This window comes from Gobius niger (assembly GCF_951799975.1).
Source record: "Gobius niger genome assembly, chromosome: 22".
In the NCBI taxonomy this organism is placed as follows: Eukaryota; Metazoa; Chordata; class Actinopteri; order Gobiiformes; family Gobiidae; genus Gobius; species Gobius niger.
The window spans coordinates 15939672-16065766 of NC_136873.1; the positions used below are offsets into that span (position 1 = coordinate 15939672).

The 126095-nt window shown below is 42.1% G+C and overlaps 4 protein-coding genes across 4 annotated transcripts in view; all 4 read left to right on the top strand.

Moving 5' to 3' along the window:
* Positions 1-12926: 12926 nt before the first annotated feature.
* On the top strand, positions 12927-28885 carry LOC306981235 (uncharacterized protein; the record flags this gene model as incomplete). Its single annotated transcript, XM_079580796.1, has 9 exons — positions 12927-13002; positions 19462-19586; positions 20135-20233; positions 23922-24053; positions 25138-25227; positions 25440-25487; positions 25563-25622; positions 27000-27099; positions 28557-28885. 9 exons carry the CDS (start codon positions 12927-12929, stop codon positions 28883-28885), a joined length of 1059 nt encoding a protein of 352 aa, XP_079436922.1.
* A 16220-nt stretch (positions 28886-45105) lies between these two features.
* LOC306981698 (FYN-binding protein 1) lies at positions 45106-63760 on the top strand. Its single transcript, XM_079581333.1, has 16 exons — positions 45106-45234; positions 48865-49495; positions 52299-52410; positions 52495-52550; positions 53755-53792; positions 54328-54359; positions 56478-56637; positions 57279-57441; positions 58785-58941; positions 59050-59066; positions 61909-61987; positions 62068-62110; positions 62190-62349; positions 63372-63405; positions 63483-63520; positions 63596-63760. The coding sequence occupies exons 2-16, from the start codon at positions 49171-49173 to the stop codon at positions 63625-63627; spliced, it is 1446 nt and encodes a 481-aa protein (XP_079437459.1). The 5' UTR covers positions 45106-45234; positions 48865-49170; the 3' UTR covers positions 63628-63760.
* Positions 63761-67000: 3240 nt separating this feature from the next.
* Positions 67001-92139, top strand: LOC306981236 (amyloid-beta A4 precursor protein-binding family A member 3). Its single transcript, XM_079580797.1, has 18 exons — positions 67001-67214; positions 69270-69467; positions 70652-70830; positions 72612-72683; positions 72960-73159; positions 76599-76628; positions 78581-78922; positions 79802-80058; positions 82047-82283; positions 83609-83639; positions 83716-83861; positions 84273-84359; positions 86141-86296; positions 88197-88376; positions 89340-89552; positions 90546-90665; positions 90771-90911; positions 91867-92139. Exons 1-18 carry the CDS (start codon positions 67152-67154, stop codon positions 91936-91938), a joined length of 2724 nt encoding a protein of 907 aa, XP_079436923.1. The 5' UTR covers positions 67001-67151; the 3' UTR covers positions 91939-92139.
* A 3833-nt stretch (positions 92140-95972) lies between these two features.
* Positions 95973-126095, top strand: part of abca7 (ATP-binding cassette, sub-family A (ABC1), member 7) — a 56540-nt gene continuing 26417 nt past the window's right edge. Inside the window, exons 1-24 of the mRNA XM_079580966.1 lie at positions 95973-96075; positions 98903-99001; positions 99457-99550; positions 100834-100975; positions 102591-102715; positions 106444-106562; positions 107704-107901; positions 108568-108660; positions 109750-109987; positions 111277-111416; positions 111507-111623; positions 111924-112121; positions 113641-113846; positions 114780-114956; positions 116790-117012; positions 118183-118404; positions 118560-118764; positions 120346-120459; positions 120945-121116; positions 121224-121355; positions 122775-122914; positions 123584-123721; positions 123895-124139; positions 125655-125712. Coding sequence (XP_079437092.1) covers positions 98936-99001; positions 99457-99550; positions 100834-100975; positions 102591-102715; positions 106444-106562; positions 107704-107901; positions 108568-108660; positions 109750-109987; positions 111277-111416; positions 111507-111623; positions 111924-112121; positions 113641-113846; positions 114780-114956; positions 116790-117012; positions 118183-118404; positions 118560-118764; positions 120346-120459; positions 120945-121116; positions 121224-121355; positions 122775-122914; positions 123584-123721; positions 123895-124139; positions 125655-125712 — 3562 coding nt within the window. The 5' untranslated portion in view covers positions 95973-96075; positions 98903-98935. The remainder of the gene's footprint in view (positions 96076-98902; positions 99002-99456; positions 99551-100833; positions 100976-102590; positions 102716-106443; positions 106563-107703; positions 107902-108567; positions 108661-109749; positions 109988-111276; positions 111417-111506; positions 111624-111923; positions 112122-113640; positions 113847-114779; positions 114957-116789; positions 117013-118182; positions 118405-118559; positions 118765-120345; positions 120460-120944; positions 121117-121223; positions 121356-122774; positions 122915-123583; positions 123722-123894; positions 124140-125654; positions 125713-126095) is intronic.

A 126095-nucleotide genomic window follows, 5' to 3' on the forward strand; every position in this document is an offset into this window, starting at 1 on the left:
GAATTTTTTCCTTATTTTAAGATTTTTTCCCTCGTTTTTAGGAGGGCACTCTTTGCAGTGGGACCCCTGAACGGGCTGTAACACAGATGCCGGTTAAGTGCCCCGTGGACGTCAGCGAGGTTGTGCTCTTCCATCACCCCCGAGTCTGTTTGGAGGATCTGTCCAGACCCTCTCACACCTCCCTCCCGCCTCCCTCCCGCTCACACACACAGGCGGGGGGGGGGGGGCACACGGAGCACGGAGACGCCAGCGAAGGCCCCAAACATCCACAACAACACCGCGGCGGGCGCAGGTTATTTTAAAACACCCATGGCATGTTTGGGTGCATCGCTTTGGAAAGTACAGTCACGTTCTGTCCGCACAGGCCGAATACTGTAAGTGACGCACTCCGCAGGCAAATGCAGTACAGTAAGTACACGGTCTGGTGCTTCAAAGGTAGTGTTTGTAGAATATGCTCTTAATAGTTTAAAAAGGGCACTCCAGCTACAACCTGCCTCATGCTGTCCTTTTTAAACTATTAAGAGCATAGTCTACAAACTTTACCTTTAAAGTACCAGACCGTGAGACACAGGTTTCACCACTTCATTTGAAAGACAAGAACATTTATAAAGGTAAAGCACTTTTCATGCCCAAGGACAGCTCAAAGTCACTGCAAAAAGTACCCTTCTAAAAACAAGGGAAAAAATCTTAAAATAAGACATTTTGTCTTGTTTGAAGGGTAAAATTCTGCCAATGGGGTCAGCATTTTTTCTTGCTAAGAATTCTTTTTCCTAGAATATTTTTCTTATCATAAAACAAGAAAGAAACACTAAATTTAAGCAAATAAATAGCTAGAATTAAGCAAAATGTCTCAGAAAACGGAATAATTTAAGGAAAACATTCTTATTTAGTGACAAATTGTGGGATATTTTACTTAAATGTTGCTTGATTTAAGTAAAATGTTCTAAATTACACACATTTTTGAGCAAAATGTTCTTAATAAATACTAATATTTAAGGGACCCGTCTCCATGGCTGGCCAGGCTGATGGTCAGAATCACCTGCTGGAGGATTCACCTATTGTACATGTTTTTAGTGGCAGACATGGGGAGAACATGCTCCACACAGAAAGGCCCCCGTCCTGGTGGGAATCGAACCTGGGACCTTCGAGCTGTGAAGCTCTTATTTTTTCTTAAAATAAGAAAAAATATTCTTTGTCTAAAGCTGAAGAAGATTCAAAAAGTTTTTCTTTCTTGTTAAAAGAAAAATGTGCATGTTTTTAGCAAATATATCTGAACAAGAAATGGCTAGATTTTATTTCCTAAAACAAGATTTTCTTTTCTCAAGAAAACTTTGCAGGCAAGACATTATTACTACAAAGTATAATTACACAAAATTAAACAATGTGGATTTTCTAAGCGGATAAAAGGGGAACTATATAATACCAGGAGTAGTTTGGCAAACGCACAGTAAAGTGAAGATTACTGCGCGGATTTCAAACTACTCCTGTTATTATTACGCCTTACAATATAGTCCCCCCTTTTATCCGCTTAGAAAATCCACATTGTTTAATTTTGTGTAATTATACTTTGTAGTGGAACACTTCACGTAACCATATTTAAATAGGGAAAACGTGGAAGAGCTTGGTGGCTTCTATCTTGACCTGTTTTGGAGCTATAGTGGGGAGAGGGAGAGGCTAAATGCTAACGCCGTCTGCGCTGTGTTTACGTGACTGAAGGCACGGGGGAAGATCAGACAGGTCCTAAAGAACTCGTCAAAGCTAAGGTAAGAACATATCTCAGTATGTAAAAACGGTGGCCTATTCCTTTAAATGTTTACTGCAAAGGAGGGATGCGCTAACCTGGCTAACACCAGGCTGCTGTGTGCGCTCGAATTATTTCGAACTGCACAACAGCCTGGGGACCATGGCCGAAATCTCCGGTGGATTTGGGAACCAATCACAGAGCGAGGAGGGACGGCAAGACGATGACGCGCTATTCGATATACGGAAGCTTGTAGTTTATTTACGGATAATTTAAAAAAAAGTTTATTTACGGATCCAACATGACAGCAGCTGACACGATGGTATTTTTTGATCAAGCTTTAGACCTTGTTCTAAATAATTTAGCTAAAAAGTTTACAGCGGGTACGTCATACGTCATCTCATACGATGATACGATTGGCCATGGCTACGTGCAGACGCATGAGACTTTTTTTTTTCTTTTTTTCGTATCGCCAAATAAACGAGTATGGACGATCGTAAACCACACCTCTCCTACGAGAAAATGAATTGGTGGTCCCCAGACTAAATATCACTTGTGATTTTAGTCTGGTGTTAGCCAGGCTAGGGATGCGCAGTGAGAGAGGAACAGTTTGACCTTAGGTGATCATATGTTTATAGTGAGTTGCTTCGACCCTTTGTGGTGCTGGGACGGGGACACGGTGACGAGATCAGCGGGAACAACGTAAACACACCTCATGCGCTCCATATTGGGGCATGTTTATGAACCTAAAGGGCCGAGCGCTGGCACCAGGCCCGCGGGGGCATACGTGGGTATACCTTACACTGCAGACCTGCCCTGTTTGGAGACACATCGCGGGCCCAGCTCTTTACAGCAGCGCAAGGAAGAAAGACCGACTTCAAGCCAAGCTGGAGAAAATGTGGAATACAATACCGTAACAACAGCTCACACACCAGAGACATATATAGAGTGGAGATAAGGGGAGACGGTGGAGGCTAAAAGTTGGAGAAGTCCCAGAGGTCCACGCTTTCAACACTGGGGCAACACTTTTGTAGCCGGGCTGTCAACGGGAGGGAGGAGTCCTGGACAGCACGGCTCACGACTACTGACAAACTTATTTTGATGCCATTTTTAATCTAAGTCTACAGGGAGGGCAGAGCGATCTCCATTGTTTCCGTTCCGTTAGCCTTTTAGCTTCTCCTTCGTGATTCCATTAGTGTGTATTGGTGACTCCGGTCCAGTGGAAGCCAAGTTGGAATTGTGGTTTTCTGGACAGAGACACCAGGGGGAGATGAAAGACCCTCCAATCATCCCTTTAACACTTGCATTACCCCCAGAGGGACTACGGAAACATTTTTCCATGCTAAGATATGTTCTTACCTGAGCTTAGACAAGTTGATGCGTACCTGTCTGGTCTTTGTGCGTGCCCTCAGTCACGCAAAAACGATCAAAGATGTTGTTAGCATTTGACCTCTCCCAGTATATATACCTATAGCTCCAAACTGGGATGAAGTTAGAAGCGACCGAGCTCTTCTACGGGCACAAAGACCAGACAGGTACACATCAACTCGTCTAAGCTCAAGTAAGAACATATCTCAGTTTATTTAATATGGACATAGCAATTACATTGGACGAACCAGATGCACTGTTTAAAGTGTCCATAGGGGGCTTTTAGGATTTAAAAATAAAACACATTATTAAACACGGTTACAATAAAACAGATTATTCAACTAGATAAGGCACATTTTACACATGTGAACACCTTTGGGCCGATTTGAGCCACTGTTTAAGCCTCTGGTAAAGATGGTAACGTTCGTCTGCAGTTTCAGAGCCGTAGGGAGAGAGTTCCACAGTGTAGCCCCTCTGAAGGAGAAGCTCGACTGTCCAAAAGATTTTCTACATTTTGGGAGCACACAATCCCTTTAACTGAGGCTCTGGTGGAAGGTCTGAGAGAACCCTGACACCTCACCATGAGGCCAGAGAACAGAGGTGACACACAGTTGTTCAGACATTTAAAAGTCAATTTCAGTATACTGTGCTTTTGTATGTTATCACAATGATGCCTCTCAAAGGTTTCTTGTCAAATATCTTAATTCCCTGTTTATACAAAGAAGTGACTGGTTTCAGAGTGGATGCTGATGTTTGTGACCTCCTGTAATGCAGTATGACAAATGTGAAAAAAACATTGCATATACAATAAAGCCGCATGGTGTGATAATTCTCTTCTTACAAAACGAAAACAGTTCAGATTTGACTTCACTTTCCTGCAGACGTTAGTGACTTGACTTTGAAACTTTAGGTGTTTATCTAAGATTATGCCCAAGTATTTTGTTTCATGAACCTCCTGAATGGGTTCATGTTCCAACTGAACCTCAAAGGTGCTGTCAGGGGACCTCCGGCTGATAGAGTATGGAAGAACGGTGGCCAGTTCCTTTAACACACACTGCAAAAAGTATTGAACTAGATCAGTATAAACATCTCAATTTGAGCACAATAATAAACATTTTAGTTGTTTTGACTAGTTAAGAAGTTCCTGGGCATTTGTCCGAGATTATTTCACTTGTTCTGAGATGTTTCTGACTTGTTTCGATACATTTCGTCCTTATTTCAGGTCATTTTCTTTGCCAATGGGGAAAGAAAATTGTTCTTATCTCACTGGCAATTTTACTTTCTTATTTCAAGCGAGATTTACCCTAGAACTGGTCTGAAATGTCCTCAAACAAGCAAAGTAAACTTGGTCCGATCAGGAAAAGTGTCTAAATGAGTGAAAACCGCTCAAAACGAGATACATTTCCTCAATTCAAGTCATTTAAGCCAATGCTTGATATTTACTTTTTGTAGTACAGAGGAAGACAGTTTGTCTGTGTGCCCTTCCTTGGATGAGTATGGCTTTTTAAGGAAACTCCGGGGCGCTCTAAAGAAAAAAGTGTCATTGCGAAATATTTACTGGTTCGTCCTCGTGTTCTCCAGTTCACATGAGGCTGAGAACGGCCTGAGACACGGAACTATACCTCTTCCGGAGGCTGAGCACATTCAAATAGAGGGCAGTTACTCGATATTAAAAGCCTTTTTAAAGAGGTGGGTTTTGAGTTCTCTCTTGAAGGTGGGGAGGTCAGAAAAGGCACGGAGCGGTTGGGGGCAGTGAGTTCCAGAGTGTGGGGGCGGCGATGGAGAAGGCTCTGTCTCCCCAGGTTCGGCGCTTGGTCTTACAGGGGAGGGACAGGAGGTCGGCGTTGGAGGAGCGGAGGGAGCGAGATGGAGTGTGGTGGTGGAGGAGGTCGGTGAGGTATGGAGGGGCCACATTATGGAGGGCTTTGAAAGTGATGAGGAGGACCTTGAACTGTTGAGGGACGGGGAGCCAGTGGAGGTTCTGGAGGACGGGGGTGATGTGTTCCCGGGAGTTCTGGATGTACCGGAGTTTATTGAGGGTTTTGGATGGTGAGCCGTAGAGGGCGCTGTTGCAGTCGTCAATTCTGGATGTGATGAAGGCATGAATCAGAGTCTCAGCAGCAGAGAAAGTGAGGGAGTCGTGATATGTTTTTGAGATGGAAGAAAGCAGTCCGGGTTATTTGCTTGACGTGGGGTTCGAAGGAAAGAGTGGGGTGGAGGAGAACACCGTGGGGACGGAGTGACGGTGGTGCTGTCGAAATTGAGGCCGACATCTTGAGCAGATTTGGTGATGTTTTTTTGGGCCGAAGATGATGACGTCTGTTTTGTCACTGTTTAGTTTTAGAAAGTTGTGTTTCATCCAGGTTTTGATGTCACTCAGGCAGTGGGTGAGGGTGGATATTGGAGTCTATGGATGTGGTGGAGATGTAGACCTGTATGTCATAAGCGTAGCAGTGAAAGTCAAGGCCATGATGTTGCCAGAGGGAGGATGTAGAGGATGAAGAGGAGAGGACCGAGCACCGAACCTTGGGGAACACCCTGAGATAGGGGGGGGCGATGGAGGAGGAGCAGCGGTTGATGTGGATGAACTGTTGCCGGTTTGAGAGGTAGGACTGAAGCCAGGACAGAGCAGAGCCAGTGATGTTGAGGTTGGATTTGAGGCGGGACAGGAGGATGGAGTGAATAGTGTCGAATGCTGCACAATAAGCTTCTTGGCCATTGTCAGGGAAGACGATTTACAAGCTAGTCAGCCCTTGCACATTTGAGTTCTCAGACTTTGTGTGGTCAGATATGTAGTGGCCACTAAACCGCCTCTTTTAATGTGTTAAGGATGGAGAAACCACATCACTCAAACAAACGTCGTAACTCAACATACTTCTCCAGTGCGGATAGAACCAGGCAAATACCTGACGACTCCGGGAAGCCAAAAGGAAGCATTTGTTGCCGTTTGCTCAGACGGCCCAGTCCGCTCCCCAGTCCTCTCCTCTGGCCCCGGGCCCCCTGCACATCTGACGGCTGAGTGCTGAAGACACACTCCTATGTCAACGCTCGCTTCAGACAGAGCAGTGCCATTCACAGTGAGGTCAAAGAGGACACGCTCCACTTTACTGCAGTCTTTGTCGATTGATAGGACACTGTTTCGGATATTTCCCTCAACACTGCAATGTCTTTATTATGATGAATGAAGCACTGCAATATAAAGATGCTTTGTATGCTTCCAAAACCGACACCGACACTGGGGGCTTGAGTATGTGTCCATATCGCCACTAGGCCCCCATTGAAAAGCATTGGGAGTTTAGACACCTGAAAAACAACTTTGACGTCTGGTTTCAATTTTTTCAACACTAGACTAGGCTGGATATTCCTCCTGTGATAACGCTGGGTTAGTCACAATTCAAGAAACCAGAAAATCTCGTACTTAATGAGGGTCGGACTGTTAGCATTGGAGCAGCGCGAGCTACACGTCATGCAAGGGCCGAGTCTACATTGAAGATCCCGCCCGTATGTCCTTTTTAGGAACATGCTTCGCCAGAGCTGGGGAGGAGTCTGTAAATCCGCCGTGACTTCCCCCTCGAACGTGGTCATTATGGTAAACGGCGAGGAGTGAGCAGGAGACGTCCATTATTTTTTACAGTCCATGGGCCCTTCGAGATCGGGTGAGGAGCTCAGTTACCTGGGAGGAGCTCGGAGTAGAGTCGTTGCTCCTTCAGGTTGAAAGGAGCAGCTGAGGTGGCTCGAGCGTCTGTTTCAGAACCTCGTGGAAGACCCAGGACACACTGGAGGGTCTGTGTCTCTGAGCTTGGGGCTCGGAGTCCCCCCAGAGCAGCTGGAGGAGGTGTGCGTGGATCGGGAAGTCTGGGCATCTCTGCTGAGACTTCTGCCTCCGCGACCCGGCCCCGGTTAAAGCGGAAGAAAATGGATGGATGGATCACTTACATTTAGTCGGTGAAAGTTGTGTTTTTAAGGCGAGACACTGCAGGTGAATAGGGGAAAAAATGTATATTTACAGATATCAATTTGAAACTGTTGCTGTCGATCACTGGCATAAATGTGAGAAGAAAATACATGGCAAGTTTTCTGTCATTTTATCTTTTCATATAAGAACAAGGTGTTTTATGCCTAAAAATGCCCCAAATTTCCCATCTTTTTGGCGACAAAATCTGAATAACGGATAGAGCTAAATTCAAATGTATGGTTTCATTTTATTGATAAATGAGTTGCCAAGACTTTTTCAGAGGGGATTTAGGATTTCTTGTTTAGTTTTAAAATAAGCTGTTTTTTAGTGGAAAAATGTGTAAAAAATTAATTTTCGTCTTATTTTTTGACATTCAAAACTCAATAAATGGGGCTTAGGGATTAAATAATAAAAAATCCCTCTGAAAAAATCTTCCAAATATTGTTCAGTCCAAGGCTGGAAAATGTGAAGTCTTTAGGTCCGACTGACGTGGACATAGTGTCGCCACAATGACAGAAAAATGTGTTTTGAGAAAAAGGCCCTTGAAATTGTGTTCTCCCATATAAGTCTATGGGGGAACATTGAATCAGCGCAATATTTAAACATGTTATTGTGAAGATTAGGCATATTTTCTGTTTCCGGGTGAAAGCTTGTATGTTCAGAGACCAATTTGGCCCAAAACCTGAAAAAATTGAGTTTTGCCTGTAGTGTCTCTCCTTAAAGCAGTGAGAGCCAAAACTGGCATCGGCCCAGCACCGGATATTTGACGCCGTTACTCAATATCGTATTATATCCAGCATCGGCTCCGATATCTGATACCAGTATTGATCGGATCAGTGCATCCTGTACTGCAACACACTATGAATTAAAACAAAACACTGCAATACACACAATAACTACAATAAAGCAGGAAAAGTCCATTTGCCTTTTGATGGAGTTTCTGCAGAAGTGCCAAGACAAAAACTAAAGGAAGAAGCGACTAAAAGACGATATATGAAGGCAAGCTAACGTTGCTAATGTTCTGCTAATAGCAACTAATGCTATTGGCGGGTAAAATCATGGAAATCATATGCGTTTAGCTATCTGAGCCTGTTCCTACAAATATAGTTGGCCGTCCAAACCCGGACCCAATTTAAATGAAATGTGGGCAATAAATTCCTTAATCTGTTTCATTTGGGGCAGATTTTGTGGAGATAATCGTGTAATCCGAGCGCAGTGAACTCTTCCTCTTTCCCAGGACAACAGGCGGACTTCTGGAGGAGGTCTCTGAGCTGGCTTACATCAGTATTAGTGATGGGAGGCGTAAATATTTACTCACAAACGCATTCCCTCAATACATTACGGGGCAGAGAGGCCAGGGACACGGCGTTACAGAGGTTCCAGATCGAGGCCTGTGTGGAACTGTGGGAAACGACATTCTTATTCACAAACCGTGTGGCGGAGTGAAGGAATGGCTTTTATCAAATCTGTTGTCAACCTGAATCTACAGCCAGAAGGGAGCATCTATAGCTCTGCATTACAACACATGGGTCCAAGGCCGTGGGAACCCAGGGTGCTGAGGGCGCTGCAGCACCCCCTGGTGGATAGTTTGTGAACTGCAGGCAATATCAACCCCTTAACTCCCACCTGAACCGAGCACATTTTCTCCAGCTTTACCCCCAGTCCAAAAGCTTCTGGAAAAAAGGTGTGAAAATAGCAACAAAACTGAGACGAAAACAATGATGAAAATGTGAAAAAAGTGATAAGAATTTGACAAAAAATGCGAATAATTTGACGAAAAAGTGGCAAAAAATGTACAAAAAATGACAAAAAAGTGAGAAAAATTTGACGAAAAATTGAGGAAAAAATTGACGAAAAAGTGACAAAAAATTTACAAAAAAATGACAAAAAATTGACAGAAAAGTGAGAAAAATTTGACAAAGAATGTGAAAAAATTGACAAAAAATGGAGGAAAAAATGGCCGAAAAAGTGACAAAAATTTGACAAAAAAGTGACAAAAAAGTGAGAAAAATTTGACAAAAAATGTGGAAAAAATTGACAAAAAATGGAGGAAAAAATGGACCAAAAAGTGACAAAAAATTTACAAAAAAATGACAAAAATTTCACAAAAAAGTGAGAAAAATTTGACAAAAAATTTGACAAAAAATCAGAAAAATTTGACAAAAAAGTGAGAAAAATGGACGAAAAAGTGACAAAAAAGTCACGAAAATTTGACGAAAATGTGACGACTGCCCAACAAAAAAAGTGATGAAAAAAAATCTGATGTGAGGAAAAAGATCCATTTAGTTTTGTAGGTCTTTCAAATGAGGCGTCACACTGGCCTACAGGATTTGGGTAAAGCTGAACTGGAGAAAATGCTCTCGGTTCAGGCGGGAGTTAAGAGGTTAATAAACAGGATTTATGCACAGAAAAAGTATTTTTGGGGGTAAATTTTGTCCCTCAGCGCCCCCTAACTAAAACATCTTCCCACGGCTCTGCATGGGTCGGACCATTTACAATTTTCTGAGCCGCTCTGGCCACAGCCTGATCACAGATGAAAGGCGGGACATAGACCGGATGCTTTTCTTTGGTCACACCAACTGTCTTGAGAGCAGTTCTCACAACATTTGAAATGTTGGTTTTGGACTGAACTGATAGATTTCAAACCTGAATACCACAACAAACCACACTCTCTAAAGTGGCCTGAGAGAATACAAGCACGATTTTAGCGCTGGCCCCCTAGAGGCGTGAAATACAAATGCACCGCTGTTTGGACCTGCCACATGAGGGTGCCAATAGAGATGCACCGAAAATGCAGATATTTTGTTTCCAATACTGACACGGATACTGGGGGTTTGAGTATCTGCCGATATCCGATATTAACCGATACCAAGTGAGTGAAAAAGTGAATGTTCCTCTTTTTTCCATTTTAAGATCAATAAAGTCTTATCTTTTCTTGTCATGATGTTACAGATCAATTGTATTAATAAACAAATGAAAAAAAAAAAAAAAAAAAATTCACTGGCACTTTCTACACTAAACATCATTGGGTGTATGACCTCCCCCTACATGTTCCTCCATGTCCTAGATTGAGCCCAGACCTGTTCACCACAACTGCCTCTAAAATCCTGCACTGTCACTCAGAAAGTTTTTACTTCGGGTCTGAAGTGCCGTCATGCACGAGCTTAATATAGAAGGTGCAGTTACACGTATGACCTGAGGCGGCAGTAGTGAGCGTAAAATGGCCTTCAACAGCAAATGCAAACAAATTGACTTTGCGTGATCCCGTCATAGTTTCTGATCCTGCCTTGATTAGTTGCCGCTAGAATTAGCATGCTACCGCTAGCTTTAGCATCCTATTGCTAGCGCGGCATTTTACGTGGCTATCAAAAATATATTTGCAGTTGTAGTTAAAACTAGCGATTGATTTCTCCTGGTTCTTTGCTTCATAATGACATACAGCATGTCCATGTTCACTGCGATCTAGTCGGTGAAAGCTGTGTTTTCAAAGTGGTGAGAGCCAAAAAAAACTCTCAGTATGTATTTTTTCCAGGATCAGCTCCGATGTCCAATACCAGTATTTGATAGGTGCCTAGCTGCTATCAATATAAATACTATTTTTTATTGTATTATATTATTGTATTATTATATATATTTACTGTATATGATGCTACCTGCTCGATGGATGACTTGTCAATAGAAACCGGACTGTCGCCAATTTGTTTTGAGTCAAATATGATCTATGTCTTTTTTTGTGTTCGTCAACATGTTGATCTTATCGAGATGACACTTTCCTGGTTATTTTTCTAGGATGGTGGAATCATCTGGAAATTTCACAATACAATTCTGGGAAGACCGGCTGACACATCTGTTAATTTTTGAAGTAAACAGGATTGGAGAGCTCAGGCAGCCGTGTTGTGACACTGTTTACTGTTACGCACTGGCTTCTGTTTGTTAAAAGGAAATAAGACAATTTTATCATGAAAGAGTTGACTTTCAATTAAAATATTTTCTTGAGCAATAAGTAAGGTTGCGCCATTGCGATTGACTGCGGAAATCAGGGAAGCGAATGCAGAAATTGCATAAACTCTTCAAATTTGCATAAACTGGTAAAATGCATAAAATGTCATGTTGCATAAACTGTATAAACTGCATAAAGTGGTAAAATGCATGAATGGGATAATTCGCATAAATTGTGTAAATTGCATAAACGCTTTAAAATGCATAAATCCTAAATGACATAAACTCTTAAGTTGCATAAACTGGTTAAATCCCATAAAGTGTTTTTTGCATAAATTATTAATATTGCATAAACTTTTATATTCCATAAACTGGTCAAACTGTTGAAATGGCCTCAGTGCTTGATTGGCAGAAGCTGCACAAATGGCTGAAAGGCCTGGAGTCTCCCCATTGGCTGGATTCCCCCATACACACCAATGCAAAAATTTCAAACTCTCGTATAAAAAAACTGGAAAACTGCAGAAGGCCAATTTTTTCTCAAAACCCACAAGTTGCAGAAGCTGAACATGCACAAAGTGCAGAAATTGCAGAAAATGCAGAAAAAAGTGCAGAAAAGCATGGATTTGCGGCAGCCCCATTATAAGTCAATGGGAAAAATCTCCGACATTTTGGCCGATTGCGGAAAAAACGTAAGTTGCAGAAGTCCCAAAAGTAATAGCACCCTTCTCCTCAACATGCGGAACATTTTGATGCATAACTTGCATAAATTGCACAAAGCATGAAGGTGCTGAAAGCTCTAGAAAATCGGGAAAAAGATGGAAGAGGAATAATAATAAAGAACATGAAAACCAATAATTGACTGCGGAAGAATTCCACAGTCAATCAATAAAAAAGCCTGTTTTTAAAAAACAGATGAGTCTTAAGTTGCTTTTTCAAAATCTCCACAGAATCAAGGGAATGCAAGGACAGAGGAAGTTCATTCCAGAGACGCGGCTTTAAAGGACCTGCCTCCTCAGGTTTTTAAAGGACCTGCCTCCTCAGGTTTTTAAAGGACCTGCCTCAGGTTTTTAAAGGACCTGCCTCCTCGGGTTTTTAAAGGACCTGCCTCCTCAGGTTTTTAAAGGACCTGCCTCCTCAGGTTTTTAAAGGACCTGCCTCCTCAGGTTTTTAAAGGACCTGCCTCCTCAGGTTTTTAAAGGACCTGCCTCCTCGGGTTTTTAAAGGACCTGCCTCCTCGGGTTTTTAAAGGACCTGCCTCCTCGGGTTTTTAAAGGACCTGCCTCCTCGGGTTTTTAAAGGACCCCCCTCCTCGGGTTTTTAAGGACCTGCCTCCTCGGGTTTTTAAAGGACCTGCCTCCTCAGGTTTTTAAAGGACCTGCCTCCTCAGGTTTTTAAAGGACCTGCCTCCTCGGGTTTTTAAGGACCTGCCTCCTCGGGTTTTTAAAGGACCTGCCTCCTCGGGTTTTTAAAGGACCTGCCTCCTCGGGTTTTTAAAGGACCTGCCTCCTCGGGTTTTGTAAAAGGTCAGAGGAACCATGGGCAGGTTTTGATCTGAAGACCGCAGACTCCGAGCTGAAGTGTGGGGCTAAGACAATTCCAAAACAATTGCAAAACACTAAAATTGTTAAAGACACATTCACAAACAAGATTCATTAACAACAACATACAACTGGCACAGATACAACAATAACAGCAGCAGTAGTAGTAGTAGAACTAGTAGTAAAGTGTTGTATAAATTGTCCGCGCACTTCCACATTTTACACAGCGCACCTTTAATATTTGACCAGAGGATGATGAGCCGACCTTTGCCTCGGAGCCGTCTCGTGAGTGCGGAGGCGCGAGTGAGCAGGATACACTCGTTTAACAACACAGGCAGAACTCCTTCTATATCCTCACACTCTCTTTGATTTAGCTCTCGCTGCGATGGAGATGACCCAGACGCCGACCACCAGTCCTCCGTCCACCCCGGTCAGCCCCGGCCTCCCGCTGAGCGCCATGGGTGAGAAAGAAAGAAACTTTTTTTTAAGTTAATTGACAGAATTTTGAAAAAGGTTATTAGACTATGGATAGGGTCAGGTTTATGTGTGAATGTTTGATTGATTGGATTTTATTTAGAGTTATCTTCTTATAAATGACATTACATTGCACCTTGTTAGTCAGGGGGCGCTGAGGGACAAAATTTACCCCCAAAATACTTTTTCTGTGTATAAATCCTATTAATTAACCTCTTAACTCCCGCCTGAACCGAGAGCATTTTCTCCAGTTCAGCTTTACCCAAATCATTTGGCCTCATTTGAAAGACCTACAAAACTAAATTGATCTTTTTCCTCACATCAGATTTTTTTTCATCACTTTTCTTGTTGGGCAGTCGTCTCATTTTTGTCAAATTTTCGTGACTTTTTCATCAAATTATTCGCATTTTTTTGTCAAATTCTTATCACTTTTTCGTCATTTTTTTGTCAATTTTTTGTCAAATCTTTCTCACTTTTTTGTCAAATTTTTGTCCATTTTTGTCATTTTTTGTACATTTTTTGTCACTTTTTCGTCAAATTATTCGATTTTTTTTGGCTCAAATTCTTGTCACTTTTTCGTCCATTTTTTTTTTTGATTTTTCGTCAAATTTTTGTCCATTTTTGTCATTTTGTGTAAATTTTTTGTCACTTTTTCGTCAATGTTTTCCACTTTTTTCACATTTTCATCCTTGTTTTCGTCTCAGTTTTGTTGCTATTTTCACACCTTTTTTCCAGAAGCTTTTGGACTGGGGGTAAAGCTGGAGAAAATGTGCTCGGTTCAGGTGGGAGTTAAGGGGTTAATATTGCCTGCAGTTCACAAACTATCCACCAGGGGGGTGCTGCAGCGCCCTCAGCACCCTGGGTTCCCACGGCTTTGACCTTGTTGGTATTTTGGTATCTGTAAGTGCGATGTCTTAGATTCCAGGTGAACTTTTTGTATCATACATAAGATGAGACAAAAGCCACTATAGGGCTTGTGGGGGCAACAGTAAGGGGGAAAAGAACTACTCTTTCACCAATTACTCCACCATTACTTTAGCGAATGCTGATTCATTTATTTATTTTTTACTAAATTAACATACAGAAACAAAAAGGAGAAGCGGCGATCCTAACATATGCTAGAGTTAGCGAGTAGGCTAGTCCGGGGCAACCTTTCAGAGTCCTTTAGCCAGCCTGTGCTTTTCCTATTGACTTGTTGCACAGTATGGCTATGCTAGCTCCTCTGACCTGAAGTTGTGAGCGCCAGTACTTCCTGTCTGTATTCTTTTCCTATAGAAATTAGCTCGAAGCTGCGGGAATAATAATCATATTTTCTAAAGATTATGTTGTGGGCGGTGAGTTCCTGGTAGATGATCATTTGCTGTGTGTTCAAATCTTGATGTAACGAGATCAGAGGAGACACCTGTGATCATAAAGGATTGATAGTTTGTCTTGAAGCTAAAGGCTAACATGCTATCAAAAATGGAATAAAAATACATAAATTAAAGTAGGATAAGATGGTTTGTATGCAGATTATATTATATTTGAGGCATTATTTCAAATTTTATAATAAAATAAAAATATAAATGAAATGAATGTTAGCCTTTAGCTTCAAGACAAACTCACTCATCCTCATAAACATAGACGTCTCCTCTACGGAAATATTTCCACAGCACAGCAACTCAATACGATGATTTAAACGAGTCTAAGCTAATCTTAATGGAAATTAATACGGACAGGAAGTACTAGCGCCCACAGCTTCAGCTCAGAGGAACTAGCGTAGCCACATTGTGCAGCAAGCCAATTGCCGTTAGCATTAGCCATTGACCATTGCAAATTCTGAATGATCCAGATTTTAGGTCAAAGCCTTGTTAGAAATCATTACTGAAAGTGCAATCCTTTTGAGATTTGACTCTAGGTTGAAATTACCGTATAGCAGTGTCCTTTGAGCTAAATGCTAACTCAAATTCAAAGTTAAAGGAATAGGCCACCGTTTTTACATACTGAGATATGTTCTTACCTTAGCTTTGACGAGTTCTTTAGGACCAGTCTGATCTTCTGTACCAAACTACACTTGTTTCACCTTGTATGTACTAGGCATGAGTTATAAGTTATGTGTTATTACATTGTATTTAATTTAGGTGTATCAATGTATCAGTGTAAAGTAAAGTTGTTCCAGGTTTTATTGCCGTTGTCGGTGCAGTGGTGCAACATGAAGCATCACTAGTGTAAAATCCACTGCTTTTACAGTCAGTCGACGACATGGAGCTGGAGCAGAGCAGACGACAGCGCATCTATGCACTGTCACTTATTAAATGTAGTATCATTACAGTAGTCGTAGTATTTCCTCACATCTGCCTGATTGTTGACGCTTGTGCTTGAGTCAGCTGATTTTAACGCAGCGCTGTAAAGCCTTCTGTTAACAGTTAACCCTAACAGGCCGTCATTATGTGCTCAGATTGTGCTTGCCTGGCTGTGCAGGTCATGTGCCGCTCATGCGTCACAGCAGGAAGCTCCTGGGTTCAAACCTCGGAAAGGGCCCTCTCTTTGGAGGTTCCCCTACTTCTTAAAACATGTACAATAGGCCAGGCTGAATTATGTGTGTGAGTGAATGGTGGTGGTCCGTTGGTGCAGATGTGAGCAGTCGTGCTTCTGTCAGTCTGCCCTGGGGAAACTGTGGCTACACACAGAGTGACAGTTACTACCACTGTGTGGGGAGTGAAGTACAAATCCTCTACACTGTGTGGGGAGTGAAGTACAAATCCTCTGCACTGTGTCAAGTGCTTTGGGCGACTTGTCTCATGTGAAAGGCATTATACAAATAAGCTTCCATTCCAAAAACCACCAGGGGGCCCGAGGCTGTATTGAAGGAGCAAATGTTGTTGTCCATATTCTTAGTCCACATTATCATTAGGTCCGAGCTCCACCAAGGTATGGTATGGTATGGTACACTACAAAAAGTAAATATCAAGCATTGGCTTAAATGACTTGAATTGAGGAAATGTATCTTGTTTTGAGCGGTTTTCACTCATTTAGACACTTTTCCTGATCGGACCAAGTTTACTTTGCTTGTTTGAGGACATTTCAGACCAGTTCTAGGGTAAATCTCGCTTGAAATAAGAAAGTAAAATTGCCAATGAGATAAGAGCAATTGTCTTACCCCATTGGCAAAGAGAATGACCTGAAATAAGGACGAAATGTATCGAAACGAGTCAGAAACATCTCAGAACAAGTGAAATAATCTAGGACAAATGCCCAAGAACTTCTTAACTAGGCAAAACAACTACAATTTTGATTATTATGCTCATGTGACAGGATCATGGAGTTCAGGTGCAAATGGGACGCCTCTGTGGTAAAGGGACCCCCGTATGTATCTAAAGTTGGACATGTTAAATTTTAAAGTTTTTTTTACATGATTTTTGAAAGTCAGAGTTGGGTCCAGGGTTACGCCTCAGTAGGTGAATTCATTAACACTTTTTATTTCATTGCCATCAATAAAAATAGTTGGATCATTTATACGTTTACCTCTATTTGTAAAATACATTGCGACTGTTTTGTCACTATTTAAGGCGAGACACTGCAGGTGAATAGGGGAAAAATGTATATTTACAGATATCAATTTGAAACTGTTGCTGTGGATCACTGACATACATGTGAGAAAAAAATACATTGCAAGTTTTCTGTCATTTTATCTTTTCATATAAGAACAAGGTGTTTTATGCCTAAAAATGCCCCTCTTTTCGGCGACGAAATCTGAATAATGGATAGAGCTACATTCAAATTTATGGTTTCATTTTATTGATAAATGAGTTACCAGGACTTTCTCGGTGCGGATTTAGGATTTCTTGTTTAGTTTTAAAATAAGCTGTTTTTTAGTGGAAAAATGTGTAAAAATGTAATTTTCGCCTTATTTTTTGACATTCAAAACTCAATAAATGGGGCTTAAGGGATTAAATAATAAAAAATCCCTCTGAAAAAATCTTCCAAATATTGTTCAGTCCAAGGCTGGAAAATGTGAAGTCTTTTGGTCCGACTGACGTGGACATAGTGTCGCCACAATGACAGAAAAATGTGTTTTGAGAAAAAGGCCCTTGAAATTGCATTCTCCCATATAAGTCTATGGGGGAACATTGAATCAGCGCAATATTTAAACATGTTATTGTGAAGATTAGGCATATTTTCTGTTTCCGGGTGAAAGCTTATATGTTCAGAGACCAATTTGGCCCAAAACCTGAAAACTGAAAAAATTGAGTTAGTAGTGTCTCCCCTTAAAGTCAGACAGTTTTGACTCAGCCAGTCGGATACTTTTTGCATTTGATCAGGCTGGCGAAGGGGCTCTTATGTGCACGTACATGCAGTAATGTCAAAATGAGTATTGTATTTACACAGAGCCCATAAAAGTCAAAGGGCGACTGAGAGTCTTGGCTTGCTGACGGGCACAGAGTCATTTCTAAAGCCGTAGCATTCCAAAGTGAAACGTGCTTCAGGAAGTGCCTCTAACAGAGCGAAGCAGCAGACAGACAGAGAGTGCCCGGTGCTCAGTGTTTAGAAGGATTGAGTAACCGTTACAGACTTTTTAAATGGATCGACATCATGAGCGTTGCAGAGAGCAGCTGCAGACCGTAAACAAAGGTTTAGAACAGACACGACGGAGCTCGCCAAACTGAAGGGTTCACTCTGGAATCCTGGAAATGAGAGGGAGCAGTGGAGTCAGAGGGCTGGGGTAAAAAGTGATGTCACGTCGCACTTTTCTCCCTCTTCTAGATCAGTGTTAGAGAAATAAAACAACTGGTGTCCAAGGGGAAAGACGCAAAACAGAAAAGAGGCTGGATGTCTCATTATTTACCATCAGTGCGGGACCTGGAGACACGAACTCAAGACATGGTGCCAGTTTGACTATTAAAGTCTGCCAATACTGTAGGCTTCCACATGAAGAGGGATAAATAACCTCTGTTGTACGTCATACTGATATATGGGCCAAAACATACCACCATCTTTTTAAAGCCTCTGGTGCAGCTCTTGTGAGATTAGATGGAAACATGTAATTTACTCTATATGCTCAGAAATATGCTCACACACTGCAAAAAGTGCCCTACTAAAAACGAGGGGAAAAAATCTTAAAATAGAACATTTTGTCTTGTTTTAAGGAAAAAATTCTGCCAGTGGGGTCAGCATTTTTTTCTTGCTAAGAATTCTTATTTCTAGAATATTTTTCTCATCATAAAACAAGAAAGAAACACTAAATTTAAGTGAATAAATAGTTAGAGTTAAGCAAAATGTCCTCAGAAAATGGAATAATTTAAGGAAAACATTATTATTTAGTGAAAAATTGTGGGATATTTTACATAAATGTTGATTTAATGCTTGATTTAAGTAAAATGTTCTAAATTACACACATTTTTGAGCAAAATGTTCTCAAAAATGGAAATATTTTTGGAAAATATTGCCCGGTGACCCGTCTCCATGATGTGGAGCCAGGCTGATGGTCAGAATCACCTGCTGGAGGATTCACCTATTGTACATGTTTTTAGTGGCAGACATGGGGAGAACATGCTCCACACAGAAAGGCCCCGTCCTGGTGGGAATCGAACCCAGGACCTTCGAGCTGTGAAGCTGAGGCTCTAACCACTGTGCCACCGAGCCGCCCACTTTAAAGAATGGAATGTATCTGTGAGAATCAGTTCTTAAATTAAGAGTTGTTGTGATCTTATTTTTTCTTAAAATAAGAAAAACTACTCTTCTGTCTAAAGAAGATTCAAAAAGTTTTTCTTTCTTGTTACAAGAAAAAATAGCAGGTTTATAGCAAATATATCTGAACAAGAAATGGCTAGATTTTATTTCCTAAAATAACATTTTTTTTCTCAAGAAAACTTTGCTCGGCAAAACATTATTACTTTTTAGGGAAAAAATAAGAACTTAAGTAAGACATTTTTTACTTGCTTAGAATCCACTTTTTGCAGTGCACCAACAACATTTTTTAAAGAAAAGGTATAGGGACAGGTATATTTCTAAAAGTGTGTTAAAGGAGCAGGCCACCGTTTTTCCACACTGAGATATGTTCTTACCTGAGCTTAGACAAGATGAAACGTACCTGTGTGATCTTTGTGCGTGCCCTCAGTCACGCAAAAAGACCAAAGATGTTGTTAGCATTTGGCCTCTCCCAATGTATTCCTATAGCTCCAAACGGGGGTGAAGTTAGAAGCGACCAAGCTCTTCCACGAGCACAAAGACCAGACAGGTACGTATCAACTCGTCTAAGCTCAGGTGAGTGTGGAAAAACGGTGGCCTGTTCCTTTAAGAACAAGAAAAAAGTATTTAAAAAAGTAATATAATAAAAGAATGTTTAGAAGCCAGATTGTTCATGAGTCCACGTTCTAGAGTCGACCTATGTATGTGGGGTAACAAAGCCTCTCATGACCAACTGTAGGCTTGGCTATGGGTGACGTCTCTTTTATTTCTCCCAATAGTCCTTGGCCCTGGCTACCGTTTCCATGGAGACGGAGTCAGGTACAAAGCCAAACTGATCGGCATTGACCATGTGACCAGCGCTGAGGGCGAGAAGATGTGCTGGGACTCCATGATGAAACTCAAGGTACAGGCCGGGGCAGCATCACACTGTGTCTGCATAAACATGGCATTTCGGGAGCTGAGTGTGTTTCATAAAAATGTGCTCAGACGGTGGAGCTGTTTGACCATTTGTTAGCGTCACATTAAGGTTCGCCTTCAGCTCGAACTGTAAACACAGAAGTCTCCTCCGCTACTGTATTTACAAAGTTTTTTAATGTTTTTTTGCAGTGATTATCCAAGCGCTGTGACTAAAACAAATAATGCCGCCTCTGGACATGATCCCAGAGCACAGCACAGCCCCGGCCACACAGACGTTTATTTCCTAGTAAAAGTTGTTTGGACATGTTGTGAGTCAGTCTCACTGCATCCCCATGAGAACTGGAGACACATTAGTTGGCTACTTTCTCCTACAGTGACTTTGAATTCAATTTCCAGACTGTACAATACAGCACTGCAGTATACAGTACCTCTCTGGAGTCTATTGCATATTTTCTATTTTTCAAATGCTCAGTGAAACAGTTAAACATGGCCAGATCTGGCATTAGTGTTTATGTATTCATTCATTTTGAACAGGGCTTTGAGGCGGCGTTCCGCAAACAGGGCCGGCACAAGCAGCGGGTGTGGCTGAAGATCTGCTCCGATGGGGTCCGACTCCTGGATGAGAAATCGGGGGTAAGGCACACTATACAAGTGCTGCAAACAATAGCATGTTGTTTTGTTCCCCTCATCAACCCAAAGTATGAACACAGGCTGAACCCCCCAGGGACCCCCGGACCAAACCTAGCCTAAGGTGGAGATGGCATTGATAGATTGGTCCAATATAGAAGACAATTTTCCCTGTGAGGGAAAAAAAAGTACAGCTATGTCTACAGAGTTTGGCTTGAAATGACAATATGGACACCAGTCCATAAGGGTACGGACAGGTGTCTCTGTGGTGAATCGAAATACATGCATTGTTTTCTTAACACCCCTCCTTGAACCGCCACCTTAACGTGGTGGAGGGGTTTGAGCACCCGCATGATCCTGGGAGCTCTGTTGTCGGGGGCTTGGTGCCCCTGGTAGGGTCTCCCAGGGCAAACAGGTCCTATAGGTGACGGGTCAGACAAAGAGCGGTTCAGAAGCCCCTTATGAGAGACCAGCGGGCCCGGTTAATCGTGGGGCCGTCCTCCCGTGGACCCACCACCTGCAGGAGGAGCCATAGGGGCTGGTGCAATGTGATTTGGGCAACTCCAACAGCTGCCCCCACGACCCGGCAACGGACAAGTGGAAGAAGATGGATGGATGGATGGATGGTTTTCTTAATATAAATTATTGGATGATTGTCTTACAGCCATCCAAATCACGGTGTCAACAACATATATCTGTATGTGGAGAAATAGTTGGGGACCCAGAACGCTGCCTTGTGGAACACCATTGAGCAGCCCAGTGGTGATTCTGCCACAAGCTTTTTCCATAATACTGTATATCTTCACCTGATCTTTTAAGCACTCACTTATGCTGTAAATACTTAGCATCCGAACAAGTGTGATTGACCTAAAGACGCACTCAGAGGGCCAGATCCTGAGCTTGCACACAGAGGGGCGCAGGCTCTGGATCTGGACACAGAGGGGCGCAGGCTCTGGATCTGGACACAGAGGGGTGCAGGCTCTTGTGGTAGGCTATGCGCTTTGCGCCTTCGCCACTTGTATGGGCGTCTCAAGAGGAGGTGACTGCTCTGGTGGGAGCACCACTGACATTCATTTCCTAGTCTACATAGCGCTGCCTTGTGGTCTTCCTTAAGCATGATAGGCTCTCTCAGGTCAAACTAAAAAGTTTATTTACCCCATCGTGAGCTAAACAATGTTCATGTCTCGAGAGAGAAAGATACAGCGTCCGCTGTGGTGCGGATCGTCCCGCTTGGCGTGAATCCAAAACAAAACAACATGTTCACCCCCCACAGCCCCTCTGCCGACTGTGGAGTCGATCTGGTTGGAGGATAAAGCGTGTCTCCACCCAGTGTTTCCTCCTTAAATGTGCAAAGTCTGAAGTGGCAAGATCACAAAACACGCTGTTCTCAACAAGAGTTTTTGAGAAACTGCACTTTGGTTGAGAGCTTATTTTTTTTATTCCACTACGTTTGAAACTCTGTACATCTATGAACAGTAGGTGGCGCTGTGCAGATGTACAGTCATAAAAAAAGTTTTAAGAGAAGTGAATTTGACCAAAATGTTCAAGTTTTTGAAGCAGCAAAGTTATTTTTCAAACAATTCTTTCATCAGATTTGTACTTTCCACTTTAAATACTTAATTATTGGGCCCTCATACAAGCCCTTTTTTGGGCCCCACCACGAGATTTTGATAAGACTTTAAGCATCCCTGTTATGACAACCCGACTGGAAGCAGTGCCAGACTGTCTTATAGTCAGGCTTCTCCTCGCTCCCTCTGCTGGATGCAACGGCTTTCTAAAGCACAGTAAACTACAGAGTACAGATGATGGCTAAAGAACTATCAGAATGCCTAAAATTCATGTCCCCAAATGCTACTGCGTATGGCAGATGTGAGCGCATCAGTGGTGACAGACGAGCCCAGAGTTACTGCTGCTCTGGGACTGAGAATGTCTGGTTTGGACCAGCGCCCCCAACATTTGAACTGTGGACCTCAGACTGGACTCACAGGGAATATTTAGCAAAAAAGACTTAGAGAAGTATAAATAAATATAGATCATTTCTGTGTGAAAGACGTCAGCAGATTGATCCCTGCTGACATCGGCCTGATAAAGACTCTGAAAACTATGAATTCCTCATCATGACGGGATATTTTGAACCACATTTTTACAAAGTATGCACAGTGGCAAGAAAAAGTAAGTGCACCGTTTGGAATTCCTGCCTAAATTGGTCACATCAAAACCCTATCCCCACTGTGGAGTCTGGTGCAGGGACTTTAAAGGGATGTTTGTGACGGCTCTCAGGGATCCGAGAAATTTCCATCAGAGCTGAGATTGTCAAATATCATCATCCCAGTCGACAATATTTGAAAATCTATACTGAAGGGATCAAAGGTGTGTTTTTTAGGAGTCAAATATTACAATTTCGTCCTTTTTTGGTCACTTTATAGACCAGGTTTGGTTTCTGATTTACGTGGATCTAGAGCTGGAGGTGCTTTGAAGATCAAGTATTGTTTTTCATGAAGTCAAGGCCGTGGGAACCCAGGGTGCTGAGGGCGCTGCAGCACTCCCTGGTGGATAGTTTGTGAACTGCAGGCGATTTTAACCACTTAACTCCCGCCTGAACCGAGCACTTTTTCTCCAGCTTTACCCCCAGTCCAAAAGCTTCTGGAAAAAAGGTGTGAAAATAGCAACAAAACTGAGGCGAAAACAAGGATGAAAATGTGAAAAAAGTGAGAAAGCATTGATGGAAAAAGTGAGAAAAATGTGACAAAAAAGTGCGAAAAATTTGACCAAAAAATTAGAAGAAATGGACGAAAAAGTGACAAAAATTTGACCAAAAATTGAGACGAATTTGACAAAAAAATGTGAATAGTTTGACGAAAAAGTGACGAAATTTTTTACAAAAAATGACATAAATGGACAAAAAATTGACAAAAAAGTGCGAAAAATTTGACCAAAAAATTAGAAGAAATGGACGAAAAAGTGACAAAAATTGGACAAAAAAGTGAGAAAAATTTGACCAAAAATTGAGAAGAAATGGACAAAAAAGTGATAGGAATTTGACAAAAAAATGTGAATAGTTTGACGAAAAAGTGCCAAAATTTTTTACTAAAAATTGACAAAAATGGGCAAAAATTTAACAAAAAAATGTGAAAAATTAGATGAAAAATGGAGAAAAAATTGACAAAAAAGTGATAAGAATTCGACAAAATTTTTTGAATAATTTGATGAAAAAGTGACAAAAAAGTTAGGAAAATTGGACAAAAATGAGACGACTGCCCAACAAAGAAAGTGATGAAAAAAAAATCTGATGTGAGGAAAAAGATCCATTCAGTTTTGTAGGTCTTTCAAATGAGGCGTTACACTGGCCTACAGGATTTGGGTAAAGCTGAACTGGAGAAAATGCTCTCGGTTCAGGCGGGAGTTAAGAGGTTAAAAAATACGATTTATGCACAGAAAAAGTATTTTGGGGGGTAAATTTTGTCCCTCAGCGCCCCCTAACTAAAACATCTTCCCACGGCTCTGCATGAAGTGGTCCTTGATGTGAAACCTTGTGAAAACTGCTGCTCTTGGTCAATCACTGCTTTCGTTAGAACCCCATCTAGTGGCACAAAGATGGAACGACATGATCATATCCCACCAGCACCCTTTGGATTATTTCAGATAAAGCTCGATCAGTTCAAACCATTGAATTGTGGTTTTGTTTTTTTTGCAGGCTGAAATGTACGTCCACGAGAAGAGTGACATCAGCGCAGTGACCAGGGACGGATCGGACGCCAGAGCTTTGGCCTACGTCTACCAGCACACGGACAACTACTACCTGTTCTACCTGCGCATGGCCAACCTGGTACAAACACACTCACACACTCACACACGCTACACTAGTGATGGGCTGGAGGTTTCTACAGTGGGTCATATAAGAATGGATATGGAGCGACTGGTGGTTCACACATAATTCAACCTGGATGGACTCAAATTTATTGTCATCTGTATTAGTTTTGGCGATCAGACCCCGGCGGTAGACATTGATGTATGAAAGTCACTGGTGGTGGTGTGGAAGACCCGTGAAGATGCAGCAGGTAGAAGCTGTGGACAGACGAGGCGGAGATGAGGCGGAGGCGGGCCGCAGCACAGCTAGGAAGCCAACGAACCATGATTGCTGGGACTTAAAGGAATAGGTCACCGGTTTTGCATACTGAGATATGTTCTTACCTTAGCTTTGACGAGTTCTTTAGGACCTGTCTGATCTTCCCCCGTGCCTTCAGTCAAGTAAACACAGCGCAGACGGCGTTAGCATTTAGCCTCTCCCTCTCTCCTCTATAGCTCCAAAACAGGTCAAGATAGAAGCTCTTCCACGTTTTCCCTATTTAAATATGGTTACTTGAAGTGTTCCACTACAAAGTATAATTACAAAACTTGATATTCCGCACAAGTCTGTGTCTGATGTATAAGATCCTCCATGACACCGCTGCTCCTCCACTAAAAGAGTTCATCTCTCTGGGCTCTGAAACAACAGCTCGAGCCACTAGATCTACAGTGCGAGGCGAATGCAGGATCCCGAAACCAAAGACAGCACTTGGAAACTCTGCTTTTTCTTGTGTGGCCGCTCGTCAGTGGAATAAGTTGCCCACAGAGCTGATAACAAGCACAAACTCTTACACGTTCTCACGCCTGGCAAAGAAATGTCTCTTGTCAAATCAAAGTTGCACCCACATGTGACCGGATGTGGAAATTAGCACTTGAGCTATAACCTGGTACAATGCATCTCTCCCTTTGAGGTTAATGTTTATTGTGCACTGTCCCTGTTATTTCTAAATAAATAAACTAAACTAAACTTCAGATTTATTTACGTTGAGTACATGCTACTGGCTAGCTCTTAGAAACGGGCACAGATGACGGAAAATGAAATGAAGTCGGGCTCTTTGTTTCAGGCCGAACCCGTGGTGAATGACATCAGAGAAGTTTGCCAAGCGACAGACCAGGAGCCAGCGCAGGAGACGCCCCAGGAGCCACCTCCACAAGTCAGTGCTCGGCTTTTCAAATCTCATATGAAGGTAGAAACGCAACCGGCAGTGGGTTCAGGAAGTATTAGTGAACCTTATTACAGCTATTGAGAGCAACGGTATGGGTTGTTTGCAGAGGTTCTTCTGTATTTCCTCTATTTTGAATATACTGTCCACCGCCCTACATGATGTCAATATAGTTTGATGATGACCCTCGGTTCGTCTTTCAGAGCAGTGCCTTGTTTGTCCTGGAAGAAACCGCCTCTCCGCCCTCTGAGGTCAGACGTCCACCACCGACCTTTGAACTAACTCCAAATCCAAATGTTTTAATGTCACACCTGTGTTGGTCTTAGGAGGCGCCTCTGGAGAACGTCTTCAGCCCTCGCCCGGACACAGGCAGTGAGTCTGAACAGGTACGACTGCAGAAGGTTCTGGCCAGAGGAGTGAAGAGTGCGGCCACAGGAGGGTCCTGGGGGGGCACCTGTTAAAGGTCTAGCAGCAGAATTTTTGAACAATTAGCAGTTTGTTCAGAGCAGACTGATTCAGACAGGTAAAGACAGAGTTAAAAGACCTGGTGAAGATGCTGAACCTGGTAAGAGTTTGTCATTATCCAGAGTGAAACACGTCCTGTACTGACATGGGCTGAGAGGGAGCTCTGCAGGAAGAAGCTCTGACTCAAAAAGAAACATAAAAAAGCCAGATTGGAGTTGGCAAATAAAAAAAGGATAAAGACTTTAATTTTTGGAGACATATTCTGTGGTCTGATGCGCAAAAGAACAAAGAATTTTGGCCATAATGACCATCGTCCCCTTTGGAGGAAAAAGCCTGAGAACACCATCCCAACTGTGAAATACGGGGGGGTAGCATCATGCTGTGGGGTTGTTTTGCTGCAGGAGGGACTGGTGCAGTTCACAAAATGAAATGAAATCATGAAGAAAGAACTCTATGCGGAAATATTGGAGGAACATCTCAAGACGTCAGCCAGGAAGTTAAAGGATCTGTATCATGCTATTTTAGCCATCCCAAAGTAAAGTATAGGCATTTATATGATATGTTGTACCTCGACCGCTATGGAGGACTATTTTTTGTGAGAAATATAAGTATTTTCTGGGGGTATTTTGCAAACGCGGAAGACAAGACACTTCGATTCAATTAACACCTTTAAAGCTTGGGCACAGATGGGTCTTCTAAATGAACAATGACCCAAAGCAAACGGCCAACACTGGTTACAAAGTGACTTCAGGAAAACAGAGTCAATGTTTTGAAGTGGTCATCGCAAAGTCCTGACCTCTGTCCAGTTGAAAGTGTATGTGCACCAAGGTGGTCTACAAATGTGACTCAGCTACACCAGTTCTGTTTGGAGGAATGGACCAAAACTCTTTTATAACTATTGTGAAATTCAAAACGTTTGACGCAAGTTATACAGTTTAAAGGCAAAGCTACCAAACATTAATGAAATCTCTCATTCTTCTGGAATTTGACAAATAGAAATCATTTTTTAAATTCTAATTGACCTAAAAAATATAAAAGTTATTCTGGTTTCATGTCAGACAGTGAGAAAAAAAATGCAAATGTGTCTTTTTATGAAGTGTGTGTAAACATATGGTTGCGAATTCTAGAAATATTCCTATGGTGATAAAAGCAGTTTTGAGCGTGTCTCCAAAGACGTTGCCTGGTCAGGTTTCTGAGGCCGGATTTGACAGAGGAGCCAAAAGAACCAAGTCTGAGAAATATTACGATACATACCCCAAACTGCCAAACCCGCCTCTGCAGTCTGTTCTTCTCTGCAGGCGCCGCCCTCGTCTGAGCTGATGCAGGTGTTCGCTATCCCCATGACGGACCCCATCGAACCCAGCGTCCGCCCCTCGGCCGCCGCGGCCCCTGAACCAGGTCGGTAGCAGGGACGGACTGGCCATGTGTCCATTCTGGGAGAGCACAGAAGGGCCACTGGCTCTGGGGCCTCTGGTTCGGCCTCTCAATTTTCTCCTTAACCTCCAATCTTACGCCTTAACCGAGCTTTGCCCAAATCTAAAAGCTCAAAAGAAAACAAAAACAAAAACGAGGATGAACACGGGACAGAAATGTGCCGTAAAAGCAACAAAAAATGTGACAAAAACGTGGCACAAACATGACAAAAACCAACAACAAAAAAGAGACAGAAACACAGCAACAAAGCAACAAAAAAGCCACAAAAAAGTGATAAAACACAATGACAAAGCCACAAAAGTAATGAAAGAACAACAAAATCATGACAAACAGTTGCAATCACTCTTGTAGGTCTTGGCGGTCAGTTGTAATGCTTTGCATAAACAGTAGAGGGCGGCATTGCAATCCTGAGCAATTGGTCTGCCAAATATAAAATAGTATAAAAATAAAATAAAACTAAGCAAAGAAGCAGGAGTTAAGTGTTTATAAAAAAAAATAAGAAAAAAAAGGAAATATTCAATCTTAACCCTCAACTTAAATCTAAAAGCTTCTTTACTGGAGCTTAGGGCAGTGTAACCCTTGTGTGGTCATTTTGCCCCGCTGTTACGTTCCGGGCATTTGGATGGAGTCACAGAACACATTTTTTGATTAGATACATGATTTTCAAATATTTTTCTTTTTGTAATTGTAATAATAATTTTCCATATATTATGTTTTTACATATTTGAGTTTCAGAATATGATATGACTCTTACCTGCAGCAGAAGTCTGAAGTTCTGTCTAAAGCAGAAGCTCCGTGACTTCCTTCTTCACTTCTCAGTCTGTGACTGAAGAGCAATGAGGCCTCAGCCTTTTTACTGGAAACAAAGAGCTCACTGTGTTTAGCCTCATGTTACTGTCACTCATGTCTGACCTAAAGTCTCACTCTGAAGAAAGTCAACTCACATTTACACTGAGAAGGTTGGAAGGGCGCCCCCTTGTGTCACCTTGCATCCAATTGCCTGGAACGCGAAGGCCACACAAGGGGTAACCTTTTATTTATTTATTTATTTATTTTACAGTTAAAAAAATGTGGAGCAATGTCATAATGGTCAAATATAAACAGCATTTATATTAAATTCAGGTGCGCAACATTTAACTCATAAACACCGCCTTAACCGAGTGCCAAGTGTTTTTTGTGGCTTTTTCAACACTTTTTAGTCAAGGTTTTTTGTCATGTTTTGTTTTATTGTGTTAATGTTGCTTTTCCGGCACGTTTTTGATGCGTTTTTGACTAATTTCTGCAGTGTTTTTGTTGCTTTTTCATCGCTTCTGTGTCACGTTTTTGTTTTGTTTTCGTAATTTTTTTGTTTACGTTATTTTTCTGTTGTATTTCCATTGCTTTTTGATGTTTTTCTGTTTTATGTCTCGTTTTGTGTCCAGTCCTGGAGCCGCCCAAACCCGCCCTGTCCAACAACCAGATCCTGTCCATGTTCGTCCCGCAGCCGGGGGGCGCTCTGTACCCGCCCTCCCCGTGGGTGCAGCAGCAGCAGGGGATGGTGGGCAACCAGTGGGCGGGCGCGATGGGAGCGCCCGCTGCGGCCGCGCCCTGGCCCTCTCTGCCCGGCATCGTCCCGGCGTGGCCTTCTGCGGCCCCCCCCGCTGGACCCGTGATGAACAACGCACCGGCCCCGGACGACGGCAACGACCCGCGGAGCCTGAACGCAGCACCGCCGGTCTCAAGCGCTCAACCCAACCTGCTGGACTTTTAGAGTACAGTGCAATAGTCAGTGTGGTGTTTAAAGAGGACTCAGAGATCTGCTTTGAAACACACCCCCATATTAGAACCTAACATGAATTCTATGGAATGGACTCTTTTTTTTATCACCAAGGTGCAGAGGGGAACTGCCTTGAATTGAAACCACAAGTTAAAGGGGAGGTATTATGCAAAATTGACTTTTTCAAGCTTTACATCATGTTATTATGTCACTCCCTCATTAAAAACATGCCTGAAGTGTTGCCTTGGCACATTCACGTATTTTTGAGTAATCTGTAAAAACTCTGATGGCGGCCATTTTAGGGATAGGTTTGCCTGAGTCCTCCTAGGAACGCCCCCACCTCCTGGAGACGCCTCCGAGCTTTCGTCACCAGCCGAGTAACCAACCACTGCTCCTCAGCAGAACCCCCTCCCCACTGATGCCACAGACAGCGTGTGGAGGGGGCGTGTCTAAAGGCTCAGAGGTTCTTAAAGAGACAGAGGCCTATTTCAAGACATTCACTACAGCCATTTTGAGAGAGCAGTTTTATACAAGGCAGTTATTCTAATTTACTGCATTTACAGACCAACAGAAGGTTTGGTCATCATTGTAGAGTGTTATAGACTGGTGCTATGTGATTGAAAAAAGCAGAATACCCCCTCTTTAACACTTTGAGGTAATGGCATTGTAACAAATCAATGGTGCCCCAATAAAGGTTTTTTGAATGCAGATCTACTCCAAATGGCTCCAGTGCATAGACACAGAAACAACAGATGTCTTATCCTCGCTCCTCCCCGTCTACGTAAATAACAGAGATTCAACAGATAGATAGATAGATAGATAGATAGATAAGATAGATAGATAGATAGATAGATAGATAGATAGATAGATAGATAGATAGATAGATAGATAGATAGATAGATAGATAGATAGATAGATAGATAGATAGATAGATAGATAGATAGATAGAGTGTAGTTAAAAATATAATACCAGCCCTGCGTTGTCACATGGGTCATAGCAGTTTTTAGAAAAAAAAGAAACTCTTTGGAGCCAGGCTTAAAGCAGTGTTTGGGAGGTGCAAAGTCTCCATTGGAATCCGCTTTTTAAAAGTGTGTTTTTGGAGTCGCTCTGGCCACCAGGGGGTGGTGTTTCAGGAACATCAGCTCCCAGCGAAGAGGAACAAAGAGAACCTCTTTCCTCACCCATTGGTCCAGTCATGGTTCATGGTCCACATTGTGAATAAGTTTTGCACACTTCTAGGTTTTTATCTTAAATAAAAAATAAAAAATATAGGAAATACAGAAGGGTGCGCATTAGCAGTAGATGAAGAAATAACCAAAGTGAACCAGCTCAGTTCTTTAGAGGAATCTGACCATGTCCAGCACAGATTCTGGGCATTTTTACTTATTTAAATAACATACAAGCACGTTTATTGAATATTACACCTATAAAAAAATGTGCAATATCAAACAAAACTATTGCTGATTTACTTACTAAATCATTGTGCCCAAAAATAAGGCGAGACACTGCAGGTGAATAGGGAAAAAATGTATATTTACAGATATCAATTTGAAACTTTTGCTGTAGATCACTGGCAGAAATGTGATAAAAAAAAAAATACATTGCAAGTTTTCTGTCATTTTATCTTTTCATATAAGAACAAGGTGTTTTATGCCTAAAAATGACCCAAATTTCGCATCTTTTCGGCGAAGAAATCTGAATAATGGATAGAGCTACATTCAAATTCATGGTTTCATTTTATTGATAAATGAGTTGGCAAGACTTTTTCAGAGGGGATTTTGGATTTCTTGTTTAGTTTTAAAATAAGCTGTTTTTCAGTGGAAAAATTTGTAAAAAATGTAATTCTCGCCTTATTTTTTGACATTCAAAACTCAAAAAATGGGGCTTAGGGATTAAATAATAAAAAATCCCTCTGAAAAAATCTTCCAAATATTGTTCAGTCCAAGGCTGGAAAACTTGAAGTCTTTAGGTCCGACTGACGTGGACATAGTGTCGCCACAATGACAGAAATGTGTGTTTTGAGAAAAAGGCCCTTGAAATTGCATTCTCCCATATAAGTCTATGGGAGAACATTGAATCAGCGCAATATTTAAACATGTTATTGTGAAGATTAGGCATATTTTCTGTTTCCGGGTGAAAGCTTGTATGTTCAGAGACCAATTTGGCCCAAAACCTGAAACTGAAAAAAAAAAAATAGTTTTGCCTGTAGTGTCTCCCTTTAAACTGGTTCATCTACATCATATCTGCAAACCTTGGACCAATATTTCCAGTTATTAAGATCAAATTTTGAACACAGGGGGATGGGAGGGCGTCCGCTCCCCAATGATACGTTCCACTTCCAAGAGCGGGCTTTTCCTGCGGCTGAGCTTTTGCTGACATATTACTAAACACGTCTGCAGTCATAGTGAAAACACAGCTCGGTGCAGAAGTGAAACTCGAAGTTGGCCATAAAGATGAGTGCCGTTTCTCACCGCACGCGTTTTCTGAAGTGAGTTGAAGAGCAAAGGCGCTCTGCACAAAGGCCACTTCACCTCACGTCCTGTTCAGCATATGAGATTGTGATTTTGTGTACACACTGCACTGACTCCTGAACTCAAAAAATGGAACACAAGTGCATTTTTCCACCTGTAGTGAGTAAGGAAGTGAGTAAGGAACACAGGCTGGTTTTGAGGAGGATTAAAGGCTTTCATTTTTGTTTTTGCAAAAGAACAAATCAGCAAAACCAAAGGAAAAGACGAAACTACTCTGTCCACAGGGATGTTTGTGTCTGCTTTAAGGCCTGTGTTGTTTATTCTCTTCTGCGCTCCAATGGAAATGCGACTTCTGTCAGGAGCGGGGCATCAGCCTCTGGTCTCCATGGAAATGGCGTTCCCAGAGGCGCATTATGCAAATTTTACGTGGAAACAAAAGTTGATATTCGTGCGTATTTGACCTTTCAGCGGCGTGTGGGTGAGCAACTCGGCACCTTTACATTCCATCCCGGTTTTTTCAAGTGTTTTTGGTTGGCTTTCTGGATAGAATGTATGCATGAACATGGAGACGGTTCAATCAGCGCTGAAAACCTCCCAGAAACCCAGGAAAGTAAAGGGTGCTATGCTAACCACTCACCGAAAGGTCAAATAAGCACTGATGTGAACTGTATTACCGTAAATGCTCTAATATAGGCCGGGGCCTTTATTTACTCAAGGGCATCTAAGACCAGGCCTTTATTGGAACCAGGCCACAATTTGAGACAGGCCTTTATTTCTATTTGAGCAAAACGGACGACCAGGAAAATGAAGAAAAACGAGATTTGTGTCCATTTGCACCTAAAATATTAGGTTCATTTATTAATGAACATTTATTAATTAACATTTCAAACCCTCTCAAGTTTCAAGTTTCAAGTTTAATGGTTTTGTATAGCCCAATATCACAACAGAAGTCGCCTCAAAGGGCTGCAACAAACATCAAGGCAATAAAACACAGCAATAAATATGACAATTAAAAGTTCAGGTGAATCCAGGCAAATATAATGTCCAAAGGTAGCGATGAGCGGCGTGGGCGTCCCCCGTCCTTAGACTCTCCAGTACGGCAAGGAAAAACTCAAAAACCCGGCAGGACAAAAGAGAAACCTTGGGGAGAACCACAGAAGGAGAGATCCACTCCCATGGACGGACAGGCTATAGAGACCCAGGGCCGAAGGATCCCTCAGCAGACGGGCCAATATCACAGACTGTCCAGTCCTCGGATTCCAGAATGCAGGTTCCTCCATTCGATCTAGACAGGCACTCCCGAGGGGGAGTGGGACAGGAGACACCATGTGAATAGTGATGAACAGACTACAGATAAATTAAGTATTGTATCATGATAAAACAAAGTCTGCAGTAAGAAGAAGAGGATAGCGCTCAGTGGACCGTACTTCCCACAGCAGTGTTTCTCCTGAGGCAGCTTTACTTCAGGCTGTGGGTTAGTGCTTTACCTAACTGACCTGATTATAAGCTAATTCGAAGAGGTACGTTTTGAGCCTAGTCTTAAATATAGGGACTGTGTCTGCTTCTTTAACGTGGGCTGGGAGTTTATTCCATAAAACCGGAGCTTGGAGCTAAAGGCTCTGCCTCCTACAGTAATTTTGGAGACTCGAGGAATCACTAGTTGCCCTGAGTTTTGAGAGCGGAGAGCTCTGGTTGGCTGATATGGAATGACAGCGTCTTGGAGATAAAGCGGAGCTAAACCCTTTATGGATTTAAATGTGAGGAGCAGGATTTTAAATTTTATTCTAAACTCAACAGGAAGCCAATGGAGAGACTTTAGCACAGGTGTAATGTGTTCTCTTCTCTTTGTCCGGGTTAACAATCTAGCAGCTGCGTTTTGAACTAATTGAAGACTTTTCTCTCTCCCAGCGGCTGGAACATTGATGCCTTTTATTTTGTCGGGACAACAGGAAGTGTTTCGTTGCTGTTAGCGGAGCTTTGACATCAATGTCACTGCAGGTTTCTGTTTCGTTTTTACCGCGGACCGGATTATTTGTTGTTTTCTTGTGTAAAAGGCGAGTTTAGACGAAGCGTTTGTGTTTGTGATCGATCATGAGACTGACCCGAGAGAAGACGAGACGCTCGCGCTGATGGGAGGAGTTATTTTGAGGCGTGGGACTGACCTGCACACGGAGCAGCTGGACGTGCTTTGAAGACGCGATGGTGACTTTATTAAAACCCTGGAGGGTCACACAACGTTTGTTGTTTGTCCTGTTTCCAAATATCGTCACAGGAGGTTTGAAAAGTGGCTAAATCTGTGTCAAAGTTACGCTCGGATCAGCTCCTCCGCAGCGTCCCCATCGGCCCGGGTTCCCGTTTGTTACTTCCTGCACGTGAGTTTTCATTTACACCAGTATGAGACAAATTCCTAACATGGGAAATATTTCTACCGCTATAGTTTCTAATAAAAGCCCCGGCCTGTTTTAGAGACCGGCTTTAATTTGCCTCCGCCAGCCGCGAACCCGGCCTCTGTTAGAGACCCGGCCGCTAATGGAATACAGGCCAGTATTAGAGAATTTACGGTATACATAAAAGATTCATAATGCACCTTTGTTTTTATAATTGTGTTTCCATCACTGGTTTTGAAAGTGCGTTTTAAAGTTTCGCTTTCGCTAAGTGTGATGGAAACACCGAATGTTGCAAACTGGCGGGTGTGCACTGGTCATGTGAAAAATCTTAGATCGTAGCTGAAAATCGCAGGTATACATTTAAAATAGAACCATAGAACAACCAAAGACGTCAAGCAGTGTCGACAGAGGCCTGGCATGAGCGGGTCCGACTCCGCATTTTACAGGACTTTCCTTGCACTTTTTCTCGAAAAAAACAAACAAACAAAAAACGCTAGCATGTTGCGCACGCCTGAAACTGCCACGGCAAAACTTTGATCGTCTCTTTGAACAATCGCAGCTCACAATTTTACCATCCCCGCGTCGTGCAGTGTGGCATATTGAAATCTTACAAGACAAGTGGACAGACGTGAAGAAGAAAAGTAATCCATCAGTCGCAGGTGGTCTCTAGTCCGTTTCATATTTCCCTAAATGTTCAGGAGCTCAAACATGGCTGTCTTTGCCGCTGCGTTCATGCTAGCAACAGTGCAGCTAGCTCACCCAGAGACGCCGCCTGATCTTCAACAGAAAACATTAGGACTGGGATGATCCACTTTTGTCGCAATCCGATACCTATCACGATGCTCATGGGCTGATCCAATACGTATTGCGTTTAACTTAAAAAGTGTAAAAAGTAAGTTGTCCAAAGTTTATAAAGCCATTGACATTTATTGAAGTGTTAAAGGAACAGGCCACCGTTTTTACGTGCTGAGATATGTTCTTGCTTGAGCTTAGACGAGTTCATTTGTACCTGTGTGATCTTCACGCGTGCCCTCAGTCACGTAAACACAGCACAGCATTAGCATTTAGCCTCTCCTCCTCTATGGCTCCAAACGAGGTCAAGATAGAAGCTACCAAGCTCTTCCACGTTTTCCCTATTTAAATATGGTTACGTGAAGTGTTCCACTACAAAGTATAATTACACAAAATGAAACGATGTGGATTTTCTAAGCGGATAAAAGGGGGAACTATATTGTAAGGCGTAATAATACCAGGAGTACTTCGGCGTCTGCACAGTAAAGTGAAGATATTACTGCGCTAACGCCGTCTGAGCGACTACTCCGAGCTCCGCCCGGGTGCGCCCAGCCACCCTGTGAAGGAAACTCATTTCGGCCGCTTGTATTCGCGATCTTGTCCTTTCGGTCATTACCCAAATATCATGACCATAGGTGAGGGTGGGAACGTAGAGCGATTGGTAAAGCTCCATCTTCACCACGACAGACCGATACAGCGACCGCATCACTGCTGACGCCGCACCGATCCGTCTGTCCATCTCACGCTCCATCCGTCCCTCACTCGTGAACAAGACCCCGAGATACTTGAACTCCTCCACTTGAGCAACCCCGCGAGCTGCAACCTTAACGTGGTGGGTTGTTTGAGTGCCCGAATGATTCGAGGAGCTATGTTGTCCTGGGCTTTATGCCTCTGGTAGGGTCTCCCATGGCAAACAGGTCCGAGGTGACGGGTCAGACGAAGAGCAGCTCACAAGACTCCTATGGACAATGAAACAGCAAGGACCGTGACGTCGCCCGGCATGGCGCAGCCGGGGCCCCACCCTGGAGCCAGGCCTGGGGTTGGGGCTCGAACTCGAGTGCCTGGTGGCCGGGCCTCTGCCCACGGGGCCCGGCCGGGCACAGCCCGAGGAGACAATGTGGGCCCGCCCTCCTGTGGACTCACCACCCGCAGAGGGATCCGTAGGGGTCGGGTGCTGAGAGGATTGGGTGGCAGTCGAGGCCGGGTGCCTCGACGACCTGGTCCGTGTGCACAGCTTCTGGCGTTTCTTTAAGATTGAAAATACAAAATGTAACAAAGTGCTGTGTAAGTGTTACTGGGCAAACCAAGAGTGATGATAAAAATGGTCATACCGCCTTTGCGATGCCCAATCCCGTCAGACCTCGGAAGCTAAGCAGGGAAGGGCCTGGTCGGCACTTGGATGGGAGACCTTTTGGGAACACCAGGAAGCCTAGCGAATGTAGTGAGTGAGTGAGTGGTTGGTGGTGGTCGGAGGGGCCGATGGCGCAGACTGGTTGCCTTGCTTCTGTCAGTCTACCACAGGGCAGCTGTGGCTACGATAGTAGCTTACCACCACCGGGTATGGAGTGAATGATTAATGCAATGTAAAGCGTCTTTGAGTGTCCAGAAAAGCGCTATATAAAACCGATGCATTATTATTATTATTATTAAAAATGCCTCCAAACTCAAGCATGAATGAAATGAAATGAAAGGGAAAAAAAAACTCTGATGGAAACACAAATCACTAATTTCCAAGTTGAGGTTTGCACGTTGAGAGAGCTGACTTTGAATGAACTTTAAGTTTAGTTTTGGCATCACTTCATCAGGATTTTCCAATCTGAGAACTTTCCCCATTCAAAAAGATGACCTTTGCTTTGGACTCTCTAAGGCATGACGTGACGTGAACCCTTCTACCTGCGCCCGCACCGCGCTCTGTGAGGCTCCCACTTCCTGTTCTCTGCTCTGAGTCACACACTTTAACACAGCAGCACCGCTCAGAGCCTGCACTCCAGCTCTGCGTCTGTGGAAGCGACATGGACCCGTCTGCGTCTTTATACTGGGACTGACGCCAACCGCTCGGCCGCTATGGTAAGAAAAGACCTTTTAAAGTGCACTTGACAGGCTTTTTTAGTATCATAGTTGAATGAAAAGATCCAATGTTTCTTTAGCAAAACATCACTGGGACACTCTTTCAGGAAATTCCCATTGTAGTGGTTGTCGAAAAAACAATAGTTCATAATTGAGCCTTTTTACTATTGTTCCAGAGGTTTGTTTTCGCTCTTCTTTTGTCTCGTCCTGTGACTATTTCCAATAAAAAAGGAGGGAGATCTCTGCAAACTCTAAAAATAATTGTGACGTCACATTCCAGTAAAATGTGTCCCCTGTTAGTCATTTTAGGTTTGGAGCAGTGATACGTCAACATTATGCTTCTCTGTTGGTGCTAATGCAGAGGTTCTTAACTGCATAGCTAAGTACATTTACTACAATACTTGAGTAGTACTTTTTTCCCCCCAGAACTTATTATTTGTACTCTTCTACATCTGGAGGACAAATAAAATACGTTCTACACCACTACGTCGAATCAGTATCCAAAGAAAGCGAAAGCACAAAGCGGTCCCTGTTTCAGAGCATGGTGTCCTGCACTGGTCGGCCTAAACTTCCTCCTCCTGCGCGGCTCCCTCCGCTCCACATCTTCTCCACCTTCCTGGAAGAGCTTAGCAAAAGAATATCATTTGTCTTATTCTTCAGTGAACGTCCATTAGCTGGGACAATAGTAGGGGTGGAAAGCTTGTGTGGTTTAGCTGCGAGTCTTGTCCGGATACCTCCTCGGTTGTCTCTTCCTTCTTTCCTGTAGCTCCTCGTGTGCTGCCTCCACTGTGCTGCAGGTGTGGGGGCTCTTGGTGCTTCTTCAGTGTTTTCGAAGAAGACATTTGTAGGTCTTTAGCTCATAAGCTGTTTGTTTACTTCATGACGATACTTCCATTTCTCCAGCATTACTTTAAAGGGACTATACTGAGTTTAAAAAGGTTAAAACTAAGTATTTTCCTCCCCCTACAAGTTCCAGCCTTGTCCTAATGTGTACTATGAGCCCAGACCTGAAAAGCTAGAAAGAAAAGCATCAAAATAGCGAGAAAAAGAGGATGAAAAGTCAACCAAAACATGAGAAAAACACAACAAAAAATGATAGAAAAAATAATTTAAAAAACAGTAAAAATATGACAAAAATGTGGCGACGTGACAAAAAGTTTCCATCATTTAGATTTGGGTAAAGCCCAGTATGAAAAAACATGAATCTAAAAGGAATTCCGTGGAGAATGGTGCACCACAAGGTTCAGTTTTGGGACCACTATTATTTATTATTTATATGAATGATTTTGCTTCTGTTTCTACGACCACCTTTCCCGTTCTTTTTGCTGATGACACTAATCAAAAAAATAATAATAAAAAGCCGAACTGGGGAAAATGCACTCGTTAATGTTAAGGCGGGGGGTAAGAGGTTAAAATATGTATTTGTGGAAGTCACAATTACGCTAATTTGGGCCAGGCTGGTCAGAGTCCAGGGCTGTTTTTCAGTCCCAGTCCGCCCCTGATCTAGCCCCTTTAACAAATGCTGAACTATGAATATATTTTTCTGTTAAAGAATACTACAGGGACATAAATAAGATTTGGGATGGAATGTTGAATTCACTGTTTCCATAGACTAATGCCTTGTTCATGTGGTCCTTTTGAGAGCGTTTTCTCCAGTTGGAAAATGCACATGAACACTCGCTCACTGGGGCAAAAACTGTTGTCCTTAGCTCTGCAAAGTGCTAATCAGTGGTAAAAGACATCAAAATCCCCGCTTTCCCACATAAAAAAACACACGAACCCAGGCCAACTGGGGCAATGATGTCACGTCTCGGGAAAACGAGCTCCTCAGTCCACATGGATGAAGAATGACATTAGCTTAAAAGTGTGAAAAGTGGAGAAAAAGCCGTTGAACAACTCCGCCAGCTGCTGAAGCTCCACTGATCAGTGGCATAGATACAGACGGCGTCTCGTCATAGAAGGGGGCGTGGCCTCGCCGAGGGGGAAAATAGAATCTTTGGAGAAACACAATTTTTCACTCTTTTTAGACATTTTCTGGTGGAATATGAACTTATTTATCACACAAATAAAGTCAAGTGTAAATCGGGCCCATATGGATATTTTCTCACAGCAGATTGTTCAGTAGAAGTGAAAAAACGGCAGTTGTAGCTAGCGCTAGCTAACCGTTAGCATTAGCCCGATGCTAACATGTAGCTTCAAGTTAGCATTCTCCGTTATTCATGTATTTATGGGCTGTTGAACCTCTTTGCTCCTCCCTATGTCTTTGTATCATTATTTAGTAGAAACTATATTCGTAATTCAGCATTTGTTACTGTAGTTTTTGAATAATTAGAGAAAATTTACATTTTTTCAAAATTGTTAACTGTTTTCAAAAATGACCATATATTGTATGATCGATTCCAGAGATGCCGTCTGTATCTATATTTATTTAACTCGTAATGCGCGATGTCACTGCATGCAGACTTATCTCATAAATGCATGCTTTTTTATTATTTCTTGATTTTTAATTTGTGCTCTGGTTCATGGAGCTTTTCCTGAAATAACAAAAGCTGTAAATAGATAATTTCAAGAAGTCGTCAAACCCATTTTAAACCCGACTCTGTCCACTATTCAGAAGTTGTGACAGAATTCAAAATGTCCTCTTTCCACATGAAAACTTGCAGTACACTTTCCCCCCGCTATGTTTATGGAGAGTTATCAGCTGGGAAAGTCCTACGTTGATATCTTCTCCACACTGTCTCCCATTCACGCTCCAGTGTTTGGGAGTTTAAAGGGGAAGTACCACGCGGTGAAAGAGCACCTCATGAATCTGTTATCACGGCCCAGAGTTAATGTGTCACTCTTTGGGCAAACACACAAGGGAATACGGGATCATTTCTGTCCCATAAAGGGGGTTTACCATTAGAATAAGCTGAGCCGTACAGGAAGCAAAAGTCTAGAAGCACAAGGTCCTCTTCTGAGCGCTTTGTTTTGGAAAACCCAACACAGGAGTTGCTTTGTTGTCGTCCCGCTCTGGCGCGGTCGGGATCGCCGGGTGGTTTGTTAATGTTTGACCTTTTTGGAAGTTGTTTAGTCGCTACAAACTTTATCTTTGAGCTCCCCAGGGATTGCTTCACTACTGTGCATTACGTGGGCCCCAGGATGCTTTGGAATGTTTAGCCCTGAGCTACATGGCATTGTGGGACTTGAAGTTCTGACACTTAAGGGGAGACACTACAGGCAAAAGTACATTTTTTCAGTTTTCAGTGGTTGTGGTTGTTCGGGATCAGGACCCGGGACAGTCGTCAGGTTCAGGTTCTCGTATGGAGGGTTTCTCTATATTTGAGCCGCCTGTTTGTGACAAGTGTCAGACCTTTAACGTCAAAGCGATCACTAACAACAAAAACAGTAAGTAGTCCACGCCAGGCCGCAGCTCGAACTCGGAGCGCAGCTGCTCCCCTCGCTCACCTGCGGGGTCGGGGCGTCTCCATGGTGACGGGGCAGCGCGGTGAGGTTGTGGTCAGAGGGGCTTCCTGTATGTGTGCGCGAGTGAAGAGAGAGAGAACAGACACGGCTGAGTTCAGAAAGCATGTCAGAGGCTTTTGTTGTGTCCTCGGGCAAGACGCCTCACGCCTCTTTTTGTCACATTTTTGTCATTTTTTTGTCACATTTTTTGTCATTTTTTTGTCACATTTTTGTCATTTTTTTGTCACATTTTTGTCATTTTTTGGTCACATTTTTGTCATTTTTTTGTCACATTTTTGTCATTTTTTTATCACATTTTTGTCATTTTTTTGTCACATTTCAGTCATTTTTTGTCACATTTTTGTCACATTTTTGTCATTTTTTGTCAACTTTTTATCACATTTTTGTCCTTTTTTAATCACATTTTTGTCACATTTTTGTCATTTTTTGTCACATTTCTGTCACATTTTTGTCATTTTTTGTCAACTTTTTATCACATTTTTGTCATTTTTTAATCACATTTTTGTCACATTTGTTGTCATTTTTTGTCACATTTTTGTCACATTTATGTCATTTTTTGTCAACTTTATATCACATTTTTGTCATTTTTTTATCACATTTTTGTCATTTTTTTGTCACATTTCAGTCATTTTTTGTCACATTTTTGTCACATTTTTGTCATTTTTTGTCAACTTTATATCACATTTTTGTCATTTTTTTTAATCACATTTTTGTCATTTTTTTTATCACATTTTTGTCACATTTTTGTCATTTTTTCGTCAATTTTTTGTCAATTTCTTGTGACATTTGTGCCACTTTTTAATACATTTTTCTTCACTTTTTTGTCCCATTTCCAGCTTTTGGACTGGGGTAAAGCCAAACTGGAGAAAATGTGCTCGGTTCAGGTGGGAGTTAAGAGGTTAAAAAAAAAAAGATGGCTAAAAAGAAATTCATCAAACTACAAACAAATAATGGCACTCACATGCTACAATAAAATATCAGAAAATATGCTAATGAAAATATGGCTATTTTATCTAAATGATCTGGCGACCCCCCAAATTTGCCCGACCCCCAGGTTGAGAACCACTGGTCTAGAGAAGTGAATCTCAAACTTCAAATCGACTACACTGTAAACTTGTTTTTGGTTCAACATAGCATTTCTTGGCAGCGCATGGAATTAGTTTTTTTGAGTTGATGCAATTTTACATTTTACAGTGTAGGCGTAAAAGCGTATGTAACATAAGTAATATTGGATCAAATATTCTGCTAACACTTGCAATAACTACAACTTTTTAGCCTTAATAAGTGATGAGTTAGCATAGTGTGACTAATACTTCACAATGAATACAGTATATTAAAATCTATTCATTATGAGTTAAGCATTAACTGCAGCAGTTAAGTAGTTATGAAGTGTTAATCACACTTAATGAATGGATGGTTTAATGGTTAATTCATCATTTATTAAGGCTAAATGAGGTGTAGTTATTATAAAGCGTTACCTGAGACGAGCTTTCCTGTGTCAGGTCCAATCAGGAGAAAGGGGGAGGAGCTTAATCATGCACTTTTGAAAGTCTGTTCCTGCTCTCCTCAATTTGCAAACTAGGAGTGGCTTTGGGGGGACTTTTATTGTTTACTTTGCAATTTCACACACTCTCTCTCCCCTCCCCTTTCATTTTTGTATTTTCGATGACCTTATATGGAAAAAATTGTTGAGAAATGTCATGATTTTCCAATAAATTTACATTTCATGCTAGTTTGAATGTAGTTTAAGGCTTTTTTATGACATCTACTCACAATGGGCACAACTCATGTGATGACTTTTAATGCCCCGCGGGAACTAAAGATGATTGTCTGTCACACATGCGTCATCCTTCTTTTCTATAGTCATTCATATTTACTTATTAATCAAAGTACAAGAGAAACCATGAGTGATGAAAAGAAAAGCAAAGAAAGTCAAATAAATGACCTTTAAAATAGTATTGACGACAGCTGCATCAAACATGTCACACGACTGAAACTCACGCCTATTTTTTTTGGCCACCTGTGGATTTCCAAAAGAGGATGAGGGTTTTTGGGAGGGAGGGGGGGGGGGGGGGGGGGGTTGGGGCGGTTAGTCACCATGAGCGGGGTTAATGTTATTGTAAAAAAGAAAAAAAAACTATAATGGCACAACCAGTCGCCATGAATGTACCACATGAAGGAAACATAAAGGAGAATAAAGCACGCTGACATGAGGAGACTTAGCTGTAGATCAGAGGTGGACAATCTGCGGCCTGCGGGCCAGATCCGGCCCCACAAGCAATTTTCTCCGGCCCTCGACTCTTTATCCAAAATGTATCTAATTATTTGGGCATTTTCCAACAGCAAAGTGCAAATGACAAGGAGCAGAGACACAGTAAACTTGGTGTCTGCCCTTTTGTTAACCTTACAATCTCTTTAGTCTGTTGTTTTGTCTCTTTTGCGATACAATTACCGTTTGCAATGGGAGAAAATTCAGGTTACTCATGTGGCCCTTTGCAAACATGAATCGCCCACCCCTGCTGTAGATCAATGTCTCCTACCACTACCACCAAATTTTTATTTTATTTTTTATTTTATTTTATTTTGTTTCATAGGGACAATGCATATTGATGAACAGTTGCACATGAGCACTGTAAATATGCCAGATTATAGCGGGGATGCTAGTTTCCATCTGTAGTCCCTAGGCAGGCAGCACAAACAGAATTTACAATTAACATAATGTGACAACAATAAATGCAGTAACTTAATTAAAAGTGTTCACAGGCCTGGTTTTCCTTTAGCCACAGTTTAAAACGTGCTTTAAAAGTGGCCAGAGTTGGAGTCTCTCTGACTGATGAAGGGAGACTATTCCAGTACAGAGAGCACAGTCTGAGGAGGTTCTCCTGTGTGGAGCCTCACAGAGACACAGTCTGTCCAGAGGAGGTTCTCCTGTGTGGAACCTCACAGAGAGCACAGTCTGTCCAGAGGAGGTTCTCCTGTGTGGAACCTCACAGAGAGCACAGTCTGTCCAGAGGAGGTTCTCCTGTGTGGAACCTCACAGAGAGCACAGTCTGTCCAGAGGAGGTTCTCCTGTGTGGAACCTCACAGAGAGCACAGTCTGTCCAGAGGAGGTTCTCCTGTGTGGAACCTCACAGAGAGCACAGTCTGTCCAGAGGAGGTTCTCCTGTGTGGAACCTCACAGAGAGCACAGTCTGTCCAGAGGAGGTTCTCCTGTGTGGAACCTCACAGAGAGCACAGTCTGTCCAGAGGAGGTTCTCCTGTGTGGAACCTCACAGAGAGCACAGTCTGTCCAGAGGAGGTTCTCCTGTGTGGAACCTCACAGAGAGCACAGTCTGTCCAGAGGAGGTTCTCCTGTGTGGAACCTCACAGAGAGCACAGTCTGTCCAGAGGAGGTTCTCCTGTGTGGAACCTCACAGAGAGCACAGTCTGTCCAGAGGAGGTTCTCCTGTGTGGAACCTCACAGAGAGCACAGTCTGTCCAGAGGAGGTTCTCCTGTGTGGAGCCTCACAGAGAGCACAGTCTGTCCAGAGGAGGTTCTCCTGTGTGGAGCCTCACAGAGAGCACAGTCTGTCCAGAGGAGGTTCTCCTGTGTGGAACCTCACAGAGAGCACAGTCTGTCCAGAGGAGGTTCTCCTGTGTGGAACCTCACAGAGAGCACAGTCTGTCCAGAGGAGGTTCTCCTGTGTGGAACCTCACAGAGAGCACAGTCTGTCCAGAGGAGGTTCTCCTGTGTGGAACCTCACAGAGAGCACAGTCTGTCCAGAGGAGGTTCTCCTGTGTGGAGCCTCACAGAGAGCACAGTCTGTCCAGAGGAGGTTCTCCTGTGTGGAACCTCACAGATAGCACAGTCTGTCCAGAGGAGGTTCTCCTGTGTGGAGCCTCACAGAGAGCACAGTCTGTCCAGAGGAGGTTCTCCTGTGTGGAGCCTCACAGAGAGCACAGTCTGTCCAGAGGAGGTTCTCCTGTGTGGAACCTCACAGAGAGCACAGTCTGTCCAGAGGAGGTTCTCCTGTGTGGAACCTCACAGTCTCCTCCAGCTGATGCCCTGGTGCCCATGCATGATCCCACTAACAGACTTTGGTTTGATGAAATCCTGCAATGGAGGTGGAGCAAGTCCATGCAATACTTTATATACAAGGCAACCATGTTTAAAATGAATGAAGTTATCAAAATGGAGTAAATGATGCTTCTCTAAAACAGTGCAGTGGTGAAAGGAGAACGGCTTCTTGTCCAAGATTTTTATGGCTTTTTTAAAAAGAGACTCTATTGGTTTGAGTGTTGTACCAGCAGCAGTGACCATGTGGTTTTACAGTACTCTATATGAGACAGAATCATGGAGTGTAAGAGCATTCGGGCCGCATACAGAGACATAAAGGGTCTTACCTGTCTAAAATTTGCTACATTAAAATGAACAGTTTTAGTGAGCCGTTTAACATGTTTCTTAAATGACAGCGACGAGGCTGAGCTCGACTCCATCCAGGAAAACATTGGACTGTTTTAAGTCAGTTGCTTTTTTACTGAACATCATGCAGGCTGTTTTCTTTTTGTTAAGTTGTAGACATGATTCCTTGACCCACTTTTGGACATCGGTCATGGCAGATGTTAACAATTTTGAAAGTTATCTCTAGATAGGACATGGCCATAGTAATACGTTGGAACGAACGGCGGCCATCTTGTGACTGGCCCTTCCAACCCAGTGCAATGTAATCCAATGGAAACACCACTTATTTCCTTGACTCTTGGTGTGATAATTGCTGTTTTTCTGATGTTATTTCAGTTTTACAGTTGGCACAGACTTTAGCTCCATTTGTTTCCTATCAAACCCTTCAAATCATTCACTTCTATTTACATCAAACACAACATTTGTTTCCTGCTTACAGCGATAACGTCATGTCCGATCTGGAGTTTTGTCACACAGATCTTTGATTACTGTAAAGAAAAAAGTTCAGAGGCTTTCACACGCCCCCTGCTGGCCATATGCACACAACAACACAGCACTCTGAGTGAGAGCAGAGAGGAAACGAGTCTGAGTGAGGAGAGCATGCCACTCTCAGCTGCACACTTCCTGTCCCCGTGTAGAGCCACAAACGCCTCCATCACTGTGGCTCACTTCAGTTCATATCAGTCAGTCATTATCATCATCATCATCACAGAGCGAAGGTAAGACCAGGCTTCATCAGGCACATCAGCAACAACCAATTTACTGGAAAACATGTGTGTAGCCTCTGAATAATGTGCAATGTTGGGTTCATAATCTGCTGCACTACAAAAAGTCAATATCAAGCATTGGCTTAAATGACTTGAGTTGAGGAAATGTATCTTGTTTTGAGCGGTTTTCACTCATTTAGACACTTTTCCTGATCAAGTTTACTTTGCTTGTTTGAGGACATTTCAGACCAGTTCTAGGGTAAATCTTGCTTGAAATAAGAAAGTAATGTTGCCAATGAGATAAGACCAATTTTCTTACCCCATTGGCAAAGAAAATGACCTGAAATAAGGACGAAATGTATCGAAACGAGACAGAAACATCTCAGAACAAGTGAAATCATCTCAAATCATCTCAAATTGAGATGTTTATACTGATCTACACTGCAAAAAGTAATTAACTAGACTAGTATAAACATCTCAATTTGAGCATAATAATCCAAATTTTAGTTGTTTTGACAAGGTAAGTTGTTTTGGGCATTTGTCCTAGATTATTTCTCTTGTTCTGAGATGTTTCTGACTCGTTTCGATACATTTCGTCCTTATTTCAGGTCATTTTCTTTGCCAATGGCGTAAGAAAATTGGTCTTATCTCATTGGCAATTTTACTTTCTTATTTCAAGCGAGATTTTCCCTAGAACTGGTGTGAAATGTCCTCAAACAAGCAAAGCAAACTCGGTCCGATCAGGAAAAGTGTCTAAATGAGTGAAAACCGCTCAAAACAAGATACATTTCCTCAATTCCAGTCATTTAAGCCAATGCTTGATATTGACTTTTGTATTGTTTTCATACGGACATAAGACATTTCATCAGTACATATGAAAACAATAACTATCTCTGTGCAGATATCTGAACAAAGGTTTTAATGTGCAAATATTGGTTCAGAGGCGCCATCTTATGTATATCTTTTGTTCTTGAGGTTTTATCTGGGAAACTCTCTGGCACTGCAAATTCCCCACAACTTTTATTCACTTATTTTAAGCCATCGACTTTGCATTATAGTCTTATTTTTAGCGCAGACCTTTATCATTTGTCTTATTTAGTTCAGAAATCTTAAATCAGTTTGTTTATTTCAATGTCGAAAATCTTGAAAAATAAACGCTGATGTTTTCATGTTGCTTTTCTGGTTTTGATTCCAGTAAGATGTACATCCTTTAAACAAGCACTGGTTTCAGGTTTTTAGAGCTAGTTTTAGGATAAATTTTGCTTCATTTTAAGATATATTGACTTGTTTCAGGATCATTTCCACTTTTTTTAAGTAAGGTTAACTATAAACAAAAGTCAAATCTAAAAATAAGTTTTCTGAGCTTGAAATACGTCTTTGGAGTGTTTATTTTGTACTGCTTGTTTCAAGATTTTATTATCTTATTTTAAGATTTCTTGCTAAGTAAAATTATCTTGCTGCATGGACAGATCATTTGACTAGTTTTAAGTATATTTATCTTGAAATGCTGGTATTTTATCTTGTTTTTAGCTACCTCTTATTTGCAGTGGAGGTTCAAAGCTCAATAAATCAAGTACGAAATAAAATATTGAAATAATACCTCCTTTGGTACAAGTCTGGGAAATTTAGAGACGGCATGTGTTACTTTTGTGGAGATTTTGTGTCCGCAAAGTGAGATGAGATGCGTTTGAAGTTCCAATTCTCCAAAGAAATCGATGGAGAAATTGTTGATGCAATATTTCAACAGCTTCTTGTGACGAGTGTTTCCATGTCCATGTTGATGAGAGTTTTGAAAAGTTGAAAAGTGGTGATGTTTTTGTCATCGCGGTGGTGGAGTGTTATGAAAAAGATTGTCAGAAAAAGAAATAAAAGCAAGAGCGTGGATAGAAATAGTTGAGGCCTGTCTCACATCCTCATGAAGGCAGTTCCAGATTTGAGCTGCATTAAACTGAAACAGCCTCACCGTGTTTAGTCCCGACTCGGAAGCACCAGGAGACCCCTCCCTGAAGTTCCCAGATGCGCTAAACCATGAAAAGCCTTGTACACAAGCAGAGCTGTTTTAGATAATATTCTCTAAGAGACAGGAAGCCAGTGCAGAGACCAGAGCACTGGACTAATGTGGTCGTATTTCCTGGTTATCAGTCCAGACTCTTTTGGTCTTAATAATGGACTCTCACAGTTGTGCTAGTCCAGACCCCAGGGCTATAGCTGCAGCAGGAGCCGGGGCTGCTGTATTAGACACAGATAAAGCTACACAAATGTTTTTCAATCAAATAATGACAATGTTCAAATCAGGCAGAACTTTCACATTGCGCTTTGCATTCAGGGCTGAGCAGGAGATGCCATCAGACGCTGAGCTGGTGCCGTCCAGCGGAGATAAGTCTGTGTGAACGACGGAAAGCGTTGCTAAAATCTGATGTTCAGTTGATTGATTTATATAAAATGTTCATTTGCACCAACAAGTCAACACTGCACCGTTTCTCTGTGCGGCCCAAAACATCTTTGTATTCATGGCGGCGCCCACGCAAACCTCTGGAACAAGGTGAATATACACTGCAAAAAGTTGATATCAAGCATTGGCTTAAATGACTTGAATTGAGGAAATGTTTCTTGCTTTGAGTGGTTTTCACTCATTTAGACACTTTTCCTGATCGGACCAAGTTGACTTTGCTTGTTTGAGGACATTTCAGACCAGTTCTAATGTAAATCTCCCTTGAAATAAGAAAGTAGCATTGTCAATGAGATAAGAACAATTTTCTTACCCCATTGGCAAAGAAAATTACCTGAAATAAGGACGAAATGTATCGAAACGAGTCAGAAACATCTCAGAACAAGTGAAATAATCTCGGACAAATGCCCAAGAACTTCTTTACCAGTCAAAACAACAAAAAATTGGATTATTATGCTCAAATTGAGATGTTTATACTAGTCTAGTTAATGACTTTTTGCAGTGTAGTGGCAACATCCTGGCATTTTGCTGAGTGAAAGATGAAGTGTAATCATCATACTGTGAAGAGATTTGTTTCAAGAGAGAGAGAGATTTGAGATTTGATTCAAAGCGCACACGGGTTTGTGCAGATAAAGGCACAATGAGGACGGATTCTGCCAGACAAATACATCAGATGAAGAGAACAGCTGCTACAAAGCAGCAAACAGATATTTGAAGCTGCTGGTGCCTCTGGAGTCTGGAGGTGTAGGACCCTCCAGAGGCTGCAGTTGTGCATAAACCTTCTATCCGGGCCTCCCCTAAACTGTTCATTGAAGCTCATGAACAGAAACGGTCTTGTTCAGATTATTTCAATCACATTCATATAGTCGTCTAACAGTTAAAGGCTTGAAAATTATGCTGGCTGTCATTTGAGTTGATAGTTTAGAAAATCTTCCAAAAATATAATGTGCATAATAATTTGGAACGCAGTGTTCAGTCAAAGCTTTGCTCTTACCTCTGACGCATTGTGTGTTGTGGGCTGGGTGTTGTGGGTTTGGTTCAGGGCTTTCTCGTGGAGAGGTTTGTACGTTTCTATGTTTTCCAGATCAGGCTTTGCTGCTGCGGCCATGACAACAGGTCACGTGACTGAAAAGCATGTACACGTAACAGTCAATGTAAACTTCCGGTGGCTAACTCTGTAACTGTGTTGTCAGGAGGAGAATGTGGATGTGAAAGCTCTGCGGGCTCGCTTCAACTCCCCAGCCCCGCGCACCAGCCGGGACGGCGGATCCCCCAAGTCACCCCGTCCCGTTCTGACGAAACCCTTCAGCCCCGTCCCTGACACTAACGGTCCCTCTGCTCACAGACTGTCCCCCACTACTGCCCCGGGACCGTCCAGAGCGCCGCCTCTATCCGGACTCAAAACACCCGCAATATCCCACAGCGGGCCGCTCCGAGCCCCCGTCCCAACCGCGGACAGTAGCAAAGTCAGGGTAACGGGGGAGCTGCTGCAGAACCTGATGCTACGTCACCAGACCCCCACCGGACCCAGGCTGTCCCCGGTCCTGTCCCCGATCCAGCCTCCCGTTTCGCCCCCCATGCTTGCAGCTCACTCCCCCATCAGACTTCAAACCGCGCCCCCCGTGGGTTCCCCTGTCAGACCCCAGACCAAACAGAGGAGCGGCGATGACGTTGCCCCCTTACAGAGACCCCTACCCCCACACGCACCCGCGCCCCCCAAACCCAAACGCCCCGTGCACGTCAACCTGGAGCCGTATAGGAGGTTCGTCAGAAAGGCGCCCCCTGGTGGAGCCGTGAGAGCCGCAGGTCCCAGGACGAGCTCTGGTGAGTGTCTACCCACTGCTACAATTAGGGAAGAGCAATTAGCTGCAATGGAAGCTAGCCTGGCCTTAGCCTTCCGTAAACTCCGGTCAAATATAATTTCCCTACATGTACGTCCGGGTCTGATCTCAGTGGCCGCGTTACATCGGTTGAATTTCGACCATTCAGCGAGCGGGGGAGGCGGGGCTTGTAGGTGACGTCGAGCATTTGCGCCGCATTTGCTGGTTGTAGTTGTACCCACCTGATAACGGAGCTCAATTGGCTTGTTGCACGGTGTGGCTATGCTAGTTCCTCTGACCTGAAGGTGTGAGCGCCAGTACTTCCTGTCTGTTTTCTTTTCCTGGAATAAAAATCATATTTTCTAACGATTACGTTGTGGGCGGTGAGTTCCCGGTAGACGATCATTTATTGTGTTCAAATCATGATGTAACGAGTTCAGAGGAGACGCCTGTGATCATGAAGGATTGATAGTTTGTCTTGAAGCTAAAGGCTAACATGCTATGAAAAATATATATAAAGGCGCTATTTCAAGTTGTGTAATGCATTAACCCCTTAACTCCCACCTGAACCGAGCACATTTTCTCGACGAAAACAATGATGGAAATGTGGCAAAAATGTGACAAAAAATGACAATGTGATAAAAAATTCACGAAAAAATGAAGAAAAAAAATATGACAAAAATGTGACAAAATGTGACAAGAAAATGACCAAAAAAAAATGTGACAAAAAAGTGACAAAAATGATGGAAAAAAAATGTGACGTGAGGAAAAAGATCCTCTCGGTTCAGGCGGGAGTTAAGAGGTTAAATTAGCCTTTAGCTTCAAGACAAACTCCCTGATCCTCACAAACATAAACGTCTCCTCTATGGAAATATTTCTACCAGGAACTCACTGGTCTGAGCTCATCTTAATGGAAATGAATACGAACAGGAAGTGCTAGCGCCCACAGCTTCAGCTCAGAGGAACTAGCATAGCCATACCGTGCAACAAGCCAATAGTGAAGATCCAGACCCTCTGTACGGAACAAAATGAGTACGAGGGTCTGGCAAAACCAGGCTAGAATCAAGCTAATGCTAGCTCCACAACACGCACCATCATTTCCAGTTCCGGTGTAACGCCGAAAACTGCATGACAGCCGAGAAAAATGCACCCGCTTATTACCGTGGGCGTGCACAGCTGAGATCAGGATCCGCGACTCTTCTACGGCATCAGGGTTTTTAACAGTTATAACTAACCAATGCTAATTTTAACAGGAAGAGATACTTTTTAAATGTTTTAAAGACTAGCTTGAAGCACTTTGCTAACCTGCATCATGTTATATAGTGAGGGTTTTTACGTTACCAGTGCAACATTGCACAAAACTAGTGGAATTAAGAACGTACTGATTGAAAAAAAAAAAAAAAAAAGGACATGACACTGTTTTGTAGAACATAACATTTCACTATTTTCATCAAGGGCTTTATGGGGTTGAAGCCTCTCTTAACCAGCAAGCACTCGCTACTTTATGTGAGGAGTATGATTAAATATGCAAATACACTTTAAGCATCATTGTAATGCTAACGAGTAAAATGTCTGCTGTACCTTTCTACCTTGTTCTACAATAGATAAGAGGGGAAAATCTAAGCTAGCAGCGCTTTTAAGTACAAAACTTTTCAGAGCTAGAGGTGCAGTAAACTGTGTTGTTTGAAGGATAAATCACCTGAAAAGCACTTAGAAAATAGGATAATGCAGCAACATCTTTAGGTGTTTGCGCCAGGTGCAGTTAGCATAAGCATTTGAACCTTAGAAAAGTTTTATGCTGAGATGCTGACATCGATCCTTGGGATAAAGGAGACTTTTACCATCGTGTAGACTCCACCCCGGGCTGTGCTTTTTAGACGTGGCGTCTCTCAGGAGTTCAAGCTGCAGCGCAAAGAAACGTTAATATGTGGCAATAAGTGAGTCAAACTAATGAACTGCTGAAGTATCAGACAAACGGTGTCCATGCTTTTATTCGTATCCTGCTGACCCAGAGATTCAATATTTGCAGTACCGGGACCAGAGCCGGTGCTGGCCCTTCTGGGGCTCTAAGCAAAAATCCACATGGGGGGCCCTACAGTACACGTGCCATGGTTTTTTGACAAAGAGCAAATCCATTTATTGTCAAAAACGGTTCCACTGTGCATTAGTGCAGGGCAGATGTGGAAAATAATGACCTCAATTCAGGCCCTGCCCCTCTGTGTGAGAACCACTAACCACCTAACTACTGTGAGACTGGCATTTAGGACTACTACTTGTCTATTTCCCAACTTTTTAAAATGGTAAATGGCAAATGGTCACATTCTCTCATCTCTGGTCCCTGACCCACAGTTTGGGAACCGCTGATTTAAAACTTACACCTGAACCTGACGGTTATTTCTGTCTGACCACTGAGAATTAGTCTGTGCGTAGCCCAATTTGTTTAATGAATGTGAACATTCAGAGAACCAGAGTTACTGTAAGTAACTGCGTGCATGAGAACCGTGTGGATTCAAGTCATCTTTGAGACAAGATGTGGGGCCCTTGAGGCTGCGGGGGCCCTATGCAACTTGCATAGTTTGCCTATAGGAAAAAACGGCTCTGACCGGGACTTATTACATTAAAAGATGGTAACTTAACTGGTTTAGACCTCTACAAACAATACATGGTGTTATTGTACTAGTTTAGCTGCTCAGGGCAATGAAAGCGCACACCTTTTAGGAAGAAACTCCTGACTGTATCCTGACATTGTCCTGAGGGGTGTGTGTGTATGAATTTGACTATTGAAGCCTCTGTCCTCTCCCTTACAGTGTCTCCTCTGCCGGCTGGTCGTACTGTCCCTATTCCCTCTTTACCCAGCGCCCCCAGACTCCCTCAGAGGGACATCAAACCCGGACGACTGCCCAGGCAGGCCACCACTGTGTGAGTCCCCCTGTCCTGTCCCAGCTTTACAGTGTGTCTCTAAGAACATCAACACGGGGACAATCTGCTGTTTTCTGTTTGCAGGGACATGGACGACCAGGAGATGACGTACGACGACATCGGGAGCCTCGAGAAAAACGGTCAGAACTTTTAGATTCACCCAATTTATAAAAGTCACAGACATAGCGTGTGGAACGTGTCGGCCTCGTGGTTGTGAGGCCTGGTCTCTGACACTACTGACTTTTATCGACCGTTAGTGTCGTAGTGCCCTACTAAAAACAAGGGAAAAAATCCTAAAATAAGACGTTTTGTCTTGTTTGAAGGAAAAAATTCTGCCAATGGGGTCAGCATTTTTTTCTTGCTAAGAATTCTTTTTCCTAGAATATTTTTCTTATCATAAAACAAGAAAGAAACACTAAATTTAAGCAAATAAATAGCTAGAATTAAGCAAAATGTCCTCAGAAAATGGAATAATTTAAGGAAAACATTCTTATTTAGTGAAAAAATTTGGATATTTTACTTAAATGTGTCTTGATTTAAGTAAAATGTTCTAAATTACACACATTTTTGAGCAAAATGTTCTTAATAAATACTAATATTTAAGGAAAAGATAGCCCGGGGACCCGTCTCCATGATGTGGAGCCCGGCTGATGGTCAGAATCACCTGCTGGAGGATTCACCTATTGTACATGTTTTGTAGTGGTAGGGGAAGCGTACACAGACACAGGGAGAACATGCTCCACACAGAAAGGCCCTGGTCCTGGTGGGAATCGAACCCAGGACCTTCGAGCTGAGAGCTTTAAGAGTTGTTGTGATCTTAGTTTTTCTTAAAATAAGAAAAAATATTCTTTGTCTAAAACTGAAGAAGATTCAAAAAGTTTTTCTTTCTTGTTACGAGAAAAATGTGCATGTTTTTTAGCAAATTTATCTGAACAAGAAATGGCTAGATTTTATTTCCTAAAATAAGAATTTTTTTCTCAAGAAAACTTTGCTCGGGAAGACATTATTACTTTTTAGGGAAAAAATAAGAACATATTTCTTAAAGTAAAACATTTTTTACTTGCTTAGAATCCACTTTTTGCAGTGTGCGGAGAAGTGGAGAGTGGAAAACCAGATTGGAAGCCATTATTTTTGACACAAATAACAATGCCATTCAATGCCATGAGGATATTTGACTAAACCAGGTCTAACAAGGCCTACATACATTGGGCTACATTATGTCTAAACTGGGTGAGCAGAGACATTTAGCTAATTGTTGGAGCATTCAGAACTGCTGCTTTAAAGAAGTGTTTCTGAAGGTTCTTGCGGTAAAAGTCTGGGCGTTTTCTCTCTCCTCCTTCACAGATTCGTGGAGTGACACCGGGTCGCTGAGTAAAGAAGAGGTGAGAACTGCATCGATAGGACCTTTTTTTTCGTTTCTTCTTTTTCTTGTTTCCTCTTACACTATAAAAAGTAAATATCAAGCATAGAAATGTATCTTGTTTTGAGCGGTTTTCACTCATTTAGACACTTTTCCTGATCGGACCGAGTTTACTTTGCTTGTTTGAGGACATTTCAGACCAGTTCTAGGATAAATCTCGCCTGAAATAAGAAAAGTAAAATTGCCAATGAGATAAGACCAATTTTCTTACCCCATTGGCAAAGAAAATGACCTGAAATAAGGACGAAATGTATCGAAACGAGTCAGAAACATCTCAGAACAAGTGAAATAATCTAGGACAAATGCCCAAGAACTTCTTAACTAGTCAAAACAGCTAAAATTTGGATTATTATGCTCAAATTGAGGTGTTTATACTGATCTAGTTAAATATATATAAATGTACTGCAAAGGTTTCAAACAGAACATTGCTACATAAACACATGGACATATCAGAAATGGCACACGTCAACTATAACTTTCACTGTTCTCTTTTTCAGGACCCAGATGAAGTCTACGAGTACATAGACGAGTGAGTGCAAACCTCGCACGTTACTTTGGCGTCTGTTCAAGAATAGAGCAGTTATTCTCGCTCCCAGGGTCACCACAGACACCTTCCTTTAGCTCTTAGAGGCGGCTACAAAAAACAAAAACCACAGACATAATGCAAACAACGGGCGTGCTGCAAAAGGACACAAAAACGAAACCACAATCTCAAGTCTTTTCTTCTCGTCATCTTAGTTCCTGGTTAGCTTTAGACATGTGTGTACTGGTGTTTGCATTTCATAGTTTATAATGACTTCTGGTAACTGGTAAAAAAACACTATCTGAACTCATTTTCTTGAAATACACCCAGCTCGACATCCGAGGAAACAATCTTGTCTTATTTTTGGTTTCGTAAAAAGGAAAATGTGGACAGGAAGTAGTCATGACCCTAAGCAATCCATGTCCAGAGCCTGTAGGGAATTATCTGAGACTGACTGACTATATTATCACTTACGATGACTTGTTTTTTTACTCTATTTATTTTTCATTCAGTTTGAAAATGGGGACAGGAAACGGTGGCTAATCCTGCACGGGGGCGCAGCATTAGTCGCAACTTTCCCCTCTCAGAGCCAACTGCACTTTGTCCTTAAAGACACAACGCGTAGAATTTTACATATGAATGAAGTTGAAATACTAGCAGTTATTTTGTGATAGATCATTTCATCATTGGGAAAATGCCTCATAAATGCACAAAGTCCACATAAAATCAGCTACTGCACGAAAACAAAAAGCCGTTTTCAGGCCGCACAGAGAAACGCTGCAGTGTCGACATGTCGGTGCAAATGAACATCGGCCATTTTACACAAATCAATCGACTAAACATCAGATTTGAGCGGAGAATATTTTCCCTCGTTCTCCATTAAAATTAACGGGCTTCACGCTCGACCGGAAGTGTCTGGACAACGGAGGTGCCGAGACGACGCAAAAAGTGGCAAAAGTGGGCGGGGCGGAATAAGGTGAATACCGGGAGTGGGGGACGTCTCCAGCTCGTCTCCATGGAGATGTGACTGAATTCAGTAGAATTGGAGATTAAAAATAAATATCTTGGCATCTGGATCGATGAGAGGCTCTCATTTAGTAAACATGTCCAGGAGCTAACGAACAAACTTAAAGCAAAGCTGTCTTTTTTCTACAGAAACAAAAACTGTATCACTACTAACAAGAGACAACTGTTAATCCAGGCTGCGTTACTTTCTGTTTTTGATTACGGTGATGTCATATATATGCATCTGTGTTGAAGCCTCTGAATGCAGTTTTCCATTCAGCCGTTAGATTCATCACTGGAGATGGTTATAGGACCCACCACTGTGATCTTTATGCTAAAGTGGGTTGGCAATCTCTAGAAGCAAGAGAGATTGCTTTTCTTAGCGCTTCTCTCCAGCTTGACCCCAGTCCAAAAGCTTCTGGAAAAAAGGTGTGAAAATAGCAACAAAACTGAGACGAAAACAATGATGGAAATGTGAAAAAAGTGAGAAAACATTGACAAAAAAGTGACAAAAAATGTACAAAAAAATGACAAAAATGGACAAAAAATTTGACAAAAAATGTAGAAAAAATGGACGAAAAAGTGACAAGAATTTAAGAAAAAAATGACAAAAATTGACCAAAAAATTTAAAAAAAATGTCAAAAAATGACAAGAAATTGATAAAAAAGTGAGAAAAATTTGACGAAAAATTTAGAAAAAATGGACGAAAAAGTGATAAGAATTTGACAAAAAAATGCGAATAATTTGACGAAAAAGTGACAAAAAAGTCGCGACAATTTGACAAAAATGAGACGACTGCCCTGCAAAAAAAGTGATGAAAAAAAATCTGACGTGAGGAAAAAGATCAATTTAGTTTTGTCGGTCTTTCAAATGAGGTGTTACACTGGCCTACAGGATTTGAGTAAAGCTGAACTGGAGAAAATGCTCTCGGTTCAGGCGGGAGTTAAGAGGTTAATAAACAGGATTTATGCACAGAAAAAGTATTTTGGGGGTAAATTTTGTCCCTCAGCGCCCCCTAACTAAAACATCTTCCCACGGCTCTGGTCTTTAAATAAACTAAATGAACTAAACTGTTGCCCCCGGACTACTGTCTGTAACAGGTTTGTTTTTAATGGCAGAGAACAAGTGGAGCAGATCCGAGCGGTCGCAGAGAAACAGACCGAGGAGAGGCCGGAAATGAAACCCAATAAAAAGGAAATGAAGAGGCTCCAGGAGCAGGAGAAGAGAGAGGCTCTGGAGAGGCAGAGGAGGGAGGAGCAGCTGCGCAAGAACTTCCAGGTACTGTATATTGCCATAGAACAAATGGCAATTGTCCTTTAGAAACCGAGTGCCATGGAAACCAATAAGAGACACTCATTTTTGTATCCTTTTTTTCCTCCAAATTTGCCCGTTTCATGACTTTTCTCTAAACACTGTCTACTGTAGAATGAAGAAGAATGCTCCGTAGTGTAGCTTTAATACATTTGAAATATTGATATATATTATTTTCACATTCGTATAGTTTGTTGATGTATTGAAAAGGAAGTTATTAGGCTTTTTGCAGATATTTGGTGAAAAAAATCTCAAACACTTAGTTGGTTAGAAATGGCAAATTTGATCTAAAACAGCTGAAACAAAAACATGGAGTAGTTTCACTTCCTGATTTTCATGCGATCCACCCATAAGCCCCTCCCACCCCCTCCTCTTCACTTCTCTTCACCTCACCGTTTCATTCATGAGAAAAAGAGAAATAGACTGTGCGGCCTGTGGCTCCTCGGTCAATTAAACATTGAGAAACGGTGACAGTTTCCGGCCTTTGCTTCTGATTTGTCCTGTTTGAACTCGTGGAGCTGCTACATGGTGTATTTGTAGAGGTTTTGTCATCACTCACCAGCAGAGGCGTTACATGGAATACATTTCTGCCTGTTTCTTGTGGCCAGCTGAAGGGAGAGGTGGAGGTGCTGCACACGGCCTCCGTCCGAAACGACTGGAGCGGGAGCAGCAAGCTGGACCTGAGCGTCAGGCAGGGGGACCGCGTGGACATCGTCCGGGTCAAGGACAACCCCGGGGGCAAGTGGTTAGCCCGCTCCCCCTCCGGAAACTGTGAGTGCGGCGGGGACGATACAAAGATCTTTAACCTTTTACCACCCGCCTAAACCAAATGCATTCTGTCCTCCTTGGCTATTATATAATAGTAATAATAATATGTAACACCTCATTTGAAAGCTAAGACCCACAAAACTGATCTTTTTCCTCGCATTGTTGCTGTGTTGTGTCACCTTTTGTATGTTTTTTTTTTCCTTTTTGTCACATTTTTGTTGAATTTTTGTCATTTTTTTGTTGAATTTTTGTCACATTTTTGTCATTTTTTTGTTCACTTTTTGTCACATTTTTGTTGAATTTTTGTCATTTTTTTGTTGAGTTTTTGTCACATTTTTGTTGAATTTTTGTCATTTTTTTGTTGAGTTTTTGTCACATTTTTGTCATTTTTTTGTTCACTTTTTGTCACATTTTTGTTGAGTTTTTGTCACATTTTTGTTGAATTTTTGTCACATTTTTGTTGAATTTTTGTCATTTTTTTGTTGAATTTTTGTCACATTTTTGTCATTTTTTTGTTCACTTTTTGTCACATTTTTGTTGAATTTTTGTCATTTTTTTGTTGAGTTTTTGTCACATTTTTGTTGAATTTTTGTCATTTTTTTGTTAAGTTTTTGTCACATTTTTGTCATTTTTTTGTTCACTTTTTGTCACATTTTTGTTGAGTTTTTGTCACATTTTTGTTGAATTTTTGTCACATTTTTGTAGAATTTTTGTCATTTTTTGGTTGAATTTTTGACATTTTTTTGTTGAGTTTTTGTCACATTTTTGTTGAATTTTTGTCACATTTTGTTGAATTTTTGACATTTTTTTGTTGAGTTTTTGTCACATTTTTGTTGAATTTTTGACATTTTTTTGTTGAGTTTTTGTCACATTTTTGTTGAGTTTTTGTCACATTTTTGGTTAATTTTTGTCATTTTTTTGTTGAATTTTTGACATTTTTTTGAGTTTTTGTCACATTTTTGTCATTTTTTTGTTGTGTTTTTGTCACATTTTTGGTGAATTTTTGTCACATTTTTGGTGAATGTTTGTCACATTTTTGTTGAATTTTTGTCATTTTTTTGTTGATTTTTTGTTGAATTTTTGTCGCATGTTTGTCACATGTTTGTCTCATTTTTGTCGCGTTTACATCCTTGTTTTCTTCTCATTTTTTGTGGCTATTTTGGTGCTTTTTTTCCCAAGAAGCTTTTTGATTAGGGTAAAGCCAAACTGGACAAAAATAGGATCCGTTCCGGTGGGAGATAAGAGGTTAATAAAACTCTAGATAGGACAATGCCATAGAACAAATGGCAATTTTGGCGGTCATAATTGTCCTTTAGAAACCGAGTGCTTGGCTTGTCTTCGTGCAGACGGCTACATCAGCAACGTCTGCGTGGACATCGACTATGACGCCATCAAGAGAAAAGCCACACAGATCAGGAGGAGCGAGCGCTTTGAGGCCGGAGAGCTGCCCCCGCCCCCTCCGGACCCCCCCGGGTACAACCAGTGCAGCAACGGGCAGGACAGGTACGATCAGCGTTCATAGTCTTACGTCACTGATGCTCAACAGCAGACTCGTTTGTAGCTCACGCTCATGTGTCGGTCCTCACTGAAGTCACTTTTTTTCTTTTGCAGAGTGAGTCCAGATGAAGGTGAGACGATTTTCTGCACCTGAACCAAAGGAATTTCCAAACAGAATCAAAGTGGCATGATTTGTGAAGCCCCTCTCTCTGCTTTAAGAGTGTATGTCGTTCTTGTGCAGAGTTGCAGTCAGGGGTTCCACAGGGCAACTGAAAAACAAATTTTTTTCAGTTTTCAGGTTTTGGGCCAAATTGGTCTCTGAACATACAAGCTTTCACCCAGAAACGAAAAATATACCTAATCTTCACAATAACATGTTTAAATATTGCGCTGATTCAATGTCCCCCCATAGACTTATATGGGAGAATGCAATTTCAAGGGCCTTTTTCTCTAAACACATTTTTCTGTCATTGTGGCGACACTATGTCCACGTCAGTCGGACTTAAAGACTTCACATTTTCCAGCCTTGGACTGAACAATATTTGGAAGATTTTTTCAGAGGGATTTTTTATTATTTAATCCCTAAGCCCCGTTTATTGAGTTTTGAATGTCAAAAAATAAGGCGAAAATTACATTTTTACACATTTTTCCACTAAAAAACAGCTTATTTTAAAACTAAAAAAGAAATCCAAAATCCCCTCTGAGAAAGTCTTGGCAACTCATTCATCAATAAAATGAAACCATAAATTTGAATGTAGCTCTATCCATTATTCAGATTTCGTCGCCGAAAAGATGGGAAATTTGGGGCATTTTTAGGCATAAAACACCTTGTTCTTATATGAAAAGATAAAATGACAGAAAACTTGCAATGTATTTTTTTCTCACATTTATGCCAGTGATCGACAGCAAAAGTTTCAAATTGATATCTGTAAATAATTTTTTTTCCCCCTATTCACCTGCAGTGTCTCGCCTTGTCTCGAGTGCATTTTCTCCAGTTTGGCTTTACCCAAATCTGAAAGCTTCTTGGAAAAAGTGTCAATATAGCAACGAAATCGAGGATGAAAATGCAACAAAAATGTGTCAAAAGAGCGACAAAAACATGCCCAAAAAGCAACAATAGAACAAAAGAGTGACTAAAAAGCCACAAAAACGTGTGACACAGGCTTGTACAGGGCAATACAAGTGTAAGCTGTTTTTATTATTTATCAGGCCACAGTCCTGTTGGGCCGTTTTTAAAATCACAATCACTCATATTATTATCAATAGTATTTTCCTGTTTACATTATAGTGGCCCGTGACCCGCAGTGGGAGCTGAACTTTAGCCCATGACCCAAAATGAGTTTTACACCCTTGTTTTATGCCATAAGTTAAAAGTATGGTCCAAAGTACATTCTACACATTAAGATTTTTGTCAAATTCACTCAAACATTTTACCAAAAGTTGCCTGACTGGTCAAATTGACTCTAAAATGTTCAAACTAGTCTTCATTCCTGTGCTTAATCTAATGTGTGCAAATTGTTGAGGTCTTAGAAAAGGCCACACCGACCGTCCCAGGTCCAAAGCCACCAGCTCCAGCCCAGAGAATCTCACGCACAAGACCATGTGAGGTCAAGGCTTGCTGTTAAAGGGGGAAGCTGGGTTTAGACATCACCATTTGCTTGCAATGGAATGTCAACAAGGCCCTCATTTAGCTGACCGGCACATTTCACAACTTGCAGCATCAGTTTTCAGCGTCACTGTCACAGAAATGCGAGAAAAGTCGACTGAAACTGATACAATTGCTTTTTAATTAAATGCACACTCACAGTGTTGTTTTTCCCGACAAATGTCTAGGTTTACAATATACCAAAGGAGGACAAAAGTAGTTTGTGGCACCACTAGAAAAAAATCAGGTATAGTGCCTTTAGCCGGACATTTGAATGTCTCCCAGAGAGGACTGAGGACACGCTCAAAGTTTACAATAGAAACAGGGGCGGACTGGGACTGAAAAACAGCCCTGGACTCTGACCAGCCTGGCCCAAATTAGCGTAATTGTGCACTTCAACAAATACATATTTTAACCTCTTACCCTTAACATTAACGAGTGCATTTTCTCCAGTTCGGCTTTTTATTATTATTTTTTTGATTGGTATCATCAGCAAAAAGAACGGGAAAGGTGGTCGTAGAAACAGAAGCAAAATCATTCATATAAATAATAAATAATTATGGTCCCAAAACTGTACCTTGTGGTGCACCATACTCCATAGAATTCCTTTTAGATTCATGTTTTTTTTATACTGGGCTTTACCCAAATCTAAAAGCTTCTCGACTGGAGAGCAACAACGCAACCCCCCTTATTTGAAAGCTAAGACCTACAAAAGTGACGGAAACTTTTTGTCACGTCGCCATATTTTTGTCATATTTTTGTTGTTTTAAAAAAAAAAAATTCTATCATTTTTTGTTGTGTTTTTCTCATGTTTTCATCCTCTTTTTTTCTCGCTATTTTGATGCTTTTCTTTTTAGCTTTTAGATTTGGGTAAAGCTCGGTTGAGGCGGGACCGGTGGCCCTAGAGCCAGTGGCCCTTCTGTGCTCTTCCAGAATGGACATATGAATAGAAATGACTGTAAGCAGGACAGAAACACAGAAAGTTGTGTTCACTAAAAAGATTCAAACGTCATTATAGGTAGAAAAAAAATACAAAAAAGGCTTCAGAACTAAAACTACCAAAAATGTGTCTAACTCAGAATCGCCCAATCCCCATGGAGTCTGCCCCCAAACTCTAAAACTGAAAGACTCTCAATCTGAGGCTGATCATGCAGTGCTGATGCTCAACTGATACTCAAGTTTGTGGCATTCAAAACATCGCGTCTAAGCCTCTGTGATAATCTGAGGAGGCACTTGCAAAAAAAAAACCCCTCCCTGTTCTGCTTTGAGGTCCCCTATGCGCGTGTGAACCTTTGTCTGATTTTGACTTTGCTGTTTCCTCTGCTCAGACGACTATGACGACGTCGACCCGAATCCAGGAAGTGGCTGGTCGTTGCAGGACTTCCCTCCTCCGCCGATCGAGATGAAGTATTGCTCCGCCCTCTTTGAAACACACACGTAGAGTATAGTGCTTCATGTACGCGCTGACGCTGATCTGTTTGTTGCAGCAAAGATCCCAGAATAGAAAAGGAGCTGAGGAAAAAATTCAAGGTATGTTTTGACTAAACTTTACGGGGTTCTCTCCAACTTATAACCACACATTTGACTGCATTATCTGTGTGGTCCGCAGTTCGAGGGTCCTGTGAACGTGCTGCACACCATGATGGTGGATCCTAACGCCGTCGTAAAGAAGCCGGGGGCCAAGGACCTGAGCGTGGCCCCGGGAGACGTCCTGGACATCATCCAGCTCCAAAGCAAGAAGGCCCTGTGCCGCGACAAGCTTGGCAAATGTACGCACCGGGGTTTTTGGGCTTTTTGGCTCGTTGCAGGTTGTGGCTGCGCTTCCACTAACCTGAAGTTGGATTTCGGTTTAATTAAAGATCCGTAGGACGTCACAGTTAAGGGGAGACACTACAGGCAAAACTCAATTTTTTTCAGTTTTCAGGTTTTGGGCCAAATTGGTCTCTGAACATACAAGCTTTCACCTGGAAACAAAAAATATACCTAATCTTCACAATAACATGTTTAAATATTGCGCTGATTCAATGTTCCCCCATAGACTTATATGGGAGAATGCAATTTCAAGGGCCTTTTTCTCAAAACACATTTTTCTGTCATTGTGGCGACACTATGTCCACGTCAGTCGGACCTAAAGACTTCACATTTTCCAGCCTTGGACTGAACAATATTTGGAAGATTTTTTCAGAGGGATTTTTTATTATTTAATCCCTAAGCCCCATTTATTGAGTTTTGAATGTCAAAAAATAAGGCGACTAGGCCACTAAAAAACAGCTTATTTTAAAACTGAACAAGAAATCCTAAATCCGCTCTGAGAAAGTCTTGGCCGCTCATTTATCAATAAAATGAAACAACAAATTTGAATGTAGCTCTATCCATTATTCAGATTTTGTCGCCGAAAAGATGGGAAATTTGGGGCATTTTTAGGCATAAAACACCTTGTTCTTATATGATAAAATGACAGAAAACTTGCCATGTATTTTTTTCTCACATTTATGCCAGTGATCGACAGCAAACGTTTCAAATTGATATCTGTAAATATAATTTTTTTCCCTATTCACCTGCAGTGTCTCGCCTTAATGGATCGGTGTCATGTGACTGGGACAGGACTGGTTTGACAGGTTTTGGGGAAAAAATGGATTGGAGTCGAATCTTTAGCCTAGTTGGATTAGCCTTCACATGTAAATGTACCCATGGTCCTCCAGGCTAGACATATTTTCAAGTTATAGGACCATATTATAGTTGCTTCTCTGTTATTACACTCTTTAATTGCTACATGTGTGTTTCCCAACAGTTGGTTACGTGAACAGGTCTCTTCTTCTCTCAATGTGAGTAAAACCACTTATACAAACATTCAATTCAGACATACAGCGCTTACAGAACTCACCGATTGGATCTTTTGCAGGGAGGGGGACATTTATGACGACGTGGAATATCCAAATGGTAAGTTCTGCATTTAGATTTGTTTTAATTTTCCTATGAGAACCTAAACCGATGACTGATTTCCTGCTGTTTCAGACGTGTATGACAATGACAACACGGATTACTGAGAAGCAACGTCCTCAAACTAAACGGAGAAATAGACAAAACAAACTGTAGCATTCAAGCTAGGCCACACGACGCTACATGGTTGAAGTGCATATGACACAGTACACAAAAAGCTTAGCTAACACAATCAAGTTTAACATTTCGCTTAAGTTTTGACATGTTCACTTGTTGTTTTTATGATGAAGAATTACCACCGACATTATCCAATTAAAAACGGGAGGCCATTGATCAAGAATGGCGCTTTATTGCTAGTACAAGCTGGAAATTAGCATAGTTAGCATAGCATAGCATAGCATGGAGTCGTCCAACCACCCCAAGCTCCAAGAGGGGTAAAATAAGGGTTGACTCCCAGCCAAAATGGGAGACTTGACAGCTACGCTAACGCTTGTGACTATTACGACCTGCAACTCAACTCAAAGTATTCATACATCTTGAACTTTTGCACATTTTGTCATGTTTACAACCCTAAACATAAAGATTTTATTTTGATTTTTTTACTGAACGTTCACACACAAGTAAAAGACAACTGTGAAGTGAAAGCAAAATGATATATGATTCTGTTTTTTTTTTTTTTTTAATTAATAGAAAAGTGAAAAGTGGGGCGTGCATAAGTATTCATACAGCATTTTTCTGAGTGCATTAAATTGCCTTTATAACATTCCTAATGACTCCAGAATGTTCACACCTTGGCCTAACGGTTAAATAGGCCACCTGTGTGTAATCTACTCTCAGTATAATAACAGCTGTTCTGTGAGGGCCTCAGAGCTGTGGTCACTAAACAACATCATGAAGGTCAAGGAGCACCAGAGAGGTCAGGGATAAAGTTTAAAGCAGCGTTAAGTTATACAAAGATTTCCCAAGGTTTGAACATCTCCCGGGGCACTGTTCAATCCATCATTCAGAAATGGGAAGAGTAAAGCACCACTGCAAACTTACCAAGACACGGCCGTCCACCTAAACTAACAGACTGAACAAGGAGAGCACTGGTAAAAAATACAACCAAGTGCCCCAAGATAACTCTGGAGGAGCTGTGAAGTCCTGCCGCTGAGCTGGGGGAATCTGTACATGGGACAACTATAAGTCGTATCTACACAAATCTGGCCTTCATGTACGAGTGGAAGAAGAAAGCCATTATTGAAAGGAGGCCATAAGAAATCCTGAAGTTTGCTAGAAGTCATATGGAGGACACAGCTCCATGTGGAAGAAGGAGCTTTGGTCAGATGAGACAAAAATGTAACTTTGTGGCCCAAATGCAAAACGTTATGTGTGGAGCAAACCTAACACTGCTCATCGTCCTGAGTGCACCATCCCCAGTGTCAAATATGGGGGGGAGCATCATGCTGTGGGGCTGCTTTTCCTCAGCGGGGACTGGGGAGACTGTGAGAATAGTTGGGAACATGGATGGAGCCAAATACAGGGACATTTTGGAGGAAAACCTGCTGGAGTCAGAAAGAGAACTGAGGCTGGGGCGGAGATTCACCTTCAGCAGGACAATGACCCTAAACACAAAGATAAATCTACAATGGAATGGTTAAAAAAAAAACATATTAACGTGCTAGAATGGCCCAGTCAAAGTCCTGACCTAAATCCTTTTGAAAATCTTTATGTTTATGGTTGTAAACATGACAAAATGTGCAAAAGTTCAAGGTGTCTTAGTACTTTCAAGAGGCACTGTATTGACTGTATCGCCCCCTACCGGAGCTTTGCAGATGCTTTAATGGTACCCAGCCCTAGCGGACGTTAAAGTGGGGGTCGCAAGATGATTTTGAGACTTTTTTTAATTTTTTTAATTAAGCCAGATAACAAAATACAGTATCATTCAACCAGATGTTAAATGTTTTGCACCTTAAATTATTACAAATATTAATTACATTTTACAGAAGGGCCTCCCGATTTGTTTGTTGAATGATGTTGAAGGTCGCGGCCTGAAAGGTTTGCTGTGAAGGGAAGTCATATAAAACCCGAGATGTAAATGTAAAAGCAAAAGAAGGCGCAATTCTTTGTAAATGACCACTTTAGTCATAATCACAAAAACATAAAGATTATGTCATATGCACTTTTACCCTGATAGCATTGTATATAATTAACTTGCCTTTATTTTGTATATTTATGTTGCATCCTTTATTCTAACCAAGTCCAACTCAGATTTCAGAATCTCTTGTACACAAACTAACTCCACACAACTCCCTGACTGAGACTGACAGACTGAAGCTATAGAACTGCCCCTGCTGTTCAAACCTGCTGTTTGTGTACAAAGACACTATGGAGTTTTTTTTTTATTACTATATATTGTGTGGCTTTGTGCACTGCTTTTGTACATATTTTCAGAAAATAAAGAATGAATTGGATGAAAGTAATGTGTAATCTCTATTTAGTCGAGCCACACTGACACCTGTTTTTGATATTGTCACCACTTTCGGACATTTTTATGAAAAAATTATTCAAACTCACACGTCTCAACATCTTTTCTTCTAATAGAGGAGATGCTGAACTCTGTGACAGATTTACTCTCATTTGGATAGGCCCAGTGATGACACCGATACTAGTCATGTATTCTGTGGTGTAATCCTTTTGATATATGCTACTATATACAGTATATGCTATATGCTACTAGAGGGCAGACCATGCCTATGTGTTGCCAGCGTATTGTCATTATTTGGGAAACAGCTCCACCTGGTGGCTTGTATCATACACATTGTTTATTTTGCCAGAAGTAACTCAAAAGTAGCTCAAAGTAGTGTAATTCAGCTACATTTTTAAACAGTATAATACAAACATATTACATTTTTAGAGCTGTGATCAGTAATAAAGAATATATTACATTTTTCTGGGTGTTTTCACACAGGCTCTAGCTAGGTCTAGTTTCGGCCCGGGAGCGGCAAAAAAAGGTGACAAAAAATCTACAAAAAATGACAAAAATGGACAAAAATTTGACAAAAAAGTGAGAAAATTTTGACGAACAATTGAGAAAAAATGGACAAAAAAGTGATAAAAATTTGACCAAAAAATGCGAATAATTTGACGAAAAAGTGACAAAAAAGTCACGAAAATTTGACCAAAAAAAGTGATGTGAGGAAAAAGATCCATTTAGTTTTGTAGGTCTTTCAAATGAGGCGTTACACTGGCCTACAGGATTTGGGTAAAGCTGAACTGGAGAAAATACTCTCGGTTCAGGCGGGAGTTAAGAGGTTAATAAATAGGATTAATGCACAGAAAAAGAATTTTGGGGTAAATTTTGTCCCTCAGCGCCCCCTAACTAAAATATCTTCCCACGGCTCTGGTTCCAGTAATGTGTGAGTACAAACACTAGAGGGCAGCAGGGAGAGGCAGGAGTCATCCTCAGTGATCGATTGCTCCGGTCTGTGTTGTGTTCTGTAAAGTTCCTGGTGCAGAGTATAGTGCAAAGTCCACAAAAGCATGCAGCCTCTTCCTCCTGCTTAAAAGCGACGAGCGCAGGTGTCTGAGATGCTGTGGGTCGTGTTGTGCCCGTAGAGCTGCAGCGGACCCCGGGGGTGAGCAGGCAGACATGCAGAGCTCTCTGGAGGAGCTGGTCCGAGTGCTGGAGACCTACCGCGGCAGAGATAAAGTGGTGAGTGCGCACAGCCTCAGCAACCAGGGCAAAGGGGAGCTGCAGCATTCAACAGTTCCAGAGCCGTGGGAAGGTATTTTAGTTAGGGGGCGCTGAGGGACATAATTTACCCCCAAAATACTTTTTCTGTGCATAAATCCTATTTATTAACCTCTTAACTCCCGCCTGAACCGAGAGCATTTTCTCCAGTTCAGCTTTACCCAAATCCTGTAGGCCAGTGTAACGCCTCATATGAAAGACCTCACATCACTTTTTTTGTTGGGCAGTCATCCCATTTTTCTCAAATTTTCGTGACTTTTTTGTCACTTTTTCGTCCATTTTTTCCTCAATTTTTCATCAAATTTTTCTCACTTTTTTGTCAATTTTTTGTCCATTTTTGTCATTTTTTGTAAATTTTTTGCCACTTTTTCGTCCATTTTTCTCAATTTTTCGTCCATTTTTTTTCTCACTTTTTTGTCAATTTTTTGTCATTTTTTGTACATTTTTTGTACATTTTTTGCCACTTTTCCGTCTATTTTTTCTCCATTTTTCGTCCATTTTTTTTCTCACTTTTTTGTCCATCTTTGTAATTTTTTGTCACTTTTTCGTCCATTTTTTCCTAAATTTTTCGTCACATTTTTCTCCATTTTTTGTCAAATTTTTGTCCATTTTTGTCAAATTTTTGTCCATTTTTTGTCACTTTTTCGTCCATGTTTTCTCACTTTTTTCACATTTTCATCCTTGTTTTCGTCTCAGTTTTGTCGCTATTTTCTCACCTTTTTTCCAGAAGCTTTTGGACTGGGGGTAAAGCTGGAGAAAATGTGCTCGGTTCAGGTGGGAGTTAAGGGGTTAATATTGCCTGCATTTCACAAACTATCCACCAGGGGGTGCTGCAGCGCCCTCAGCACCCTGGGTTCCCACGGCCTTGATTTATTATGATCCTGTTAAAATCCATATAGGGATGAGCCACAGATTGAAACGAACCACACTTTAAATTTGACATATGGACTTTTAATTGTTTTCATGTAAGACTAGGGTATTACACCATTCAACTTCCAGACAAAAAAACGTGATAGTCCAACTTTAAAGAAAATAAGTGCCAAAGTGACCTCCACCCTGCACTCTGTGGAGGAGGTGAGGGACAGGAGGGTATTAGCCAAGCTCAAGCTCACCTCCATCATAGACAGACTGACATTTTGTACAGTGTTAAAACATGAAAATACATAAGCCAGAGTTATCTATTTAAAGAAAACCAAATATTTCGATTTTGAAAAGGAATATTGGGGTAAAGTGAGCCGCCTCTGGCTCTACAAGAAACAATGATGGACTTGGGATTAGATTTATTTTAAATTCCATGGTTGCTATGTTTTTGGTGCACTGCAAAAAGTAATTTACTAGATTAGTTTCTCTAGATTAGAGTCTCAATTTGAGCACAATAATCAAGGCCGTGGGAACCCAGGGTGCTGAGGGCGCTGCAGCACCCCCTGGTGGATAGTTTGTGAGCTGCAGGCAATATTAACCCCTTAACTCCCACTTGAACCGAGCACATTTTCTCCAGCTTTACCCCCAGTCCAAAAGCTTCTGGAAAAAAGGTGTGAAAATAGCAACAAAACTGAGACGAAAACTATGATGGAAATGTGAAAAAAGTGAGAAAACATTGACGAAAAATGACAAAAATTGACAAAAATTTGACAAAAAAGTGAGAAAAATTTGACGAAAAATTGAGAAAAAAATGGACAGAAAAGTGACAAAAAAAGTCACGAAAATTTGACAAAAATGAGACGACTGCCCAACAAAAAAAGTGATGAAAAAAAATCTGATGTGAGGAAAAAGATCAATTTAGTTTTGTAGGTCTTTCAAATGAGGCGTTACACTGGCCTACAGGATTTAAGCTAATGCTTGATATTTACTTTTTGTAGTGTGGTTCTGGTTTGGGTCGAGATGAAACAGAATAAATGGTAAATGGTGCCGTTAAAAAAGAAAAGAAAAGAAGTTTCATAATTTGCATTTATTGCTTAAAAACAAAAAAATCTAAATTTCACTTTATTTATCATCCCCTCTTGTGTGTTGGAGCAGATCCGGACCGTGTGCTATGGCTCTCAGCTGGTGGGAGGGGTCCTGTCCCGTAGCCCCCCCTCTGACGCCTCCTCTCGCCGCGCAGGGCGGAGCCTGCTGCTGCTGTCGGCTCAGCTCAGCCACTGCCGGACGGTCCTGCGGCTGTTCGACGACCTGTCCATGCTAGGCTACTCCCACAGCTACGGCCTGGGAGCCGCGGTCAGTGCAGCTGCTCAGTCATTCAGAAATCACTAAGACTGAAATGATTTAAGGCGAGACACGGCAGGTGAAAGTATTGATCTTTCACGCAGTGGTCGAAGTGGAGATTTTTATCTATTTTCCTCCCTTTACATCTTAGTTTTCATGTCAGATATAAAAATGATGATGTTTATTTGATGATGTTTTGTCTGCGAGGTGGGGGCGACCCGGAAGTAGCTGCTGCGCCGCGTAGAAAGGCCGTCTTTCCCGCGGGTTTTCATTCATAAATATTGACAGATTTTACATCCACGTGTCTTGCTAAGGGGCCCCGTGATGACGCTTTCACCCAAATATGGTATTTTTTCTCCTACGAGACGCTGGTGCGGAAAAGTCGGAGAACGGGCCGAGCATGAGCACTCGCTACAAAACTTCAGGGCTGGTTTTCTCTGAATGAGAGAAGCCGCACTCGGGCAGAGCCTGAGCCCTTATAGAAGCTCCCACAGACTCCAAACTTTACAGTCTGAGACCTAACAATATTTTGAAGGTTTTTTCAGAGGGATTTTTTAATATCTAATTTCTAGCCTGATTTATTCAGCTTTGAAACCAAAAAAACAGGCGGAATTTGAGTTTTTACAGATTTTTTCACTTTATTGAAAAACTAAACAAAATATCCAGAATCCCGTCTGAAAAAATCGTACTTACTAATATGTCAATAAAATAAAACCATAACATTTAATCTGGCTCAATTCATTATTTTGATTTCGTTGCCCAAAATATAGGCAATTTTGGCCATTTTAATGCTCAAAATGCCTTATTTTTATGTGAAAACATAAAATGACAGAAAAAATGCAATACAAGTTTTTCTCATATTTATATCTGTGATGTTCAGCAAAAGTTTCAAATTAATATCTCTACATTTCACCTGCAGTGTCTCGCCTTAAGGAGTCTATCTCAACGTGGTATATGGGGGGGCTGTGATCACGCTCACCACCACTAGTGAGCCTGATCAGTCAATCAATCACTCGGAATAGTCTCCACAGAAGGTTCAAAGATGACTTCAGTGTGTTTGTGTCTATGCACTTATTTGGGACCTTCCATTAACATTGACATTCCCAACACAAAACCGGATCTGCTTTTATCAGCCTTGCGCTGTAAACTGCAGCCTCTGTTTCTAACGTCTCGTGTCTTTGTGGACCCGTCGGCAGGAGGAGGACGGCTGCGTGCGCTGGCTCTCTGTCCTGACCAACATGGCCGACCAGCTGTACTACCCCTGCGAGCACGTGGCCTGGGCAGCGGACACTCGCATCATCCAGACCAAGTCGGACAAGTGGTGGCTCCTCAGCACGGGGCTGTGGGGGACCTCCCTGCTGCTCGGCATCCTCAAGTGAGAGAGGTTTACACTCACATACAGCTTTAATGATAAATTACTGTAACCCTTTTATACCCTTACCTGAATATATGGTATTTTGCCTGGAAAGAATGGTCTCAGCAGTTTTCAGGAGAAATACGTTTAGAATTGGACAACGATTGCTCATACAGTGCATCCAGAAAGTATTCACATCCCTACACTTTCCCCACATGTTGTTTTGTTACAGCCTCATTCAGAATAGATTCATTTTGTGTTTGTTTTCTCATCAATCTACACCCAATACCCCTGCCGTTCAGAGGATGCATTGGATTTCATGCGCTCATCAGTTTTTATCTAGATCCGTTACAGCTGCAAACCCCCGTGGGCCGCTGTGCGTTTGTGCAATGTGGTGATAATTCACAAAATCTCCTTTTTCTTTTCTTTTGAACAATGCTGATCATAGATTAACGCTAATTGTCCCCAAAAAATGTAAGACAAAAACCTGAATGATCCTAGGAGCTCTAGAAACTACAGCTGTAGAAATATTCCCCATGTTAGGAATTTGTCTCATACTGGTGTAAATGAAAACTCACGTGCAGGAAGTAAACCAACGGGAACCCGGGCCGATGGGGGGACGCTGCGGAGGAGCTGATCCAAGCGTAACTTTGACACAGATTTAGCCACTTTTCAAACCTCCAGTGACTATGTTTGGAAACAGGACAAACAACAAATGTTTTAGTAAAGTCACCATCGCGTCTTCAAAGCACGTCCAGCTGCTCCGTGTGCAGGTCAGTCCCACGCCTCAAAATAACTCCTCCCATCAGCGCGAGTGTCTCGTCTTCTCTCGGGTCAGTCTCATGATCGATCACAAACACAAACGCTCCGTCTAAACTCGCCTTTTACACAAGAGAACAACAAATAAACCGGTCCGAGGTCAAAACGAAACAGAAACCTGCAGTGACATTGATGTCAAAGCTCCGCTAACAGCAACGAAACACTTCCTGTTGTCCCGACAAAATAAAAGGCGTCAATGTTCCAGCCGCTGGGAGAGGGTTTGAAATGTTAATTAATAAATGAACCTTATATTTTAGGTGCAAATGGACACAAATCTCGTTTTTCTTCGTTTTCCTGGTCGTCCGTTTTGCTCAAATAGAAATAAAGGCCTGTCTCTAATTGTGGCCTGGTTCCAATAAAGGCCTGGTCCTAGATGCCCTCGAGTAAATAAAGGCCCGGGCCTATATTAGAGCATTTACGGTCTCAGCGTACAGCGCCCTCTAGTGTGGCTCAAAAAAGCAATGCTGACAATACACAAGTGACAAATGGCCCCCGGTCCGCACTCCTCCCGAGCGCAGTCTTGAGTGTGCGAATACTTATACATGCAATATTTCAGTGTTTAATTTTTAATAAACTTTCGAAAAACTTTTGCAATGAGGCTGTAACATAACAAAATGTAGGAAAAGTGTAGTGGTGTGAATACTTTCTGGATGGACTGTAAATCCTGTATCCCACACACATCATAGACGGTAGTGTTATAAAATCCATGTTCCGCACTGAAGCAGATGTAATTTCCTGCTCTTTTTGATTAAGTTTGACCAAGCCATGTAAACGAAGAAGATAATCGTCACTGAAAAGATTAAAGTGTTCATGAAGGCTATTTTCATTACACGCTCTCCGGAAATTAAGTGATTAGTTTATCAGTATTATTCAGACGACAACATTTTTCCAGTGTCTATTCCATGGTCATTTTTATATCCTTAATACAATACACTACAATGTTTCCCTTGATCATTTATTTTAGCCGTTCATTGTGTCTTCAGGTCGCTGCGTGTCCTGGTGCTTTTGAAGAAGAAACTAAAGAAATGTGAAAAGAGTGAAGATGGACCTAACGAGTAAGCTTTTATTTTACTCTCACTTAGTTTAGTTTAGTTTATTTGTTCATTTGAGCAGTTAAAATTCTGCTCAAAAGGTTTATAGTTCTCTAATGCGTCTTGCTTGGGTGCCAACATTCGCTGTACATTTTGGCTAGTGGTTTTCTAAAGTTACCAGTCACAGTTCCAGTGCTATTATGGTCCACTCAAATAATTTGTCGTAATATTACTCAAAAGTCATATTTTTGCCACATTTTCCCGCCGGTGCTGACCTGTTGTTGCGCCTTTTGTTTCCAGAGCGCCCGAGCTGCGCAGACGGGTTGTGGCCGAGCTCCTGTCCGTGGTGAGCGCGGCGGCAGACCTCAGCAACGCCGTCCACTGGATGCCCCCCGGCTTCCTGTGGGCGGGACGCTTCCCCGAGTGGGCCGTGGGACTCATGGGCACAATCTCCTCTGTGATCGGTCTGATCCAGATGTCCAGCAGCCAATCGGAAACTTAAAGGGTTTCTGTCATGTTCTGGATTTTGCAAGTTGCATGATCTTGAGAGGAGAAATGAGGTAATTCTGAGTTTCCTGAAAAGACTGGGAATGACCTAATTTCTCTCTTGAAAAGTATCAGGATAAGAGAGTGATTGAAATTTAACTCGTTTTAATTTAGTGTTGTTGATTTTTGTGTCCTTTTTCTTTTTACATTTAAATATGTAGTTGTGCTGTATGCAAATTGAACATGATTAAAAGCCACACTCCCTCCGTGCTCCATCTTTCCCCACACGTGCAATGAATGATGCTGTCTTTTTGTTCTTTTTGCAATTTTTTAACAGTGTTCATAGATAGATTGTATTGCTATTTATACAAATGTAAATGAATTTTCACTCTTTTAACCTCTTAACCCTTACTTTAACCAAAGACAGTTTCTCCAGGTCGGCTTTACCCAAATCTAAAAGCTTCTTGACCGGAGCTTATAGCCTATTGCTGGGTTGCAGGTGACATCACAGCGTTCTAAAGGCCAAGGCCGTGGGAACCCAGGGTGCTGAGGGCGCTGCAGCACCCCCTGGTGGGTCGTCTATGCATTACAAGCAATATCAACCTCTTAACCCCCGCCTGAACTGAGAGCATTTTCTCCAGTTCAGCTTTACCCAAATCCTGTGGGCCAGTGTAACGCCTCATTTGAAAGCTAAGATCTACAAAACTCATCTAAATGGATCTTTTTCCTCACGTCGTCAGATGTTTTTTCCATTTTTTTGAGGGGGGCTTTCAACTAAGTTTTGTAAATGTATTATCATTTTTTGTCACATTTTTTGTCATTTTTTTTGTCATTTTTTATCTTTTTTGTCATTTTTTGTCATTTTTTGTAATTTTTTGTCATTTTTTTGTCACATTTTTTGTCGCTTTTTTGTCATTTTTTTGTCACATTTTTTGTCATTTTTTTGTAATTTTTTGTCATTTTTTTTGGTCATTTTTTGTCTTATTTGTCATTTTTTGTCTTTTTTTTGGCTTTTTTTGTCACATCTTCATCATTCTTTTCGTCTCAGTTTTGTCACTATTTTCACACCTTTTTTCCAGAAGCTTTTGGATTGGGGTAAAGCCAATCTGAAGAAAATGTACTCTGTTCAGGTGGGAGTTAAGGGGTTAAATAAATAGGAAATACGCAAAGAAATAGCGTTTGGGGGGGGGGGCAATCTTGTCTCTCAGCACCCCCTAGCCAAAATATCTTCCCACGGCCCTGCTCATGGAGGAAAAAATGACTTGTACAGAGAGATCGTGGTTTTTGTTGCTTTTTCATTACTTTTTTCTCCTCCTTTTTTTATTGTCCGTTCATCTTTGTTTACGTCTCGTTTTTGCCGCTATTTTGACTCTTTCTTTCAAGCAGCTTTTAGATTTGGGTCATGCCGAACTGTGACAAAACGTGCTCGGCTAAAGCGGAGGTTAAGAGGTTAAGTACTTTCAACATTACTTTCTTACTAATACTTTCACACAATAAAATCGGTGAATCGATCATTCGCGTTGTGGATTATTTTGGTCTTGCTCCGTCTCCTGTGACGATTTTGGTGCGCGAGTGTTGACTTCACGTAACATCGGAAATATCTCCATCTTATTATTATCACTGCAATTTAATCTGTTTGCGATTTTAATACATATGTTAGTGTCACTATATATTATCTAATCATAATTTATTTATTTCATGTTTTTTTTATTTTAATTTTGGGCTAAATTACACCGTATTACGTTTAAAAAAAAGAAAAAACGTTGAATTTTCCCAGTGCGCGTGAATGCGGCAGTAGCTCCAGAGTTCACCGTTGGCACAGCGCGAGTAAACGACATCAGCTGCGGGGTTCTCCGACAAACCAGCCTTAAAACACACAACTGTGCTCAAAATGATCACTTATTGTGCCCTTAAAAGCATGCTAGTTTGTTTTTTAGCATGAATAACACGGCCCAAACCCGGTTTATCCGCAGCGTACGTTCACGAGCAACTTTGACGCGTCGGTGCTGCCTGAGCTCAGAGAAGAAGAAAGGCTCCGAAATCAGCAGGTGAGACTTTCTTTGGGCTTTGTCGAAACTATCCACGTCTTGGAAATGCAAATACAGCTCATGTAAATGTAAATGGATTAGATTTAGACCTCGAGACTAAACAGGTGGAGGACAAGAGCGGGCAGGACGAGCAGAGCATGTTCAGAAGTTAGCTGGAGCGGCTAACTTGGCTAAATCTTGCCAACTTGAGAGAGAGTAGACAGAGGCTTGTAGCATTATTGACTTGGGCAGTGATGATGATGATGAGCATTTTCTCCAGGTCAGCTTTACCCAAATCCTGTAGGCCAGTGTAACACCTCATTTGAAAGACCTACAAAACTAAATTGATCTTTTTCCTCACATCACTTTTTTTGTTGGGCAGTCATCTCATTTTTGTCAAATTTGCATGACTTTTTCGTCAAATTATTCGCTTTTTTTTTTTTTTTGTCAAATTCGTATCACTTTTTCGTCCATTTTTTCTCAATTTTTCGTCAAATTTTTTTTCACTTTTTTGTCAAATTTTTCTCACTTTTTTGTCAATTTTTGGTCCTTTTTTTTCGCAATTTTTCGTCAATTTTTTCTAAATTTTTCGTCAAATTTTTGTCCATTTTTGTATTTTTTGTCGTAATTTTTTTGTCACTTTTTCGTCCTTTTTTCCACAATTTTTCGTCAATTTTTTTTCACTTTTTTGTCAATTTTTTGTCATTTTTTGTATTTTTTTGTAAATTTTTTGTCACTTTTTGGTCCTTTTTTTCGCAATTTTTCGTCAAATTTTTCTCAATTTTTCGTCAATGTTTTCTCACTTTTCTCACATTTTCCTCCTTGTTTTCGTCTCAGTTTTGTCGCTATTTTCACACCTTTTTTCCAGAAGCTTTTGGACTGGGGTAAAGCTGGAGAAAATGTGCTCGGTTCAGTTGGGAGTTAAGGGGTTAATATTGCCTGCAGTTCACAAACTATCCACCAGGGGGTCTTGCAGTGGCTTCTGTAGTGACCAACTTGCATCTCGTCTCTTGAAGGGCCTTATGGATTTGAGTAAAGCTGAACTGTAGAAAATGTACTTGGTTAAGGCGGGGGTTAAATTTTCTTGTCTGTTCAGCGTGTGTTTTGTAATCCTGGAGTAATGAACACTGGACAGTTGAGATTTGGTGAGTGCATCGTCTGGAGGATGTAGTAAAAATGAGGAACAGTGGATCAGCAGTCACATGCTGTAAAGGTCAAGTTTATTACGCAGTTAGTAATTGACTACTCAGCAATGATCTGAAAGTTTGTTTAGTCTGACACAAACAACTACATTTGTGTAAAGCCATATCAATCGAACACTCTGGTGTTGTGTGTGTCTTTTTTGGACTCTCAAAGGCGCTTTGCATAGCCACAGCTGCCCTGGGATAGAATGACGGAACCTATGCCTGCCAATTTGAACCATTAGCCCCTTTGACCACCACAAATAACAGCCAAGGTGAAGCGTCTTGCCCAACGACACAGTATGCACCTGCAGGAGGGAGCTGGGGTTCAAAATGCCACAACGACTCGTCTGACCTAGAGGTTCAGTTGAGCCACGATTTATTGTTTAGTCTGACTCTGGTTCACTCTCAGATTCCCATCGTTCAAGCCCAAGTCTGAGTCACTTGACACTAGTTTGAGTCAAGAAGTTCAAGTCTTCAGTGTGCACGTACAAGCACAAGTTCGGGATGTGCGAGTCAAGTCTGAGACATTAAAACAAAGTTGACTTGCTGTCGCCGAAAAATGAGTCCAAGAGACAAGTCCATTCCATTATAGTAGAGTTTTGTTAGCAGTGTCTCAATGCACCCTCCTATCAACTCTGAGCCTTTAACTACCTCTAGACTTAAAACCATTGTCTTGTTTTGTGTATATTCAGGGATTGGTGGTGTCAATGACTTGAGAGGTTAAAGGAATAGGCCACCGTTTTTACATACTGAGATATGTTCTTACCTACCCTTAGTCGAGTTAATATATCCCCGTCTGGTCTTTGTCCGTGCGCTCTGTCACGCAAACGGAGCACATACGCAGCCTCTCCCACATGTCATATAGCTCCAAAAAAGCTCACGAGAGAAGCTACCAAGCTCTTCCACGTGTTCCCTATTTAAACAAAGTTACGTGAAGTGTTTTCATGCGAAGTATATTTACACAGAAATGAAACATGCCGATTTTATAAGCAAATAAAAAGGGGGACTATATTGTGAGGCGTAATGATACAGGAGCACAGCGTCCGCGCAGTAACTCCTAAAGACTTCCCGCTCACTTCCGTCAATAGAAGCTGCGTGACTTGTACAGAGCCTTTTACAACAAGCAGAAAATATATTTTGGGAAAGTGCTCGCGCATTCCTACCTCATGGTCGAGGTCCTGAGTCCTGTGTCGTCGTCCGGGGTGAGTTGGAAATCTGTGAAACATTACTACACTATATACTTTCTGCTTGTTATCACAGCCCGGCACGATGCACGTAAAAGGCCTTGTTCACAAGTTATCCACGCTCCTTCAACTGTTCTCTGCCAGCTCTCTACAAGTCAAGCAGCTTCTATTGACGGAAGTGAGCGGGGGAAGTCTTTAGGAGTTACTGCGCGGACGCTGTGCTCCTGTATCATTACGCCTCACAATATAGTCCCCCTTTTTATCTGCTTATAAAATCGACATGTTACATTTCTGTGTAAATATACTTCGCATGAAAACACTTCACGTAACTTTATTTAAATAGGGAACACGTGGAAGAGCTTGGTAGCTTCTATCGTGAGCTTTTTTGGAGCTACGTGACATGTGGGAGAGGCTGCGTATGTGCTCCGTTTGCGTGACAGAGCGCACGGACAAAGACAAGACGGGGATATATTAACACGTCTAAGGTTAGGTAAGAACATCTCCGGTGTCTCCGGTGGCAGCCGCTGGAGTAGCTGCTGCTGGCTCGTGCTTTTTTCTCTATTTTCTCTCTATTTTTGATTGGATTTAAAATCTCACTGACTTTTACAACTGGCTAACATCCCCCCAAAACTACAACATATCTCAGTATGTAAAAACTGTGGCCTATTCCTTTAAGTCAGTGTTCGAGTCCTCTTGCCTGAGTCTCAATTCATTCTTATCTTTTTTAGTCCATATCTAAGCTCCAAAGGATGAGTCACGGTGTCCTAGAACTAACTGGGCATACTTCTGTGGAGTACAGATTATATCTTAGGGTCTGCTTGGACTTTGTACCTGTTCTATCTGGACAGAAGAAGAGCTGTGGTAGAGAAATCTGCACTGCTTTGTCCATGTTTGAACTAATAATGTCAGGGGAACTGTTTTTGCTGGACACTTTCATTCTGCTTCATGACGATGATGGCGATGATGACTAATTGATCAGATTTATTTAATATTTGCTAAATTACTTGCCCTATAAACATTCTTGCCTTTTCTCCTCTCAGTCTCTATCATGGACGTCCCACCGGCAGAACCCGCTGGGATGGCTCCCTCCGGCGGGACCGAGGACCCGACCGGCTCCCCTCTCCCGCCCACCCACTCTGCCGAGGCGGAGGAGCTGGATTCGTTCGACCCCCTCGAACCCCCACCTCTGGACTGGAGGTCCGACTGCTCCAGCGAAGAGGACGCGGATTCAGGGGCGGACAATTTAACCGACCTCACGGACAGCTTGGACAAGGCCAGCCCAGACCCTCCTGCGCCGTCTCCTGCGGAAGCGACCGTCAAGGAAGTCCAGAAATCACCAGCAGTATCGGCAAAGTTTGAGAATGTTCATGCTGTAAATTTGGGTAAGGGTTTGGTTAGCGATTTGAACAGAGAAGAAGCCGGGGATTTCAATCCACAAGAGGCTAGCGCTAGTCCAAAAAGCGCGACAAATCTGGAGGAACATGGGAGTTTGGATGTCAAAGATGATCAACCCGTTGCTACAATTTTTGAAAATGTTTACACTGAAAATCTGATAGCACAGCCAGCTAGCGGTTTGGACCGTAAAGACCAGTATGAAGCCAGCAATTTCAATCCACAAGAGGCTAGCGCTAGTCTTAATAGCGTGACAAATCTGAAGGAAAATGGGAGTTTGGATGTTCAAGATAATCAACCAACCACCAAAACGTTTGAAAATGTTTACGCTGAAAATACGGGACGTTTGGACAAAGAAAACCAGTACGAGGCTAGCATTTCCAATCAGCAATATGCTATCGCTAATCAAGAACACGCAGTAAACTTTGAGGCGCATAGTAGTTTGGATGTTACCGGCAGTCAAGAAACAACTGAATGTTTTGGTAAGGATTTGTTCAAACAAGAAGCCAGCAATTTCAATCAACAAGATGCTAGCGCTAGTCAAGAATGTGCAACAAATTTGGAAAAACATTGGAGTTTGGATTTTCCAAATGATCGACCGACAGCCAAAATAATGAAAAGTGTTTATGCCGCAAATGTGGATGGGGACTTGATTAGCGATTTGGACAAAGAAGACCAGCGTGAAGTCGGCGATTTCAATCAACAAGAAGCTAGCGCTAATCAAGAAAGCGTGACCAGTTTGGAAGGACGCGGTGGTTTCGAGTTGGAATTTAAGGAAAGTTACGCAGGGAATGAGGACACACAGCCCGCCACCAGGAACAATTTGAAACATTTGGGGTGTGAAATTGATGATTTTGGATTTGACGAAGCGCAAATGGGCAAAAGCGAGTCTGAATTGGCCGGACAAGGGCTTCACCAAGTTGGGAACCCGGATCTAGTCAACCCAGGAGAGGAAAGTGGAGAATATTTTGAAGATGAAGACCACAGCCGTATCCACTCCCTCCTGAACCAACTCCAGGTGAGGGGAGAGGAGCTGGAGGTCGCGTCGCCGGGGGTTCGCCCCTCCTCTCCGGGCGCTGATGAGACCACGGGACTGCTGTTCGCGGAGGACCACCAGCGCCACGTGGTAAGACTACAAGTTGGTGATGTATTGTGTAAGATGGTATTGAAAATGAAATAATAGGATGGAGTGGGTGATATCTTTGACATTTTCATATTTTTGAGTAATCTGTAAAAACTCTGATGGCGGCCATTTTAGGGATAGGTTTGGCCTGAGTCCTCCTAGGAACGCCCCCACCTCCTGGAGACGCCTCCGAGCTTTCGTCACCAGCCGAGTAACCAACCACTGCTCCTCAGCAGAACCCCCTCCCCACTGATGCCACAGACAGCGTGTGGAGGGGGCGTGTCGGAGACATTTTATACAAGGCAGTTATTCTAATTTACTGCATTTACAGACCAACAGAAGGTTTGGTCATCATTGTAGTGTGCTATAGACTGGTGCTATGTGATTGAAAAAAGCATAATACCCCCTCTTTAAGAAATGAGAGAGAATTTTCAAAGGTAAACCATCAAGTCCCCCCCCCCTGCCTTCCTGATTGGACTAAAGGATACCAGTCTGGTATAAACAAAAGTTTAGCTTGTGCTGGTATCGAAAAACTAAAAGTAAAGCAGGTACAATAAAAAATATGATATCTTTAGACCAAGTTTTGATGCTGTTTGGTCCAGGGACAGCATTAAAGGAAGGTACTTGGTTGTTTCAGAGTAAATCAATTCTACAAATGTAAAAGGACTAAATTAGCATTATTGTTCTGTTTTCTGGTTCTAGGTGAACATACAAAATATAAAACACATGAGCCAAAACACACAGCAGACACACACAATACAGACAAAAAAAAGGCAAGGACAACAACTACACACATACATAAAGTGTATCCCTCGTAATGGTCACACCTTTGTTGGCAGAAAAGCCGTTCTTTCAGTTGTCTCTTAAATGAGACGTAGGTGCTGCTTTCTCTAACTGTCATAGGTCGAGTGTTTTGAGAAACCATGCGCCTCCGAAACTGAACTTCACAGCCCCAGTGTTAATTTTGTCGACTGAAATATTTAGTCATAATTTTAGTCAAAGTGATTTTTTTAGCCGACTAAAATAGGAGTAAAACTAAACTAAAACTTTCTCATGAGACTAAGACTGTGACTAAAATGTCCAGATATTTTAGTCAACTAAAATAAGACTAAATAAAAATGAAAAGGAGAGACTAAAATCAAAGGCGTAATAAAACTTCTATTGACAATCTGAAAAAGCCTCAGATCATTTAAATTCTCTGCCAAATGAACAGCTCTGAGCTTTATCATGTGGAAGCAGCTCCATGAAGTCGAGGACCACGATTAAATATGATTATAATGAATATTATTAGGGCTGAAACAACTCATCGATTAATCGACAACTAATCAATTACTAAAATAGTTGTCAACTATTTCAGTAATCGATTAATCGTTTTCTAGTGAACACAGACTAAAATTGAGCAAAAAAGACATGAAAACCTACTTTGTTTTTAAAGTGAGGGTCTGCAGTGTTTTGTTCTAAAATTTCTATCTGTCTTTGTCTCGTCCAATCAAAGCAGAATTAGCACAAAGAGCCTCCTACAAATGTTTACTTTAAGTTTACTCCATCAACGTGTCCTCAAGCGGCGCCACTTTAGCTTTATGTGGTCCAAAAATTGAAAAAAATACAATTTCCATGCACCTTTCACAGCCAAGCGATTAATCGATTAATCGTAAAAATAATCGGTCGATTAATCGATTACCAAAATAATCGTTAGTTGCAGCCCTAAATATTATAAATGCAAAGTCGACTAAATTAGTCTTCATTTATGTCGTTTGTGACCTTTTTAATGTGCTTTTTGAATGTGAGGTTGAGATCCAAGATTACTCCCACGATATTTAAAGGGGGTTACTAACTCAAAAACACAAACGATCTCTCTTGATTGAAAATTGAAACAGTTGCAAGCATCGTTAAAGGTGCAATTACGCAATCTCTTCAATTCGTAAACCACTCGAACTCACACACTGTCACTTTAACCACTGACTCATTTGATTTCCCGTTGATATTCATAGGTAGACCTGCTGCAGTGCTCGGAGCCCCCCAGGCCTGGTGCAGGAGAGGTGGACGCGGTGGTGTCTGTGTCCTACAGCCAGGAGGACACTCACAGGTACTGGGGCCGCAGAGCTCCAGCGCACGCTCAGAGGGAGGACTCCTTCTCCTCACAGCCTGACGACGAGGAGCCCGAGCCGGTGTGGATGAAGCTGGGAGAGGAGCCGCCCGACCAGGAGGCTGCGGCCGGCACTGACACGGTAGGTGCTCACTTCAAGTTTCAAGTTTAATGGTTTTGTACAGCCCAATATCACAACAGAAGTGGCCTCACAGCTGCACCAAACATTAAGGCAATAAAACAGAGCAATAAATATGACAATTAAAAGTTCAGGTGAATCCAGGCAAATATAATGTCCAATAGGAGGTAGCGACGAGCGGCGTGGGCGTCCCCCGTCCTTAGACTCTCCAGCACGGCAAGGAAAAACTCAAAAACCCGGCAGGAGAAAAGAGAAACCTTGGGGAAAACCACAGAAGGAGAGATCCACTCCCAATGACGGACAGGCTATAGAGACCCCGGGCCGAAGGATCCCTCAGCAGACGGGCCAAGATCACAGACCGTCCAGTCCTCAGATTCCAGAATGCAGGTTCCTCCGTTCGATGTAGACAGGCACTCCCGAGGGGGGGGGGGGGACAGGAGACACCATGTGAATAGTGATGAACAGACTACAGATAAATTAAATATTGTATCATGATAAGACAAAGTCCGCAGTAAGAAGAAGAGGATAGCGCTCAGTGGACCGTACTTCCCACAGCAGTGTTCCTCCTGAGGCAGCTTTACTTCAGGCTGTGGGTCAGAGCTTTACCAAACTGACCTGATTATTTTATTTTTTTTAATTTTGGAGACTCTAGGAATCACTAGTTGCCCTGAGTTTTGAGAGCGGAGTCTCTGGTTGGCTGATATGGAATGACAGCGTCTTGGAGATAAAGCGGAGCTAAACCCTTTATGGATTTAAATGTGAGGAGCAGGATTTTAAATTTTATTCTAAACTCAACAGGAAGCCAATGGAGAGACTTTAGCACAGGTGTGACGTGTTCTCTTCTCTTTGTCCGCGTTAACAATCTTGCAGCTGCATTTTGAACTAATTGAAAACTTTTCAGGGAGCTTTTAGGGCACGCTGCCAGCAGGCTGTTGCAGTAATCCAGCCTTGAAGAGACAAATGCGTGACTAAGTTCTTCTGCATCGCTCTTAGTTAGGACGTTTCGTATTTTAGCAATGTTGCACCTGTGGCACTGCAGGTCTAGACTTTCTTCTCTGATGACATTTTCATTCAGCTTGAGATTTGCTAGATTAGTTTTAGCCTGATATTGAGCCTGTTTTGCCACTCCTTCAGTTCGGTTAGGCGTGGCCTGATAAGAGTCCATGCAAGTGTATTAAGCCAAGCACGCACCTCACCCCCATTTAGTCACCATAATCACAGTATCCTGGTACTATGACGAGCATCTGTGACAATAACTAAGTGAAGATTACTGCTTTTAAATTCTTATGCGTATTGTCTCCAGAAAAGTGAATTGTTTTGTGTTTCAGGATGCAGAAGACCAACCTTCGTACAAAGATGGTAAGTCAAGCACTCAACTCATTTTAAAACACTATTTTGAAAGGAATATTAAATCGAGCCCTTTCCCCTCTGGCAGTGCCCGGCCCGTGTGACCCCGAGGACCTGTTGGACGGAGTGATTTTCGGAGCCAAGTATCTGGGCTCCACTCAGCTGCGCTCAGACCGGACCCCCTCCACCAACGCCCGCATGGCCCAGGCGCAGGAGGCCGTGGACCGCATCAAGGTACAGTGCGAACAGTAGGTGGCGCCGTGCAGGTGTACCGTCAGTCGGAAGAAGGTTTGTTCCCGCTGTGCCGCCGTAGAGACGTCCCCTCTGGGTGAAAACAGACGGACAACAGATGCTTTTCTCGTTCTAGGATGAAATATTTCAAGCTAGTGATCAGAACCACCGGAAAATGGCCGGTCTTGTGTCAGAAAGACGACTGGGAGCTATTTTGTTTTGAATAGAAATATATAGGAGCTAATTTATCCATTTCTACGATCTGTCAATGATCATTATTGGGGGAAACGGCTCCCCCTGGTGGCTGTGTATCATTTCTAGCTTGAGTATTTGACCACCACAATATGTCCATTTGATTATGGAATGATCTGACTGATATGAATGATATGGTGTGTGTGTTTGTGTGTGTGTCAGGCTCCAGAGGGAGAGACTCAGCCCATGACCGAAGTGGACCTGTTCATCTCCACCAAACGCATCAAAGTGCTGACTGCGGACACACAGGTATAACTACATCATGGCAGAACGTTTTTGTGCCTCTAAAGCTACGGTATATGGCATCTACTCATACTGTTTTAAAAGTAAAAAGGCAGTATAAGCTCGTTTTGTAGACTTGTCACCAGAATTCTCTGAACTGGAAGCCTGCGGCGACACGACTCAGGAGTGGATTGGGGGATTTTGGTCGCAGGCCTTTAGATCAGAGTCAGACCTTTTTATGTTACTGCAAACTGACCTGGGTTCATCCTTCTAAAGATGCCATAGTTTATATTGAGGTGGAGGACAGGCCAGAGTATGAAACTTTTGCTGTAGATTACTGACATAAGGGCTGAAACAACTAATCGATTACTAAAATAGTTGTCAACTATGTCAGTAATCGATTAATCGTTTTCTAGTGAACACAAACTAAAATAGAGCAAAAATGACATGACAATTATGTATTTTGGATGAAAACCTACTTTATTTTTAAAGTGAGGGTCTGCAGTGTTTTGTACATAAATATCTGTCTTTGCTTCGTCCAATCAGAAAGCAGAATTAGCACAAAGAACCTCCTACAAATGTTTACTTTAAGTTTACTCCATCAACATGTCCTCAAGCGGCACCACTTTAGCTTCATGTGGTCAAAAAATTGAAAAAATACAATTTCCATGCACCTTTCACAGCCAAGCAATTAATCGATTAATCGTGAAAATAATCGGTAGATAAATCGATTATCAAAATAATCGTTAGCTGCAGCCCTAACTGACATAAATGTGACAGCATGAAAAGGTATTGTACATTTTATGTATATAAGACTTTTTTTTTTGGGTATATTAAGGCAAGGCAAGTTTATTTGTATGACACATTTCATGTACATGACAACTCAATGTGCCTCACAGTAACACCAAACATAGTAAAAATAGAATAAAAAGCATTAAATACACAATAAAAGCATTAAAATAAATAATTAAATGAAAATCAAGAAAACAAATCATTAGTTACAATTTCATAAAAAAAAAAAATCAGTTTCAATTTCAGTTTCAATCTCCATAGGCTGCAGTAAAAAGGTGTCCTTTCAGCCTGGACTTAAAAATGCTCAGAGTTGAGGCCTGTCTCAGATCCTCACTGAGGCTGTTCCAGACTTTTGCTGCATAAACCTGAAATGCAGCCTGACCGTGTTTATTATTGACTCTGGGAACCACCAGGAGGCCCCTCCCTGACGATCTCAGGGCCCGAGATGGTTCATACGGCTGCAACATGTCAGAGATGGACTTTTGGGCTTGACAATGACGGGACTTATACACAAGCAGGGCTGTTTTAAAGTCTATTCTCTGAGCGACAGGAAGCCAGTGCAGAGACCGGAGCACTGGACTAATGTGGTCGTATTTCCTGCTTTTGGTCAGGACTCGAGCCGCGGCATTTTGGACGTACTGCAGTTGTCTTAACAAAGACTTTTTCTGAGGATATTTGCATCTAGTTGGATTTAGTTTTCTTGTAGTTATTAGCAGTGTTGGGGGTAACGTACAAGAAGGAACGGTTTTGGTTTCAAAGCTCAATAAAGAAAAGGAAATGGATATTTAAAAATCGTTGTGAAACAATAATTCCTAATGTTAAGTTGATGGGACAGTGTGAAGTCTGTAGGAGCTACTAAAGTGGAGATGTTGTTGCAAGAGTGGAACGAAATCTCGAAAAACTACAGACGAGAGAAAGCTATAAAGTGAGCGTTATACGGGAGACTTGGTCATAATTCAGATGCCTTTCCTTTCGCAGCCGTCGCTCTCTAAGCATTTGTGTTGTCGTCCGCTCAGGAGGCCATGATGGACCACTCTCTGCAGATGATCTCCTACATCGCTGACATCGGGGAGATCGTGGTGCTGATGGCCCGGCGAAAACACAAGGGACCAGACAACGGCGAGACTCAGAAGAAGTGTCTGATGATCTGCCACGTCTTCACCTCGGAGGATGTGAGTACAGAGTCATTGTCCTTTAGACCCGCTGGACATTGCCTCTGTAAACACTCCAGCTTCGCGCCTCTTGCCCCTTTAAACTGCCCGTTTCATTAGCTGAGTCCTGGATGTGCGCTCTTGAATGTGAAAGCCCCGTGGCAGTCGTCCCGGTTTCTCCTGGGCCCGGCTCAATGAGAGAAATAAATAGGGAGAGAAAAGGACTGGAGATTCTTTTGGAAACAAATGAGCCATGGGATGAATGGGCTTCAGGCGAGTCTCACTGTTGACTTCGAAGTGAGCGTTTGCCGCTTCTAACACATCTGCAGTGAAAATAACTCACTGAATAGTCTTGTAGTCAGCGTCTGTGCAGCTGGTCACGGCAAACGCCAGGTTTTGAAAAGTACAAATCCATAGTCCACCAGGGTCTGAAATCTTTACACTGCGTCTCATAGGGAAGCAAGCAACAGGCCTGTGTGAGGTGTGTCAGGAGGAGGAAGAGTCCGTGGAGCATGCTCTTTTGCAGTGTAGGGGATATAGTGCATGTCGGGAAGTTATGAAGCAGAGGCTTAAGGAGCTGGGAGTTAGGGAGGTTAACTTGAAGAGTGTGCTGGATAAGGGTGGCAGGGAGCATGTAAGGGCAGTAGTGGCTTTTCTATTTGGGAGGATTTAGAGGGACATCTAGGTATTCTTAGTTTATTTTTTTTTCCCTTCCCTTGTTGGGGCTACAGCCTGTTAGACTGTGGCGGGGATGTTAGAGTGTGAGCTTACCATTTGACCCATCCTTGGAACAGTAGGTGGTGGTAGTGCCCTAACATTTGGTGGCAAACCGCCAGAATAATCCCTAAGAAGAAGAAGAAGTAGTCAGAAATCTTTAAAACACTAGCATGGATCATTTCCCAAGGACACATCAGTGTAGCCTTCGCTACCAGTCAAAATTGCCCATTATGCACCACGGCTCTCAAAAACACAGAAAAGTTGTATGTGGCTTGTAGAAAAAAGCAGCTAAATAATTTCTTTGATGCCTCTTTTATTCAGAACGATAATGTAACAGTGATGAGCTGAAAATGACTCTTTAGTGACTAAAACATGACGAGACATTTACAAGGTTTTGTTGACACATGAAATTGTGAGCAGGAGAACAGACCCATTACACATGACAGAGTCAGGTCACGCTGTGCCCTCTCTCCCAGTGCCTCAGTCTGATCCGAATACAGTAGCTCCATCATGGCCGGAGTGTGTGACTGAATAATAATAATGGCTTGCACTTTTATTGCACTTTACAAGCTTACCAAGTCTCTCTATACGCTACTTTGCTGTCATTATTCATTCACGCCATACTCGATGGTGGTAAGTTGCCCTGGGGTAGACTGACTGAAACCAGGCAACCAGTCTGTGCTTCGGCCCCTCCGACCACTCAGTCACTCCATTCGCCCATTCCCCAAACGGTCTCCCATCCAACCAGCCCGGCCCTCCCTGCACTGCTTCCGTGGGCTGAGTGACCTTTTTAGTTTTCATCAACTAAAGCTGGACATTTAGAAATGACTCGAATGTGAGTTATGAGAGTAGGTGGGAGGAGGAACGTAGATCAATGGTAACTTAAGGGCTTTGCTTTTGGACTTGGCTCACCTTTAGTTCCAGAGCCCACATTTCAGTCAGAAGAATAAGACACTGATACATTTTACAATCTCATGAGACAAAAGAAACAAACATGCGCCAGACACGGCTCTGGCCTCAGCGTCATGGGTTCAGGTCCCAGCTTTTACGGTTTGCTCTTTGTCTTTTACACCAAAATAAAGACCGAGTCACACCGTAACTGAGAGTAATGGTGTGACTCAGTGTGGACTCTGGGTGTGAACAGGTGAAGTGCCTGCTGAATGTGGCGCTGGGGTGAACTGTGTTCCTCTGCCCGTGTCTCCAGGCGCAGGTGATCGCGCAGGCCATCGGGCAGGCCTTCGGCGTGGCCTACCAGCAGTTCCTGCAGGTGAACGGGATCCGGGCCAGTGAGCTGAAGCCTGGGGAGTACAGCCACTACCTGGAGAGTCAGGAGCTGTACAACGGAGACCTGGCCCACTTCTCCGACGAACACAACCTCAAGGAGGTACTGCTCACTATGTCAGGGGCTCCAAACTTTCAATCAAAGTGTCCAAAAAATAACATTCACAGAAGTCAGAGATCCGGAAAATATATTCTGTTCTCATTGCACTAAAAATGTAAACATTTAATGCATTTGTAAATATAATCATTTAATGACTGCATTTGAACAGGAGAATAGAATCTATGTGAAAGTTTACATCTGTGGGGGTTTCTTTGCTTTTTCTAGAAGGAGGGGTATTAAAGGGCAGCGTATTGTTTGTTTAGAGACAAAGCCTTAATATATTCCCTCACCCTCGACATGTTTTTATGGTACCCGTCAAAAAAAACACTTTTTAATTATTGGCATTTCTATATTTTCAACACTGTTTCCATTGTGTGATTTTCACTGAAGACTTTACACTATGAATAATAATAATAATGAACACGTGGGATTATGTAGGAAACAAAATATATATATATACATGTATTATATTTAATTTAATATTTAATTCATATTTTAAATTCTTCCAAATTGCCACTCTTTATTCTTGGCATTTTCTCACTGAAGTGCAAGGCAGTAATCAAAGCAAAAGGCGGCTATTTTGAACTCCATATGTGGTAATTCATTAAAAAAAAACCTTGTTTGAAATGGTTATGAAATAAAAGATAAAACCTATGTGTAAAAAAGCGTTCAATCCATTACTTCATCATATCCCTGAGGGGCGTTTGTGAGCAGCAGAAGTGTACAGAGATACAGCCGTACAGCTTGGAAAGAATAAAAGACAAAAACATATCATTTTAATGCCACAAACACAACTCCACACGCTCTTCTGTTGCTGCTGTCCCATCACCAGCGTCCACTTACTGGACCCCAAAGGTTTCCACACTTTTGACTGGTACTGTATAGCATTTTTCACATGACCAAAGACACCCAAAGCACTTCACACAGTTTTCGGTGGATTAGCTCGCTGCCCTCTGTGTGCTCCAGGTGGGGATCACGAAGCCCCCCGGGGAGATGCTGGGCCTGGCCGTGGTGGAGTCGGGCTGGGGGTCCATCCTGCCCACGGTTGTGGTGGCCAACATGCTGCACGGCGGCCCGGCCGAGCGCTGCAAGGAGCTCAGCATCGGAGACCGGATCATGTCGGTCAACGGCACCAGTCTGGTGGGGCTGCCCATCCACACCTGCCAGAACATCATCAAGGTACGCCGCCTTTGGAGATGGATGCTCTACTACTAGGGGTTTGTTCTTTCCAAGTCCCACCAGGCCTAGAGCAAGATCAGGACTAAAATGGGGCTGAAATGGGTTTTCAATGGAGCAAATTAGATTCAATATTTCTACCACCAATGGAACAGGTATCACAGTTTGAGAATCACTGGTCCACACGGTTCATATGACCATGGGAAAACCTGGAAAAGTCATAGGATTTGAAACCCCTTTACCCCCTAAATCAGGCGTCCTCAGACTTTTTTCTCTGGGGGGCCACATTATTGTTCCTGACTGTGATGGGGGGCCGGACCGGGTTGGCTATTACATATAATTGTATGACTCAGACCAAAATGCCTCATTGTGAAGTTGAGACGACTCGCCTGCACAGTCGTCCCCACGACTATATCCACAAGATCAACACTTGATTCAGGCACAGATTTGTTTCACTGTTGTGGTTTGCAAAAATAGTCATCAAGTCTTCGCACTTTGTTTTAATTTCCATTTATTTTCATTTTCAAATAAAACATCATTATGTAATGTGACCAAAGTAATAACGTCTTACACTTGTATTGCACTGTCGTCATTATTCATTCTCTCCACACTCTGTGGTGTTAAGCTTCATTTACCACGTGGCTATAATGTGTTTATATTCTGATCTCTTATGTAAGTGCCCTCTGCTGGACACCTGTGGAATTATTTTTTATTTATTCAAATTGCCCCCTAGTGGCTGGAATGAGTAAACTGATTATTTAGTTAAAATATCCTAACTCCGCACAGGAATGGGCTAGAAACGTACTATTTTTTTTTTACATACTAAGGGATTTGTGCTCTACAAGTCGGGGGCCGGATTAAATCACCTCGCGGGCCGGATTTGGCTTACAATAATTCTTATTTTATGTTATATTATTATTTATATTATTTTATCAGTGTACAGCAATAGTTAGCCACAGCGATTTGTGAACATTTTTTGCTTTTGCTGGTTTTCAGGATTTGAAAAGCCAAAAGTATGTGAAGCTGAGCATCGTGCACTGCCCCCCGGTGACCATGGCCATCATCCGCAGACCAGACCCCAAGTTCCAGCTGGGCTTCAGTGTGGAGGACGGCATTGTACGTACAAGTGCTTCTCCTTAAACATTCTTAAACACAATATACTCATTACATAATTGCTCTGTTTGAGAATGAATGTTTCATCCCGTCCTGTCCTGTGCTCAGATCTGCAGCCTGATGCGCGGAGGCATCGCCGAGAGAGGGGGCATCCGCGTGGGGCACCGCATCATCGAGATCAACGGCCAGAGCGTGGTGGCCACAACGCACGACAAGATCATCCAGACTCTGACCAATGCTGTGGGAGAGGTACCGGCACTTTGGAACCTCTCCTTATGCCACATCTTGAGCCCATTGCCAACAAAGAGGTCAAATATTTAGCGTAATGAACAGGTAGCCAAGCTCAGTGATTGCCAAACTTGGACCTCTTGAGTCTTTCATTAATGCCCCGAGTTCCCCCAGCATTGAGGAGGCAGTTGATTAGTTTGATTGTGGTCCAAACACACAGAAATACAGCATGAAGCAAATCAAGGTGAAAGTATTCTAAGTACACTGCAAAAAATAATCTAGAAATAAGGGAATCTTTTCTTTCCTTTATTTGAACAACTGGTTTTAAGAAATCTGTCCATGGGGAACGTGTTTTACATTTACCCGAAGAAAAGAATCACGCTCAAAATTTCTTCTTCTTCTTTATCTAAAGCCACATGCTTTTCCTTGATATACATGTAAGGCAAGGCAAGTTTATTTGTAGAGCACAATTCATACACAAGGCAATTCAAAGTGCTTCACAGTTGCATAAATATAAGAAAACAAATACAGTCAATAAAAACATCAACATAGAATTAATCAATTACAGTAAAGAGGCTAGAGTGTAGATAAAATACTGCAGTTATATGCATTTATAAGTCTTGTTTGGACTCGCTCTGTCTTGAGCACTATTTTTTCTTGCTCGTTCACACAAAGTTACCTAACCTCTGCTTTGTTGCTCCTTCTCCTCTGGACATCAACATAAAATTAATCAATTACAGTATACAGTATCTTTATATAAATGTAAAACCCTTTCCCCGTGGCCAGATTTCTTGAAACTAGTTTCTCAAATCAAGGAAGAATGTACTTATTTAATAGAAATGTACCTTATTTCAAGATTAGTTTTTGCGGGGTATTAAAAGTACAATGCTCTGATTGGACATTATTATTATTATTATTATTAATTTCAAAGTTGTAAGTACATTCTAAGTGTAACTACGGACTTGTTTTTCTCCAGATCCACTTGAAGACCATGCCTGCCTCGACGTACCGCCTGCTCACCGGACAGGAGCAGCCGGTCTATCTGTGAGCTCCTCCTGGGTCGGACTGGGGCCCCCATTTTATAAGAAAATATGCAATCCATCTTCCCAATCATGGACAAGGACGACAGGCTAGTCTAATTAAAGAAGACGACATTGGATTATTTTTAAACCGGGAAAACGCTGGTCACTTTTTAGTATTTATAAATGTGTTTAATAATGCGATAGTTGTGGAGTTATTGCTTTCTCTCATTCCTCACTGGGTTGGCTACACGGGCTCCTTCTATCTTGGAGAATCAAAGCAGCAGAGGTGGGAGACTCGAGGCAAATGACTTGACTCGAGTCGCAGTTTTCGGGACTTGAGACTTGCTTGACCAAAGCTCCAGAAAGACATGACTTGGGACTTGCTGTTTGGGACTTGAGACTTGGACTTGAGGCCAATGACTCTCAATGACTCACTGTAACATTGTATTTATTATTGATTTGAGCGTAACTGTTGAAAGACAGGATTCATTGCGGGAAAAAAACTGTTTGTTAGCGCAAAAAGGCAGGAGGAAATGCGTGTTTCTTTGGGTGCGTCAAAAGTTTTCTACAGTGAGTGAAGAGATGATTCATAATAGACTAGAACGACGAGGCCCGGATTAATTGACAAAAAAATCTTTGGGACGGTTTGGTGTTTTAAAGAGGGGGTATTCTGCTTTTTTCAATCACATAGCACCAGTCTATCTCACACTACAATGATGACCAAACCTTCTGTTGGTCTGTAAATGCAGTAAATTAGAATAACTGCCTTGTATAAAATGTCTCTCTCAAAATGGCTGTAGTGAATGTCTTGAAATAGGCCTCTGTCTCTTTAAGAACCTCTGACCCTTTCAGACACGCCCCCTCCACACTCTGTCTGTGGCATCAGTGGGGAGGGGGTTCTGCTGAGGAGCAGTGGTTGGTTACTCGGCTGGTGACGAAAGCTCGGAGGCGTCTCCAGGAGGTGGGGGCGTTCCTAGGAGGACTCAGGCAAACCTATCCCTAAAATGGCCGCCATCAGAGTTTTTACAGATCACTCAGAAATACGTGAATGTGCCAAGGCGACACTTCAGGCATGTTTTTAATGAGGGAGTGACAGAATAACATGATGTAAAGCTTGAAAAAGTCGATTTTGCATAATACCCCCCCTTCATTCACACAAAAGTTGCAGCATTTAGAGGCTATTTTACACAGTCTACTCTGAGCAGGGGCGAATCCGTGTATACAGGGGCTGGGGCATTACAGGGGAACCGCTGACAAGAAAACTGTCTAACAAAAATGTTGTCCCAGGGATTTTGTACATAGACTGGAGCACTAAAAATATAATCTTATCTTTACCCTATCTTTTAATTTTGTGGCTATCGAATATTAATTAGACTTTAAATGAAAAATCCATTCGATTTTGCAAATGTTTGGTGTTAGCCTAAATGTTCAAAATCGCAGAATCTTGAGAAAGCACTTGTTGCATGTTTTCAAGTAGATTAAACACATTTAGAAAAGAAGAATTAATAGTCCCATCAGTGAAAATTACGCTGACGTTCGCCACTTTGACATAAACTATGGCTCAACTTAACCCCAGGACCATTGACTTGGACTTGCTTAGAAATATAATACGCACTGGATTTGACTCGAGACGTGCATTTAGTGACTTACTCCCACCTCTGCAAAACGGTTCTAAAACTTAAGTGAAATTGGTTTGTAAAACAAGCTGTACTTTTTTTGTCAAAACGATAACATGTTGTTCTTGTGCTGCCTCTGTGTCTGTAGAGCAGCCCTTTATGCGTGAGGGATTGCGGAGCCAGAAGTACTCGAGTTTCCATTGGCAGACGGCAGGTCTAATGGAGTGTATTCTTAGCCGTCTGTGATTTTAATGATGCCTATACCTTACCTGAGCTAAACAAGATATGCAAAAGTAACTGCCTTATTATTCGAAAGAGAGAGATACTTATATTTTTAAAGAACTGACCAGTTTGAATTTGTATTAAAATATCTATATAATTTCTTGATGCTATTTATTAATGTGTCTATTTTTGATGTAAATGTAATGCAATACATGCTGTAGCTCGCACCTGAGTGTTAAGGAACTCCTGTCGGGAAGATCTGGAGGATGTTTTTGGCCTTACTAATAAACCATTTTATTACCTTTTCAGACATGTATTTATGTTTGTATATTGAGCTCACAACAAGCCGACAACAGTGGCTCAGATGGTAGAGCAGGTCATCTGATGATTGAAAGATTGACAGAGAGTAAATATTTCACTACTCTGGAACCAGGGTTACCCACCATGTTTCAAACTGAAATCATCAAGTCCTTTTTAATTGAATTTGAATGCAGATTATGAAATGTTACCCCTAAAAACAAATTAAGTAAGTAAGTAAGGGATCTGCTGGAGCCACTCCTCCAGTTTGGGGGTCACTGCCCCGAGTGCCCCAACGACCACGGGCACCACTGATGCCTTCACACTCCAGGTTTTCTCCAGCTCTTCTCTGAGCCCCTGGTATTTCTCTAGTTTCTCGTGTTCCTTTTTCCTGATGTTGAAGTCTTGGTATTGCTCTGTCAACCACAACGGCTCCTCTGCTCTTTGTCACCACCACAATGTCCGGTTGGTTCATTACCATTCTGTCCGTCTGTATCTGGAAGTCCCACAGGATCTTGGCTCGGTCATTCTCCACCACCTTTGGAGGTGTTTCCCACTTTGACCTTGTTTTTTTTTTTACCTGCACAGATGTTCCTGTACACTATACCAGCCACTTGGTTATGGTGCTCCATGTAAGCTTTCCCTGCAGCATCTTACACCCTGCAGTTATGTTCTTACACCTGCAGCATCTTACACCCTGCAGTTATGTTCTTACACCTGCAGCATCTTACACCCTGCAGTTATGTTCTTACACCTGCAGCATCTTACACCCTGCAGTTATGTTCTTACACCTGCAGCATCTTACACCCTGCAGCATCTTACACCCTGCAGTTATGTTCTTACACCTGCAGCATCTTACACCTGCAGCATCTTACACCCTGCAGCATCTTACACCCTGCAGTTATGTTCTTACACCTGCAGCATCTTACACCCTGCAGCATCTTACACCCTGCAGTTGTGTTCTTACACCCTGCAGCATCTTACACCCTGCAGCATCTTACACCCTGCAGTTATGTTCTTACACCCTGCAGCATCTTACACCCTGCAGTTATGTTCTTACACCCTGCAGCATCTTACACCCTGCAGTTATGTGCTGGATTGTCTCATTGGCCTCTTTGCACAGTCTACACCTGGGGTCTTGAAGATATTTTAGTGTAATAAAGAAAAAAAATATTTAAACTATCTATATTGAGTTTATACTTTGCAGAATAGACAAACACGAAAAAGAAAATGACATAAATAGTTTTTTGTGTAATATTCATTTGCTTGTACGTGTCAAAAGTTTGCTTTGAACCCATTTTACACGAAAAGTTAGGTTATTTTCGTGGCCTACCCACTTTTTAACCTCTTAACCCCCACATGAACCAAGCACATTTTTCCAGTGTGGCTCTACCCAAATCTAAATAGCATCAAAATAGTGACAAAAATGTGATGAAAACGCAAGAAAAAGCGGCAAAAGAGCGACATAATACGTAGAAAGAACATGAGGAAAAAGCAACAAAAAAAGCCACAAAAAGTGACACAAAAATATGACAAAAAAAAGCAAAACCGACAAAAACATGACAAAGAAGAGACGACAAAAACGTGATGACAATATGACAAAAAAGTTGTGATGAGTTCTATAGGTCTTAGCTTTCAAATGAGACGTTACACTGGCTTAGGCTGTAATCTCCAGTTGATAACTTTTTAGATTTGGGTAATGCCAAACTGGAGAACATGAGCTTGGTTAAGGCGGGGGTTAAGCAGTTAAAGTGCTATGGTTTATCTTCCCCTTATGCATATGACTCCCCCTCACTGCCATTCTCACTGCACGCGAGTTTGCACTGCGTATTTACCAAAACATTGCCGACCAACCAATCAGATCATTTTCCGACTCCCAGGTCCCGCCTCTCGCGGGTGCGTTAACCAATCAGATCCGCGGGTGTGTTAGCTAACCTGCTGAAGTGGGAAGCGCAGCCTGTGTCAATGACAGCCACAAACCTGCAATAAACTGGACATTCCGCGGAGATAAGGGGACTTAACCACGAGGTAATCATTTACGGAGATATTGCGAGTTATCACGTTTAATAGTGCGGATTTACAGCGTTTTTAAAGCTGTTTTATTAGTGCAGAAGCTATCACGAAGCTAGGTAATACCATGGGTTTTACCGGTAGTAAGCTTGTGTAATAGAAGTAACAACTGAACTAAATTAGCCCTGTATTTTTATTTATTTATTTTTTATTTTATTTTATTTTGCATGTGCCATAAGTTTAAAGCTATAGGTTAAAAGCTAGTGATAAATGAAAAAAAATAAAAAATCAAAAAAAAAATCGAGTAATCTAAAATAGGCAGCGTTCATATTTGCGTGTGTTTTGCATGTTGACCACACCGGGAAGTGAGGAAGAACAGCTTTACTTGAACTCTACATCATGAATGGCGTAAAGTTGCGTGTAAAAGTGTGATTAACTCGAGATTGTCCCGGGCTGTGGAGGGGCCAGTAGTGAAGTGGCGCAGGGAGAGCGGGAGGTAAGCTGTGGATAAGCAGGATTTCAGGATAAAGAGGGGGATTGTCTGTCCCAGCAGGTCACAAAGCACAGGTACCGAGTTACTCAACCCCACAATGCACCAGGGCATCCGAGTTATGTCACTATTGAGCTCATGGTGTTCTCAAAGGGAAAAAGTTTAGCCTGCTGTTGTGGTGAATGCTATATTGTTTCAACTTTTATAAACCGCACATTTTTTGATATATAATAGTGCCATGGTCAGTAGTTCCCAAATAGATAATTAACCTCCATTGCGTCTTTAAACTTTACGGTCTGTGGGAAAAATTAATTTTCATCAGGGAGGCATTATACTGGCATGCAGTTTGTCCAGAATAAATATGAATACCGTAAATGCTCTAATATAGGCCTGGGCCTTTATTTACTCAAGGGCATCTAGGACCAGGCCTTTATTGGAACCAGGCCACAATTAGAGACAGGCCTTTATTTCTATTTGAGCAAAACGGACGACCAGGAAAACAAAGAAAAACGAGATTTGTGTCCATTTGCACCAAAAATATTAGGTTCATTTATTAATGAACATTTCAAACCCTCTCCCAGCGGCTGGAACATTGACGTCTTTTATTTTGTCGGGACAACAGGAAGTGTTTCGTTGCTGTTAGCGGAGCTTTGACATCAATGTCACTGCAGGTTTCTGTTTCGTTTTTACCGCGGACCGGATTATTTGTTGTTATCTCGTGTAAAAGGCGAGTTTAGACGGAGCGTTTGTGTTTGTGATCGATCATGAGACTGACCCGAGAGAAGACGAGACGCTCGCGCTGATGGGAGGAGTTATTTTGAGGCGTGGGACTGACCTGCACACGGAGCAGCTGGACGTGCTTTGAAGACGCAATGGTGACTTTATTAAAACCCTGGAGGGTCATAAACATTTGTTGCTTGCCCTGTTTCTACAAATAAAAGTGGCTAAATCTGTGTCAAAGTTACGCTCGGATCAGCTCCTCCGCAGCGTCCCCCTCGGCCCGGGTTCCCGTTTGTTTACTTCCTGCACGTGAGTTTTCATTTACACGAGTATGAGACAAATTCCAAACATGGGGAATATTTTTACCGCTATAGTTTCTAATAAAAGCCCTGGCCTGTTTTAGAGACCGGCTTTAATTTGCCTCCGCCAGCCGCGAACCCGGCCACTGTTAGACCCGGCCGATAATGTAATACAGGCCAGTATTAGAGAATTTACGGTACTTTATGAGTTCAAGGCAAGTTCTACACACTTCCCACGAGCAGCTATGAGTGGAGCAAATGGCCTGACAAATAAACACCACCAGTCAGACGATCCCCCATTAAAGCAGATGTCACACAAAATCAAGCTTTTTTTTTAGCCTTTAACCATGTTACAAATGCTGTTCCCTTGCGTTCATGCAGTTCTAAACAATGCTGTTTAGGGCTGCGCAATATATCGTACATAATATTGTATAATGATATTAGGTGATAAGATAAGATAAGATAATCCTTTATTGATCTCACAACGGAGAAATTCACTTTTTACAATCGGCATTCAATAAGATCCCTCAGGGTGTGCAAAACAGACAGGAAATGTGCACACGGATAAATAGTAGAATAAAGAGGTGTCTTATGTACAATAAGTAAAAGCGAAAATCTTAAAGGAATAGGCCACCGTTTTTACATACTGAGATATGTTCTTACCTTAGCTTTGACGAGTTCTTTAGGACCTGTCTGATCTTCCCCCGTGCCTTCAGTCACGTAAACACAGCGCAGACGGCGTTAGCATTTAGCCTCTCCCTCTCTCCTCTATAGCTCCAAAACAGGTCAAGATAGAAGCTACCAAGCTCTTCCACGTTTTCCCTTTTTAATATGGTTACGTGAAGTGTTCCACTACAAAGTATAATTACACAAAATTAAACAATGTGGATTTTCTAAGCGGATAAAAGGGGGGACTATAATGTAAGGCGTAATAATACCAGGAGTAGTTTGGCATCCGCACAGTAAAGTGAAGATTACTGCGCTGTTTTCGAACTACTACATAATAGTGGGCATAACAGTGTTGCTAAACCTAGTCCTGACCAACTGCAGTGACACCAGATCATACAAATCCAGGTGGTGACTTTTGTCTGGTCAGGCAAGATGTATTTTCTTGTTTTTTGTTGCGTCATAGATGAATAACTAAACTGTAATCAACATTTTTAAAGCCCGTCCCCGACACCCGACCCGCACGGACCCTTTCTGTCCTGTTTTTTCGCTCAGAGTGCATTCATCATGGTGCCATCGATTTTCTAGCATGCCGTCAGCTGTCAGTGAAAGCTTGTTTTCACAATTTTGCTGACGTTTTAAGTTAAAGCCACACCATTTTTCTCCCCAGCCTCGGGTCATGGGCAGGTAGCACACCGCAACGATGGACACCTTTCAGCAGCTGCTCCTCCTGCTGTGGAAGAACATCACCTACAGGAGAAGGAACAAGGTAACCGACAGTCAAGGCTTCACAAACTCGGCACGATTTGAACAATGTTACAATTGTTTCCTGATTCTTGCATATTCAATAAACTGAAGGAGGATAAAGCAGATTTAATTTCACTTCTAGTACACCGAAAAGTCAGGTATTGGGCCTTTGAAGTGGTATTTCCTACTGGTTCATCAGTGAGTAGCCTTCCACGGGAGAACAGACATGAAGGAAGCTAATCAGTGCAACAGGAGTGGGGACTACTTATGTATACTTCAGTTCAAATGATCACAAGTCAAGTGAATGTACTGGAGTATTTGCTGAAGAAAATGCTCTGATATTCAGGGTAGAAAGTATGAATCAGTTTAAATAAGGTATGTTTGTTTAAATGGACTTTTACTTGGCGTTACAGCCTACCTGTGCTCAAAGGTTTCATGGTGACGCCTTGTTCCTCTGTGTCCCCGTCTTCTCTTCAGATCCAGCTGATCATCGAGGTGCTGTGGCCTCTCTTCCTGTTTGTCATCCTGATCTCCGTCCGCCACTCGCACCCCCCGTACAAGCAGAGCCAGTGTGAGTAACACAAGCAGGGAACGCCGGAAGGAAATATTGATTTGTTATTTTCTAAATTACTGTCAAGAGCTGGGTCACGTGCATTTGCTTTCACAAACAATTTAAATCACAGGCTCTAGCTACACTTAGCTAGCATTAGCTTGTGAGGTTGCTTTAACTCCTTAACTCCCACCTGAACCGAGCACATTTTCTCCAGTTTGGCTTTACCCCAGTCCAAAAGCTTCTGGAAAAAAGGTGTGAAAATAGCAACAAAACTGAGACAAAAACAATGATGGAAATGTGACAAAAAAGTGACGAAAAATTTATGAAAAAGTGGCAAAAATGTCACAAGAAATTGACAAAAAAATGACGAACAAATGGCAAAAATGTGACAAAAAATTTGACAAAAATGTGACAAAAAATGACTAAAATTTGATAAAAAATTGATGAATAAAATTACAAAAATGTGACAAAAAATGACAAAAAATGTGACAAAATGTGACCAAAAAAATTACAAAAATGTGACAAAAAATGACAAAAATTTGATTAAAAAAATGATGTAAAAAATGACAAAAATGACAAAAAAATGATAAGATAAGATAAGATAAGATAAGATTAACCTTTATTGATCTCACAAAGGAGAAATTCACTTGTTACAGTCGGCGTTCAAGAAGAAGAGTTAATAAAGTGCAGCTGACAAAAAATGTGACAAAAATTTGACAAAAAATGACAGAAATTTGATAAAAAATTGATGAATAAAATGACAAAAAATGTGTCAAAAAAAATTACAAAAATGTGATAAAAAATTGACCAAAATAATAAATACAAAATTGACGAAAAAAGGACAAAAATGTGACAAAAATTGACAAAAAAGTTACAAAAATGAGTTGAATACCCAACAAAAAAATGCTGAAAAAAAAATGTGATGACGTGAGAAAAAAGATCCTCTCGGTTCAGGCGGGAGTTAAGAGGTTAAAGCGGCTTACATAAATCAACACATCAGCTCATTTGTATTTTTGTGTCACTTCTTTCTGGAAGATAAATCCCAGACTTTTCTTTTTAACCGAGAGCTTCAGATAGTGCAGCCACATTAACATACATGACATCCATGGTTAGTAAAAATTGACACAAATTGGGTGAAAAAAGTGTTTTATCAGACAAACTCAGAACCTTTTTCCCCTAAATTTGAAATCTTGCCCAATTCTCTTCTGAAGTATTCAATTCCAGGTCAGCGCTGTGTTTTCCCATTGTTTCCAATCCTGCCTAATCTTTTGGCTCTCAACTGTTACTCTTGTTGTTTGTAGGTCATTTCCCAAACAAAGCCTTACCCTCAGCAGGAACGCTGCCCTGGATCCAAGGCATCATCTGTAACATCAACAACCCGTGTTTCCACAACCCCACGCCGGGGGAGACGCCCGGGCAAGTGGGCAACTTCAACAACTCCATGTACGCCTTCACATTGTTTACTGTGTCTAGTTTTAGAGCTTTTTACTATGTTACAATGTTGTTCTCTCATCAAAAACTGACCTGGAGCTATTGCCGTGTTCATTTGGACCGGGGAGCTCAGTTGGTTTATGTTCATGTGCTTTTTATGTCTCAGCATCACTTTAATCACTTACAGGGACTATACGGAGTTTAAAAATGTTAAAATTAAGTATTTTCTTCCCCTTACATGTTCCACAACTGCCTTTAAAATCCTGCACTGTCACTCAAAAAGGTGTTAATTCAGGTCCGAAGTGCCGTCATGCACGAGCTTAATGTAGAAGGTGCAGTTACGCGTAAGACCTGAGGTGGCAGTAGTGAGTATAAAAGGACTAACTTGAATCTAGTTCCTTTAAGTGTTCAGTGGAGCAAGCACCATTCAAATTTGGTGTTATTGTTTCAAAAGCTAATCAGTTGTGTGTTTGTTTTAAAAAATGTCAGGTACATTTTCTTCTTGCTGGCATTAATGTCAGGCTTTTGTCTCGTAATTATGTTATGGGAGCAACATCAACTCACACTGAACTCAAGAAAGAATGTTTCAATCCAAAAATCAACCGAGCCATTCACCTTTGCATTTTTGTAGTTTCTTGTAAACGCTCTGCACAGGCCGTTGGGGCTAGCATGGAGCTAGCTCAGGGCTAGTTTAGCTGTGTATATCGTGCTTCTGTGACCTGAACTATTTCATGTAATATTCATGAACTCTGAAGATATTTTAATTTTAATCAACAAACCGAGCACATTTTCTCCAGTTTGGCTTTACCTCAATCCAAAAGCTTCTGGAAAAAAGCTGTGAAAATAGCAACAAAACTGAGACGAAAACAATGACGGAAATGTGATAAAAAAGTGACGAAAAATTGATGAAAAAGTGGCAAAAATGTCACAAAAATGTCTCAAGAAATTGACAAAAAAGTGATGAAAAAATGACGAAAAAGTGACAAAAAATGACAAAAAAGTTACAAAAATGAGTTGAATACCCAACAAAAAAATGAAGCTATGACAGAAGCTGCAGTCATTCTGATAAACAGGGGGTATGATGCTTTTTTCAGTCACATAGCACCAGTCTATATCACACTACAATGATGAGCAAACCTTCTGTTGGTCTGTAAATGCAGTAAATTAGAATAACTGCCTTGTATAAAATGTCTCTCTCAAAATGGCTGTAGTGAATGTCTTGAAATAGGCCTCTGTCTCTTTAAGAACCTCTGAGCCTTTAGACACGCCCCCTCCACACGCTGTCTGTGGCATCAGTGGGGAGGGGGTTCTGCTGAGGGGCAGTGGTCGGTTACTCGGCTGGTGACGAAAGCTCGGAGGCGTCTCCAGGAGGTGGGGGCGTTCCTTGGAGGACTCAGGCAAACCTATCAAATGCATAAACTAGTAGTAAAGTAATTCATATGAATCTACATGTCTTTATTTAACACTTTCAACTGCTGGTTTCCCTCAAATTCCCTGTAAAAGTTGTTTTATTTTTATGCTTCAATGGCTGCCCCTTGTGAGTTTCTGGCGTGGTCACAAATCTCGAGGTAAATTGCGGCAGAACCGGAGATACCTTTAGTAAGCGCAGTGGTGTCTGTGTTTCCAGATTGTCCCGTCTGTTGGTGGACGCTCAGACCGTCCTGTCCTACAGCGGAAACAGGACCTTCTCTGGGCTGCAGGAGCTGACGCGGACTGTGCAGAGGCTGGGGGAGCGGCCGGGCGTCTTTCCAAGTAAAAAATCTGTCTATATTTTATATTTGAGGCTTTTGCGTATAATTTCGAACCATAAGAGTTATAGTCTTTCCGTTTTTAGTTTGGAATCTGCTGATTTTTGTCTCTGATGAGCTTCCTCTGAAGTATCTTTTTATAATGTCTGCTCACCGTTATTGTGTGTTCATTTCCTGTCTTGTTTTTAATAACCATTTCATGTCTGTTGCCTTTTGTTCATGTCTATTGTGCTTGTCGTTCTATGGCCTTTCCTGTCTGAGAACAGAAACCTGCCCAGGGACTACAGATGAAAATAAACCATTTTGGCTAACTCTGGCATATTTACATGTGAACCTGAATAAATCAGCCCTATGCCCCAAATAAAGCGCCCCCTGCTGTCACAGATAAACACTAACACATCACAGTTTGGAAGACAAGAAAAAGCAGGGCGTATGAGGCCTGAGAAAAACCCATTTCGGTCGACTTCTTCCGTACACCGCCACCCAAGACCCTTTTCTTCTGCCACGCTCTCCGCAGAACCTCCTCTTTCCAAACTTTGCCAGGTCACCTGATTTTTGCAGTCAGAGCTCTTTCCACAAGCTGTCCAGAAATGTCACCACATTGGTTTTGTCTTTATGTTTTTGTTCTCAGCCTTCCTGCTCGGCCAGCTTCACTTTTAGGTTAGCTCGTCGTTCCGTTAGCCTTATTAGCGCTGAAAGTGCTTGTACCACTGTCTCTGTAGCCTGGCATCCAGACTAATCTCCGATGTTTATCAATTAATGAACAGGAGACTAGTCTGGCGACCCTGTCGTAGAAAAGCTACTGCTTGAGGCGGGACTAATGTGGGACAACCGAAGCGCAGAGCAGCCAATGAGAACATAGCGGATGTGACGACAGAAACAAGAAAGTTGTATCATTGGGACGTTAACAATGGCGCTCCTGCCACACGGAGTTCAGGAAATGACTTCTGTCGTTTATGTCAGAAAAACTTAAGAATTCAAGCAAACCGGAGCATTACGGGAAGTGGTCGCTTGTGTTGAAAAACTACAAAACAAAGGTGCAACAACGTGACGCCCGTTCAGGGAGCTGCTCTGATTGGTCGGTAGGCTCCATATCGCTGCGTCACTTCCTTTGAAAGCGCGCAATGGAGTGTTGCCAGACCCTCTTCTGTAAAGAAGCGGAGTCTGGTTGGCGAGACTACTGTCTCTGACTCTTCAATTCGAGCCCTCTGCTTCTTCCGCTTGATCGTTAACTCTTAGTTTGCGTTTAATGTCTGAGCTGGCTGGCTCTCCATTTCATCTTCTGCCAAAATCGCAACTTTCATACTTCTTTGATGACCCTTTATCTATCTTCAGAAACAATCTCCTGGATTGATAAAAAGAGTACCATTGGGAGTTATTAAAAAAAACAACCTTGGGAGCCATTCTCTTGCCAGCCAAACCGTAACTTGTTCTAAAAGAGTGAGTCTCAAGTGCGGCGTCTGACTTTTGTGGATTTTCCTCTGGGATCATTCTCATGAACATGCCATTTATGGGATTTCGGAATATTGGCTGCTGCTCCGTGTGAGAGAGGCACATGAGCTCATTCAACTGTCTGAAATGGAGCAGATACTGTTCCTGTGTTTCCTGTACTGGGCATGAGAGCAGCACTAACTGGTCTGCGCAACTTGATCTGATGTGAATGAAAGCCTGCGGTTACTGTTGTGGAGAGAGAAAGCAAATAGGTCAGGTTACAGGAGATGCGAGACAGTGGCACAGAGAGGGCTCTTCACCGTCGGTCTCTCAGGGCTTTGTGCCGGCTCAGAAGAGAAATACCTACAGGACTGGAGCTGAAGTGGGTTACTGTAAATGCTCTAATACTGGCCTGTATTCCATTAGCGGCCGGGTCTAACAGTGGCCGGGTTCGCGGCTGGCGGAGGCAAATTAAAGCCGTTCTCTAAAACAGGCCGGGGCTTTTATTAGAAACTATAACAGTAGAAATATTCCCCATGTTAGGAATTTGTCTCATACTGGTGTAAATGAAAACTCACGTGCAGGAAGTAAACAAACGGGAACCCGGGCCGAGGGGGGCGCTGCGGATGAGCTGATCCGAGCGTAACTTTGACACAGATTTAGCCACTTTTCAAACCTCCAGTGACTATTTGTAGAAACAGGGCAACAAACGTTGTGTGACCCTCCAGGGTTTTAATAAAGTCACCATCGCGTCTTCAAAGCACGTCCAGCTGCTCCGTGTGCAGGTCAGTCCCACGCCTCAAAATAACTCCTCCCATCAGCACGAGCGTCTCGTCTTCTCTCGGGTCAGTCTCATGATCGATCACAAACACAAACGCTACACAAGATAACAACAAATAATCCGGTCCGCGGTAAAAACGAAACAGAAACCTGCAGTGACATCGATGTCAATGTTCCGCTAACAGCAACGAAACACTTCCTGTTGTCCCGACAAAATAAAAGGCGTCAATGTTCCAGCCGCTGGGAGAGGGTTTGAAATGTTAATAAATGAACCTAATATTTTAGGTGCAAATGGACACAAATGTCGTTTTTCTTCATTTTCCTGGTCGTCCGTTTTGCTCAAATAGAAATAAAGGCCTGTCTCTAATTGTGGCCTGGTTCCAATAAAGGCCTGGTCCTAGATGCCCTTGAGTAAATAAAGGCCCGGGCCTATATAAGAGCATTTACGGTAGGTTAAGTGTTAACTCGGAAAGTAAACAAAAAACCCTAAGTAACGGCTACAATCAGCGATATAAAGTCTTAAGATAATTCCAGGCCCAGTTCAGTAGTCGTCAGGTTTACACTTTACTCACATTCACGATGTCTCTGAGCCCTGAACACCGTGTACTTCTGGACACTTCAGGTCAGCAGCTGAAAGTGACAGCACTGGAAGAGAAGAATAGATTCCTGGTGGCTCCACGCTTGATTTTTCTTCAGTCTCTTTGGCAGTTTCTGTGTTTTTCTCAACCTTATTGACTTGTGGCAACAAAACGTTTGATGGTTCTGTGGTCCCGTCCCAATATTTTGGAAACTTCAAGAGTTCTGCATCCCTCTGACGAGCTTTCAACAGTTTTTGACATTTCAGTATCTGACAGAGATGTCTTTTCCTTGGCATTTTGTGTGAGAGAAAGAAACTGCATAATTTTTCTGCCTGAGTGTGGACCTGCTTTGGCCACACTTCCTCTCATTATAAACGTTGCCATCACATGGGCAACAGACTTTATGTTTTATACAGTTTGGACTTTGAATTTGTAAAGGTAAAATAACAACATGGTCATAATTATGCATGGACAGGTACACAAAACTGAAGGTGTGTTGGATCGACGCGTCCCAGGGGATGTTGCATTGGAACGGGACGATAGAACCATCAGACATTTTGTTGCCAAAAAAGTCGTAAAAAGTGAGATGACAGGAAAGAATGCAAAGTAAGACTCAAGAAAAATCAAACGTGGAGCCACCAGGAATAGATTATCCACCAGTGCTGCCATATTCAGCATCTGTGACCGACCTGAAGTGTCCAGAAGTACAAAGTGACAATGCTTATGTGAGAAAAATGGAAACCCGGCCACTGTTGATCAAGACACATGAGCTGAAATGTCAAACAGAGAGAGAGAGAGAGAAAGACTTTGAGTTGCCAGATCACATGGTTTAAAAAACACAGTATGCCATGACAAAGCAATAAAGACTCTGATCTCTCACTACATTCATCTCTTCTACTCTACAAGCTCTTCATCCATCTGCCTGCCTGTGTGCTCCTTTCAGATCTGCCGGTACGAGAATACCTGAAGCCTAATGAGAGCTTCTCGTCCTTCTTGCGGACCAACAGCAGCCTGTCCCCCCAGTCCGTGGACACGCTGCTCAGGGCCAGGCTCAACTCGCAGGTGAGTTACTGTACAAGCTCTGTCTCGCCCTTAAAGGAATAGGCCACTGTTTTTGATCTTCACCAGTGCCTTCTGTCACGGAAACCAGGGCTCACCAACCTTATTTCAGCTGAGGGCTACTTTAAGAGCATTAAGTTGTTCGAGGGCTACCAGTTAAAAACAAATCCTAAAGACTCTTCACTTATAGGATATTGACCCCATATTATGTTAAAATAGCTTTATTTTAAACTCATACTGAGTCACAAGAACCGAAATAACTGTAATTTTAAGAATTAGATTCAAGAAAATGAAGTGTTTTACACTTTAGAAAAAGTCCTAAGGGCTACTGGACATGCCACAAAGGGCCCCTGGGTGCCCGCGGACACCACGTTGGTGACCCCTGGCATAAACACAGCGCAGACGGCGTTAGCATTTAGCCTCTCCCTCTCTCCTCTATAGCTCCAAAACAGGTGAAGATAGAAGCTACCAAGCTCTTCCACGTTTTCCCTATTTAAATATGGTTACGTGAAGTGTTCCACTACAAAGTATAATTACACAAAATTAAACAATGTGGATTTTCTAAGCGGATAAAGGAGGGAACTATATGGTAAGGCGTAATAATACCAGGAGTAGTTCGAAATCCGCACAGTAATCTTCACTTTACTGTGCGGATGCCAAATTACTCCTGGTAATATTACGCCTTACAATATAGTTCCCTCCTTTATCCGCTTAGAAAATCCACATTGTTTAATTTTGTGTAATTATACTTTGTAGTGGAACACTTCACGTAACCATATTTAAATAGGGAAAACGTGGAAGAGCTTATCTTGACCTGTTTTGGAGCTATAGAGGAGAGGGGGAGAGGCTAAATGCTAACGCCGTCTGCGCTGTGTTTACGTGACTGAAGGCACGGGTGAAGATCAGACAGGTCCTAAAGAACTCGTCAAAGCTAAGGTAAGAACATATCTCAGTTTGTAAAAACTGTGGCCTATTCCTTTAAGACCACTTCAAAACCATGGTGTAGTTAGTATTTACTTCCAGGCGCTATGCTAACCACCCATGCAGTCGCTGGGTCCCTTAACGGTCAAATACACCCTGATAGAGTATGAACTTTTTTTTTTTGTGCCTCATTTGAAAGTCTCTCTCCCTGCGTCGTGTCCAGCTGGTGGTGGCCGGAGCGCAGCTGCAGCTGAAGGACTTGGTGTGTAACGGCACGATGCTCGGACGTTTTTTGACCTTTGACGGAGGTGAAGACAAGATGGCCGCCCTGCAGTCCGATCTGTGCCGGCTGCCCGCTCAGGTCCTGCAGCAGGTGGAACGCCTCTTCCTCACACAACTAGACTTCACCAAGATATTCACGGTAAGGCAGCATTCTAGTCAGCAACAATTTGATCCCAGTGTGTAGTCGATATTTATTTGGGGGGGAGAACCTCTGACATTGTTTTCTTTTTTTTTACTCCACAAGTTTGTTAATAATACAAATAATATGGTTCAAAACACATTCAGTTGGAAAGGTGGTCACTGACAAGATTGACTTAAAGTTATAATCAAATTCCTTCCCTCTTTAAGCAGAAAGCAAAAAGAGGAGAGCAGGAACAGGATTTTCAAACATAAACGATCAAGCTCCTCCCCCTCCCTCCTGATTGGACCTGACAGGCTGCTTTACAGAAAAAGCTCGTCTCATTGGTCAACACGGGAGGATAATAGACTCTGATTAGTTGCTGAGATCCGGGAAGGAGGGACTTATAAAGTAAAAAAAAGTGTATTTATACAGTATTATTACTTACTTTACATCAAAATCCAAGACCAGGTAGTCGATTTTATGAAATTTGTAATACATTTAGACTTCCAGACTGTCACTTTAAGTACTGCACTGAAGTAGAGTGGAGGATCTCTTTTGTGTTTGTGTTTCAGTCTATAACAGAGAGTTGTAGATGGCTAGAAAGCTCGCAAATAGATATTCTTCCAAAGAGGTTAATTTAAAACAAAGACAAAGAGTTTATATATGTGTTTAAATATGTTTCAGAGAGACCGGCTCCTGTCCAACGCTGCAGACCTGCGGGTCATCAGTCGAGCTGTGGGGACAGTGTCCCAGCAGCTGGCTGCCCTCATCACTGACGTAAGATTACACCACATACTGCTAAACTTCATTTGAGAGAGATAATATTTGACTTTGAGAACGATGAAGCCTAATTCAGGAGTTCTCAATTCAACATTATTTAACACTTTATTTAACACATTATTTAACACTTTAAATATTGCGAGAGGCGATATTGACCTAAAACGACTTAAAAATAGAAACACGTCATTTGTTTCTGGATCTCTGGAGTAGATTCAGACCTGCCCTACAGTCGTCACCAAAACACACTGTCAATGTCTCTCCTAAACCAAAGCAACAAAAACATGACCTTTTTTTGGTCAGGCAGCGTAACTTCTATAAACAAGTGTTTATAACTAGTGGGTCGTGGCGTTTAGTCTTGTTTTAGTCGCCTAAATTTAAGACGAATTTAGTCAACTTTGTATTTATAATATTTATTATAATGATATTTAATCAAGGTCCTCGGCTTTATAGAGCTGCTCCTCATAAACAAAGCTCAGAGCTGTTCCCTTCGCACTGACTGTAAATGATATGAGGCTCTTTCAGATGGTCGTTGGAAGTTTGGGATGATTTTAGTTTCTTATTTCTATTTAGTCAAATAAAACGACAAAAATATCTGGACATTTTAGTCATAATTTTAGTCTCATAAATAACTTTTAATTTAGTTTTAGTACAATTTTACTTTGACTGAAATATTGGAGTCAACGAAATTAACACTTTTCATATTAGCTTGAAATTTCACCGTTATTTGATTATTGTTTTTATTATTTGAGGATTACTTAATAATAACTGGTGAAGAAAATACATTTTACATTGTGGGCTGCGGCTTGTGATTTTACGGTGATGATTACGACATCAGACCAGCCGAGAACCACTGCTATAAAGTAAATATTTATTCATTGTTTTAGTGATTTTGTGTTCTATTACTACACTTTGAGGCTTGGCTTTGATTGGCTAAAACACGCTTCAACCAATCAACACAAAGTATTCTGCTGAAGCCCATCCTTTTCCAGGTTAAGTTAACAGTTTGAGAACATAAAATTGTCCCTTCACTCATGCGAATTCTCCCATTCTCTAATGCAAAGCTGTTTTGTTCTGCTTCCCGCCCAGTTCTCCTCCTTGTCCAGCTTCTCGGACATGAGCGCCGCCCTCGGTCTGCTGTCCCCAGAGAACCGCACGGCCAGGCCCAGGGAAAGCTTCAGGGCTTTCTCCAGGGTCATGTGCGGGCACCCGGAGGTGGGGGGCGAGCGCATCCCCTCCCTCAACTGGTACGAGGACAACGACATCAAGTCTTTCCTGGGCAAGAACGGCACGGAGGACAGCGACCCCAACGCGGAGCAAAACATGAGTAAGGGAAGGTCACGGGCATGTGATCGTTTTAATGTGAGAATGATTTTACCTCCACCCTTTTAAAGCACATCACTTCATTTAAAAAATATTGGATTTAATATTTCATAGCATCATACCGCTGTTGAAACGGATCATTTAGTCGATAATAGTTTTTAGCTGCTGTTAGCACAACTAAGCTGCAAACAACGTCTCTGTTGTTTACAGGTTAATACAGTGGGAGGAAAATGTATGTTTGGAATTTCTCACATTTCTGCATAAATTGGTCATAAACTGTGGTCTGATCTTCATCAAAATCACAAAAATGATTAAACAGTGTCTGCTTAAACTAGTACCACACAAACAATTACATGTAATCATATTTTAATGTATATATCATGCCTATAACATAAACATTCACAGGACAGAGGGAATAAGTAAGTGAACCCCTGTATTGAATATCTGTTGATCCTTCTTTTGCAGCGATAACTGCTGTTCTGTCGTTGCAGATTAGACGCTCACAACGATCAGGATGAATCTCGGATCATTCCTCTTTACAAAACTGTTGTAGCTCAGTGAGATTCCTGGGTTCACTTACTTTTTCCTCCCTGTCCTGTGAATGTCTGTGAATACCTCTGAACGCAGGGTCTCAAACATTTAAACCCCCACCTGAACTGAGCACATTTTCTCCAATTTTTGCTTTACCCAAAACTAAAGACTTCTTGAAAAAAGTGTCAGAAGAGCAACAATATGAAACAAATGCTCTTGGTTAAAGCAAGGGTTAAGAGGTTAAAGGGGGGGTATTATGCAAAATTGACTTTTTCAAGCTTTACATCATGTTATTATGTCATTCCTTCATTAAAAACATGCCTGAAGTGTTGCCTTGGCACATTCACGTATTTCTGAGTAATCTGTAAAAACTCTGATGGCGGCCATTTTAGGGATAGCTTTGCCTGAGTCCTCCTAGGAACGCCCCCACCTCCTGGAGACGCCTCCGAGCTTTCGTCACCAGCCGAGTAACCAACCACTGCTCCTCAGCAGAACCCCCTCCCCACTGATGCCACAGACAGCGTGTGGAGGGGGCGTGTCGGAAAGGCTCAGAGGTTCTTAAAGAGACAGAGGCCTATTTCAAGACATTCACTACAGCCATTTTGAGAGAGACATTTTATACAAGGCAGTTATTCTAATTTACTGCATTTACAGACCAGCAGAAGGTTTGGTCATCATTGTAGTGTGATACAGACTGGTGCTATGTGATTGAAAAAAACATAATACCCCTCTTTAAGAGCCACTGTGTTTGTGTCTCTGCAGCGTCGTACTGTCAGTCTCTGATCCAGGGCCTAGAGTCCAACCCTCTGTCGCGGATCGTGTGGAGAGGGATCAAACCGCTGTTCATCGGCAAACTGCTGTACACGCCCAACAGCCCTGCTGTCCAGCAAGTCATGAAGGAGGTACGCACCAATGATTCAAGAGACAGTCATATGTAAGGGTGGGTGACAATCAGGAGTCAAGTAAGAATCCAACATCTGTTTCTTTTGAAGGTGAATAAGACCTTTGAGGGGCTGCAGATTGTCCAGGAGCTGAACGCGGCCTGGCTGGAGGTGGGGCCTCAGATCAGGGACTACATGGAGACCAGTGTGGAGATCAGACTACTGAAGGTGAGCTCTGCTGCAAACGCACATGTGCAGAGTTTAAAAGAATCAACAGAGTCGGTCGACAGAGGAAGGTCATTCCACAATTTGGAACAAGGACCTAAGGGTGCACCCAGAGGAGAAGGGAATTTAGAAAGTATGATACAACCGCAAAGTACAAGTACAATAAACCGTATTAAAAGAACCACATGCCTTTAGAGACAACGCGGCCCCATGGAGGCGGGACATTTGGAGAAAAGTGGCCACTTTGACGCCGTGTGCAGAGCTGATGCTGTGAGACTAAATTTGCCACTGTTTGCCCGGCAGGATTTGCTGAAGCGTCCTGAGGTCGCCGTGCTGGTGAACATGCGTTTGGAGAACACCTCGTGGACAGCCTCCAGAATGTCCCGTTTCCTGTCCACCCCCCCACCGGGCACCCCCAGGAGTCCCGGGACGTCCCAGACATGGATGGACATCTACACTGACCTCAACGGCACCGTCAGCACTCTGGCACAAGTCACTGAGGTACAGCACATTCATGGGTTTCATACGCTCCTTTTACAGTCCCTCCCTTGTTACATGCAGCTATTAGTTTGTATTAGGAATATAACAGTGAAGTACAGGCAATATAACAGTGGAAGTACAGACAATATAGCAGTGGAAGTACAGACAATATAACAGTGGAAGTACAGACAATATAACAGTGGAAGTACAGACAATATAACAGTGGAAGTACAGACAATATAACAGTGGAAGTACAGACAATATAACAGTGGAAGTACAGACAATATAACAGTGGAAGTACAGACAATATAACAGTGGAAGTACAGACAATATAACAGTGGAAGTACAGACAATATAACAGTGGAAGTACAGACAATATAACAGTGGAAGTACAGACAATATAACAGTGGAAGTACAGACAATATAACAGAGGAAGTACAGACAATATAACAGTGGAAGTGCAGACAATATAACAGTGGAAGTACAGACAATATAACAGTGGAAGTACAGACAATATAACAGTGGAAGTACAGACAATTTAACAGTGGAAGTACAGACAATATAACAGTGGAAGTACAGACAATATAACAGTGGAAGTACAGACAATATAACAGTGGAAGTACAGACAATATAACAGTGGAAGTACAGACAATATAACAGTGGAAGTACAGACAATATAACAGTGGAAGTACAGACAATATAACAGTGGAAGTACAGACAATATAACAGTGGAAGTACAGACAATTTAACAGTGGAAGTACAGACAATATAACAGTGGAAGTACAGACAATATATCAGTGGAAGTACAGACAATATAACAGTGGAAGTACAGACAATTTAACAGTGGAAGTACAGACAATATAACAGTGGAAGTACAGACAATATAACAGAGGAAGTACAGACAATATAACAGTGGAAGTACAGACAATATAGCAGTGGAAATACAGACAATATAACAGTGGAAGTACAGACAATATCACAGTGGAAGTACAGACAATATAACAGTGGAAGTACAGACAATATAACAGTGGAAGTACAGACAATATAACAGTGGAAGTACAGACAATATAACAGTAAGTACAGACAATATAACAGTGGAAGTACAGACAATATAACAGTGGAAGTACAGACGATATAACAGTGGAAGTACAGAATAAAATAAAAAAAAATACAATTTCAGGTATAAGCTACATCAGCTAACTCTGAGTGGATTTGGACATGCTGTAACTCAGAACCTGGTGAATTCAGTCGCTGAGGTAGTTTTATCCTCCGTTAATGCATTTTTGATCACCACGCAAGATTCCGCGGCTAGCAATAGCATGCTAAAGCTAGCAGCAGTATACTTATGGTAACATCAACTAATCAAGACATAAACCATGATTGGTTCACCTTAAGTAGCCTAACAAAATCAAATCGGCCACTGCGGTCAAATGCCAAGTTTTTATATTTTAGTTTTTGAAAATGCTGTTAAAGAATAACTTATCTAACATTTTTATTCATTGGATGTTCTAATACTTGATCTGCCGTTGTTTGGCTGCAGTGCTTCTCCCTGAACAAGCTGGAGGGCCTGGAGAGCGAGGGCCTGCTGGTGGCACGCGCTCTGGAGCTCCTGGAGGACCGTGAGTTCTGGGCCGGCGTGGTGTTCCTCCTCCCTAACGTCTCCTCTCCCCGGCTGCCCCCTCACGTGAAGTACAAGATCCGCATGGACATAGACGACGTCACGCGCACCAATAAGATCAAGGACAGGTACTGGAGCCAATCTACAGTAATGTAACGCTGTTAGTAATGTAACGCCGGGGATGTTTTTCAAAACACAGTAAAAGCACAGATATGGTCAAATATTGCACCAATTAAAGCACAAGTTGCTGTGAAATTATTACTCAGTGAAAGAGCTAAAGTAGTTGCGATAGAAAATACGTAAAGGTGCATTGTGGGACTTTTTATGTGGAAAAAAAACAGCCTTCCATCACAGTAAAGGCGTCATGCTGACCACCCATACAATCATTGGGTCACAAATATATATATATTTTTTTTAATTTCCATGAGAAGTTCCATAATGCACCTTTAAAGTGGAAAGTACAAATCCATTTAAATCAGGGGTGCCGTGAGAAAAGGTAGGATTTATATGACAAATCCAAAAAAGGGCTAAATTATCAAAAAATCATCCAATTTAATTGTTGGAATTCACCTGTAGCCCAGTAAGATACGTGTTTAAGCTGGTTTTTCGGCATTTAGCCGCCTCTTCCTATCACGTTTCCGCCTGTCCTGAGAGCGGAGCAGGCGCTAGAGCAAGAGGGGAGAGGAGAGAGAAGCAGGAGATATATTAATCCAAATCAATACAGTACAATTGAGGCCATCAGTAGGTTTCCTCACCAGCCTGGGCTAAAATAAGGATCGAAAAGGAATCTGGAACTTCACAAGAATTAAACCTTACATGGATTATTAAACAAGAACTTTTTTTTTCAATATTCCAGAAATAGTATTGAAGCTCTTTTGATGTGAGCCACATTATCAGATAAGACATTAGGGGTGCAGATAACAAAACAGTATGTAGGGGTGCCATGGTCTGGAGGAAGCACATGTAAAGGGTGCCACAGACCTGAAACAGTACAGCTACAGTACAGTGCAGCTGTTGTCAAGCGTTGTTTTCTCAGTAAGGTTTTATCTGCGCTGTTGTAGGTTCTGGGACCCGGGACCCGCCGCGGACCCCTTCAGCGACATGCGTTACATCTGGGGAGGCTTCGTCTACATCCAGGACCTGGTGGAGCGCGCGGTGACCAAGGTCCTGACGGGAGCCAAGCAGACCACAGGCATCTATGTGCAACAGATGCCCTACCCCTGCTATGTGGACGACGTGTGAGTCTGCGTTCTTGATCTCCACATGTGCTTTCAACCAGGAGAGACTTCAACACAGGCAGACAGCTGAGAGATGCGTGACGATTTGTTTATTACAGTGGTACTAAATCTGGTACCCCTGGTGGGACCTGACCTTCTGCAGGTGGTGCTCAGGGTCGTCAGTAACTGTGGAGATTGAATTAGTGACAACTGAATGCTTTAGTCATGCTTTTGAATCATTTTAGACTCAAGGCATCTCAATATTTTGCAAAACATATTGTATCACGATGTTTATCACTAAAGTCTGACTGAGATCGACACATTTTTTTGCAAACTCAGCCAAAAACAAACAATGCATTGAACTTATAAATGTGTAAAAGTTTTTGCAAGTTTGCAAGGGCCTCATTTCCTAGTTATCCAGAGTGTTGCTGATTTCTAATTCATGCAGTTCTTGTATTTGAAGAGTTACGTGACGCTAGGCTAGTGTAAGGCTAGCGCATTTCTATGGTATCAGCTAGCCTGCATTAAAAACGGTCTGACCCGCTCCACAGAGCACCTGAGGCAAATCACTTATAACTCCAGACTAACCATATAAATGTCTGTGTCCAATTTTTGGAATATAACTGACCTTGCATCACATGAATGATCGCATTTTGAGGGACTATTTTCTAGCAGATCACTCCACCGCCGCATAGCTTATACAACCACGAAGCTGATGCTGCTCAAATATAAGTTATTTTAAATGCAAAATGGTTAAAATCACTCTATGGACACAGACATTTATATGGTTAGTCTGGTGTTATAAGTGATTTGCCTCAGGTGCTCGGTGGAGCGGGTCAGACTGTTTTTAATGCAGGCTAGCTGATATCGTAGAAATGCGATAGCCTAGCGCCACGAACCTCTTCAAATATAAGAACTGCTTGAATTTTTTCAGTCTTGTTTTGACACAATTTGCTGAAAAACTAGTGACTTACAATTTGTGTTTAATTAGAACGGAACATAATGTGTTGAAATGTTTTAGTAAAATATCACAATAATATCGTATATTGCACAGCCGTGTCGCATATTGCAAGTTACTTCAATATCTTTCAGCCCTAATCTTAAGACGCGGTTAAAGTTACAGGTCTCGACTTGGAAGGTGAAATATTTGATGAGGTGGAGCTTGGTGTGAAACGTTTAAGAACCAATGAATAGTGAAGGGAGATGGTGCTTGTATTTGCACGGCACCAGTGTTGGGCAAGTTATTTTAAAGAGGGGGTATTCTGCTTTTTTCAATCACATAGCACCAGTCTATATCACACTACAATGATGAGCAAACCTTCTGTTGGTCTGTAAATGCAGTAAATTAGAATAACTGCCTTGTATAAAATGTCTCTCTCAAAATGGCTGTAGTGAATGTCTTGAAATAGGCCTCTGTCTCTTTAAGAACCTCTGAGCCTTTCCGACACGCCCCCTCCACACGCTGTCTGTAGCATCAGTGGGGAGGGGGTTCTGCTGAGGGGCAGTGGTTGGTTACTCGGCTGGTGACGAAAGCTCGGAGGCGTCTCCAGGAGGTGGGGGCGTTCCTAGGAGGACTCAGGCAAACCTATCCCTAAAATGGCCGCCATCAGAGTTTTTACAGATTACTCAGAAATACGTGAATGTGCCAAGGCAACACTTCAGGCATGTTTTTAATGAGGGAATGACATAATAACATGATGTAAAGCTTGAAAAAGTCCATTTTGCATAATACCCCCAATGAAGAGGGTAAAGGCCGTCTGGAAAATTGTGCCGGAAAAAGAGACCATTCCGATGAAATAGTAGATATTGTGCAAGTCAAACTCCTAGCCTTACCTTGGCATTGACTCCCCCCAGTTTCCTGCGCGTGCTGAACCGATCCCTGCCGCTCTTCATGACCCTGGCGTGGATCTACTCGGTGGCCATGATCATCAAAGGGGTGGTGTACGAGAAGGAGGCTCGTCTGAAGGAGACCATGAGGATTATGGGTCTGAGCACTGGGACGCTGTGGCTCAGCTGGTTCATCACCTCCATCGTGCCCTTCCAGGTGTCCGCCGCGCTCCTCATCGCGCTGCTCAAGGTAACGCACAACCACCTCCAGCTTTATCACGACCGTTGCTCTGTGGCAAATGTAGCAGAGGTATGATGTACTGTTGTGAAGGTGTTACTAGAGAGGTAAGTAGGTGAGAGACTGAGGTAAAGGCTGCACCAATGGAATATACAGATACAGACGGCAACACATCATACAAGGCCTGGGGGGGAGGGAAGGAAAACCTCTCATGAGAATCACAATGTTTCACTCTTTTTAGAAATACACACCAATAAAGTCAAGCCAAAATCGGGTCCATAAGGATATTTTTTCACAGAATAGATACAGACGCATCTCGTCATAGAAGGGGGCGTGGCTTCGCCGAGGGGGAAAATAGAATCTTTAGAGAAACACAATTTTTCACTCTTTTTTTGCCATTTAAATAAAGTCAAGTGTAAATCAGGCCCATATGGATATTTTCTCACAGCAGATTGTTCAGTAGAAGTGGAAAAAACGGCAGTTGTAGCTAGCGCGAGCTAACCGTTAGCATTAGCCCGATGCTAACATGTAGCATCAAGTTAGCATTCTCCGTTATTCATGTATTTATGGGCTGTTGAACCACTTTGCTCCTCCCCATGTCTTTGTATCATTATTTAGTAGAAACTATGTTCATATTTCAGCATTTGTTACAGTAGTTTTTGAATAATTAGAGAAAATATACATTTTTTCAAAATTGGTGGTATGCCGTCTGTATCTATGTTCAGCTGATGCGAAAAACTGCACTTGTTGCTAACGCCAGAATACGTAGCATGACTCTAACGTTAGCTTCTCGGTTAGCATAGTCCAAATATTTATGCGCTTTTGAACCACGTTGCTCCTCTCAATGTCTCTGTATCTTTATATAGTGGAAAAATATAGTCATAATTCAGCATTTGTTACAGTAATGGTGGTTCTTTTCCCCCTCGGGCTACCTCAAACATGACCATCTATGGGGAATTCCAACGATGCGTTAATTTTTTAGTTGTTGGCTAGTTTTATATCGATCAAAAGTGAAATTACAATGTCAAAGATTCATTAAATAATTATTTTAAACATAAATAATGCTGAACAGGACTTTGTATCTACAGTGTAGCCCATAAAAGAGCACCTGTCCTGTAGGATCAACTTGACTTTGACTTTGTAAATGCCTCATGGACCTCCTCCCTCCCTCCTGTGTTCCAGTGGGGAGACATCCTGCCCTACAGCGACCCCTCCGTGGTCTTCTTCTTCCTCACCGCCTTCGCCACTGCCACCATCATGCAGTGTTTCCTCATCAGCACCTTCTTCTCCAAAGCCAACCTGTCTGCGGCCTGCGGGGGCCTGATCTACTTCGGCCTGTACCTGCCTTACGTGCTGTGCGTGGCCTGGAGAGACCACCTCACCTCCACGCACCGCGTCTTAGCCGTGAGTATGAGCGCAGGGATGTGCAGAAAGAGTTCATTGTCAGCTCCTCATATCGATCAGAAAACATATTCACACAAAAAAAAGACATTAAAGCTACTTCCTTATTCAATCGTCTCAGAAAATGTGTTTTTCAAGCGCGTCTCCCTCCTCCACAGAGTTTCCTCTCCCCCGTGGCCTTCGGGTTTGGCTGTGAGTACTTCTCCCAGTATGAAGAGCAGGGCCTGGGCATTCAGTGGACCAACCTGCGCTCCAGCCCGGTCAGTGGGGACAAGTACAACTTCGCCACCTCCATCTCCATGCTGTACGTGGACGCCCTCATATACGCGGTGGCAGCCTGGTACATCGAGGCTGTGTTTCCCGGTGAGAGAGAAAAACATTTCACATAAAGGGTCTGTACCTGGTTTTCCCAATTCGCCAACTGAAGCAAAAAAAAGAAAAAGACTGTCATAAATATTGGCATTATTTGTATCCACGTGCAGCACGAAATGGGACTGAGATGAGGCTGTAATCCAAATATGGTCATTTCCTTTCTGGGAGAAAGCACCGGCAGAAATATGGCAGCAATGTACAGTACATACAGGCGCATGTGCAGAAGTTACAAAACTTTAGGGCAGTTTTCTCAAAAAGCGGTTTTCATTCCACTCTTGAGCCAACATCTCCACTTCAGTAGCTCCTACAGACTCCAAACTTTGCAGTCTTGAACTGTTAAAATGTTTGTTAAAATTATGTATATTCCTCCCCCTACATTTTCCAGCAATGTCCTTATGTGTAAAATGAGCTCAGACCTGTTCACCGCAACTGCCGCTAAAATCCTGCACCGTCACTCAGAAAGGTGTTAATTCGGGTCCAAAGTGCCGTCATGCATGAGCTTAATATAAACACTGTAGTAATGCACAAGACCTGAGTTGGCAGTAGTGAGTATAAAAATTACCAACTTGCATCTAGTCCCTTTAAAACAGGGGTGCCCAAACTTTTTGTCTCCGAGGGCCAAAATGAAAAAGAGGCCTAAGGGTTGCAGGCCAATCACGTCGATGTCAGCGTGAGACACATATAACTGCAAATAATAATAGTTACTTTATTTTGTTTTTTGGTATACATTTGAATTTAAGTGACTTTACCTCATTCATTTCTTTAAGTCAAAGAAAATGCCATATTAGACCAATTTGAAAGTTTCAGTTCAGCATAAATTCTTTTATGAGTCATATATGTCAATGACCTTTGCAATAAAATTTGGAAAAAGTTGGGAAGTTGATGCTACGACGCTCTATGATTGACAAACACCAAGACACCAGAACAGTGTTTCCTTAACTTTGTGAAAGGAGTGAAACAGCGCCCCCAATTTGACGCTGGTGGCCAAAACGTGTACTGCATCTATATTTGCCATTGAGAATGAATGGGAGAGAGTTAGTATGAATTAGATGCTGCGCAAAAGTAGGTCACTCTCTGGTGGGCCAACAGAATTGTTCCGGCGGGCCAAATGTGGCCCGCGGACCCCACTTTGGGCACCCGTGCTTTAAAACATTGCTCCATCCATTTTGATTTCGGCACTGAAAATATAGGTATTTTTGACCATTTATAAAATGCCTTTATTTATCATATTTACATCAGCAATCTACAGCAGTTTCAAAGGTTTCAAATTGATATCGCTAAATGTATTTTTTTCCCCATTAACCTGCAGCGTCCGAACTTTTCTAACCTAACATCCCGATTGTTCTAAGGGATAAAGCCTGTTTTACAACTTTTAGCAGGTTGACAGTGCCTCAGGGCATATTCAGGTATTGCCACTGTGTGTTTACTCATTTTAAAATGCTTGGAAATGCTTCGTGAACAATCAGTCTTTACTTCTATGCTTCATGTTGTGAATGGCTGCAGAAGTCCTTTACGTCCGAAGCATTTGTTGATCTACTTCACAGTTCTGAATGTCTCTCTCTCTCTCCCCAGGTGAGTACGGGATCCCCCGGCCGTGGTACTTTGTGTTCCAGTTGAACTTTTGGAGTGGACTTCCTCTGGAGGTGGGCATGTCCATCCCCCCTGCACCCACGGAGCAAGGCCAAGGTGCAGAACACATCCAAACCTCCAAAATGTTTCATATTTTAGTCCATCTCTACATCACATCAGCCTGTCCTCCATGAAGCTTCTCTGTGTTTTTTAAATTTGATTCTCATTCTCCAGACTAATCCCCAACTTTGCTACTCCAGTTGGTTTCCAGAGCCCTCTGTTGGAGTTTTGTTGAATTGCATTTCATTACTACTAAAGGATAGGACTTTGTTTTATTTACGTACACTTGCATTTGAATAAGTAACGTCAGAAATGTTACCCAATACTACTCACTTTGTTTCCAGTAACTATGGACAGATGATTATACAAAGTGATGTTATTGTTTGTGCTATTTCTGGGTTTGTTTCAAGCAACAAAAGCTGTTTCTTACCAGATGACACGACTAATAATCCATATTTTGGCTATTCTATTTCAACCTATTATTTATATTGCACTTACTAAAGTTCCCACGGTCTGTCTTCTTCTTCTTCTGCTTCCTTCAGACCACATAGAGCCCGAGCCCAATAACCTGGTTCTGGGCGTGAGCATCAGAAACCTGGTGAAGATGTACAAGAAGGGCGGGAAAGTGGCCGTGAACCACCTGAACATGAAGTTCTACGAGGGACAGATCACCGCTTTCCTGGGGCACAACGGAGCCGGCAAGACCACCACCATGTATGCGCTCCACACACACGACTACAAACAGCATATCTGAGCGTCGGCAGAGTGTTAGGGACATTGCAGTAGAGAGGCTTTAATTAGTTTAAAGTTTGATTTTGCAGCTCGGTGTTGACGGGATTGTTCCCTCCCACGTCTGGGACCGTGTACATCAGGGGGATGGACATACGTCACGACATGGACCTCATCCGGAGGACACTGGGGGTGTGTCCACAGCACAACGTCCTCTTTGACATGTAAGGACTGGCTTCACTTTACCGTGGAGGACCTAACTGTCCATCGATCGGCCAACTAGAAACTTCCCCAAAGACTCAAATTATCCTGATCTTCTTTAGAAAACTGTCTCTAGGACTTCATAGTGGTAAAGCTGTTCTTGCTTAGTTAGTTGTAACTTGGGCTGGGTACCATTAACCGAAAAAAAGTTTAGGTGCTGCCAGTGTCGAAAAAATAAAAGTATCGAAGCAGATACCAATCTAATTTCTACATTTTTACCCAATTTTTATCTATTTTTTTGCCAATTGCCAATTACTTCCCTCATTTTTACTCATTTTTTTGACTAATATTTTTCAAATTTTCCCCAATTTTTTGCCCAAATATTTCCATTTTTTACCCTATTATCCCCCATTTTTAAAGAAAAAATTCCTTATTGTTGCCACAATTTCCCCCAATTTTCCCCCATTTTATTGTAAATATATTGTAAATTTGCAGATCTTCCATTATTGTTCTATTTTCTAGTTCTATGACAGGGGTGTCCAAAGTGCGGCCCTCAGACCAATTTTTGTTGACCCTTGGCCTTTTTTCTGAATCAGTAAATATCAGAGATGCTCCTTTTTATTGAAATGTAATAATTCGACACAATTCTAACCTAACAACTAGGTTAGTTGTTAGGTTAGAAACAACTAACCTAGTTGTTTCTAACCTAACTAACCAATAAAATGTGCTCTGTCTCACATTTTATTGTGAGACAGAGCTGGCATGGAGGATGATCACAGGAAGTGATCAAAACTAAAGCAGGTAAACTAAACCTTCTGTCTAACAAAACTATAATAGGCTAAGAAGACAGTATGAACCTTTTACAAAGAGCTGGCACGAAGGTTTTAAGCATAAATTACGGTGTGGGGCACATTTTAAACCTCTGCTTGTCAAAGGTTTCATGGCACTAACCACCGATCTATGGCCCTTCACCCCGTGTACGCTTCAATATGAAAAAAAGTTTGGACACCCCTGTTCTATGACAAATAATTTTAGTATAGGTATCAGAAAAAGTGTCGTTCAGGTATCGGTATCAAATCAAGTATCATTACAGTACTGGTATTGTAACATCCGATCTCAAATCATGAGAGCCAATCAGAAAGTGAGGAAGCACCGGGAAGCACAAAGGGAAATCCAACATCAAAACAGACCTGTCTTTAGTATAACTACTTTTTTGTTTTTTGTGTTGTTTTTTGATACCCTGTTTTTGATGTATGTTTACGTAATGTTTTAAAACGTCCCAGTGACTTCCCATCCCAATTTTAGCAAGACGTCGCTAATCCTTATTGGGAAAATAGAGAGAGAGGAAGGAAGGCGACCTCCGGAGAAATGAAAGATTTACAACACTACTATTACAGGGTTGTTTAGGAGGAGTCTAAGAAAGCCCCTTTGTTTTGTGTCAGCCTCACCGTGGAGGAGCATGTGTGGTTTTACGGCCGCCTCAAAGGCATGTCTGAAGAGGAGGTCAAAGACGAGCTGGACACTCTGCTGGGGGATGTGGGGCTGCTGCAGAAGAAACAGGAGCAGGCCAGAAACCTCTCCGGTAAGGGGCCCATTTTCTACTAAACTAACATTAAAGTAATATTGATGTCTTATATCAACTTCACATTTCAATGATTTCATTTAAAGAAGGTCCATTGCTTCATGTTTCTTCTCCTACATGGACAAAGCCTATTACTATTATTACCTATTTATGATGGCTATTGCTGACGGCTATAGAAAAAATACATTGAGCAGATAAATGAACACTGAATGGTCCCCAGACTTGCTAACTTGCTCGCTTCTCTGTTTTTATTTCTGTGGGTGCAGCCAGGTCCACAAAGTATGACGTCAGTCTTTCCGTTCGCTTTTAAAAAAAACAAAGCCTTAACTTCTCATTGACCATTGAGTAGATATTTCAGAGAGTGACGAAGCAGCGTGTTTTTGAAAATCCCCCTGAGTGGGAGGAAACAACCGAGCAAATAGAACTGGTCCAAGGATTGATCCCTGAGGCACTCCACAGTGAAGGTAGGGCAGAGAATGAGATGACTTTATCCAGGCTGATTGAGCCCTCCATTCAGGTAAGCCTAAAGTAGCAGCCAGGTCTAACAAGCACTGAAATGGCTGCTATAAAACTCAAAACACCAAGGCGAAGGTTTAGTTAAGAACTTCTAAAATCTGATTCAAGCTTAGTCTGGAACCTTTCGTAACAGGATTCTCTCTGTGCACGTAGGGGGGATGCAGAGGAAGCTGTCCGTGGCCATAGCGTTCGTGGGAGGTTCCAAAGTGGTGGTTCTGGATGAGCCCACGGCCGGAGTGGATCCTTACTCCAGACGGGGGATCTGGGACCTGCTGCTCAAGTACCGCAAAGGTCAGTTATATGTTCAGTTATTTGGACAACAGCGGTTATACGGTTAATACGGTTATTTTACATTCCCATATTTTAAAAAAACAACAAAACAACGAAAATAGCGGATTGACTGTTTATTTTTTTGCATGAGTGTTTGTTGATCTACGTTTTCCTTTTCTCGCGTTGCCAAACAGAGCGCACCATCATCCTCTCCACCCACTACATGGACGAGGCGGAGCTCCTGGGCGACCGCATAGCCATCATCTCCCAGGGCCGACTGTGCTGCTGCGGGACACCCCTGTTCCTGAAGTCGTGCCTGGGCTCGGGGTACTACCTGACCGTGGTCAAACGGGACGGCGGCGACAACAGGAGCCCCAGCCACAGCAGCGTGTGCACCAGCTCGAGCAGCAGCGCCAACAGACTTCCTCCACCCTGCAAGGTCGGCTATAAAACCTCTGCATGTTAAAGGCCTTGTTCACATGTAGCAGGGAACTCACAAAACAAAGAGATTCTCCTACGATTTGAATCATTCACACCAAACCGCTGTCTGTCCCTAAAAACGAAGGTTTCCAAAAGATTTAAGAATACTTCGGTGATGTGTGGACATGAATGGCTGGAGTTTTACGCCGAACGTCACTGCGACTAAATCTGCTCTGACTTCACCCATTGGACCTGTGTTTGTACATCAGAACAGCATGGATGCCTCTAAACCAGGGGGGCCCAAACTTTTTGTCTCCGAGGGCCAAAATGAAAAAGTGCCTGTGGGTCGCGGGCCAAACACGGCGATGACAAGCACAAAAAACACATATAACTGCAAATTATGAAGTTACTTTATTATTATTTATTTACTTTATAGCTTTCATTTGCATTTGATTCTATCTATGCAAATAACATGCTGTATCAAAACCAATGGTAACTATGGCAAAAGCCTAATGTTAGTAAAAGAAAATCAACCATTTTAGTGCAAAAACAAACAAATCTACAATCTACAATCTACAAACATCTACAGCACCTACAGTAACTTTACCTCATTCGTTAAATCAAAGAAAATGCCACATTAGATTATTTTGAAAGTGTCAGTTCAGCATCAATTATTTTATAAGTCAATTTTTAACATATACTTTTGTCGATGTCAACAACCTTTGCAATAAAAGTTGGAAAACTGTTAAAGTTGCTGCTACAACGCATTGATAAACACCAAGACAACACAACAGTGTTTCCTTAACTTTGCGAAAGGAGTGAAACAGCGCCCCCTAATTTGACGCTGGTGGTCAAAAAGTGTACTGCATCCATATTTACCATTGAGAATGAATGGAAGAGAGTTAACCAGATGCAGCGCAAAAGTAGGTCACCCTCTGGCAGGCAAACAGAATTGTTTCGGCGGGCCAAATTTGGCCCGCGGGCCCCACTTTGGGCACCCCTGCTCTAAACTGTGTTGGTTTTAACGATTGTTCAGGCACTCTTTGCTTGTTTTTACTAGCTCAAATTCTGCTTCACGTTGTAGCGCCGGCTATTTTCTGCTAAATAACCATCCCACGTCCAAGACATGCTCCCTGAAGACGCCAGCAGTAGTTTTGGTTCAGACCAGCTGCTGGGAGAACTTTGAGAGGAAGTCGGAAACGGTCGGACGAATGTCAGGGTCTTCCCTACTGCTGTTGTCGGAATTATTACGTGCAAGGACAGTCTACTCTGTCATGCGACCACCGGTCAGTCTGGTCAAGAAAGTTACTCGCATGCTGTACGATTTATCGGATGGATTACGAAAAACGGCAAAAATGAATGCCATTAATGTACTTGACCAAGCATACAGGGTATATGTGGTTAGGTGTGGATGGCGGTTGGACTCAAGTTTTTTTTTCTAGACAGCGGGTGGATGTACAAATACCCTGCTACGTGTGGACAAGGCTTACGGGTCAGGCTTACAGAGGTAATGGATGATGCATGTTTTTTTCAGGACACCGAATCCTCTATGAGCGAAGACACCGGCCTGGGCAGTGAGGACACTGGCTGCAGTAAGTGACACAGTTTACTGGTATTCAGGATTATACAGAGACGTGCGAAGAGCTCAGTGGAAGCCTGTGCTCCATTTATTTGTAATTAATTCATTTATATCCTTGAGACTTTGGAGTCAGTGTTGTAACAATCTCGTTTTATGAAAATGTACTGCAGTAGTACGTGGAAAATGTTTACTGAGGTGAGGCTGGAAAGTTTGCTTCTATGCTTGTTTGCTGGTATAATGTGTAAAGTGTTTTTTGCATGTCCCAGCAATCAAGCACTACTTATGCTATATTATGATATATTTTGCATTGATAATAAAAGTTGAAAATCCCAAACAAGCCAATAAAGCCAAAGACTAAACTCACTGTCCTGCATCAACTTTTTCCTGCTAATTTGT

Bases quoted from the DNA above. Each gene is read 5' to 3' on its own strand.
- LOC306981698 (XM_079581333.1), top strand. From the start codon at position 49,171: ATGCTACGTCACCAGACCCCCACCGGACCCAGGCTGTCCCCGGTCCTG. The intron at 49,496-52,298 runs GTGAGTGTCTAC...TCTCCCTTACAG, and splicing joins AGGTCCCAGGACGAGCTCTG to TGTCTCCTCTGCCGGCTGGT. The intron at 63,521-63,595 runs GTAAGTTCTGCA...CTGCTGTTTCAG, and splicing joins CGACGTGGAATATCCAAATG to ACGTGTATGACAATGACAAC.
- LOC306981236 (XM_079580797.1), top strand. From the start codon at position 67,152: ATGCAGAGCTCTCTGGAGGAGCTGGTCCGAGTGCTGGAGACCTACCGC. The intron at 67,215-69,269 runs GTGAGTGCGCAC...GTGTTGGAGCAG, and splicing joins ACCGCGGCAGAGATAAAGTG to ATCCGGACCGTGTGCTATGG. The intron at 73,160-76,598 runs AAAGGGTTTCTG...TTGAACCATTAG, and splicing joins CAGCAGCCAATCGGAAACTT to CCCCTTTGACCACCACAAAT.